The sequence below is a fragment of the Anopheles arabiensis genome, chromosome X (genome assembly GCF_016920715.1).
Source record: "Anopheles arabiensis isolate DONGOLA chromosome X, AaraD3, whole genome shotgun sequence".
Taxonomy (NCBI): Eukaryota; Metazoa; Arthropoda; class Insecta; order Diptera; family Culicidae; genus Anopheles; species Anopheles arabiensis.
The window spans coordinates 8217124-8336182 of record NC_053519.1 but is presented as its reverse complement, the minus strand read 5'-3'; the positions used below and the strand labels follow the sequence as shown (position 1 = coordinate 8336182).

Sequence of the window (119059 nt, the reverse complement as noted above, 5' to 3'; positions counted from 1 at the left end):
ACACACACACACACACACACACACACACACACACACACACACACACACACATACACACACACACACACACACACACACACACACACACACACACACACACACACACACACACACACACATTTTGCATGGTTGTTGTACACATCCGGTAGGGACAGAGAATTTCGTATATCCCTCCACTGTGAGCAGATGTTTGGCAGTAGTAGCGTGGCTCAAACGAGACTTTGAATTTCATGTTGGTCATTGTTTTGTTTCCGTCGTTACCCCCTGTGTCTCCATCTACTTGTGATAGGTTTTACTCCGGCGTCATCCTTCGGAAAACTTCCCCTGGGGGGAAGAGCATGGTAGGTTTTTGTCTGCTCTTGTTGTCTATAAGTGGTACTGTTTGTTATTAAAAAAAGAAAAAAAAACGAGATATCAAGCTAAGCTGAAAGGGGAAAGATACAGAGAGAAAGAGAGAGAGAGATAGAGAGAAAGATAGTGAAACACTATACCATATTTTAAAGATATAAGGTTTTTGGTTTTTGGCTAGTGGGTGAGATTTGGAAAAGTGTTACTAGAGTTGTCCAGAACAGACTATTTTTATGCTGCTCTCTTGCCTATTCTACTACGCAGGGCCAGTGTTGCAGTGTGGGGAGAAGAAGAGTAAACTATAGCAAATTACAGCTCAAAAAGGTGCAACGCGAACCCTCTTACATTATGCGTGAAGCGCAGCGAAGCTTTTATAAAGAGCTAACCAACGATTTATGTGGTGATATGGATTGTGTAACACATGATACTACCTATGGTGTGTGTGTGTGTGTATGTGTGTGTGTTGTGTATAATTTATAACAAACAAACATACAGAAGAAGAAAAACATACAAGTGCACCAAAAATTGTCACGAAAATATTCCGTCTAAATTATTAACTTCTTAGCATTGTAACGGTCGTACAAGTATTTTGAACAAAACAAAAACATAATACAACAATAAATTGCTAGAAGCAAAGAGATGCGATAAGGAAGAGAGAGAAAAAAAAGAGAGAAATAGAGATGAAGAGAAAGAGAGAAAGAGAAAGAGAAGCATTAAAGCAGCAGAAACAACAAAACAACGTAATAAAACAAAGGAAATAACGAACGTATCAAAAGAGTTATTAAATGTTAAAATGTGTGAGTGTGCGTGCGTGCGCGAGTTTTGCGTGTGTGTGTGCGTCAGTGTGTGTGTTTGTGGGAAACATTTATATATAAAAGTACACAAGACAGTAACAACACATTAGCAGGAAACAAGAATACTACCAAATCTTCTGATTGTTAACGAGAAAAAAAAGCAGGAACAAACAAAAACAAAAACAAAATGAAAACTTCAGAAGAAAAGAAGAAGAACGTATGAACCTCTCTCGCCAGAGAAAACAGCACATTTGACTCATGGAAAAGATATACGAAAAAAAACAACATACAAACAAAAAAACTTAAGTAGAATCAATTTGTCGCCAACAAATTTGCTACATTTGTGTATGTGTGTGGGTGCGTGCGGGTGTGTTTGTACGTCTGTTTAGGTGTATGCACGTCGTGTGTGTGTCTTGTTGTTTGTGACTGTTACATGATTCACTGCCTCTTTTGCGATTAGGGCGGAAATGTGGGTGTGCATTGCTTTGTGAACCCAGACACAGGGAGGAAAAGTACCATTATCACACCAACATTCACATGATGCTATGTATGGGTGTGTGTCGTCTATTTTTTTTTCTTTACTAAATTGCTCAAGCATCAGCATGCACAATACCCAATTTTCTAACAATGTGTGTGTGTGTGTGTGTGTGTGTGTGGGTGTATGTATGTATCTCTCCCTCGCTCTCTTTCTCTCTGTCTCTTTCTCTTTCTCTCTTTCTCTTTCTCGCTCTCTCGGTGTCTGTTGTGTAAGGAAATAACGTGTTTTTGAGCCACAATAGCTCTCTCTCTCTCTCTTTCACACACACACACACACACACACACACACACACACACACACACACACACACACACACACACACACACACACACACACACACACATACATACACACACAGCCCACACACTTTGCGGCCTCGGAAAAAAACTCCAAACGATACACCTTTATCGTAGTCCTTTATAAGGTTTTCCAGGGGTTCTCATAGTCGTGGGACACTTCCTCAACTCTATCTTATGGGAAATGAATTTCATATGATGAAAATTGGAGTCTATGCCACCCTTTTTGGACAGGTTTCTTTGACATTCCTATTGGATTTGTCCAACAAGGTTGCTATAGAGTCCAATTTCCATCATATGAAGTTCACTTCCCATAAGAAAGAATCAATCCAGTGTTCCACAGCTATGGGAACTCCGGGAAAACCCTGTATATTCAAATGCGCATTATCATACGCAAGACATACGTCCACGTGCTGCCTAGGAGACGCGACCGCTACCTCTCAGCTGGCTTATTATTGAAATCCACACAAAATAGCAGGTTCTATTCACCCAGACTTCTCTCTCCTTCTTCACACACATACATACACACACACATACACATTAATATATGTATAGATAGTAAATCAAAACAAAGCAAAACAACATAGTGCGAAGATACTAAGTGAAGTGCAGCCATCAAAACGTGGGAGAAAACGAAAAAAAAAAAACAAAACAAAATATAAACGCTCGCAGTGATATCATTGTTAAAGGTAAACACAAAACGTGTGCATGCGTAAAATGGAAATTCGTAGTGTGTATGTTGGTGTACAGCTATAATATGATGTGCGTGGTACGACCCCTTTCCCTCGCTGGCTAACCAGTTTTCGATGGGAAAATGGGTATGGTGGCAGGGTTTTTCGTCATTGTTCTGTAAATGCTGCCCTTCGTGGCCAACAGTCAAGGACATGTTTACGTTTCCATTGTGACTCCCATTTTCTCTCTCTCTTTCTCTCTCTATCTCTCTCTCTCTTTCTCTCTCTCGCTCTCTCTCTCCTTATCTCTCCCTCTCTCTCCTTGCATCGATAATGTTATTTACAAATCCTTTTTCAATGTGTCTGCGTGTGTTTGTATGCATGTGTGCGTCAAGTGGAAAATAATAGCTGTGAAACAGGGACAAGTTAAGAATATAGAGAAAGCTTTTCCCGTAAGAAAAAAAAATTGGCGGGAAAAAGAACGATAGTACTTACACACGGGCACAAAGGAAAGGGTGGCACCTATATATCTACAAGTATGTGTGTGTGTATGTTTTATTTTTTTAATTGTGAGGAGCCTACTCATACTCCTCCTCTTTTGTGCAATGGAGAGAACATGACAAGTTGTAAGGCAATGTGAGATTTCCCGGTCCCGGACAGCGGTGCCGTTTGCCCGTCGGTACTAATTGCTAGTAAACGTTTTTACAACGAACATAGTACACGCTCCTCATTACCATGTGGGCGCGTGTGTAAATCCCACGTGGGTGGTGATGGCGTTAGGAGTGTACTGGAAAGAGCAAACCTCTTCGTTATTTTAAAAAAGGAAAGAGTAAGCAAATCCGCGAAAAGCTTGGCACACACAGTGGTTGGCAACAGGAACAGATTGAAAATAATATTTAAAAACAAAAATAATATTTTAGTAAACTTGATAATGCTACAAAGCTCAAAGCTGCGAAGGGTGTTTGTGCGATAGGATGGATGATGAGCTTATTTAAGAGAAGGAAAACAAACGTATATATTTGCTCCGCTAGTCGTGGGACTTCTCCGAACCGAAAAAGGAAACTTCTAAATAATAATAATAATAAAAAAAAGATAAACAAAAGGAAGCCCCGAAGGAAAAGAAAAACAACATAAATATTTTATGTGCGTTACACAACAAAAAGCAAGAGAGAAAGTAAGAGAGAGGGACACACACACACACACATACACACACACAAATTGTAAAAGAAAAGAACAAACCAACAAAATGTTACGAAACGTGCAATTATACGATTGCTTAGAGAGTGCAACACTAAGTAACGAAACGATAAAACTTAAACGAACCAAAAACCACTTCCTCTCAGCCATCCACTCTTTAAGTGTTGCAGCACAGCAAAAGGGCATATTTGCGCCCAGGCATCACCGCAACTCTCAGCTTGTATCTGTGCATCTGGACTCTTTCCCCAATACTAGTACACTTGTCAGATGAAGGATGGATTCTAAAATTGTGTTTGTGTGTATGTGTGTATGTGTGTATATATGTGCGTGCGTGTGCGATACACTTTAATGTATGTATCCTCTTGTTACACTGCTTACCAACATACCCTGAACCTCATTATGCGTGCACGTTTGAGTGTGTGTGTATGTTAGGAGAATGTGCGTTCGCTTTAAAAACGAGACAGAGAAAGAGAGGAAAAATTTAACAAACAAGAAACAAACAAAAAAACAAACAGTTTATCAAAACAAACGAACATACTAGAGAGGAAGCGTTATATATACATAAAACATTAGAAAAAATGAAAGAGAAACAAAAAGAGAGAGAAAAAGAAAGAGAGAGAAAGAAAAAGAAAGAAAGAGAGAGAAAGAAAAAGATAAAACGAGAGAGAGAGAGAGAGAGAGAAAGAAAGAGAGAGATAGAAAGAGAGAGAGAGATAGAAAGAGAGAGAGAGACAGAGAGAAAGAGAAAGAAAGAGCCTTTGTGTAACTAAACAAACGAAACGAAAACGAAAACGAAAGAGTGCTGGACACTTGTTTCATTTTTCACGTTTTTTTTTTTTAAATACTAATTATATTTTCAATACCACGAAGATTGTCATAGAATGAATTGTGCAACCAAGGGAGTAGAGGAGTAGAGGAGAGTCGAACAAGAAGCGAGGAGGAGGGGGGTGAGGGTGTACGAATCAACCGGAGCTCCGAAGCGGCGTGTTCTTCGCCCCCATCTCGACACAATCAGAGCTCGTTTGTCGAACGAAACGAACGCGTCGCTCAGTCGTTGGGCTCAGTAGAAAACAGATACGATGATTTTCCAATATTTTGATACATAGACAACTGGTAGGCCATTGTGTGACAGTGAGTATCTCTCACGGTGACAGTGAGAGCTTGTCGGTATCGCTGAATATATTTTAATTGTTTGTTTTTGCTAGAGCCAGAGACATACACTTCTCTCAACCCTCCGAATCCTCGCGCCATCAGAACGAGAAAACCAGTGTGTGTGTGAGAGAGACAGAGAGAGAGAGATACAAAGCGACAGAGAAATAAAAAAAAAGAGAGAGAGAGAATGGGAGGGAGGCAGGAATTTATAGTTAAAAACTATGTAAGTCACTTTTACGCTTTTAAGAGGAACGACAGGGACAATATAGTGAAAAAGCATAGGAAAAAAAAGCTGGGGATAAACAACACAACGCGATTTTTGAAAGACATCGGCAGGACATGCGCCACTGCTATTTCTACGGTCCCGCAAAGCAGTCTGTTTTGTGTTGTGGTGGTTGGTTGGTTGGGGCTGTCTTTGATGATACTGCTTCGTCGACAGCATTGAAGCGGGCTTGCAATTGAGGGAATGTGCCCTTGCACTGACCACAAGGGGTTTGTGAGACACAGCCTCCTGTTAATACGTTCAACGCGATGGGGTGGGTCTGCCTGGGACATTTTGGAAAACTTTAATCGGATTGCGCACACGTGGGGCATAATGCCCCCGCGCATGTTAGGTTATTTGGAGATTGCTTCGATTTGGTGGCGGTGGTAGTGGTTTTTCCCCCCTTCTCTCTATCCTACTCTTCAACCTGTAGTACCTCATCGGCCGCCACATTTGCCCGGGGTAACGATTTGGAGTGAGATTTGGTCCCCAACATCGCCCGCATGTGCGCGAAAGGGAATTGTTTCAAGAGGAAAGGCAACGCGTGTCGGAAAGAAAGTTTCTTGTCAGTCAAGATGTCCCTTCACACCCCCCTCTCCCACCCCTTATTGAAAATGAGGCGGTGCAATTGTGCGGAGCAAACACGTTAAAAACGGGAGATGTAGAGGATGTTATTGCCGCGGGGGAGGGGGGGTGGGGAGCGCAAACAAATGAAGAAGTTTAAATATATGAAGAAACAGAAGAACAGAAGAAATGGAAAGAGAGATATATAGAGAGAAAGAGCGAGAAAGTATAACGAGAATGTCTGTGTGTTTGTCAGTAAGTGTGTGTGTGTGTGTGTTGAAGCACAAAACACAATATATGCATATATACGTCAAACAATGTTGCAAAAAAGTGGAAAACGTAACGCTAATAATTAATCATCTTGAGACATTCCTATTAAACAAAGCAAAACAAACAAACAAACAAACAAACACAAAAAAAAACAATGTTGTTATTCTAAGAGAACAAAAAGTATTTTATGAGAGTAAAAAAAGAGTATAATAAAATATGTTACGCATAAACACTATTTGCCCGATGTGTGGTGGTTGGTTTTGTGCATTTTTTGTGTATTTGCGAAAGAAACGGGAAAGAAAGACGTGAAAGCAATTGTTTCAGCTTTTATGCCGTCAGGTTTATTGAGTGCCAGATTTGGTTTAAATTTGCTTCAAGACACTTTCGATGGATATTTGCGCAGTCTTGACAAACAGCAATTCCATAAGTAATGGCAGGTATTACTATGCTTTTATAGACCGCAGGTTTGTTAGCTTGCGAAAGGTTGGATCTGCTATTAATGTGTGAATATATTTTTTATTTATAAAGATTATACATTTAGTTTTTAGGTTGTTAATGGCATCTCCAAAAAGTAGTTTTTGATCGAATATTATTCCTAGATTATGTAATTTTTTAAGACCACTCGATAGGGGGTGATGCCTGTTTTACAGGGGTTTCCAGGAGTTCTTATAGCTGTGGGACACTTGGTTGCCTCCTTCTTACTTGAAATGAACTTAATGTAATGGGAATTGGGCTCTATAGCACCCTTGTTGGACAAATCCAGTAGGAATCCAGAGGGTGCCATGTAGTCCAATTTCCATCATATCAAGTTCATTTCCCGTAAGAAAGAGTCCAGGAAGTGTCCCACAACTATGAGAACTCATGGAAAACTCTGTAATAGTTAGCCTATTACCTGTCGGTCTAAGAATTGATATTTTGACTCAGTGAGATTATAGCCTGTGCCTTGTCTTCATTCACACCTGTTCTCACTTTCCTTTGAATCTTTATCCGGTTGCTATGGATCGCAATCAACTATGTCTGAATCGTTTTCAGCAATCGTTGGATTTTGCAGTAGCTCGCGCAAATTTCGTTGCGGCACATCGTTTATTTGGTGACCGCTCGGCGTACGTCTCGATTCTCCACATAACAGACGATTTGAAAAGCAACAATTTCGTATTATTCTATGTTTGAACCCAATTGAGAACTTGTGTTGCAACCCCATTTTTAAGCAATGAATAACATTTGACAGATTTGTCAGACATGCGCTACAACAATCCAAAGGTAACTGAGAGCAATCCAAACGTAACTGAAAACGATTCAGACGAAGCTGAAAACGATATAGACGTAGTTGATTACAATCTATTCTCATGGATTGCGTTCCATAGCAACCGGATAAAGATACAGAGGAAAGCGAGAACAGATGTAATGTTAGTTTCCATTTCCGAATGTATTTGATTAAAATAACAACGCATTGCTGGGCTCTGTTTTTGAGTTCATTTACAGTTCTTCTCTTAACTGCTATGGCCGTGTCGTCGGCGAAGAGAAACAGTTCACAACCTTGAGGAAGAGTGGGTATGTCTGACAGGTATATCATGAAGAGTGAGGAGGCCCACAACATACTTCCTTGTGGAACTACAGCCGGAATTGTGGTATTGCTAGAGGACTGTTTAACTACGAAGACTCGAAAAGAGTTCTGGATTACTATCATGATGTAGGTTGGTATTCCCACGTTGATCGGTTTTGGAGAGCAGCCCATCGTGCTACTCGTCGTTAAATGCCAGTATGAAAATTGTTTGTTTACTTAAAATTTGTTTGCTTTACTGTAGTTGTACTTGTTTTTTGATTGTATTGCGTCTTACGAGAGCAAAGATGCATTATTTTTCGCTGAATATAAGCTCTTCTCGCAGATCGAAAGGAAGCCCTGGGCGCTGCTCCATAGTTTCCAATATCCAATCTAGATAAGCATCTGTGTTTATGTAAACAGCGGGATAGTAAATACTTGGTAGGTCCGGTTTAAACACTGCAAACCCGCGCAGAAACTCTCTGTCACTCAGTGCTAGTCTTTGCCGGGAGTGAAGAACGTCGCCATTTTTTATTTCTACTGATTTGTTGTCCTCTAGCGTGCGTTGTTCCAGAACACAATAATTGGAGGTGTCTATGGTGAATCCAACCATTAATCCTTGCCACCGATGTTGGCACTCTACCTGGTCGATGTACCTATCAGCAGCATTGTCAGATTGCTTCTTATTTATTGAGGGATCATAAAAATCCATGAACAAGCTTGATAGATCATAGCTACGAATTGCATCGATGATCGGCAAGCAGATGGGTCGCACGTTAGGCAGAGATGTATCCACAGCGGTAGTAAGTCGAGCTAACGCAATGTCGTTAGCCAAATTGAGTTTATTATACTGTGGATGAACGATCAACTCCTCGATTTGTATTTTTTGCACATTAGAATCATTTACATCTCTTGTTTCAGTTCCCAATGTTGCATGAAGTCTGATATCAGAAAACAAGTTATATTCCCATTACATCTTCAAACTAGATAATTGAATTCTTACCTGTTTGGCACGTAAGAGTAAACATGCGTTGCTCGACTAACAACGTACCGGTCACTTATGAGTATTATTGTAGAAATAATCTTGTTACCGACTATGAGATCTCCTATCCATGGCATCGGATAGCTGTTCGACGATATGCCACAGGTTTAAAAGTTGAAGAAAGCGCTCCCGGAAGCATGCTGTATTGACCTCAAGTTAACTCGTTCAGTGCGAATTTTGTTGGGGAACGAAGTTTGCAGTTCGTTTTCCCGCACGCTGTCCACTATCCAAGCAAGATCTGCCTTTTCAATCTTGTGAAATATGTATGAACCGTGGTGTAGGCGAGAGAGAATGTATGATCCATCGACATGCATGCCGTACAGAAAGTAGCGCGGCCGTTCCGCGTACGGCACTGTGAGCTGAAACGGACTACCCAGCTTGGAATACAGTGACTCTTGTTTGAGTTCGTCTGAAGACTCGACTGCACACAGAGGCTCCGTGACGAAGCTGATGAGCTGTCCTGCGTGCAACAGCCGTGGCTGGCAGTGCTGGTAGGTGGTAATCTTCAGCGTCTTGTTGGCATGGATACTTCCGAAATTATTATGGTAGGACGTCATAATCACTTCCGCGGGTTTGTTACGATGTAGCCCATCCATGAAGGGCAAACAGATTGGTTGGATATGGGGATCCGTTAGATCAGCTGGTTCGAGCAGCTCGAGCAGTGCAAACAATTGCCTGGAGTGATCGGACGGTGGGAGGATAATGTTCTTGATTTCTATTCGTTGGTGCGATTCTTAAAAAAATGTATGTATTTGTCCTAGTAAAATATATCGCCTTTAGAGAGAGAAGGAGATAGAGAAAAAAGGAGATAGAGAGAAAGAGTGAGTGAGAGAGAGAGAGAGAGAGAGTATAAAGGCAATCACACTCACTACAAAGACACTCACCATATAAAATCCTTCTGCACACCATATTTCGGCGCCAAGACATACCACTCGCTGATGAGCACGACTACTCTCTCTTCCAAAAATTCGTTTTTAGTTACCGTCCGCGATTCAAGTATCCCGACCCAAGGCATGCCTGTTGCAAAATATTCACTGATACTATCGGGGTCAATTAAGCCGCACGTATTCATATTAAACAGACGCAATTTATCATTTCCCAGCTGCAACGTTTCCCACTCTGACTCGAGTGTTTCTTGAGTTGTGATTATAGTTCCACCGTCGCTCGCCCCTTCTTGCTCGTTGTACCTCATGTTGTATAGTATCCAGTCGACATATGCTTCGATATTGTTGTAAATGGATGGTGTAACTGTATTGCAGGCCGCCCCAGTCAGGTCAAACCCCCGCAGAAAGTATTGCTCCTTTCCACCGAATATCTTCATTTCATGGATCGGTGCACCCTCTAGCAGAGAATAGCAATATCTTTCCTCCCGCTTGCTTGGTTGTACGGTGTACATTCGTTTGAATTCTAATTTAAGCTCAATTTTCTGTTCCGCGTACTGCCTCGTACACTCAACGGGTTCCACGAACCGGACGGCAATGTTTTGTTGCCTGAGGTCTCTCCTTGCGATCGCCACTACACTTAAATTGGTCTTTGCGTTCGTTCGAAGCTCGGGCGTTACCGGCATGCAGATAGGCTGCACGTTCGGCTGGCTAGTGTCTGCTGGACTCAGCAGCTCGAGTAGCGCGATGTTGTCCGCAGAGTTGTTCGGGCCGAACTTTGGATGTACAATGATTCTTTGAATTTTCCGCGATTGCTCAAAAACCATACAGTCTTCAATGTTAGTACTAAAGGTGCACTGGAGAGGAGTTTCATTTGGGACATTACCAAGTAAAATATGAGGGCTGTCGGTGCAAAATAAAGCAACGGTGAGTTGGTTGTTGCTTGTACCTATAACAGGAGTAAAACAATACTTACATGACACCAACGGTATTGAAGCAATGTGCCGGCCCGACAGCATACCATTCGCTGATTAGTGTAACCATACACCTAGTACGATCGTCGTTCGGTAGTTTCACTGCCCCCAGCCATGGAATAAACTTAGATCTAGCATCCAGCATGTTGCGTATTGAATTCACTTTATTGAATAAAAAATGTAATAATGAGGAGAATAAAAGAGTGGAAGTTCACGAGCCAACGATGCTGATTGATCTAGAGCTCTTTTAGTTGATGCCAGGTCGGGGTGCATCCGGACGGCATCCAGGTTGTGTCACGTCAGGAGCGATGACAATCATCACCGCTCATACATAGGGTGTTCCATATACAACATTTCCTCCCTCTTGTATGAAGATCCTGGTTCACTCTAGGATGGCGAGTAGCGTAGAGGAGGGCGACGTTGTCTTTGGGACCTGCGGGCTACTGGTGGTGAGTCTTCGCTTGACGATGAGGTTAATTGTTGCGGGCTGCTCATAGGTGTTCCAAACACAATATCTGATGAAATGGACTCATCTGAAGACGTTGCTGTTTCGTTGGCTTCATTATTGATTGGTGGTTGCTGCGTCTCAGTGTTCGCATAGAAATCCAGTCGACGAGGTACGTCTTCATCGGTCTCTTCGAAGCTGACGTTGCCTTGGAAGCTTCGAATCTGGTCGACATGTCGCTTAAGCATCTTTCCGTTGGATCTGATTTGATAATGAAGATCACCCAAGCAGGCTTCGATGACTCCTACAATCCATTTGTCCGTTCGTGGGTTTCCAGAAAGACAGTACACTTTCTGTCCAACTGAGAATGTACGGAAAGACGGTTCGAATGTGGATTGTTGCTTCTGATGCATCCGTGTGTTGATATCTTGTGGTCGCACAAGATCAATGCGCGTGCGAATGTTTCGACCTAAGAACAACTTTGCTGGCGGGCTTCCTGTTTCGGTGTGAGGAGCCTTTCGGTATTGTAGCAGAAACGTGTTAAGATTCTTTTGCAAAGTGTCTTTTGTTGTACCCATAGCTGTCAACGCCTTTTTTACGGTTTGAACATACCGTTCTGCTTGGCCGTTTGTAGCCGGATGGTAGGGGGCTGTCAGCTTATGGTACTTAACGCCTGTGTTTTTGAGGTAAGACGTGAAATCGGCTGATGCAAATTGTGGACCGTTGTCGGAAACTACCGTTACTGGTGCTCCATAAGCTGCGAATAGTTCATCCAGTAAACTGATCGTTGCGTTTGTTGTAGTTGATGTGGTTACCTTTATCTCGAACCATTTGCTGTATGCATCCACAACTACTAATAGCATAGCGCCTGCCACGGGACCTGCATAGTCGATATGTATGCGTTCCCAAGGTGCGTTAGGGTATTCCCAATGGTGTTTGTTGAATTTTGGTGGACTTGTGGCTTGTCGTGCACATTCTGTGCAAGATTTAGCTGTTTGCTCGATTTCGGAATCAATTCCTGGCCAATAGACATATGATCGTGCCAACCCTTTCATTTTGACGATTCCAATGTGAGCTGCATGTAAATCGTTCATTATGGCTTTGCGCAGGGAAGCCGGAATTACGACGCGATGCTCGAACATCAGGCAGTTCGCTGTTAGGGTATATTTTGCCTCGGGTGCTTTATAACCCATTCTCGCGAGGTCTCTACCGTGTTCAAGATCTTGGATTATTTTGCCTAGTTGGCTGTCTTTGCGCGTTTCACGTGCAATGTGTTCTGCTCTAATTGGGAGTTGCTGAATCTGTTTGAGAATAAAATGATCGAATTCATCATCCATATTTCCTCCCTCGTGTGAAAATTGTCTATTGCTCTGGTTTTCTGTTGGCGCATTTGGGATTCTGGAGCAGTAATCGGCGTTTGTATTCTGGTTTGTGGGCCTGTAGACAATATCGAAATTGAAATGTGCCAGATAGTCGGCGTAGTTGGCCATTCGACTAATGCACAAAGTAGGCAAAGACTTTTCTGGGTGCAGTATTTGAGTAAGGGGCTTATGATCAGTGATTAGAGTGAATTTTCGCGCATAGAGGTAATGGAAAAACTTTTCACTGCCCACACTATCGCAAGAGCCTCCTTATCAATCATAGGGTATCGTTGTTCAGTTTGCGACATTGTACAACTAGCATACGCGATCGGTCGTTCTGATCCATTGCTCAATCGATGTGAGAGAACAGCGCCGAGACCGGTTTTGCTAGCGTCTGTTGCGAGAATCAGTGGTAACGATGGATCATACTGCATCAGCACTTGAGGTGAAATTAGCGCAAGTTTTATGTCTTGGTAGGCCTTCTCTGCTGCTTGTGTCCACTCAAAAGGATCGGTAAGCAGTACATCTCGAAGAGGACGTGCCCTACAAGAGAGATTGGGTATGAATGAGGAATAATAAGTTGCCTTACCAAGAAATAATTGTAGTTCCTCTGGTGTAGTTGGTGTTGGAGCGTCGCGTATGGCTTTTATGTGTTTGTCTGATTTGTGCAGGCCGTGACTATCGATGCGATGACCCAAGCATTCGAGGGATGATGTCGCAAAGATGCATTTGGAACGATTTAGTCGAAGACCGTTTCGTCGCATTTGTTCCAATGTCTCGTTCAGCGCTGCTAGCATCTCTTCGAAGTCTTTCGCAAATACAATGACGTCATCGAAAAAACTGACAACATTGGTCAAACCTTGAAGGATCGTCTCCATACGTCGCTGCCAAATAGCTGGAATGTTTGCAGCACCATACACCGCTCTCTTGGGACGGATCAGTCCATGTGTCGATGTGTTTAGCGTCAAAATATGCCGGAAGTCTTCGTCGATTGGAAGGTGCGTGTAAGCATCCGTTACGTCGAGGTGGCAAAACAGGGCAGCTCCTTTCATTTTGTTGAAGATGTCTTCGATTTTTGGTATTGGGTGTTCGTCGATAATCATTTTGGGATTTACAGTCGGTTTGTAGTTCCCGGTTATCCGAATACCTCCGTTCTTTTTAATGACGATATGGGTCGGTGAAGCCCATTCTGAAACTTCAACTTTTTCGTAGAATCCGGAAGCAAGTTTCTTGTCGATCTCTGATGCGTAGCGTTCTCGAAGAGCGAGTGGTACATCTCGTGCTCGAGCGAAAACTGGAGTGGTATCGGGTTTTAAGTGTACCTTCGCTGGTGGCCCTACAAGCATACCTGGAACGTCGCTAAAGATATTGTTAAAGTCTTCGAGCAGTTTCGACAGTTGAGCTGCTTGTTCCCGAGTTGGTTCGATGCTTGAGAGTACGTTTACTGGTACAGTTGAAGTAAACAGTTCACGAAAATTGATCTCATTTGTGAACTGTGCTATCCAATCGCGTCCGAAAAGCGAGTCATACTTCCCTTCTACAACATATAAGAAAAGATTGTTAGATGTGGTTCCAAGTGAAACTTGGACGAACAGGCGACCAATGCAGTTGATACGATGTCCTGTGTAACTTGAAAATTGGCGGTCTGACGGTTGCAGCGAATATTTCGGCAGTATTTTACGTAATGTGGTTTCGCTGATTATGCCGCATTTGTTGCTCCGGTGTCCAATTCCATCGTCAGGGGAAAACCGTTGATCTTCACGTTAAGCATTTTCTTGTTCACGGACGGCATATTGTTGATACAATGTAGCGATTGTACCACGTCGATATCGGAGTTCTGCTGCGACTGAACCTGTGCAGTTGGTAAAAGTTTCCGTTCAGATCTACATACCTTTGCAATATGGCCCTTTCGATTGCATTTGTTGCATTTAGCGGTGCGAAAACGGCATTGGCTTCGCAAGTGTTGTCCTCCACACCCATTACAGGAATTTGTACGTTGTGTGCCGCTTTCGTAGAATGTGTTCGGTGGTCGATCGGATGATTCACTGCTCGTCTGCCGGTTACGGTTAGCAGGTGCTATACGGCGTTGTTGTTGTTTTGTGCGCGGTTTTTCAAACCCAAGCCGGTGTGTTGTTTCTGATACGGGTGAAACAGTGCCTACTTGTCGAGCCGTGTTGTGTGTGGCTTCCATAGCGATGGCGATGTCGAAGGCTTCTTTGAAAGTCGTAGGGTTCTTTGCAACAATTGTATCACAAATTGCGCGTTCATCGAAACCATGAAGCATTTGTTCGATTAACATTCGGTCAAGAAAAGTTCCATATTCGCAGGAGGCAGCACCTTGTTTAAGCCGCAATACAAACTGGGCAATTGTCTCTCCTTTCTGTTGTCGAATGTTCCGGAACTTGATACTTTCCACGAACTTGTTTTTCGCTTGGTCGAAGTGCCGCTGTAGAATTTGGCGAAGTTCTTCGTATGGAATTTCTTCTGGATTCTTGGGCGTTATCAAGAACTTAAAGGCGTTGTTAAGCACTGACCCCATGTGTACGCGTGCGTAGTCGGCGTATTTTTCCTTGGGAATGTTGTTGAGTTGGAGCGCCCATTCAAGCCGGTCGAAATAATCAGCGACAGACATCCCCTCAGTTCGTTGGTATGGCTCGTGAGAAAATGGCGGTAGTTTTTGCTGGGACGAAGCTGCGACGTCTTCTCTGGCCTGGCCAACAGCAGTGCCAATTGCGGATTGCAAGGCTCGCGCAATCATGCTTGAAAGTGTTGCCATTGTTTCATTGTCGATGGTAGCCATTTTGTCTCTCTCATTCACGCAATACGCAGTTTTGCAATTCTGTGGATCAGATTCCTAATCGCACTTTTACTGGATCGCCTTTTGTTAGGATCCCACTTCTGACACCAAAAATGTTGCGTATTGAATTCACTTTATTGAATAAAAAATGTAATAATGAGGAGAATAAAAGAGTGGAAGTTCACGAGCCAACGATGCTGATTGATCTAGAGCTCTTTTAGTTGATGCCAGGTCGGGGTGCATCCGGACGGCATCCAGGTTGTGTCACGTCAGGAGCGATGACAATCATCACCGCTCATACATAGGGTGTTCCATATACAACACAGCACACCACAGCTGCCAAAGTTGAACAGGCGTAGCTTCTCCTCGTAGTCCATTTCCAGCACGTCACTCTCGACCGGTAGGACACGCTGATCGATGTACTGCTTAATCCATTCCACGTACTTGGCCACGTCGGTGTAGACGGTGTACTTGAGCGGATCGCACAGTCCGCTGCTTCCACGCGCTGGAGTGAACGACACCAAGCCGCGCACGAACCACCGACCGCTAACCTCGAAGAACATGCCTCCGCCGCTATCTCCATTGCACGCACTCACACCGTTCTGTCCTTTGCCGCAGAACATGTCCAACGTTAGATGCGTTCCGTACACGACCCGATCACTTGCAATGCACGTGTAAGGATCCACCACCCCAATCGTGGCTTGTTTTAGCTGCTCCGACACAACATCCCTTTCGCTCAGCCCAAATCCAACGATCGTTCCGTTTCTGCCGACGATCAACTCCAGCGCACTGTCCATTGTCCACAAACAGACAGGCTGCACGTACCGGTTCATACTGATGTTGGTCCTGAGCTTCATCAAAGCTATGTCGTGGATGATACTGGCTTTACTGAAGCCAGGATTTATGATTATCTCACGCGCATCGAACGTCTGCGTGTTTTCGCTGGTCTGATTCAGGTGGATTTGTCCCACGTGTATTGTCACGAGAGCTGCCGAGATCACGCCGCTTAGAGTGGACACGCAATGGGATGCTGGAAAGAACAAGAAACAATTCAACAATCTTATTTCCGTCTCGCGCAATGGTATGGTTGCTACCCGTAAGAATGGTTGTTTCATCAAGGATGGATCCACCGCATGCGTATTCTTTGTGCTCGTCTTTTTTATGGAAAATTGCCGCATGCCACGGCCAGTGTCCAGCAATGGCATCAGCGCCGTTGTGGATGAGATATGTCGTTTTCACTTTGCGCCTGCCGCACGATAAATGATCCTCTTGTGCGCGTGTTTGCATCGCCCAATGCCAACATCCCAGCAGCAGGAGAAACCGTTTTGGTGAACAATACATAACGACACGGTAAGCCACACCACATCGACACAAGGAGTAACTTGTGTAACTTGCACCCGCAAAGTACCGTAGCAGGGCTGAACATGATTTTTTTGGTTCACGATCGGTAGAGATTGGATTATTTAACATAAGACAAAGTTACGCGACAGGCGGATAACCTCTCCAGAGCGCGTCTGATAAGAAGTTAAGAGCGCTTTTTAGGCGTCATCCATCAATTATGAAACGCTGATAACGGGGTGGAAGGGTGTCGTCAAACGTTACGATTTATTACGATTATTATTTATTATATTTTATAATGTTTGCCTTAAGTAATTGATGAATGACGGCCTATAGCCTGGAAAGAACGCGACTGTTACTCGTTTTCGCGGTGCTGTAGTTTAAGTACCTTCTAAACAGATTCCAAATCGAAACATATTAAGTGCGCGAGCTACCATAACGATTCGGCAACGTACCAATCAGCAAATATATTGCTCTGATCAACAGCGAAGTAATCCACAAATCCGTTTCTTGATTGACCAGTTGCGGATCTAGGGTACCAAAGGCACTAAGCGGTAGAAGGAATGGAGGTCCCATGTAGATGTTGAGCTTTGAACACGGGGCTTCTATTGTCTATGAGTCTGTTCCTGCAGAGGAGGCCCTCAATGGGACTACCCACCCCACTGTTATATATGCTGGGCTTACCATCTACGGGGTCCCAAAATCGCCGATGTTTCCCTTGGCCGTTCAGTCCGCTTACCATTTAATCCGTCACTATTGAACCATTATTTTTCTCAGCAATAGAAACGATAAGCCCTTTGGTTCGGAGAAGCGTTGCATGCCTTACATGGTTCTAAATATATTAGATATCAGAGATTAATAAACATTCATTAGTTCGCACGACTTGACAACATGCGGCCCCGAATGGATAGTGCTCCCATGCGTAGGACAGCAGACTATCCTGATATGGATGAACACCCCAGTACCACAAACCCACTAAACGACCACTGAACGGGGTCTAAGCGGCTCAAGCTCTCAACCTAAAAGTTGTACTTGAAAGAAATCTTAAAAGTCTTCGCTTAGCACACGGTAAATGAGTGATGCATTCTAAAAAGAGTAAAAAAAGCTTATGGCGCCATTAGTTGTCGAGATAGCCACACAGTGGAGATCTTTCCTCGTTTTGAGAGCTTTCTCCTTCCCTCAGTACTGTTGTACGGTTTCGCATTGAAGTTATGCATCGCTAGAACTACCCTAGTGCCACAAATCCACTAAAAGATTACTAAACGGGTTCTAGACTCCGGTTCGTCTTGACTCAAGTTTGAACTCTAAACAGCATATCGATGACCTTGTAGCCAGAGGAAACCAACTACTTGGCGTGGTTATCCGGACAACTAATGAGTTTCGCAACCCTATGTGCATTAAAGCTGTCTACAATAGTATCGTTCGTTCGGTTCTGGAATAATCGTGAGTAGTCTGGAGGCCGACCATTGTTTCTTCAATTGCTCGACTTGAGGCGATTCAACGTAAGCTCACGCGATATGCCCTACGCCTACTTCCCTGGCAAGATCGCAATAATCTTCCTCCGTATGCTGCGCGGTGCCGTCTTCTAGGCTGTTGGCACGATATCTACCTCGTGGTAGATCAGCAGCCGTAATGTTTATAAAACAACGAGCTGTCAAGGACAGCTCGAATAATATACGAATAAAGCACCAGATGGCGCTGTAAAACAGATAAGGACAAAAAGATATCCCAAAGGCGAAACAGCTAGATTATCAAAAATAGGGCCAATTAGGATAAAGTTCGGCAGCGGTCGCGAAATAGGGTCAAATGCGGTCAAGACTGATCGGCTGTTCGTAAAAATAGGCGCCATCGAGAATGTTAGGCCAGTAGCAAAAGTCAATCGACCGAAGAAAGACTAATTTTTAAACTGAGCAAATACATATTATATACAAACAAGCCAGTTCTAAGAAAGTCTATCCAGCTACTCACCAAATTGTTACCAGGCGTAACAACATTTAAAAATTAGTTCGACATTCGAAATCGTGAAATACATTCCGTGAAAAGTTTTGCGATGACCAAGCGCGGGTTAAATTGTGGTGGCTGCGAGCGGCATAATACCGTGAACGATGTGGTGCTGTGCAACAAGTGCAAGAAGTGGTTCCACTACGGATGTGTCGGCGTCACTGCAGGAATAATGTCCCAGGCGTGGTGGTGCGATGTATGTGCGATTCAGGTGGACAAGAGCGAAGCGAAGGAGAAGCGTCATCCTAAGACGCCTATGGAAGCAATCGCGAAGACGAGAAAGCCTGCTGAAAGCTGCGATGGCGAAAACAAGGCCAACAGAGCAGCATCATGCGAGGGCGAGGCCTCGGCGTACAAGCTATCCATAGGAGTGGTGAACACAATACTCCCAGCTGCTAAAATGCCTCCTAGCACGAAAGCATTTACTAAAGCGTCAAGCAGACGGTCTAAGGAAGTTGCGATGGCTCAACTCCTTAAAAAGCAACAACTTGAACGAGAAATGGTCATGAGAGAGTTCGAGCTCAAAATGGCCAACCTCAAGCTCGAATACGATAGAATCCAGCTTGAGTTCACCAACAAAAGAGCATCAATTCGATCTTCCGTGAACAATACACATAACACGGAACAGAGAAAATGCAATCAGCAGCAGCAGCATCAGCAGCAGCAGCATCGTCAGCAGCAGTATCAGCAGCTGCAGCAGCCGCAACAACAGCCGCCACAGCAAAAGCAGCACCCACAAGAGGAGCAGCAGCAGCAACGGCAGCAGAAACAGTGGATGCAGCCGCGTGACGCGGCAATGAGTGATGGTAAAGTTGGTGGAACCGCGTGCATCGAATCGTGGACCTCTCCAACAGAAGCAGTCGTGGATAGAATAGTTCTTTCCGAGCATGATGAGGCGGCGCGGCGACCCCATAACTGTTCTCAAACCAACACACGCCGACGGCTTACGCAACACAGCACGCTCCTGCACGACGCGTCGAGATCGAGAGTACCGGGAGTACCGTTTGGTATGGTGACCGTCGCACTTTCATCTCACGGACTACAAACCACCACCATCCTCGATGAAGGTTCAGCGGCAGCTTTGGTGCAATCACAACTGGCACAATGCACCAGTGTAACCGGAATGCCAGAGCCACTGGCGAGGAACTGCACAGAAGGCGTCGCGAGGAACGATTCAAGGCGGATAACCGTGGCAATCTCGGCGAGCGGCAACAACGGGCAACACGAGTTTTCCAACACTCGTCCCTCCAAACAGCTAAGTTTGCCGCTCCAAGAACCATATTTCACCACATTAATATTTAACTTTGCTCACTTTCAGGGACTGTCGACTTTGCCGTTCCTGAAAGGCGAGTCGAGGTTAACGATCGGGACACAACGCACCGATCTGATGGCACCACAACAAATAAGCAGTATCGGCGATCCTACGGCTGAGGGAAACCGATTAAGTTTAGCGGTCTACGGTGTCGTAAACAGACGGTCGTTTGGTTGTAAACAAACGCACCACATCATCAAAGGCATACAATTGGGTGCTAGAGTGCGCCTAAAAGAGAATAATATGCAGATTAGAGATCGGGTCACACATACACTCACCGACACAACCACAAGTAGGGTAACTGTACCAGTTTTCGGCAGTGTACCTATTTTCGGCAGGGTAGCTAAAAACGTTAAATTCTGCACAAATGCGGTAAAAAAATTCACAAAATACAATTTTGCAGTGAAAGTGTACTTATTTGATATTCACATACGAAGTTTCACACCATTTCATTACGTATTTTTCAAAATATCAAATAAATTGTGCTTTTTTTCGGCAGCTTTGCTGTCAGCCAATCGTTCGGCAGGTTTTGTGATTAAGAGAATCAGAACAGTAAAACAATGAAAAAGTGGTGTATATAAAAGATTTTATGCTTATTTAATTTATTCTCACTTGTTCAGAATTTTAAAATCACGATAAACAAGTTATTTTTCTCTTTAAATGCTGCCGAAAATAGGTACACAGTAAATGTTCGATTTTGACAGCTCAATGTTTTGGGCTTCTTCCGAAACTCGGAACAATAACACACTTTAAATTTGGCTGAATATTCCTTTTAAAATTGATCAGAACACTAAAATGCGTATGTCGACACATAATATGACCTTTCTTGTACCAAATATCACCAATTTTACGACAAACAATGCACTAACTTAAGAGAAAAATAAATATTTGTAAGCCAGTTCGCACCGTACGCTATAACCATCAAACTGTCAATGGCTGCTCTGTTTAAACGTCGCATCAAAATGGCTGTCAAAACGGGCCAAAATAAGCAACATAAAATTAATAATTAAAGTGGTTTTAAACACCAATCTTAAGAAAAGTAAGAGTGTTAAATTGCTTTAAACATTTTTTGTACATATTCACATTGATACAAACATTTTCTGACCCGTATTCGCGCTGCCGAAAATAGGAACACAGCCTGCCGAAAATAGGAACAAACTGCCGAAAATAGGAGCAAAATCAATGTTTGCATTTTCACGAATATTTATGAAAAAGGGCTTTGAACCGGCAAATAAAAAATATTGTAACATACTATGATAGTTTATCAACCATAATAACAACACTTTCAAGAAAAATAATGAAAAATATTGATGTGTGAGCAATTTTTGTGAAACTGCTGCACTAGCCTGCCGAAAACTGGTACAGTTACCCTAGGGTTATGTTTACACCATGCTCTTTACAGAACAGGTGTACAGGACGGTTGAAATTACGTTTCTGCATCCCGCGAGAGAAAGATAAGGAAAAGCAGCGAAACGTAATATCATGCCACGATAGGCGAGGGTTGATCGAGGAATTGATCGTAGGAAAGCGCAGGTGTCACCCCTTCAAGGGTGCCGTTCGGAAAGCACAAGCCAAGAAAACGAGGTACCAAACAATGATGTGCGGTACAACCGGCAAATAATTAGGGAAACTTTGATTCGGAAACCGCGATCGTGCAGTGAATCAATACAACACTTAGGCCGAAAATTAGGAACCAGCTATATCGTGCTGATTGTAAGAAAATCCTTCTTATATTAAGGATTTACGGGGTGGAGTGTTGGCACGATATCTACCTCGTGGTAGATCAGCAGCCGTAATGTTTATAAAACAACGAGCTGTCAAGGACAGCTCGAATAATATACGAATAAAGCACCAGATGGCGCTGTAAAACAGATAAGGACAAAAAGATATCCCAAAGGCGAAACAGCTAGATTATCAAAAATAGGGCCAATTAGGATAAAGTTCGGCAGCGGTCGCGAAATAGGGTCAAATGCGGTCAAGACTGATCGGCTGTTCGTAAAAATAGGCGCCATCGAGAATGTTAGGCCAGTAGCAAAAGTCAATCGACCGAAGAAAGACTAATTTTTAAACTGAGCAAATACATATTATATACAAACAAGCCAGTTCTAAGAAAGTCTATCCAGCTACTCACCAAATTGTTACCAGGCGTAACAACATAGGCTTTAAGCCTCTTTCGGTTAGAAGTCGTAATGCAGAGTGCTCTTTCGTCGTTGGTTTGCTAAATGGCTCTATCGACTCATAGCCTTTGTTGTATCGCGTCAATATCTACGCACCATCCCAACCCCTTAGATTTTGAGAGAGGCCAAGTTCCACAAATCTATTAAATGACCACTTACCACGTTCTAAATGGCTCAATCTCTTAACCGTAAAGCGACCGTAAACCGACTGATGCGTTAAAAAAAACAGCAAAAAAGCTAGTGGCCCCATCCGTTTGTGGGATAGCAGTTTACACGGCGGAGTTTTCTTAGCTTGGAGAGCTTTCTCATTCCCTTTGTACTATTGTATGGTTTTGCATTGGAGTTATGAGTTATGAGTTATCGCTAGAACAAGAGCGGTGATACGATTGTTTAAATACTAAACTCCAATGGAAACCACCAGCACTGAAGCAGGTGAGATTTGAGTAATGGTCGTTGGTGTTGATACCCACGTATCTGACCACATGACCATTCAAATAGATTTTTGCTCAGAAAATTATAAGGCTTATATAGGTCATGATTAGATGAAATTTGTCGAAACACATTGCAAGAAAAGGATAGCAATATAATGATGAGTTGTAATAAGTCATCTATTGAGCAAGCCAATACAGGTATGGAGATTTAGTTTTTTTTTCTATGGATATTTGAATTTCCAGTCGTTTAAGCTTAATCTGTGGCGCTTGAGTCATCCTCGTTTGGTATTTTTCTGTCACACTCAATGGTATTTTTCTGTCAAAGGCTCAAAACACACACAAAAAATCCTGCCATATAGGCCTTATTAGACGGAGAAAAATACTGTCATTCGATTTTGGAATCTATCCTTCAAACAGGATTTGACAGATAGATGCCAATCGGAAAATTGGAATTCGGCATGCTCATTTCCGATATGCTCGTGAGTAGATTATTTCCGTCAACGTGGATAGAGCGAATTGAATTTCCTGATGATGATGTACAAAAACAACAAAAATGGCAAACAACGAATGGTTCTTTCGGATAAAGCCAAGAAAATCAATAAATTAAATAATAAATGTGAAAGCTGACAGAACAATTCTCTTGCCTTATTACACGTACGAGGGGCATTTTTGTGCCAAAGCAAGGTGGAATGTATAATGAGGTGTAGTTATAGCGCTTTTGGCGATCCCCCCGGGCTCCGATTTTGACAGATGGTTTTCCGCTTGTATATGTATTGATGGATTGTTTACGTTTTGCATGGTCAATATTTGGTGGAGATCAATTTGGGTGAATATTTTAGTTTATTAGAACACAGTCCGTGATTTAAAATGGAAATTTTTCTTCGAGAACTTGAAGCGTTCGCCAAAAGCGGAAAACTAACTGTCAGTTTTCTTCGTCGATTCTTCTTCCACCTAGCTGTCAAAACGGGCTTATAACTTGACCTGATATCTTTACGGTTCTTGTGCCAAAGTCTAAGTTTGACAGATAAATGCCAATCGAGAAATGACAGTATTTTCCTCCGTCTAATAAGGCTTTATGGGTAATAAGACATGAGCATTTTTCTGTCAGTTTTTAATTTTTTCATACAATTTATTTACTTCCTGAGCTTTATCACAAGCAATCAATATTTGTTTATCAATCACGTAAATTTTATCAAACACTAACAATAAATTCAAATACTTCTATCGACATTGACAAAAAAATCCTCTCCTCTCGCATATTGGAAAAGAGCATGTCGAATTCCAATTTCTAGACCAGCAGTTATCGGTCAATCGCAATTTGGCAGAAAAATACCAAATCAAGGTGACAGTACTTTCCATCGTCTAACAAGCATATCACTAGTGGTGCTTGGGTAGTTTCAAGTGCGCCGTCAAAATGTTCCTTGGGCAGTCACATCTACACAGAACGCTTCGCAATGAAAACATTTTTGCCATGCTTTTGATTGGGCTGGATCGGAGTCACAGACACAAAATGTTCCTAATGTAGGGCAGCTCGGTCACTATATGCATTGCGAATCTCTCTTCCAATATCGGGCCTTTTCGTAAAAGAGATGGGCACAAAACAGCTCATCGCTTCGCCAAAAGCGGAAAACTAACTGTCAGTTTTCTTCGTCGATTCTTCTTCCACCTAGCTGTCAAAACGGGCTTATAACTTGACCTGATATCTTTACGGTTCTTGTGCCAAAGTCTAAGTTTGACAGATAAATGCCAATCGAGAAATGACAGTATTTTCCTCCGTCTAATAAGGCTTTATGGGTAATAAGACATGAGCATTTTTCTGTCAGTTTTTAATTTTTTCATACAATTTATTTACTTCCTGAGCTTTATCACAAGCAATCAATATTTGTTTATCAATCACGTAAATTTTATCAAACACTAACAATAAATTCAAATACTTCTATCGACATTGACAAAAATCCTCTCCTCTCGCATATTGGAAAAGAGCATGTCGAATTCCAATTTCTAGACCAGCAGTTATCGGTCAATCGCAATTTGGCAGAAAAATACCAAATCAAGGTGACAGTACTTTCCATCGTCTAACAAGCATATCACTAGTGGTGCTTGGGTAGTTTCAAGTGCGCCGTCAAAATGTTCCTTGGGCAGTCACATCTACACAGAACGCTTCGCAATGAAAACATTTTTGCCATGCTTTTGATTGGGCTGGATCGGAGTCACAGACACAAAATGTTCCTAATGTAGGGCAGCTCGGTCACTATATGCATTGCGAATCTCTCTTCCAATATCGGGCCTTTTCGTAAAAGAGATGGGCACAAAAACAGCTCATCGCTTGCCGGCTGGGTAACGCTTCCGCCCCAACCCGATCTGTCAAAATTCAAACGCCGTCAAAATGGCGCACCGCTTGCAAACGCTTCGGCAAGCGTTCTGTTTTGACAGACGGAGGCCCGTGTGATTCATCCGCTGCGTTTTCGGAAATATTTCGGTCTTTTTGGCTGCATTCCAAACGGGTTTTTTTCTTCTGCTGGCAAAAAACTGTGCTTTACTCCCTAATTCGGTGCGTAAAATGTTACCGCGCGCCTCCGTACGCTTGTGAGAGCCGTTCGTGCCGAGTGTTGTGTCGTGCCTTGTTGTTCCCCCTGTTCCCTTTTCCGTGTTGTGTCCGGGTCCAGTGCATCGCGTTTTCGTCCAGCGAGTATCGAGAAAGAAAGAAAAGAAAAGTATCACCCTTCGTTCAACTGTTCGGGTCAGGCACGATCAATTTGCAACCACTTTTGGAACCTGCTCCAATCAAGCCGACCGTACCGAGCGGCAGCCCGCTGCACCCTTGCCGGATGCAGCAGCTCTCCACGTCGTCCGGCCGTATCGTACTGCGCTGCTGCAGTAGCACTGCACCCCTTGCACTTGCATAAACACGCGTCACAGCGGTGCATTCCAGTTGGTCCCCCCCCCACCCCTTTGTGCGTGGGCGCATCCAGTGACCGTAAGTGCAAAAAGCAGCAGCCCCAGCAGCAGAAGCGGATGGATGACAACCCGGCACCACCGGCGAGCGCGGCCGCCACCGGAACAGAACAGCCCGAGCCCGAGCCCGGCACGTCCGTCGCATCGACGCCAGCCGCGGGCAGCCACGAAGACGGGGAAGGTGCAGCAGCAGCAGCAGCAGCAGCACCAACAGAACCAACAGACGGGAGTAGCAAAACGGTGTCGGAACAAATTGCCTCCCTGCTCTGGGGTGGCAAGATAAAGCCGGACGTGTTCCGGCGGTGGCTGCAAGGTAACACACACACACAGAGAGAAAGAGAGAGGCTGGTGCAAAATGGGGTTTCAGCAGGATTCGGTTTGAGTTGAAATAACGCATTTATTATTTTTTTCTTGCTCCGGGCAGGATTTTCCTTCAGCGACTGTGAGCCGTCCGCACTGGTGCAGCGCGACGGTGGGCCCTGTTGTGTAATCGCACCGGTCCAGGCGTACCTGCTGAAGATACTGCTGGCGGAATCGCCTGCCCACAGCTTCAACGAGGTAATATTTTAAACCTATATTTGCTGGGAACTTTTCATTAAAAAAAAAAAACAACCAACCTTACCCACCCCCTTCCGGTAGCTTACGGCGGACAAATGCAAAACGCTGCTCATCCAGGCCGTCTGCCAGATACTGATGAAGTGCAAAACGGACGCGTACCGCATAGTGACGCTGGAGGGCGAAGGACATGAGCAGGCCAGCCCGAGCGGCGACCCGGCGGCCGTGCGGCAGGATGATGGCACCGAGCACGAACCGAGCGAGGCGCCGGTTGGTCCGGGCGTGGATACGCACGATGCCGCCATGGTGCGACCGGCCACGGTTCAGCGGACGGCCGGCAGCAGCACCACCGCCACCTGGACGGCCGAAGCGTTCCACGAGCGGATTCGGTTTCGCGAGCACGCCCACATCGACGAGGTGCACCAGTTTTACGCACAGAACTACCACGTGCTGACGGACGAGTGCGGCGTGCTGCTGCTGCTGTACACCGTGCTGCAGACCAAGGGGCTGGAGCACATCCTGTCCGAGATGTCCGACCCGACCGAGTCGCTCATACACGACACGTACGGTTGCGGCAGCCAGGCGCTGATCAACCTGATGCTGACCGGGCGCGCCGTCCCGCACGTATGGGACAACGAGCAGGACGTCGGTGGCATGAGTAAGTGGCGGGGTAATTTCAATGCGAATGTTTTTACTCGTCGTATTAGGAAGGTTGTAGTTGCAGCAGCTGCAGCATTCTGTTTTATTCTATTTAAGCAAAATATGCTTTTTAATGAGAAGAAAATGGGACTAGAAGAACTCGTATTTTACATAGTTTTAGCAGGAAAAGGTAGCAAAACAGGCTTCAAACCCTTCACAGTTATACCCAAGTTTCACTCAGGGACGCTATATGCTTTTGTACTGCCTTGCCCGAGTGAGATGTTTGTACGGAAAAATGGCCCTAGTCGATGCAAGTTGAACCAAATTTCATACACTTTTGATTCAGCTGCCTCTCGAATTGTTTTATTTATTTTTGGTACAAGCATGTATGTTTGCTTTTTAGCCATTATTTAATGTTGAAAAATTATTTAAAAATAACTTATTGAAAAATGAATAATGATTTTTAGTCAGCTCGTGGTAAAACAATGAGCTAAATTCATATTTGACATTTTCAATCATTTAATCTTAGATTAAATGCCACAAATGTAAAGGGTAACATGTTTACCAATAGTGGTGCAATTGCACTAAATTGCACTCAATACGATATTTTAAAAGTAATTAAGTTATTTATGTAAGAGTGCAATGTGCAATGGTCTTTAACAAAGGCTTTAAAAGCTAAATGATGCATTAAGTAACGGAATGTACATAATGACCTAAAAATCCATTATTTTGTGAAATGTGTCAACTTTTTTTCCCAAAATCCCGAGGATTTCAACTTCAACTGAGGAAACTCAGATTGTATTTAGTGCTGTAAATGAGCACAGAACAACTACATTTTTTCTCATCAAAACGTTTATGAAATGTTATTGATTTACTAAAATGCATTGCCTTTTGATCATATTTTTGCATTTTAAAGTGTTTTTCCACCATAGTGACATTATAGGTACACAAAGCAGGGATGGTCATATTTAAAGAATAAGTAAAAGTAAAATATTTTTATTATTTGTTTAGGCTGTTTTTAGCTGCTCGTATTGTGTTCACCAACATAGGAAACGGAAATGAATTTCCTGCAAGTAATTTACCAAACAAAAGCCAAAATTCGCAAATATAGCTGAGCGAAAAATCGACCGCAAATAAAGCACACTCTTCATGGTGTGGGTTGACAACAGTCGTTATACAGTAATTTAGTCAAAATTTTCATTAACCAATTTTTTTTGCGATGAAATTACGCTAGAATTCAATATTATGGCAGTAATCCTCGCTATTCATATTAAAACAGCTACAACATTAAGTTCCATTTCTATAATACACAGTTTTTGCGGTATTATTTATTACCACCACTAAAGGAACACAATACCTCAACAACCGATGTCGGTCAAGGCCAGCCTGTACCCACTTGTGGGCTTAGGCTTTCAGTGACTAATTGATTCCCCCCCATAGCAGAATAGTCAGTCCTACGTATGGCGGCGCGGTCTATTTGGGGATTGAACCCATGACGGGCATGTTGTTAAGTCGTACGAGTTGACGATTGTACTACGAGACCGGCTCATATTTTTAAACACTTTAGCGCAATATGTTGCCAATCCTTAACTGAAGAATCTTAACAATTATTTAAAACAGCAGTTATTGAATAATGGGAATTTCAACCTTCTTGCAAGACATTCGCAGTAGGGGTCTGGTGGTTCATAATATTAACGATTAGCATGACACGACTTTCCGAGAGCAACAATCATGTTGTGTTACAACAGTCAGCGCTTTTGCGATGAGATGCTTGCAAAAAAGTATATTCAATGACATTTTGACATTTTTTATGTGACGTTAGAACAGCTTAATCACGCATTTGCCGATATTTAACTATTGGACGCACTTGCACTCAGTCAATCAGAAAATTGGGTTCGATGAAAATCCAGTTCATTTGAAGTACGGAAAAATGAAAGTCAAATGAATGCATTAGAAAAATATCATCGTGTTAAATGACTTTTTTTTCGTGTAAATTTAATTCGACAAAGCGTAAATTTCGCAACAGTATCAATATGTAAAATTAAATGTCGACGATTATCACCGTTCGCAACACTGATTCCCCATATATCCGCATTGCATTGCATAGTATCATTTATTAATTATTTTTTTATTTAATTTTATAATGCATTCTTCTTGGCGCGCGCAGAGCTGAAGGGCATCAACCAGCAGTCGGACATCGGTTTCATCACCGTGATGGAGCAGCTGCAGTACTGCACCGTCGGTTTCTTCTACAAAAATCCAAAGAACCCGGTCTGGGTGATGGGGTCCGACACGCACCTGACCGTGCTGTTCAGCCACGAGCGGCGGCTGGTATCGCCGGAAACGCCCGGCGAGCTCGCGCGCCGCGTCTTCCGCCAGTTCGACCCGGACGGCAGCAACTTCATACCGGGCCCGGTCCTGCAGGACGTGCTGTGCGCCCTCGAGCTGGTCAGCGAGCCGGAGTAGTAAGTACTGTACTGGATCGCAGCTAGCTTGGCTTGGTTGCTTTACAGCGTTTTCCAGGGTTTCTAATAGTCGTGGGACACTTCCTTGACTTTTCTTATGGGAAGTGAACTTAATGCAATGAAAATTGGACTCAAAGGCGCCCTTTTCGGACAGGCTCCTTGGACATTCCTATTGGATTTGTGCTAAAAGGGTGTTATAGAGTCCAATTCCAAAGACCAAAGAAAGAGTCAATAAAGTGTCCCACAGCTATTAGAACTCCTGGCAAACCCTGTACAGCTGCTCTCTGTCTCTCTCTTTGTCTCACACACACAAACACCCACTCACTCTCTTTTCTCTTTTTAGCGTGGAGCTGATGCGCAGCCGGCTCGATCCGGAAAATCTCGGCATCATCCTGCTGAACGCGTTCATGAGCGAGTTCTTCCCGGACGAGAAAAAGTCCACCCCGGACACGTTCGATCTGCTGCACTACAACGGCATCCCGAACTCGAACTACGGCAGCGTGGTGCAGTACAGCCGCGGCCAGGCGGTGCTGCTCGAGAGCGACGTGCGCATGTGCAATCCCTCCGACCCGATGCTGACCTGTCTGCAAACCAAATGGCCCACGATCGAGGTGAACTGGGCCGGCAACCGGACGCCGTCGCTGAACTGATGAGGGTGCCTGCGCTCGGTGTCCTCGGTGTTTTTTTTTACCTCCTCTTTTCTTTCCTCCATTTGTCCTTCCATTCCCTTCCTGTTCCCGTCATCCGTGTCCCTCCCCTTCCTTAGTTAATCTGTTTCCCCGTCGTCGTCGTCGTCGTTGTCGTAAATAAAGACGAGAAGCGAGCTTGGTAAAGTCGCATCAAGGACGCGCGCCACACGTATTGAACTTTCTAGCCGGGGGAAGCGCGCCATTCGCTGCGTGCCCCGCACATTGCACATGCTTCATCTCCGCCTGGTAGTGTTTGTGGAGTCTGTGGCGAAGAATTTCGTGCACTGTAACGTATAGTCTGAGCTGGTTAATGTATACAAGAGCGTACTGTGGGCTGGATGAGAGTTACGATTAGTTAATTAGGTTTTTTTCTTCTTCTATCCTCTTATTTAACCGCGGTAACCGTTTTGCTTGTTAGACCAAAAATATAGGAAGAAAAACGAAAACAAAAAGGGAGAAAATGAAAAAAAAAAATGCTACCACAACTGAAGAAGAGCTTATTCAGGATCAGGTCGGGTCAGGTGTAAATTCCCAACAAGGGGAGGGGGGGGGTTAGGTAGGTAGCGGAGGGAACATCCGGTAGCAACCGGTTGCTCCGTGTTCCGTGTCGTCTCAAATCAATATGTGAATATTAATTTATTTCCTTCCACCCACACCGCCCCCGGACGCAGTGTTGGCCGGTTGTCGGTTTAAATTATTCTATTCCATTTTCAGTTTTTATAGCCTCTTCCCCCCCCCCCCCTCCTATAAGCCGAACGAAGGTTAGCCCGGCGGTGTAGTATTTGCTCTAAACCCAACCCAAAGGAGAGAGATAGACCTAGAGAAGACGGTATCGGTTCGGTGGCAGCAAGGTTTTCTCAACCTTATTCGCTAAACGTCAGCGTCAGAAAAAAAGCAGACAAAAGGATTAATAATAACACGCATCTGTGGATATATAAGTATCGGTTCCAAAAAAAAAAAAAAAAGAAACGTAAAAGCAAGAGAATCTAGTAACAAACAAAAAATGTGGGGACAGCCTCTTTTGCCGCCAGCAGCAATGCAACAGGGGCCCTCTGTAACGCGCGCGTTCTAAAATCTGTTGAGAATACATTATGCTATACAAATGCGACACAAAACACACACGGAAACACGCCAACTGCTTGTCTTTCATTTTCCCGCGCGAGAACGTGGTGGTTTTGCACGGAACATTGAATGCTTGAATTGTTGAATCGAAATTTATTTCCAATTTTTTAAGGACTTCAATGCTTTAAGATCAACCTTAACTATACTGTGACTGTTACTAAATCTCCCTATTTTTTTAAAACCTTTGCTCTAAATTCACTTTTAGCCATACAAAATCGGCCGCTTTGCCAGTATTTGGTTCGTTGTGTTTCCATGCACTGCGCTATGTTTAATGCTTATATAGTGGCCAGTTGAGGGTCTACGTAGCCTGAAAAAGTATTTACAGCTACCGACAACGCTTTGACGATGGCGGATTGGCTAAGTAAACCCTGTATGTGTACGTGGAGAGGACGCGCTCACGGCCAGCTCCGGCTTTTTTCGATTTTTGTACGACTTGGTGAGTTTTGGACTGGCAGTTAATGTGTCACCTCCCTCACACTTTTTGCCCCACACTTATACCTGCCTCTTTTGGAAATAGATTGATATTTAACGATTCTTAGTAGGGTAAATGTACCTATAGTGGTGGTAGTACCAATAGTGGTGCTATTGCTCTAAAATGCGGTTCATAGGGCAAATTAAAAGTATTTAAGTTATTTAAGTTAGTGTGAAATGTTCTTTAGCCTTTTACAAAGGGTTTAAAAGTTAAATGGCGCCATTCCGTTACTTAGTGACCGAAAAATCCATTATTTTGTGAAATGTGTCAACATTTTTCCAAAATCCTTAGGATTTCATAACGAAACTCATATTTCTGTTAACGTTCTAAATGATCACATACCCACGCAATTACTAGTTTTTCAACATGACTGTTGTGGAATGTTATTGTTTTACTAAAATTATTTGCATTTTGACCATATTTATGCATTTTTAAGTGTTTTTTACCATAGTGCCATTATAGGTACACAAAACAGGCATGTTCCTATAGTGGTTATAGTTATAAAATCAATAAATACAGGCCATTTTAGATTTTTTCGAGGAAATTTTTGACATGTCGTACTGTTTGCACTAAAATAAGCAACAGAAATGAGTTTTATTTAGGTAATTAACCAAAAACAGGCCAAAATTCGCTTATCTGGCTGAATGAAAAATTGACTTCAAATCAAGCACACTCTTCCGGGTGTTGGTTGATGACAGGTGTGATGCAGTACTTTAGTGAATAGTTTCATCAATCAAATTTATACATTTTTTTACGATCAAATTACGCAAGAAACCAATATTATGGCAGTAATCGTTGCTATTCACACGAGAACATCTTCAAAACTAAGTTATATTGATATTATACACTGTTTTGAGGCATCCTTGTTTACCACCACTATAGGAACACAATACGACGACTATAGGAACCATACCACCATTATAGGTACAACGAAGCAATCACAAAAATATGTATTTTTTCGTAAATTTGATGTGTTTCATGGTAAAAATGGTTGCGATTGCGAAGATAAAACATATTCCAATTGCTATGTGTTAAAATATTCAGAAATTGTCCTTCCTGACACCTTAAATTCATTAAAACACATCGGCACCACTACAAATTGCACCACTATTGGTACATTTACCCTACTGAAACTCTCACAATGATCACGAATTCTTATCGGAATCAAAAATGAAATTGCTCGTTTTAGTGAGATTTTACCGATTCAGAGGGATATTCGCAGAGCCATAAGGCTTTGCTCGTTTTGCGAAAAAATCGTTTTAAGGGATACTCGTTATTAGGGGTTCCACTGTTCTTTAATTCAACGCATTTCTAGGTTGCAAAAAAAAATTGTTTTTTTCCGTGCAGCTGTAAAATGTTCGGACACGACGGACACCTGATATGTGAATGATGGACATCATGCAGGGTAAGATGGACACCAGTAGAAAACGTTGGAAATTGAAGATGTTGACATAATTTCAACAAATCCTATTGCTTTCCACGTCCTGGTACGTACACATATCAATTCTTAAATAACCACGTAGATAAACCAAATGCAACGAAGGTTCTTTTATTATTGTATTATTGAAGTATTGGGCACTAACAGCGGACGTTGCTCAAGCTTAATGAACATCAGTCTAAGACATCCCTTTAGGAAAGTACTAAAATTCGTGACCCTAGCATGTTTGATGGACTTTTTTTTCAAAATTATACTTTTTTTGTTGATCTTTGTGATCTCATAGAATCTTTCATCTATTTCTGAACGTTGTCTTATGCCTTTTTGTTGATCAAAGTTGTCCAAATCATGGCAAGATATTGGGTTTCGTGAATGGCTGCTATTTTGACTCGTGTTCCGTTTCTCGCATATTTAAATGCTTTTTGTAGTTCCTGGATGGTTCCTGGATATCTTCCGAATACCATTACTTACTCGCAAAACACACATAAATGAAATGCCTGATAACAAGGCCAACTCCAGACGACTCTGGACAACTCCAGACGACTTTGGACGACTCCGGACGACTCCGAACGACTTCAGATGACTCCGATCGACTTCAGATAACTCCGGATGACTCTCGACAACTTCGCATGGCTCCTATCCCGGATGACTTCAACTTTAGACGACTTCGACTGCGGCTAACTGTATGCGATTCTTAATAATTCCAGACGACTTGTAACATCTCTGGATGACTACAGATGACTCTGGAGGCCACTGAACGACTCCGGATGACTCTGGATGACTCCGGACAACTCCGGATGGCTTCACATTGCAAATAGTTTTTTTGTTTCGAGAATTTAAGCAATTTTGCATAAATATGTCAAAAATAGTCTCAAATGTGCTGTTTTACTTTCAGTTTCGATCGATTATTACTTTTATCATGTATTTAAGCAGAGTGTCCGTCTTTACCTACCTTCTCCATACTATTCTATTCCGCAAAGCCTGTGCAGGCTTATTTTATGGTAAGGCGTGTATTGCTTGTTATTGGGCAATTTAAAGTGACGTGTTGGTAATATGTGCCTATAATAGTTTTATTGCATCACTTGTAGGTAATATTACGAAATTATGAGTTTCACATGATGCACAGATCTACTCTATTACAGTTTTTTGTTTAAAAAAAAAGTTTCACAAAAAAGTTTCGTTTAAGTGAAAGGTCGCGAAACACACCAGCTGCGCAACAATCACGCTAAAGACGCAAAACGTAGGTAATTATGTAAGATAATCGATACAAGGTTGTTTACCTTACGTCCAAAGTCTGTGACACACTTTTTAGATTTACTTGTGACATGAAATTGAAAAAGACATGAAATTCTGACGTCACAAAACAATTAAAAAAAAAAATCGAAAAAGCGGTACCTTCGACCGTGGGCGCAAGAAACCCCTTTTTGCATGCAATTTTGTAACAATTTCAACAATGAAAATTCCTTTTCTTTTTTTATCTCTCCCTGCATAGAACGCTCACAACATCGCGTTACTCTTCGGTCGTGTCCTGGTCCAGCAGCTTGTTGATGTTCATGATGTTCTTGGTGCTCCACGGTTCGAGCGGGTCCGGCGGCGACCCGGGTCCATCGTCCGGTCGGGCACCACCGGGCGCCACCGTCCGCCCGCCGCCACTGCTACCGGCACTGCCCGCACCGCCGCTGCCCAGTATCGGGGCCGACTTCATGCGCTTGTCCTGCTTGCGGCCGTGGCCACTGGCGCCGCCACCGCCGCCCCCGCCCGTACTTTCGTTCGAGTTGTCGGGCGATATCTTGTTGTGCTTGCCCCGCCCGAGCCCATGGTGATGGTGGGAGCCGCCACCGTCCCGATGGTGGGACGGCTTCCGTGCCTTGGGGCCGGCGTGCTGCTTGCCGCTGCCGCTCTCGCTCGAGTTCGCGTCCCGTTCGCGCACGGACGCCCGCTGGTGGAACTGCTCCATCCGCCGGTGCAGCTCCTCGACCGTGACGGCGTCCTCGGGCTGCTCCGGCTGCCCCAGCTCGCCGGGCGCACCGACCGACGGGGCCGCACCGGTCGCGCCATCGTACAGCGCTGGGCTGTGCCGCTGCTGGTCGCCCTTGTCCTCCCAGGCGATCATAAACAGCGGGTGCTGGTCGGTTTTGCGCTTGCGCGACGTGCTGCGCGAGACGGCCGATTTGGCCCGCCGGATCAGCGAGATCTTGCCGAGGACGGGCTTCTCGCCCGCCTCGCTGTCCGTGTCCTCGAGCGCTTCGAGCGTTTTGAGAAACTCGCGCTCCCGCACCGGATCCACGACGTCCTTCGGGTTCTGGAAGAGGGTCAGCTGGCCGAGATTCTGCTGCTGCTGCTGGGGTTGCTGGGGCTGTTGCTGCTGCTGCTGTTGCTGTTGCTGCTGCTGCTGCTGCTGCTGAGTACCGGCCGGGGTGGGCTGCGCCAGTGGATCGCGCCGCCCGGGCGTTGGCATCGCGCTGATGTCGATCTCGTGCACGTGGTCCAGCGTGGACGCGTCGATCGCGAGCGTTTTCACGTTCTGCGCGTAGTTCTCGTCGACCGAGGCCGACTCGGAGATGATGACGAGCTCGCGCAGCGGATCCTTGTAGTCGGGCAGGGCCGCCTCCACGCTCAGCCCCATCGTGGCCGGTGCGCTTGCCGTCGAGTGGCGCCGCGCCGTCGCTTGCGGCGGTGGTTGCTGCACTGCTGCTGGCGGCGGTGCCACTACTACCGGTTTGGTGCCACCGCCCTTCGGGACCGCCGTGCCCGGGGCAGCCGCTGGCGGTATCGTGATCGGGCAGACCGTGTCCGTGCTGACCATCACGATGTCCTGCGTGAACGACATCACGTCGATCGCGGCCGTTATCGCGAACGGATCGCCGAGCAGATCGTCCACCTCGCCCGGCCGCTTCTTCTTCGCGATCTTCGCCGGCGACGTGATGGACGAGCGGCCCCACATGATGCGCCGCAGCTCCTCCCCGGTCATGCTGCGCTTCTTCAGCTCGTTCAGCGTGACGCGCAGCACGCTCTTCCAGTTGCTCACTGCCCCCTTGCGCTGGCGGGCCCGCGTCTTGCTCTTGCTCTTGATCACCATGACGCCGCGCGTCTCGTACCGCGGATCGTCCGACGGTCCGAGCCCGATCGAGTACTCCTCCAGGTAGCGCTTCGCGTCGTCCTGCGTCACCGCCCGCTCGAGATTGACCACTATCTTTGCCCACTGCTTCATGCCCTCCTTCTCCGCCTGCTCGATCACGTACGCGTACGTGTTGCCCATCATCGCGATCAGCATGTTCAGCAGCAGGATCGGCACGAAGATCATAAAGATGACAAACACCGTCTTCGCCAGGTTCGGGTAGGTGGTGAGGTTCAGATCGGCGTACTGGAAGGGATATGCGCCAAAAGAAAAAAAAAACAATGGAACGTGTCTGCCAGTGTGAGGGGTTTCCTTCAACTTACATCGTAGTCGCCGAGCGTGGTCTGGAACAGCGCCATCCACGTGCCGAAGTAGCTGCCGAACGGGCTGTCCTCCGCGTTCGGGTGGCCCTTGTAGAGGAAGTAGAACGCTTGCGAAAAGCCGAACAGCACGATCATGTAGATGATGCCGAACGTGAACATGTCGCCCGTGATCATGGAGAAGATCATCGTCACGAACGGTCCGGTCAGTCCGATCGCACTGCAGGCAAGGGATGGAACACGTTGGAGATGATGATTTCTCCAAACAAATTTAGGGGGGGGGGGGATAAGAGCACACTCACCCAGCAAAGAACATTAGCAGAAACCAGCTGCCCGGTACGGCAAACAGCAGGATGGCTTCCTCCGTCTCGGTGTCGCCCATCATGCGCAGCGGTATGCAGGCCAGGATCAGGATGTTGGATATCAGAAAGATCGCCTTCGCCGGTGCTTGACTCTGCCGGTGAGTAAACGAATAGGAGAATGAAGGTTTATTTTTAATTACACACATACAGAAGCTGTAAAGCTCCACACAAATGAATCAGGAGGTCCAAAGACTTCGATTCAAAAAAAAAAAATCAAAAAAGAAACTTACGGTAATTACGGCTGTAACAATGTATTTTAATCATTCCAGAGAGTCTTTAGAGCATGTCTTGAGTGAGAACATAAAACAATGACATTTATTGGCAATGACATTTACATAATGTAAGCCAGATTACAAGAAAACAATGTTTTAGGTACCATTAAAAATGACATAAAATTGCTTGCTCATCAGGTACATCAGGTACAAACAATACATTTTAAGGAAACTAGGGACCTCATCTCGATGTCCCGCTTAGGTAGGACCCGGAGATGGATGAATCCACCTCTGTTAATTACTACGAGAAGTTGGGTTTTGAAATATTTCAACTTCAGGAACAATGTATGCATTTTTGGGTCCAGAGGATCCTGAAAAGTTGAGCTTAAAATATTTAAAACGCACCCAAATGTCAAAATCCAAGCATAAGCAATATAGCCAGCATAAGCTGAAATTAAAGTATCGGAGGCATGGCTGGGTCTGAAGTCAAATCACAACATAACATAGTATGAACAATATGGCTAAAATATTGTTAAAATTCCACTTTTTAAATATTTCCAGTGCAGCAAAACTTTTTCCGGTGTCTTTTGGATGAAACAGTTAAAAACTGAAGTATTAGGAAAGATTTGTAGGACTATGGATAAAAGTTCTTAGTACAGGCAACGTCAATAATTTATTTTTCTGTGGTGAAATCTGGCAACACAGTTATTTTGAAGCCATCATCTTTAAGGTTTCTTTTCCACTTTGAGTAATTTCATTGCGGTGGATCCAGTATTGCAATTGTAATTTCTTACTATGGTAACTTGTAGCACAAGAACTTTTCGGGAGGGCAGTTAAGAATTGATTCTGCAGGCAATGCTCGATGAAGATACTGCACAAAACCATCGAGAACATATAGAGACGCTTGTAGTATCTCATCAAGTCATTTCCCATCGTTTAAAAGCATTGGAACTGATGTGAACACTGGCTTATTGAGTCCCCGGTTTAATTATAGCTGGGAGATGACGTTCAGTCAGTGTCACAGTCAGTGAGCAACTGCTGTTACGGTAAAAAAAGGTTCTAAGAAACATTGAAATTGAATGTGTTATCCCACCCACTAGTAGACGAGAAGTATGATCTGGTTCACTAGTAATTCTCCAATTGCAGAGAAAAAATGGATTGATGTATCGATAGCAGCCTAAGAGCTTATGTATAGCCTAATAGCTAGTTTTGGATCAGACAGACTCCTGATACGACTTGAGACATCAAAGTTCACGTTATTTAGCTCAAAAGCATTGGATGCGCTTACATGATCTTCTGCCACTAGCCACTAAGCTACCCATAGTCGCTCCCCCCTTCGCTTACTTACCAGCGACTTGAGGAACGAGAAGAAGCCCTGATTCTTGATCTCGTCGCCCTGCTGCAGTACGACGTAGCTCAGCACGCCCATCACCGTGGCCACCTCGAAGCCGTACCGCACCCAGGTCGTCAGGTCGATGTCGTCGTCGACCGCGTCCACCGCCGTCGGTCCACCATCGTCCGCACCATCGTCACCGGTCGCGTCTCCGCCCTCCTCGCCCTCGTCATCAGCAAACACGCGGACCGGGCGCAGGTAGACCGAGCAGGACAGACAGAACAGGTGTATCGCGAGGATGAGCAGCCGCTTGATGAACTGGTTCCGGGCGAAGGTTTTCCACTTCTCGTCGAGCAGCCGCTCGACGATGCCGCCGTCCAGCATGTTCAGATGCTCCTCCTTCGTGCCGTTCAGGATGATGAACAGGGCCGAATTCCAGTTGGTGCTGCCGTCCGGCATGAGCGTATCCAGCGCGTTTAGCGGGTAGCCCGAACAGGTAATGTTACTGTACCGCCAGAATTCGCGCGCAGAAAGCTCCAACATCTCGCGGAACACCTCGTCGCGGCCGAGCCGACAGGCGAGCGTAAGCGGGGTCAGACCAGCCGCATTCACGATGCCGTTCTTGCACGGCAGCTTCGGATGGCGCAGGGCGTACCCGAACATGTCCAGCTTGTCGCACACGACCACCATGTGCAGGATCATGTTGCCGAAGCTGTCCTGGGCGTTCGGGTCGGCGCCGCACTCGAGCAGCAGGTTGTACACCGACTCGTTCGCGCAGCAGGCCGCCCAGGCCAGTGGGTACTCGCCGAGGTACGCCAACCCCTCGTAGTCGGTCGTCTTGGCCGGCCGCAGGCCCTGCTGGTCGCGGGGCAGAAAGAAGCGCCCGGTCGCCCGCTGGGACACGTCCGCGCCGGCATCGATCAGGTCGCCGACCAGCTCGTTGTTGCTGTACGCGATGGCTAGGTGGAGGGCGGACGCGCCAAGATACTCCTCGCCCTCCATCACGTCGATCGACTGCTCCGGGAAGACGCGCAGCAGGATGCGGGCCAGCTTGGTGTGCACCTTCGTGTCGCAGATGATGAGCACGTGCAGCAGACTTTCGCCCAGCAGGCCCCGGTACTGCATCTGCCAGCAGGCCTTGTGGTCGTCCCACTTGCTGAGCGGGTCGTGCGGCGACAGGGAAGCCTCGATCGGTATGATGACCTAGAATTAGCACACAAACGGGTTGAAGGTTGATTGAGAGTGGCTGGTAGTGTGTGTGTGTGAGAGAGAGTGTGGTGCTCTCGCATCCCTACCTCATGGTTGTCCATGTACTTCCAGCGCAGGTACTCGGCCCGGTTGATGATCTGGCCCCGGCCCTTGTTGTACATGAACACGCCGAACTGCTCGCGTATCAGCTGCTCCACCGCCTTCTGGCCGCCGATCTGGAACGCGTCGATCAGATCGCCACCCCGCTTGTAGTTGGCCATCTTGTACAGGAGACACTGGTTCGAGGCGGACGCGGACTGCGATATCACCTGGTCGAGGATGGCGCCTCCCTGCGGTAGTTTGCGCTTTTTGCGGCACAGCCGCAGCGGATCGAGGTGCACCATGGTTGGTGCGAGCTTCCGCCCTGGAAAGGTTCGTCGTCTACACCACTCGTAATCGTAATATTACACTGATTTTATGTAATTCGTGGTTCTAAATAACAAATGTTTTCGAAAAAATTTGGAACACGAAGATGTACATCCAGCACCGGATAGGTCGCACTGCGCAATGGGGCAAAATTCGTGGCTGGCAAGTTACGCTTGCATAACCAAGGGTGTCTCTGCGGCAGACTGCGCGTCATCATGGCAACGGATGTTCGATCTAACATCGGAACATCGGGTTTGGTAGTTATCCGTGGGTGGCGTTGTAGTCGTTGTGATGGTAACCAAACAGTTCCTCAGAGAGAAAAAAAAAACTGGAAACAAAGAACTGTAGGCACCTTTTTTGTCTCAAAATCCCAAAAGTGTTCCTTTGCGGAGGGCTCTGGTTTCCAATAGAATTCCAAAAAATCCAATAGTTGGAACCCAACAAATAGGTATTGTGAATATAATAGGAAAGGACATGCGCACATGTTAAGGGATATTCTGCTCCCAATTGCTTGATTGAATTCCTTCAAAACAGCTGATGTTCGCATCTATTGACATCCTCTACAAACCACTGAAAGTTTCTTGAGGTAGGGCGGGCAGATAACAACCTATTCAAGTCAGATATTGCGAGAAGCAGCTAAGCTTTCTCACTTCAATGTCTGAAGGGTCATGAAGCCATGGATCACGACTTAACAGAGCTCTGAACTAGAAAAGAAAAAAAAACCTCCAACAACTTTTCAAATTCTTCTCAAAATCGTAATGAAAATAAAACCTCGAAGGTATTATGTTTATTTTTTTTAAAACAGCAACAAATAATGAGAAGTATAGAGACATCTTACCTATTTTTTGTGAATTAAATTACTTCAGCTTCCAATCTTATCTAGCAAATAGTGACTTTCAAAGAAATCGATGAGGAAATAACATCATTTTTATCGATACACTTTGCTGTTTGACATCATCCGTGCAATATAAATAGATGGGTTAGAAATTATGAGCAGGGCACCTAATTATGATTGTCATGCAAGGCCAACGCCTCCCCACGGGCGATAGATAAGCTAACCCAGACAAAACGTACTGCAACCGTAGCTGCAATTTGCAGCAGAGCAGAAAACAAGCGGCTTCCAAATATTATTTAATTGCTTTACAATATTGAGATTATTGTACTATTCGCTAGCTTTAGAATATTTAACTAGAAAAAAAGCAGCATTTAAGTTGCTCCTTAATTTTAGTTTCTTAGTCTCTTTCTCTCTCTCCTTCCCTATCCTTCTCTTTCTGTATGTAGCCCTATAGCTCCCTTAGCATAGAAAATCTCAAATCTCAAAGCACGCTGACTGTGCGGAAGCTTATCGAGCCCAGTTAACTATGATTGATTCTGATAAACACACTCCACAAAAAAGAAGAGGGCTTAACAGCAACGATAAGTGGATCAAACTGGTGGCCTCCTTTAGTTATGAACAACTCATTGGCAGTAGAGGGTGTTCCGTATGACAGTTGGTCGATTGAAAGCTTATAGGCGCTGTGGAAATATTTTTTTTTTTAATCCCAGAACATTACCTGACATACCTAATTTATCATAAAAGAACTCGAATGTTTTTTTGTTGTTGCAAAATTGCTGTTATCAATCTACTAATAAAATCATTTTCTTTTTTGGCGCCTCAATTTCTAGGGTTAAGGGATTCCGAAGTCAATACAGAGTTTTCCAGGGGTTCTAATAGTTGTGGGACACTTTACAGGGTTTCCCACGATTTATCGGTCAGTTATCATGATTTTTTCGTTCGTTCCCATAATTTATTGGTATTTTCCGATTGGATAACAATACAATTGAACCAAAAAATTCTGGGAAACGGCAAAAAAATCGTGGGAACGCACTAAAAAAATATGGGAACGCACCAAAAATTGATGGGAACCAACCAATAAATCGTGGGAAACCCTGTATTGACTCTTTCTAATAGGGAGTGAACTCCATATGATGGAAAGTCCATTAACACGTTGTCTGCCACGTCAGCCACTATGTGGCTGACGGGTTTTTTCCGATCGGGCCACGTCAGCCACTATGTGGCTGACACATTACACATTGTAAAAGACGTGTTACAAGAGATAAATTTGCACGTATTTGATCGGTTCTTTCACAATGCTTTTCTTTCACGGTTATTATTTCTCAAAAAAATGATTCAAATATCAAAATGAGTTTCTATTATGTTTTCATAAATAAATGAGAATGAGAATGAACAATAATTAAAAGATCTTGGAGTTCATTTATTCATCCTTTACTTTTGATGCATAATCTTAAAACACTCATCACAAAGTTCAGGTTGATTGGGACAGCTTGGACAATACGTAAACGATCTTTTCACAGTTTCACGTGCCTTTCATCGGCCCATGCTTTGCCTGTCATTGTTGTAGCATCGTTTGCATGCGCGTACCAAAGCGTTGGAGCCGGAATGTCACCGACTTTTGCGAGATGTAAAGAAAGGGAAGGGAAGGGAGGGGAGGGGGGGGTTCCAAGAATGAAATTCCATGGAATTAGCCCAACAAACGACATTGTGGAGCGACTGAGACAACATAGAGAATTGGTGAATTTGATTTAAAAGAGAAAAAATGCAAAAGCAAATGCATTCGTTTCAAAGAGTGATTCCGTGGCCTGACGGGGCAGTTCAGTGGGCATGTATGGTGGCAGACAACGTGTTAAGGCACCCTTTTTGGACAGGTTCCTTGTAAATTCCTATTGGATTTGTCCAACAAGGGTGCAAAAGAGTCCAATTCCCATCACAATAAGTTCATTTCACAGTTCATTAAACATCGTTATTATTACCTTTTCCATTTTGTTTTATAAATCGTACACTAAATTAACATACAGCAAAAAAGTGAAGTAAAATAAAACAATACTGATTTTTAATCATGCACAATCGAACGCAAAAGCTGCACGGAACACCCTCTGCGAGCTTGCATCCGAGCGCAAAGCGTGCGAGCGAAAGAGTGCGCAAGACACAGGCACAAAGAGTGCGCGAGAGCGAGAGGAGCGCCTCTAGATAAGTGTTATCGTACACCACCACCACCATCACGATCGCAACGACTCAGCCCCCATCCAAAAAAAGGGATTCGGGATTGAAATAAAATTGTGTGTCATCGTTCGCCGGTGTGCTAGTAGTCGTCGTGACTTGTTGCCGGTTGCGTGTGTGCGAGCGCGCGTCCCGTGTCTAGTAAGCAGTAAAAAAAAAGCAGTACAAAATGGTGGTGGCCAAAAAGTGGATCTACGCGAAGCCGTTCGAGGGCCTGCCGAAGGACGAAAACTTCCGGCTGGAGGAGGAAACGCTGCCGGAACCGGGCGAGAATGGTTGGGTGAAATGAGGCGTGCGGGCAAAACCATTCAACTAATGACCTTTCTGTTTTGCTGTGTTGTTGCAGAGTTTGTTGCCGAGGCCGTGTTCCTGAGCGTCGATCCGTACATGCGCCCGTACATGGCCAGCTATCCGGCCGGCACGGTCATGATCGGGGGCCAGGTGGCGAAGGTGACGGCCAGCCGGCACCCGCAGTTCCCGGTCGGTGCGACCGTGTTCGGCAACTTTGGCTGGCGGACGCACACGCTGGTGAACCCGGAGCAGGGCGCCGCCGACAGCCGGCCGTACGTGCTGCCCCCGTTCGGGGCGCACCCGGCGTCGCTCGGGCTCGGCGTGCTCGGCATGCCGGGCAACACCGCCTACTTCGGCTTCCTCGAGCTGTGCCAGCCGAAGCAGGGCGAAACGGTGGTGGTGAGCGGGGCGGCCGGTGCGGTCGGCAGCCTGGTCGGCCAGATCGCCAAGATCAAGGGCTGCCGGGTGGTGGGCATCGCCGGCTCGGACGACAAGTGCGGCTGGCTGCGGGAGCTCGGCTTCGACGCCACCATCAACTACCGGCAGGTGGAGCGGGACGCGTTCGCGGACGCGCTGCGGGCGGCGGCCCCCGGCGGCGTGGACTGCTACTTCGACAACGTGGGCGGCTACATCTCCGAGGCGGTGCTCGGCCAGATGAACCTGTACGGGCGCATCTCGGTGTGCGGCACGATCTCGAACTACAACGCGGAGCGGGCGCAGGTCGCCGACCCGCAGCGCCTGTTCGTGTTCAAGCAGCTGCGCCAGGAGGGCTTCATCGTGACGCGCTGGGCGAAGCGGTGGATGGAGGGCATCCGGCAGAACCTGCAGTGGATCGAGGAGGGCCGGCTGCGCTACCAGGAAACGGTCACGGATGGGTTCGAGCAGATGCCGGCCGCCTTCGTCAGCATGCTGACCGGGGGGAACACGGGCAAGGCGGTGGTCAAGGTTTAGACACGTACACGCACACAACCATCAATCAACACACACACACAAGCGCCATCGCGCGCAAAAGAGAATAAAAAGTGAGTACCGTTTTCGTAGGTGCAAATCAGATCAGTGGTGCAAGCGATTTATTGGCTGGGAGGGAAGAGCACCCTTACAAACACCCCTATTATGAGCCACGGTACGTGGAGTAGCCGAACGGGTTGAGCAGCAGCGGGATGTGGTAGTGTTGCGACGGATCGGCCACGGTAAACACAATCTGGAGAGAAAGAGAAGGTAGGACAAGGCGTTACTCACACAAGAGCGAGCAGCCCAAACAGCAGACCGAGCCCGGACCCACTTACCTCGATGAACGGGTATAGGCTTTCGACGCTGCGGCCCCGGAAGTACGGGCCCACGTCAAAGTGCAGCTTGTACACGCCCGCCGCCAGCCCCGGCTGGCCGTCGGCGAAGAAGCTGCGGAACCGGCCGTCCCCGTCGGTGATGCCGGTGGACACCTTCGTCCAGGATTGGCTCGCGGCGCGCACGTACAGCGTGACCGGCACCTCCGGGGCCGGTTTGCCCCGCGTCGTGTCGAGAATGTGCGTCGAGAGGTTCTGCATCGTGTCGGTCGCGTCACCCTGCTCGGTCGGCGGCACGGATGTGGATGACGATGCGGATGATGATGATGCTGCTGCTGCTACGGCTGCCGCTGCGGCTGTGGTGGCGATAAGCAGAACCGTCAGCGCAACTGACAGTGCCGTCCGCGCGAGATGTTGACGGCTTTGGTGGCGTCGTGCGCAACGCATCGTATCGGCCGCTTTGTTGATCGAAAGAGAGAAGCTGGGGGGGGGGGGAGTAGAGCTTTGATTGCTGGCACTGTGTCTACAGGCTGCCCTGTACCCTGTTTGATTGATAGCTGGACGGACTCTTGCTGTTGCCCTCTGTGTGGAGCTCAAACGGAGCTTGCAAACGCACTTGTTGTATTTATATAGGCTATGGAATGATGGCACTGGCCAAGGGCACGATAGGTCTTTCACACGCACACGCACACATCTCCGTGGTTCGAGATTTTTTGGAAGCTTTTCCTACCGTGAATGGCACGGTTTGGCGCTTGAATGGGAACACGGGGCAAAGTGGACAGCCTACCTTTTTTTTTTTTTTTGGTGGATTTTTATACCGTGGCAAGCTAACAAAAATCACATCACATTTTCATTAGAGTGTTTGATTGTAGACACTGTGTGTGACCTTCATAACACCCGTTTTTATACAACAGTTAAGAAAAAATGTGAGTTAAAATTTAGCGTACAAAAAGCTGTTATTTTCAACAGCCGCGAGTCTCAAAAGTCGGTATAAACCGAACAACCAAACAATCATTCTCTCGGAAATTAAGAATTGGAGTAAAGATATTGTTACAGTTACAGATCATTGTACACGCGTGCTAAGGAAAAGTGCAAAAAAGTTGCTGGAGTGCCGGTAATGGCATTATCATCGAACAGTACTGCTCCACTGGATAAACCTATTTTCGACATGGAATGGACGAGACATGTCGCGGCTTAAAGTAGAAATAACGATAGTAGCTAGGCAAAACTCCATTGTTGAGTACGAAAGGTTCCACGAGAATTTTTGAATGAATCGTCTATTTACAGCTTGTAGTTTAGTTAGAATCGATTTACCTAATTACTTATTTAATGCAAAATATACCTTCGACCTCGATTTCAAATTGTACTCATGCAGTAACTCTGTTACATTTTGAAAAGAGTTGAAAATGTTGTCTAAAATTTAGGCAAAATAGATAGTTTCTTTTGAAGAATACCGCTCGATCTGTTGTATTTATTCATTCGATAAAGCTGGCACATTTAGTCGATTGTAATATGAAATGATATTATTAGAAATGTTTAAGATGTTTTGCACCCTAAACAACTGTTGTTAACCTAAAGATGAAGAAGCAACAACATTACATGGTGCTTGCGTAAAAGGTTTGTCAACTACCCCAGCGTTATTGGTGTGGCCCTTATTTCTGATACATATTTTATTTTTATTTATTAAAACAAAATCAAGGTATTTTTTATTTTTTTTATTTATTTTGATTAATAGACATACATTGAAAGCATAGAAAAATGTAAATACTGTTATGAATAGTAATAAGAAGTACTGCCTAACATGCTTGCCATGCCCATATTGCTCCACATTTTCGTACAGCGCATCCCAACCGTTCGCACGTTATCTTGTTTTGTTTTGGTCGGCCGTAAAGACCCGAACAGCTCGGCACGGTGGCATCATCGCTCTCGCAAGCGCTCTATATCTCACACGCACACACACACACACTCTCTCTCTCGATGGCTATCTACAGTTCTGTTTGGCTGCCATTGTTGGTTTTCGGTTTCGATCTAATCATAATTTAGAGTCGGACAGAATTGGGCAGTAATGCACGTGTGTGCCGTCACTATCGCTACGTACATTCTGGAAGGATCTATCTTATCGGCGCTGTTGTCGACACTCGGATCGAAGTGTGTCGCCCAATGTTGTGAAATGGGATAGGCTTCTCTCAGCCAGTCAATCTACTCCTATACTTTTAAACACGCACCTCGCGTGTTTTGGGAGGCTTGGTGGAGCTGGCCTTCCAGAGCAAGCAGCTCACCAATTTGAAACGATCCCACCGGTGGCAATCTCTGGATATCTGATGCCTTAGATTGTACTCTCTTCAATCGATTTCTGCGGTATGTTGAAGATCGTGATATCAACAGACCCTACAAAAATATCTCCATACAGGACGCATGGGCTGCCTACCTGACAGTACCGAAATGTTGTGAAGATTAGCATAAAGCTCTACGCTATGTATCTACTAAAAAAGTGTTGATGCCTTAAACTCTGAAGGGAAAAACAATTCTGAATTCCGAGTAATATATCAATATTTTTGTTCTTATGATTTAAAGGGCTTTCATAGCCAATACGTTGTTGTAAAATATGTAAAATATGTACATATGTTTATGTATGTTTTATGTTGATGTTTACTTAGGCGTCAAAACACCTCTAATTGGGCACAGGTTCCTTTGCGTTGAACCCTAACCTCTGCAAAGACGTGAAATTGAAACATAACAAAAACCTGTCATAAGTTTACAATCGCGAATTGGCTATGAAAACCCTGTATTAAAATTTTTGTTGACCATTAGGTCTAAACAAAATGTTCTTATACTATATGGCAAATACGTAAAATTAAATGAATAAAAAATAAATCCTGCAAAGCAATATATGCTGTCGACTTCTGATCTACTGACATCTACGCAGAGATGTCGGGGACAGGATACATTTAAAACTGTGTCTGAAACCAACCGTCGCCAGAAGGGCAAGGTGGCTTTTACATGAAGGATGCGCATACGACCAATAGTATCTTGCCTTCGGGATTATCCCTATTGTTGAATATTTAATGCCTTTTTATTCGTTTAGTGTGTTCCAAAGATCCTAAATGTATCATTCTCCCAATCGTGAACTATTGTAGATTTATCGTTCTTGTGTTGCTATACTAAATCCAACATCCAAAGCATATTATTTCGCATAAACGCGAAGGGGTAATAAAAGATTATAAATTCACCAAAGTAAACCCAAAGTAAAAGTTAGTAGCATTACAATAATTAATAGTTCGTATATTCGAACTTCGTATGTATTGGTATAAATATAATAGAATATAGAATATAATATAATATAATATATTTATAATATAATCCCACGCTAAAAACGCACACATTTTGGCTGTTAGCTGGCGTCTCCATGCGGCGTGCCATTTGGCACTCGGCCCAACGTCGGTGAAGCATTTTCAGATGATCATTTTTTTATAGACTTCATGATAACTGAAACAATAGAAAAGCGAAGGGAGCAAGAAAACAGGAAGGAGAAAAACAAGCAATCGCAGTTTAGTTAAAAAACAGGTCGGGCAGTGTTAAGCACTTTGCCTTACCGTATCCGTCGCTTGTCTTGTACGATACAAACTCCCCGTCAGTTGAGGGAAGGAAGGGCACTTCCCTGGGAGCAGGAAGAGGTACCGGATGCACGCTAGCCGTTGTCTGCACCACCGTACCACCCTCTTCTGTGGAGGAGTCTGTTTCGAGAAACGACGTTCGCGGAATTGGCCGTTTCGGTTTCGCCCCCAGCTCGGTTGTTTCCCTGATCGATGATGGTGGGCGCGGTTTCGATGGCCCTGCTACTGCTGGTGGGACGGCCGGTGACGTTGCGTACGGTTTTGTCATGTCCGGCTCGGTGCCACCGTCGGCTAGCCTAGGCATTCTGATCGTGGTGGCGGTGGTGATGGGCAGACGGCCGGATCGGCGTACCGCTGCCACCGGACGGTCACATTCGGCTAGGGGAAGGGCGTTGCGCGACGTTTGGCAGCTGCGCGTGAACGAGCCACCTCTGGTGAGTGTGTGGTCTAGCATTAGGTCGGCGCGGACCCGGGTGACCCGGCCCTCGACGCGCACCTTGTACTGCAACCGCTTGCACCTGTCCAGCACGCACTGGAAGCCGAGGATTATGATTGTCAGCAGCTCCAAGCCGTAGATGAGGAAATGGGCGATGGACATTATGTCGCAGTACACGAACATATACAGAACCCGGCCAAAGGCTAGCATTATTATGCCGAATCCTGCCAGCAGAACGTGCACGAGCGCACACAGCCTGCTGTAGCTGGGTGTGAACCGCGAGAGATTGAATAAGGCTAAGATGAAGATGCTTGCTACGCCGAATAGCATCATAGATATGGCCACTACATCTGTGAAAGCAGGAAAGAAAAGGATGTAGGATGTAATGTTTGCTAATTGTGCTGGACGACAGTGTCAGGGTCAGGTTCTGGTAGAAGGGCGCTCAGTAGTTGCATGTTTGATCTAACTTTAGCGGTTCAAAATGTAGATCTTGTGGTAACATTATTTTGTCATAATATTTTGCCAACCATATGTTCAACAAGTGACTTGACAATAAACCAACGTGTACAACAGATAGTGCAATTACTGTTTTCAAATAGGTCAACGACGCTGCGTAATTGCAGCGTGTGGAGTAGAGGTGTTCCTCAAGAGGTGTTCCTAATGTACAGTGTTGATCATAAAAATAACGTTCTTCCCTGTCGAAATAAAGAATATCCTAGTACGCCAGGTCGTTCATCTCCTTCAATGCAAATATGAATTGCGAACCGTGTAACCAGATCGTTCACAAAAAGAATGTGCTACCCGTCTAAATCAAGATCTTCCTGGAACGGCAAATAATTTGCAAGATGTAATAAGCTAATTACGCTCTTTTTCTATTCAGCAGGAACGTCATTGCCGTGTTGCTTTAATTAGCGTCTTCTTGCGAAATTAAACCATTTACCATATCTAAGAATACACCCTCGATAGCATTTCGAAGGTATCAAGTCGACTTAGTCATTAGCCTACTATTGCGTTTCGTCGGCTCTCACGCATGTGTAGTAATGAATGAACAAAAAAACAGTTCAAATGTCAATCTATTGGGCAATTCTCCATTGACAGGTGTAATTGTGAAACTATTTCTGTTCCAAAGACCAGACAACTTGTAACAGAAATAGTGCGAAGGCTGTCTTAAGCGTGATGACGTTCTAAAAACAACTGATGTGTTTGTGTTGTCAAATGCTGCAGTTGCGTTAAACGTTGCTACGCTTGCGAAATCAAGTAAAAACGCAGTTAAGTACAGTAAACGTAGTAAATGTATACTTCAAAAAAGTAGTTTATCAGATAGAGAATTAACCAATCGATTCAGAATTCAATTTCCTCGTCCACGCTACCTTAATTACTACTCGGGAAAAGGATCTGCTGACTAGTGAGTGATAAAATATAGGGAAAGTCTAAAAGTCTAAGTCTATAATTTATAGGAAAATAATAATTTCTACTTACTTCAACTACGATGTTAGTTTAATGATTCGAATTAAAAAAAAACAACAACATAAAAACAAAACTACTTTCAGGGTAACAACAAAATAGCTTTTTGCCTCAAAGGCTGACCGGGAATTAAACATTAGTGTAGAAAAAAAACCAAAAACTAATCGTGGCGACGTGATGGGCGACTAACAGAAGGAAACGAGAAAGAAAACGAAGAAACAGAGAAAACAAACATAAGTACATTAATACATGGTGCTCGCAGGCGGGATGTGCTACACGGAACAGGTGCGTAACGTGAAAGCTTTCCCTAAACATACACGCATACCTGTAGGCCGATGAGCTAGAGACCACCGTTCGTTCGGTGCTGTCGTTGTTTGTTTGGGTCTGCCGGCTGCGGAGTTGGTGCCCGAGCGGCCCAAACGATATCAGTATGCGCAAAATCGTCTGCATGTCACTGTAGAAGTCTGACGGGATCGGTTTCGGATTCGGCGGGTAGGCCAACAGCACTGCGGCAGGGGATCGGTTGCCCGGTAGGAAGGCGCACGGTGTGGTGCGATAAATCTCTAAATACTCCTTCACGGCCGCCGAGAGCGTTTGCCCAGTGGTGTGGATAAAAGGGATGGCACACGACAGGCCGGTAATAAACTGTTCCGCCGGGCAGTTCGGAATCGGAATGCTCGGCTCGTGTCTGATCGCTTGCTCCCGGCAGAAGGACTGGAAGTAGGTGGTGTTGAACGGGTCCTCGAGATCGGTGAGGAGCAGCTTCGGCAAACCGAATCGGGAGAACATCGACCGTAGCGCGCCCACGATCGCGGTGGGCCGTTTGTTCATTACGATCTCCACCTCCGGCCAGAGGGAGGACGTATCGACTGCCACCAGCAGGAACCGCGACTTCAGCGGAAAGATGCGCACGATAAACTGCATCCAGGGCAGGCTACAGTAGTTCCTGGGGATGCACGGTATCATCTTGTCACAGACGGCGCACGCTCGAATAAACTCCACGATGTCGTAATCCATCGTCGGCCAGTAGAGGAACTGGGCTGCCTGCTTGTGCATCAGCGGGAACCCGGCGTGGCCCCGGTGAAAGTGTTCCAGACACTGGGTCCGAAGGTGGCGTGGCACTATCACCCGATTATCAAGCAGGATGCAACGGCTCGTCAGTTTAATCGAGTTGTGCTGGCGTTGGTAGCAGGCCATCTCCGATGAGAAAAAGTCGACCGTCTTCCAGCTGGATGTAAACGATTGGTACAGCATTCGCAGCTGGTAATCAAACAGAAAGTTCGCATCTACAACGAGCGGAGGGAATCGGAATGGCCAAGACGTTAGGTACATATCTGCCAAACACCGAGTGTGCGAAATCTTAATCCGCTATCCGCTATCCGCTACAACAGTGCAGGTGTTGGATCCTTGGATAGATATAATGGATAGATGGAGCTCTCTCTTTTTATTTAACCACTATGCCGTCTATCTTTTACAGCAAATAGGGGCGATAAGATGGCAACAACTACAGAGGTGATGGGGGGGGGGGGGGTCACTACGAAATACCGTGCTACTATTGAAATCTTTCCTCCAACAGTTTGTGTCTAGACTAAGTTGTAAAGGCCGGGGGACACTGTCCGTACTCGTTATTTTACGTTATTATACGTTATTTTTCATATTTTTTACTTAAATCGGAGGAGAAATGTTTTGTAAAAGGTAGTACAGGTAGGCACATGTTCTGTACGCATATCATCCATTTTCACAAAACCATGAAAAAACTACTAAATTTTGAGATTCGGCATGACCATTTCCTCTAGGACTAAAAAAAGCCTCCACTAGCCACCGCCAGATGCGCTAGTGAAAATCAAAATTACGCGTGCGAGTACGATCAATGTAGCCCGGCCTTTAAACGCGGTTGAAACCCATAATTACGCTTTTCGTTTAGCCTGCCATAAACACGAAATCTTAATTTTCTATCCTTATATGAAAATCGCGGACGCACCCTAATTATGGTTTATAGAAAACTAATCCAATTGCTTTATCTTGCACTGATATTCAATGTGGCGCTAACAAATATGGATTATACAACACGATACAAATCTTGCTGATTGTTTCAGTCAGCTCTGTGTGCACTTTTTTCAGGTTAAAATTCACGTTTTGCAGATAATTTCTCACAAGCCCGTGGCGTAATCGCTAGTGTTACTTCCATTGAAACAGAAGTTTTCAGGCAGCACATGACCGAAACATGTTGCCATAAAATTATGTCTGGCTAAATATAAAACACCTAAGATTCATGAATCATTAAATATTAATCATCCTCTACAAATTCATGAAACTCTAAAGATTCACGAATCTGCAAAGAATCTCATAGATTCATGAATCATGCAAGGGATTCATCAATTTTTTGATATGTATGATTTGCAAAATATTGAATTTGCTTCATCCCATACATTACAGTACAGTGCTTAACTTGCACGACCTAACAACATGTCCGTTGTGGATTTAAGCCTTGCATGGTCAAATCCTGTAACAAAACAAATTATCCGACTGTGTTGTACATGCCAAGAAGTCTCGAGAGCCTGTATTGGCTAGTATGACCATGTAGGTTTTTATGCTAAAAAGAAGAATGATAAGAAGCACAAGCACTATCTGTGGTGACTTATGAACCTTATGAGATTCAGGAATCTTTTCATCTGAGATTCAGATTCATTTAATTCCTTCAAAGATTCATTTAAAATAATGGATCTGAACCTGATTTCATAAATCTCTCGTGATATTTAAATCTTAGGAGAATCATGAATCGTTTGAGATTTATGAATCTTTCGAGATTCGTGAATTTTTCGAGTTTTGTAATCTTTTGAGATTTATGAATCTTCAAACATTTTTGCCAATATGAATGAAGGAATCATGAAACTCAAACCCAAAGGAACAGACCCATGCAACGTACGGACCAGGAACGGCATGCGGCTTTTAGCTTCGAGATGGCGGGTCATAACCGTTCATATGTTTCAAACAACGAACAAATAAATAACAAATTTTGAATGACGGAACGTGGAACTCTACCAATTTTTTTTTAATAGAATTTGGCTCTTTCGGTCGCAAAGTTTCCTAGGTGATTGGAACAATGTTGCGATCGCAAAAAACATCGCACTTACGATGCACCCTATGGGAAAAATTGTATGCAATTTGTAATTGTATGCATCTTTGCCTAAATTGTATGCAAGTGAAAAGTTTCGCATTTCATCGAAAATCATCGCACCATACAAGACGGCACTCGACTACATACATTTAGGCGTAACATGTTTCAGGCATGTAGATTTTGGCGCCATGCTCACGCTTCGCGGCGTGAAGTTGTCGCGGCATGTCTGGTTGCACAGTACCATCTGTTATACTTGAATTGGGGAGTTTTACGATTCAAGTCATCGATTTTTTGTATGAAATTTGACACTTGGCGGCTAAAGCAGCTTAAACAATCAAAACTAAACCCAACTATGGAAAAACTATGTAAACGAAAATAAACGCCTTTTCGTCGCAATCTCGACATTTTTTTTTGCTGAATCAAACATTTTTTTTGCCATAAAAGTTAAAAACTATTTGATTTGATACTTTTAAATGGGTTTGAAAACATAACGATTTTAAAATGCTTTTTTTGCTAGGCCTTGCGAGAAGTAAAAATACAACAACATTATAGCAGAAGGTCACATACTTGCACACACGCAACCTTAGTGGTTTTCAACACGGTTGATCCTACACTAACGCACACGTTTGGGTTCATAAACGGGAAAATTATGAACAAAAATAATTTTTAAGCATCCGACGGAAAGCTACCGTCGTTACGTATCGTGTAAGGAGTCTGAGCTAAAATGTCAAAAATTCAGCGTGAGCGGCAACAAGCAAATGTACATTTAAGTACGGATACGATTCAAACGATTCAAACAATGCAAACCAGTGAGGTATTATGGGTCGGAGAAGGCTCACGACTGTCTAGGACGAAATCGAAAACGGTCGGTTTGAAATAAAAGTGAAATTTCACACATTGCGACACTTACCTTCGAGCCTCTCCGAGCCAAAGATCGTGGCCAACATTCCGATAGGATCGTGCTGGAACGAGAACGAAGAGGAGGGAAAAAAACACAAAACAATTAAACCATTCCAGCACCAGATTGTAAATACAGCTTGTAAATACTGAGGTAGAGCAAGCGCCACTTGGGTTGAGAGATTTTCATCATTTGTGGTGTTTCGGGCATGAAGGGAGAGGGCGAACGAGATACGAATCTTTCCTCTCGCGCCCGACGCGACCCCATAGCCAGCACAATTTCTACCTCTCACTTCTCACCTGATTTACGGGGCCTGCTGTGACTCACTGTGGTACTCGCGGTGAGCTCATCACAGCAAGCCCCGTGGCCGTGCGGACAATTTGAATGTAATGTCGTGAGATGCGTCAAAATGAGAGAGCATCAAGGCAGAAGTTAGGGGAATAAGTTCGAGTTGAAGTAATCCTTTTGCCTCAGCCACAAAAGTGCAAGGCATTTATGTTGGAAAATAAATAAATAAATAAATAAATAAATAACTGGGAAAAAACTAAAATTCAACCTTCGAATTTTCAGCAACGCACTAGCGAACGGGAGTGAATGCGAACCGAATGATGTGCACAGTTGTATATGCTGATCTTACGATGATCAATAACTACAGCAATCGGGGTCGTGTTTTCTTCTATAAATCAAACGAGAACACTGCCTAGATTGGTGCAATCATTAATATCGAGGATGATTTTGGGCTGTGGATGTGACCGGTCTGGCAGGTAGCATTGAGGAGTTGATAGCGAAAACCCTGGCTTCTTCATCGTTGCGATTAAAGTGTCCTATTTAGACGAGGTCGGTTTTCTGTGCAACTAACAAAGTATGTGAGGTTTGTTGAGGTAAATGAAGCAATACTTTTTAACTGTTCCATTTGTCAGAAAAAGAACGAAAACATATTCTTTCATTATTCTTTCGCAATCTCTCGTCGGTCTAGATAGGCTGTAGGCTCAATTTGTGTGATTTCATGAACAAAGCGAATAGTGATTCCAGTAACGGACATAATAAAAAAAAACCACAAACGAAAATCACAAATTGCTCGCACTTATGCTAATCGCACAGTACGCAATTTGAAACAAAAAAAAAAGTAAAAGGCGGAGCGAAACTGGACGCAAGCGGTCCTTCGGATAGCGCGAACAGAGCCGTAAAATGGAAGATCGTAAAACCGGCCCTGCCCCTGCGTGCGCGTGCCTATATTAATACGAGCCTAATTAATCATGCCTTCCGGATCGCCGGCATTACGCACTAAAACAAGGCTACGCACTTTTCCAGCATTAGGGTAGTGTTGTAAGCAATTAGAGCGGGATCGTTAGTTCGGCGGGAAATTCTGGAAATTCGTTTCGCATTTTTTTCCTGAACACTGACCGACGAACGCCGACGTAGGCCTGCTCAATGACAGCTACAGTCTTGTTCGCTCTTCCACAAACGAAATATGTGAGAACAACGAAGAAAACAGTTGACGTCATTGATGGATCGCGTTGATCGCTTTCTACTGTAAACTTTATTCAAGTAAACTTTCAAAAAAACAGTACACTTTATGCAAGAACACATAACTATTGGTTGAGCTATTAACTAAAATCCTTATGGATACGGCAAATTCATCAAATAAATATATTTATCGCACCACACCATATTCAATAAATATAATTGCACCACTCTTGATAAATTTACCACTCACTGCCTGTTGGTTTAATTTTAATCACTTCTGATGCACAAGGAAAAAGACACACATACAGTAGAGCGTCGATTATCCAGGCAGCTCGGGACCGGACGGTTGCCGGTTAATCGATTTGCACGGATAATGGTCCAAGAAATGTCAAACGCATATAAAACATATTAAATTCACTAGTTTTATTATTAATTCACCCATAATCAATCGATTAATCGTTAGTAGAATATTATTTTAATTAATAACTGTTGGTGTTACAACTGTTCATGAACAAAAATGAATTTCGAAAATACCCCTAGACACTACAGAGCTGCACAAGAAACTGGTTACCCAATTGACTATCGCTGCAAATGTTCGCCGTACGTACACAGCTGTTCAGATTTATGCGCACGGTTAAGCCGCCCGCCGGTTAATCCGTCCCCGGATAATCGACGTTCTACTGTATTTCACATTCACATTAAACTGCAAACCAAATAAGGACACACCGAGCAGTGTTGCTAGAATCGTCCTAAAAATGTTTGCCTGCTCGGTTTAAGTAAAAAAAGCACGAAATTCTAATAAAGCAAAAAAAAAACCCACGTAATTCTAATAGAGCAAAAAAAAAAAAATCCCACGAATTTCTAATAGAGCAAAACTGAAGAAATTAACATTGAAAAAAAAAAAGACTGGGAAGAAAAAGGTGGAGCGACACTCGCTAGATCGTAAAAATCGGCCCACCGCTTGGCCGATCCCTATTAATCTTGCCTTCGAAATGGGGCTGCAACCGAAACACCGAACGCACCGAATTCTAACGATGGATTCACTCATTACACGGCAAATCTATATTAAAAAAATCCCAAACACACACACAGTACTTACCTGTTCATTCATGATTATGCTGGACGTTGGCTAGTAGTTTGCTCCAAAAAAAAAAAAAAAATTGTAGTAGACAAAAAACACACACTTATACACGCACAAATGACTTCAAATTAATTGGGAACGGACAGGAACGCACAACGAAACTAGTTTGGAAATTGGATTTTCCACGGCGAAAAGAAAGAAACACTCGATCGAGGCGAACGTGTGGGGCTGACCGAAAGGAAAAGGCTGGTACCGAACGCAGTGAGAGACTAATTACTGTACGGACTCCAATCAAACACTAAGAACGGGACGAGAACGCTGAACAAATGATGCACACTGGACGAGCGGCTGAATACGAGTAATGCAACGCGATCGTGCAGTTTGAAATCTATGCTAAAACGACACTTAAACGCTCGCCCTCTCACACACTCAGAGATGCTCCCCAGAACGGTACGGTTGTGTGTGTGTGTACGCGCGTGAGCTATGCTTCCAATACTGGCGCAATTTTTGTGTGGCGTACACGCGGCACTGTAGACAGCTGTGTATAGCAGTTGGCAGGGCTTGGCCGGGGAGACGTTCATTGGTTCTGGGAAGACATGTTTGGACACGAGTTGGAGGGGGGCATAATGTATGTTTGCGCTTGCGTGTTCACCCCGGCCAACCCTGCAATGCGTCGACCGCTGAGAAGCTTCCTTTGTGTCTTACTCGCGACATTAGCTTGAACCATGGGAATAATGTGGAGGGCGGTTGCAAAGGTGGGAAGACAAACGCCTTTCAGTTATATACATATTTACGGCACAAAACCGCAGCGAGGACAACAACAAAAAAAAACGAAAAAACTGGACTGCGCACCCTTTTTTATGGCTCTGACTTTTCGCAGCTTCGTGTGCGCTCCGGTACGGCGTTAGCTGGAGGGTTTTCAAGCACAGCCGTTTGGTTTTTGAAAAACGAAACGTGAAAAATACTTCCCGGCGACTACGCACTAGTGTTGGGGGATTAAGTATTCAGAAGATTCGAAGATTCAATCCCTAGAAAGATTCGGTCGGATCGGATCCTGTTTGTAGGATTTGAATCCCTAAAAGATTACTTTGCGATTGGGATTTGATTGCGTTTCAATTGGGATTGGGATTCGTTTGCGATTCGATTGAGATTCTGATTGGGGATGGGATTGCGATTCGATTGAGATTCTGATTGCGATTGGAAACCGCTATACCACATTGGGATTGGGATTGGGATTCAAAGATTTGAGATTCATTTTTCCCATAACTACTACGCAACTACAGTAAGGAGTAAAGGGTGTTGGCCTTCTTTTTCTGAAGCAACAATGCAACAATAACGCTCGTTGTGTCTTTCCTTCGGGTAGTCCTCTCCTCGGTTCCATGCTGCTGTTGCGCATCTGGCTCGGTTCAATGACATTCGTCCTTGCCACATTAGGGCCAATAATCTGAGTCCCAACAACACGTTTGGAAATGAACGGAAACGAAATCGTTACGATAGAAGCTCGTGAGCGATTGCTCTAATTTCTTTAAAAAAAAATGACTCGAGACAATGTTGCCAAATTGATGTAACATTTGAGTCTGGTAATGCAAATGTCCTTCGTTCAGTTAGAGATGTTAAACGGGAGACTAATCGTATTAGAAAATCAGCATGTTTTGACGATTTAATACAATTCAAACTAAGTGATGGGCAGCGGTGACGTACCCAACCAGGATGCCCTTCGGTGCGCAGTTACGTGGCATAGGAAAAAAAACCCGTTTCGTGGAAGTATTTTACCTTTTATTGTTCTAACTGGACGGTGCACTTCATCGTACACGTGCCGTTGAGGCAGGAGAAGGTGCGGCAAGATAGAGTTTGAAGCGTTCCCCGTGTTGGTCCACCCTTCTAGCCATGAGCCTTCAACGCCTTACTAGAGCCTTCAACAAAGAGAGAGAGAGAGAGAGAGAGAGAGAGAGAGAGAGAGAGAGAGAAAAAACCTACACAACGACAAATACTTCAACCATAGTATCATCAGCGCAAGTTTAGCGCAAGTCGTAGTGTTACCTGCGCATTACAGCACCCCTCCACGTCCCATTTCCGGTGAACGTCTATTGTAGAAGGAAGCTTGATTGGTCATCGGCCATCGGCCATATAAAGCACGTGCTTGGCCTTGATCTGTTTGACCTGTTACACTCATTATTCAACATCCTGCACTTTACCTGGTGAGGCATGGTGAGACCCCTTCTAACGTTCGCTCCTAATGCGTTCCAGTGACTCACTCGTTATAGGGAAAACTTATTATGCGGGAGACTCTTTCCAATATTTTTTGTATGAAAAGTAGAAAATGCGATTCCAGAACCACATAACACGCATCTGATGAAAATGGAAAATATGTTTGAACTTTGTTTGGAAAACTTAATCGATTGATTAAGTTTATTCTTTAATATTTCTCGAAAAGATCGGGCTTTAAAGGAACTTATATCCTTTAGTGTCTAGGAGAAGCAAGTTGTTTCTCTGTTAGTCATGTGATAATTTGTTGTTGTAAGAATGTTTACGAATAAATAATATAAGCAAGAATAAAGTGTTCAAACATTTTTTTATAAATTCCGTTGCATGAAATCTGCAACACACTTGCACCCCATATATGTAGGCATACTAAACTCCTTGAACTATCTTGTTCATGAGCAAGAAGATCCAGCAAAGCCTACAAGAAAAGACTCGTCAATATACCTCATAATTGCGAAACACACAATTATGAGACACTTTTCTTTCATTCTTATTAAAATATTTCCCTGATTTATATTGAACAATTGTTAGTATTGAAACTCTTAATTGCCGGGGCAATAATGAACATTTAAAGAATTACTCACTAAATCTCCACATGCTAGTTGGCTTTTATAAGCGATTGATTTTTTTATTATTATGAATGCACATATGAACGGAAAACTAAACCTTTCTGAAAGTAGTACCTTCTTACGAGTTAGTGTGTAGAATGTGTTGATAACGTTTATAGTCAACAAAAGTTATTGCGAACTGTAGATATAATAGAAGGTTTAGAAAAACTTGACATACTTTCGCACACTTCCATATTAGCAATAAAACCTCTCATGGCAAGAAATCGGTGATGATCTCGATTGCAAGGACGACAAGTCTACAAATACGCTAGTACAAGATAATCATTGTCGGACACTTGGATTTTGGGCAATTCTCATGTATCTGTGAAACAGGAAATCACTATAAATTTGGGCTGTGGCTTTCATCTCTTGTATACATGATTTAGCATGTATCTTATTCTGCATGCAGCAAAATTTACTTAACAAATACATAAGTACACAAGAATAAAATCCCAGTTTTTTGTTAGGCTTTCCAAATAAGCATTTTAAGTGAACTAGACCAATTAACCAAGGCAACTGCATCAAGGTAAACCAACTGAATCAGTTCTGAATGTCTGGAGTTTTAATGACGACAGTTTATCGTCTCATTATTTGGTTCATTTCCGTATAAATGAATGATATAAGTATATAAATGCGTACTTGTTAGGAAATACTAATGTAGAAAATGATTTTTTTTTCTTACACCAAACACTAACTAGAATTTGATTGTAGTTTTGAAAAATTTTGCACTACCGCTAACACCGATGATGGACCACCTCAAAATACGCAAAATATGTAGACCTGAATACCCGAAAACTATAGACTCCATTAAATGAATACAATAACTGCCGTATAAAAGGACAGAAGAAAATTAATCCTTACCAAATGCAGGACTATGTATTTAGTATTCGTAAAAATATATTCATAAAAAATGCGAATAGTTTTTTTTTATATTGATACATTATGGGGACTTTTGAGGAAACTAAGGGGCCCCTTTGCGTTCCCCCGGCTTAGGGCCCCGAGATGGATAAATCCACCTCTGCTCAGTTTTAATCGATCATGATCTTGATTGCAGAGCAGACTCCCAAAAAATGCATCCAGAACACAAATTACATCGCTGGTTATACGAGATTTTATTCGTTCAAAGCAGTGGCGAAATGGTGTACGAATCATACACTGCAAATTTTCTAAGTTTGCTGCAGTTACATTTTTTTACTGAAATCTATTGAGTAATACATGGTTTTGTCGTTGCACTGAATATCAGTAAAATAAATTACTGAAAATGCAGCTATTTATTAACGTTTTGGTTGAGAAAAATCTTCACACCACTTTGCTGTTCTTGTTGAAATTTCGTGGTAACCGTGAGTGCATACCAAATCAACAAACAGTTTACATCTGTATAAAACTTTATGAAACAGAGATGAACATGAGCAGAATGGACTGCCACCCTGCGCATCTATAAAAACACCAATATCAATTACTTTTTTTCGCCAATTTTAAATTGATATCAATGTCTAAACAATCAGTAATATCAGAAAAGCTTTGTGGTATGTTCAAATTTGTGGGTAACGTGGATACGGTTTCGAAGCGGACTTTCGACACTTGATCGTCTAGACCAGGTATGTCAAACTGGCGGCCCACGGGCCGCATGCGGTTCGCGTCGATTCTGAATGCGGCCCGCGAGAGTATTTTGAGAATTGCTAAAAGCACTCCAAACCATAAATCTGTTATTACTATTTGTCAAAGTGTATTAAATTTTCCAGAGAAGAACAATCCTTCTGTTGGTATATTTTTCGAAGCTAACATGAATGTACCCATAACATCTCATAAACTTATTCTACACAAAGGTACATATCAATCGAGACCCTTAAGAATCATTGAATCGAATGCAAGCTCAGTCGTATTATGTTTCGATTAAATTCTGAATATAAGCATAATTTTGTGCACACTCGATTGCACATTCTGTATGGAAAAAAAAAATTGCGTCAACTGTCTACAAACGAAAAAGGAATGAAAATAACTTGATACACACACTAGGAAATTTTTCAACAACTAGTGATTGATTGTCGGAATCGCATCCACGGCTCAAAACCATTTCCGATCATAGCTATTCCGACTTCGAATCCGGCCAAATCAAACCAACAGTTCCGTTCGGTGCCGTCCGAAGCCTATAGAGCCGTTTAGAGCCATTCGGAACCGTTGGAGTCATCGGTTGTCCCGCCGAATTTGACAATCTCCATGCCCCCGACTGCCGAGTAAAAGATTCATTCGGCTCCGAATTTTTTTCCACCTTAGAATGTTACATCATTGATATTCGATTGGAGCCTCTTCTGTTTTTTGTCATAATCATGCCACCATAAATGTTAATAAAAATGATTGTAGCCAAGTTGGAATTATTTGTACCCAACATTCTGCAAGACGAATTAATGTAATTTCCAACCTCCCCAAAAATCAAAACCAAAATGATATGATTACGCTTAAGCCTAAAGGATTTAGATTAAGGATAAAAATAATCGAAATGCCTAAGCCTTGCAATACAAAGCTTATTAATAGATTAGCTCACACAGTCCTCAATTCCTCAATTCGCGAATCATCTCCCTTTAAGTGTCAAAAATAGAATTGCGTTGATCTGTATGGGATCACACACCGCGACTCTTTGTGAGATAAAATTATCGTAATTTTTAAAAAAGTTATTCGTAAGATACGGGTTCTTGTTATAAGAAATGAATATATCACCAGAACACTTGGAACTTGGAAATTAGCGAAAAATAATGTTTAAACACGTGTTATTACAATTTTTCTCTTGATCTGTCAAAAAATTGCAAGAAAATATATTTGTTATTCATCCAGTGATGGATAGCTCGGATTGTTTGAAAAAGAATCACTGTTGGCTGCTAGACTTCTCCTACTTCAGTGAAAAAGTGTGTTTGACAGATATTTTCTAGCAGAACTGCCGTAAGAGAACGCGAGTAATGAAAAATGTTCTATTTTAATAATAACATTGAAAGTACATTAAAAAATTTTCTCATATAAAAAAGAGCACATATAAAAATAACATCGCGAATTTGTACATAACAAACGATTCTAGATAAGAAGCGAGGAGTACAAAAAGACAATTTGTTTAACAATAAAAATCTAAAAAAGTATTTTACATAAACATTGGGGTATATTTTCCATTCTCAACTTTGCGGCCCGCGAATCACTGAAAATTTGTACTAGCGGCCCTCTGATGAGATGAGTTTGACACTGCTGGTCTAGGCGATCCTTTAGGACGTTGGAGATTAGAGGGCTTACCTTGGGTAGGAGGACATAAGTAAACTCCTTAAATGAGAAATCGATAGATGATGGATGGGCTTAGTCCTATCCTGACAATCCGAACAAATATGACTTGCCATGATCGGAGTTGGTTATATTTATACTCAAAAGAAGTTAAAGGTCGGAAAGTTATCGTTTTCACTAAGCTAGTCACGTTTATCTTTTATTTATTTATTTTACAAGAACGATGGATCTAGACGATATTTTCTTTCCTACATTACAGTTTCCAGCTCGTGTTTCATAATACGGACGATTTGATTTAAAATCGTCATCATGAGCATAACATGAAAACAATATTTTGCTTTTACGTTGGTGTTTACCTTTACAATGAATACTGAAGTACCGTCTTGCTTCGAATTGCGGCCACTTCATTTTCAATCGGTCAGAGCGATAACTTCTTGCACGCGGGAAAAACAATACTTTCATTCGAAAGTAACTGGAAATACCCTGTATTGCAGTATGTTTGTCTCAAGTGATCCGCGGACCACAGGCTGGAGACCACTGCTTTAGATCAGCTGCTTTCTAAATGATCGAGAGTTGAGGGCCAGGAGAATGCATTTTTTTACACATACATAATTATATTATTACAGTTAATACACAAAATAACTGGTTTATGATATTAAACAATGCGATTGGTTATATTGTTGTTTTTCTTAAAGTATTATATCATCCAAGCAAGTTTCAAATTCGTTATATTAACTTACAACTTCTAAAATTGATTGTAAAGATTCTTCAATTAAGAGTCAGCAGCATAGTGTGCAAAAGTCATAAAAAGTTCCAAACAATTAAGCAAAATCGCAATATCGCTTCTCAATGTACCCTTCCTTCCACGTTACAAATTTGTTTCAGGATATATCTGAAGATGGTACAAAAACCTTAACAGCTGAAAAATTTTCGAGACAAACGTACAATCGTTCAGTACTATTATGAGGCCACGGATAAGTAAGGCCAGGTTCCTTAAAAAAACTCCTAGAAAATCGTTGCATCCTTAAAAAGCAATAGTGTATAACCATTGTTCTCGTAAAATCAACAGTCAGGTTTTTATGGAATTATTCGTTTCTATTTTCTAACTTCTCCTCAAATTTGGCCATATTGATTGGTCCGACAATCCATGTTATGGTGATCAAATTTGGAAGAGTTCAACTATATGAACTGTCATATTAAAATATGTTCAGTTAATTTTTAATGAATAGGATCTTCCTATCTTTCAACATCGGTTAAATATTTTCTCGAGCCGGACTTTGCCGACCGCTGCCGACAGCTTAATTAGCTCAAATTTTACGCGATCATTCATGTCGATATTTTCTTTCCGTCGACCCTTCCAATTTTGACACAAACCCTGCAATAGCTTGCCTTTCTACCATCACTTCGTCCAGTCCACAATTTTGACTGGGGCCCCAAAGGTTTGCCGGGGCACGAGTTCTTAGTTTTTGCGAGATAGGTTCCTTGAGTATTTTTATACCCTTGCCCCCTTCCTTCTAACTGAAACCTTTCCCATTTCCCCTTCTCTTCGGTCAACAAACTTGATGTGTTCGATTAGGGCCAAGAATGAAAATTTTAGTTTTTACATTAAAAGACACACACAATCCACTATACCAGGCCAGGAATGTGAATACCATTTTTCGTGTGAAACAGCTGTCTGCTTTCGGCACACAATCGCAAAGCGGTAGCAGGGGCCCCGTATACAAGTACAGGATGGTTCATCCCAGCCAAGAGCGCACACAATGACATCGATTTAAACCATTTCTCGAATGAAACCTCAACCCACTGAAGCACCGTTGACCAAACGACCTTCCTAGGCTTTTTAAAGCGACGCGAGCTTGGTGTCAATTTTTCCTGCTAATTTCTCCGGCTACGAGCCGGTGTATTGAAATTCTGTGTAGGGGCCTTTAAATTTTTGTCTGTGTATGATGTGTGCTTGTGGCTGTTGTAACGGGTTTTCTTTGAGGTTAAACGCAGCGTTCTGTTCTGTGTTCTGTGCGTTTGATTTTAGCAGCAAGTGTCTCCGCGTTTTTTTTTTTTTTGGTGAGCTCGTGCACCGACCATCCACACCAAGCCACCAAATGGACGGGGCCCCTTATTGACGGGGCCTCCTTACCGACGGGGACCCTTACCGACGGGGCCCCTTCATCGAAGAGTCCACATAATCGTTGGGGCCCCGTAAACCACCTTTGAGTTTTGGCTCCAGTATAGCTGTAACGGTTTTTTATCTTGTCTTCACGCAAAAAGTTGTATGTAAATAGTGATAAAACATCATTTTAATATTAACATGGCCCAGTTCCTTTTTGGACATATGAATACCACCCCTTCCCGATTTCCCCTATTTGTCAGTTGACCACAAAAGTTGAGTAGGGCCCCGGGTGAAAATTTAAGGTTTTGCGTTAAAAGCAGGCACGCTCCACGATCTCAGGCTTGAGATGTTAATACCATTTTCTGCTGTTAATACCAGCTGTCTGCTTTCGGCACACATCTGCAAAACAAGTATAGGAGCCCCCAGACAAGCACAGGCACGTTTCATCCAAGCCAAATTGAAAAGCGCACACATCGATATCGATGGAATCGTTTCTCGAATGAAACCTCTACCCACTGGAGCACCGTTGCTTGCTTGGTGTTAGTCAATTTTTCCTGCTAATTTTACCGGCTACGAGCCGGTGTATTGATATTGTGTTTCGGGGCCTTTAAATTTTTGTTTGGGTGTGTTGTATGCTTGTGTTGTGTAACGGGTTTTCGGTGGAAGTTAAGCGCAGCGTTCTGTGCATTTCATTTTTTGCAGCAAGTTGCTCTGCGTGGTTTTGGGTTTAGGTGTCTCGTGCACAAACCACCCACACCAGCAAAAATTGACGGTTTCTCACTCTGCCCAATACTTTGCGCCAACGATGAGGTATTGATTTGAGCTGTGCGCGCGTGTCGCAGCGTTCTTCGCTTGCGACTTTGGTGCAAGTATCGGCAGATTTCTTAGAACATTTAATGTGCTGCTTTGAGTAGTATGGGGCCCCGGTTTTCTGCAGTTCGGGACCCTCGACAAAATCCAGTGAGTGAAGCGATGGGAAAAATAAACCCGGACTGGGCCCACCGTTTAACGCGCCCCTGGTTCAAAGAGGTATTCGTTGAGCATTTAGATTTACTCGTTATAAAGAGGTACTCGTTACGAGGGGTTCCGCTGTAATTTCCAATATGAAAAAAGGGTTTGACTTGATTATTTTGATTTTATTCATTGAAATGAAAATGGGCCATTTTTGTTTGCTATTTGATTTGCCAAAAAAAAAAAAGGTGAGCTATACAGTAAGAGCTATACGAGTGCATGTGGGTGTATGAACTACAATGGTGCAGATGACCAATTCGGCTCCATTTTACGATGGTGGTAGATGTAGGCGATGGCTTCTGCGTGTCCATGGGAAGCGTTTCCCTTGCTTGTGATTAATTTGACGCGGGTACTCACTCGTGAGTACTCGGTCACACACACACACACGCTCCTTTGCACCTAGATGATCTTATCACCAATATACCTGTGCATTGTTCGTGCTCGGCTCGGGATCAGAATGATATCAGAAACGGTTCTGATTGGCTTGAGCCCGTACACAGGTGCATCGCATTGGTGGTGGAGGTCTAGTTAGTACCTATTGTTGGTACACTACCACTATTACCTGACAATTGCTGCGTATTCATCGAACAAAAGGTACGCTTCGTGTCGATCTGACCGGTCGATGGGGCGGATTAGGGAAGGTGTGGTGTGTAACCTCCCAGGGGGAGGAATTAGAATGACCAGCTTCACGGTCATCTCACGGGATAAGGATGGAGCAAGGGGGTGACGGTGGCTGTGCAGGCTGTGTCAAGGTTTTACCTGGTGGTGAGTAATTCAGCATGAAGCGAGCTTGTAATTTTTATGTTCTACTTCGTTGCTGTTCAATTACACTACAAAAATGTATATGTTATTACAAATCGGCCCAATCGTTTCTGTTTCATGTATCCTGTGTGGTGTAATTTAACTGCTAATCGTACAATTTTGGGAAAACATTCAAAGTCACAATACATTCAAATATATCCTTCCGGGGTGTTATTTTAAGCGTTCAACATTGCAATGTCACCTTGAACCTTGCCAGAACCCAGATTCAATTATTTCCCATCATGATGATGTTGATGAGAACATGAGAAAATATATGTGTAGTACTGTCACGGATTGAATAAAAATTCCCATTATAGGCGAAAAAACCCAATTAGAACCAAAGCCCCTTGTGAACAACAGCAACGTAATTCCAACTAGAGTGTTTTTCCTATTTGTCGATAATGCAGATCGCTCCAACTTGATTGTTTTGTACCAAAATTGCATTCTCCCAAGCCGAATGCAAGCTTCACTGCACACTGCGTTTCAAAATTATTGCCTCACCTAGTTTTAATCAGCGGCGGATCTAACGGTAGGCGGACTAGGCGGTCGCCTGGGGCCCCGCCGATTTAGGGGCCCCGTAGATCGCCATTCTATCGTATGGACAGAGTACTAGCGACAAGGGCCCCCGGAAGGATGGCCGATGGGGCCCCGAGGTTGGCGAATCATTTGCACCCCCCCCCCCCCCCGGCTGATGAAAAATTTTAGAGTTTGCGACTGATGATCGAAGGGGGCCCCGCTGAATCATTTGCACCCCCCCCCCCCCACCGTCAGCAAAAATTGAAGAGTTTGCGACTGATCGAAGGGGGCCCCGACGGCATTTCAAGTGTACTGTTCAATCTCCCAACAGCAACTTTAGTGCCGCTACCCCCCCCCCCCCCCTTCCAACAACATTTACCATTTACAGAGGGCCTCCACTCGTCGTTCCGCCTAGGGCCCCCGATACCCTTGATCCGCCACTGGTTTTAATAATATTATCTCTATTAATAATACATATTCAAGATTATACTAGAAATGTAAGTGTTTCAAGATGATAGCCTCGCCTGGTAGTTTTTTTTCCTTGTTTTTGACAGTGCAATTAGAGTAAAGCTTTACGTATTTAAAATTAATCTGCTTACATTCACTTAAATTTGCACTCTATGCTTAACAAAAATAGCGTGTTGCATGAAATTAATTACCTCTCCACTGGTTAAGTTAATGGTATAATTGTGTGTGGAATATTAGTAGAAATCGAGATAGGATGAGATAAGATTTTTTTCTTCAAGATTTTCCGATGTTCAAGGATTGTCTAAAATTGGCCCAAATTAGGCGAGGCTATCATTATGAAACGCATTATACTTACTATACCTACCTGCATAACAATATTTTAGACGATGCAGCGAAATTTGGGGCAATTGGGTTATAGGAATAAGTGAGCCACCTACCATTTGACCATTTAAATAATCAAAAGAGTATGTAGACAGAGTCTGGTGGCTCTGGGTAAAATGTGTGTCCGTGTGTGAATAATATACGAAAGTTAAAACACAACAGACGACCATTTGAACTTTTATCTATTTGACATTTTAACTTTAATCAACTTTTATCTATTTGACTATCCTCTTGTAATAACTATACATCTCTAAATCATCTTGGTTTTCTATGTCCACGAATCGGTTGAATGTATGGAGTACGCTCTTTGGAGCGCACCCACGACTCCGATCCGACTCCGGAAAAATCCAAACCACTAGCTCCACCCGAAGTCGGAGTCGTTCGGAATCGTCCGGAGTCGTCCGAAGTCGTTCGGAGTCGGAGCCATCCGGAGTCTCCCGCCGTCATCCAGTGTCGTCCGGAGTCATCTAGAGTCGTCTGGAGTCGTCCGGAGCCGTGCTGAGTACTCCGGAGTCACCCGGAGTCGTTCGGAATCATCCGGAGTCGTCCGAAGTCGTTCGGAGTCGGGGTCGTTCGGAGTCTCCCGCCGTCGTCCGGAGTCGCTCAAAGTCGTCCGGAGTCGTCCGAAGTCGTTCGGAGTCGGAGCCATCTGGAGTCTCCCGCCGTTGTCCGGTGTCGTTCGGAGTCATCTGGAGTCTCCCACCGCCGTCCAGTGTCGTTCGGAGTCATCTAGAGTCGTCTGGAGTCATCCGGAGTCGTTCGGAATCATCCGGAGTCGTTCAGAGTCGTTCGGAGTCGTCCGGAGTTGTCAGGAGTCGTTTGGGTAGGAGTGGTCGAGAGTTGGAAGGAGTCGACTCGAATCAGCTTTCGACACAAAGGACTCCAGACGACTCCAGACGACTCCAGACGACTCCAGACGACTCCAACTCCAAACCACGCCAACACCGGACGACTCCGGACGACTCCGGATAATGCTGGGTGGACCTACCTGCCGGAGTCGAATCCCAAATTATTGGAGTTGGATCGGAGTTGACACTGGATTTGTTCCAACATTATCCATCACTCGCATGGAGTTCGGAGGTCAAATGAGCACTGTATGCAATGATTTTGAAGCTATCGTTTGATTTCATCCATCATTTCATACTCTTAGCAGTGATGGATGTTTTCCCTTAACAAGCGTCCCTAAACTTAAATCTCTATTCTTGACAACATCTTCGTTAGTATGTAAAACGGAGGCTCATGAACTTGGCACCATTCTTGACAGTACACTAACCTTTCTTGCGCCAGTGAGTATGAAGTCAGTGATTCATGAAAACTGTGATATAATAGGCGAATCGAATGCTTGACTCCGTAATAACCTGAATGCCCCACTCAGCAATTTGGTTGGTTGGACATGAGAGTCGATACAGCGCATGGCATTCTCCAGACTAGTCTTTTATTGCTGTAATTAAGATAATGCATGTTCAACTAGACGTTTACGTTGAGCAGCGATCATATGAGCAGCACATTTCAATGCAACGACATCTGTTAAAATTGTTAAAAATTTCAAGAAATCCCTACATTTTATATTAGTAGCCGTCTTGCCTAAGGTGAGCCACGCACACAAACTTAACTCCCCCAATGTGTTGTTTGCTCTCTTATGTTTGGCGCAGAACAGATCATTGAGCGCCAAAGACACAATGCTGGAGGAGGAGTTGGAAACTGAGCGAAAGTGTTGAAGAAGCAGAAGCTCTTTCTCTTCGTCTTGAGGGATGATCGTACGTCAATCTCACCGTGCGTTCATCATGCTTCATACAGCACAAAGGAGAGTTACTTTACTAATTTGTGTGATATTTTTGCGTACCCTCAAATCCTATCTGTTCTGAGATCAGTTACTAACGTATTTTAATAGCTTTACTTTTAAGCAAAGTTTCGTACACGGTACCTATTTGGCGCGCTTGCAAGACTAGCACACTTAATAATGCAAATTAACACACACACACATAGATGAGCATGATGGAGTAAATCGGCAGTTAATGTTGATTGTGTAGTGAAGCCTGCACAATAAGCAGCGAAGCTCAGTCGCGGCCACCGTTTTGCTCGTTGAGCCGTTCGCGGTCAAATTGTCAGCGGGTGACATCAGCGCACTTTTTTTTCTGTGGTGTGGATGGCTTGTAGAGTTTGCTGCATGGAAAAACGTTGAGTTTGGGTTATGGGGAATGAATGTTTGCCGGTAGGGTTGATTGACTCTTTCCCATCCTGACAACTACATCTTTCCTGTTTTACTCGCGTTTTCAATGCTTCTGCCAGCGTCACAAACTGTTGATGGCGCCAGTAATGTTTCAGTCTTGGCGAGCTCGTCCCCCATTAACCCCCCGCCAACAATATAATTGCGCGCTAGATAGTGCGTGTAGCAGCAGACAAAGGACGGACCAGACGGCGCCAGGGAGAATTCGTTCTGCTTCACAGTGGATGAGTGTTTGAACCCTTTTTGTCCAAGGAAATGGTGTCCCGTTTCCCGTACGTGATCGAGAGCCGAATTTTCACTTGGATGGAGGATGGAGAGGAGATCGCCTTGTGTAAACAATGTCAACATCTTCGCTGCGCCAGAACCTTCCAAGTGGTGTGTGTGATATGAGACGTTTGTTTTAAGTGAGAAAAAAACGAAGAAAAAGAAACAACGCAAAACTCTAAATGTGCCCCCGTGCCCCGCGGGGCACCGGGGCGAAGTTTATTGGGTGTTCCAGTGTTCGTTCACCACCCCCACCCCCACCACCCACGCCGCTCATTTCACCATGCACCGCAGCAGCGGTTGGGTGTCGTTTTGCGGGCGCATTCGCCGCACGGTGGCGATCATGTGGTCGCGCAGCTGCCAGTAGAACCCCCGGATGGCCCGGCGCATCCGGCCGACCAGCCGACCGTCCGGCTGGTGGCGCCACTCGTCCACGATCGGGCCCACTAGCCGCGGAGGATGATAATTATCAAGCCGATCGCTGTAGCGACAACCGTGGCCGTCACCACGACCATCGCGCTCGTGACGAACAGTGCCACCCCGGTGGCTCCGTAGAGTGCGTACGAACAGACGATCCCGGATCCGGCGAGCAGACACACCACGCTCATCCGAATCACGCCCAGGATTGCGGGCACCAGGCGGCGGCGGCTGACACTTCGGGCGTCCTGCGGCTCGGCGCTCGGCTGATGGTACGTACGTTGGGGGGCTGGTGGTGGGACGCTCGGGCGGCCACGACCTATCCTCCGGGATAGCCTGCATAGGCAGGTACCAAGCCAACGGCTGGAGCGGTATCGGGCGCCCCGACTTAGACAGTAGGACCCGGTGGTGGGCCACCGGCCGCGCCGGAAAACGGATGACGCACTCCTGCGCCAAGAGGTCGGCATCGTTGGGCGGTACGGCGTCATGGTCATCCAGGTCTCGCATCAGGGGCCGGGGGCTTGGTCCTCTGTTTGGTTGTTTATTTCGAGTGGCACACACACACACACACAAACGCACTGGCAGCACACACAAGCGAATCAAAACAATAAAATAACGCAAAAACAGTACCGCACTGGTCCAGGGCTCGGTTGGAAGTAAATCCAGCAAGCGTGCAAGCTTCGCCCTAACGTTGCACAACCCGGTCAGTGTGTGTGTTTGTGTGATCGGCGACTTGGTGGCTGGTGTTCTATAGCGACGCTGACGCAAACCTTTGCGCGCAAAACAGATGCGTGTGTCATATGTTGTTGTTTTACCTGCTGGTGTTAGAGGGCAGCAGTTAGAGCGCTGGTTGGAGGCTAATAGCCCATCTTTATTGAAGTTTACCGCGCATAGATTGAGTTGGAGCTTGTAGTTTTGATTGTGATTGTATATTTTAGTATCGTTTTGAACAATTTAACCTTGTGGTAGCTTTTGTTTTTTTTCAAGTTCAGACACCATTTTACTATGAACCGTCTGAACCGTTAGGTCCACTGGTTCACCGTTCTTCTTATTCACGGTTCGTCGTCTGTGTATCGCTACAATAGAGTTTTACAATGCATTTTTTAAAGATATTTTTGTATAATTGAAAGATGTTTACATTTCTCTTTTTTATCAATTAGGGTGTAATGCTCTGATTAAAAATTTTTATTCAATGTTTTGTGTGTGTAATTTTTCATTTTCAATAATTAATGCACTCCAGCTCCAGGTTTTGAGAGGCAGCTTAGGCTGTAGTACACTGCATGAATGTAGCTACAAACATGAATTCCGTAAAAAAAACATCAAAGATCTTTACTTTGCCCTTCATTTCCCAACACACTTTTCCATATTGTTCGATGCTTCTCTAAATTAAATGGAACTAAATGCTCAAGCTTCACAGCCTTGTCAGACAACGTATTTCATATAATACATTTCATATTCTTTATGCTCTCTCTCTCACTCACTTATGAAGCGTTCCTCTGAAGAAATCTGTAGCAAAGCCAGATCAGTTTCGGCAAAGCGGCCATTGCCAGCAAAAAGGCAACGCACGCATAATTTAAGTTTTCTTGTTCCACACTTTTTTATGATCCACAGCCACAGCAGATCTCGCTCCGTCCCCAGCGCACCCATCTCCAAGGCAAGCTTTTGTACAGGGGCAAACCAAAGCAAAGGGGTAAGAGAATGTGACTCATTTGTTCCCTGGGTTTGGCTCGTATTTTTTACAACAGAAACACAATAAAATTCAAAACATACCGAGCGCACACGTAATTTGCTGCAATTCCAAATTCCAGCAAACGATTCTCAAACCCAACGAACATGGTCCTTTTGCCGCAAGCGAACATTCCTTTAAGCCTGTTTGCGATTTTATGGCGCACAAAGTGTTACGAGGTGAAAGAGCTCCCTAGGAAGCAAAGCCTCCCCAAAATTATGCCAACAACAGTGACAACTCCCCAAGGTACCTTATTGTTTTGTAAATTACAGATACTTCACATATTTTTGGCATGTAATGTTTTCCTATCAATTCATTCATTCAAAACATCATTTTCAGGGCCCTAGCAGGAGTTTGAGGCCTCCAAAGACCCTTTACTTCGAATGATAAATGCATATAGCTCTTTAAACAATACTATCGATCTTAACGTTAGTGTAAATAATCTTAAAATGATTCTTAGTGGCATATGTTGACGATCAGAAGCTTTGAGTTCTTTATTTTTCTATTTATTTATTGTTTACACGTTCGCCATAACTTCCTGTTTGTAACTCGTTATCACTATATTTTATATGATATCCATTTCAGTTAGGTTCAATGTTGACCAGTGTATGTAAACATTGAGAATAGTTATGTAGGCCAGCCTAGGCTAGATGGCTTTATTAAAAAATAATAATAAAAAATTCTTGCAGATGAAAAATCAGACACAATCCAAAAACGGTGGATTAAAAAAAAAATTGGAAGAAAAAAGCTAAGCGAAATAATTCCTTAATATGAACATTCTTTGAGTGGTAATTATCTTAGCTTTCTTGCTAAAATAGATCTACGACCTTGTGAGCGTGTAGGCATGTTTTACAGGGTTGCACTAGCCAGCTCAACATCGGAAGAGAACAATTCAATCCCGTAAAATGCATATCAACAATAACAATGGAAACTTGAATGGTTGCTCGGTATACGCTCGACATTCATTTGACAATTTTGAATAGGGATTTTACGGATTGGAACTAAAGCTTACAATGTTAAGCTGGCTAGAGAAACACTGTAAGGTCTACCTTTGATTTTGTTCAATTCTTCCTACGTTTTCGAAACAAAATTGTTGGAGGAGAGCTTTTGCAACATATTTGATCCAGAAAAATCCGATGGAACACAGTCTGTTGGCATGTTGGACCAGTTCGTGGACTAGGATGTCTAATTGTAATTCCACCTAAATTCACGAAAAATGGTCGAATCATTAAGTTTGGGCACCATTGAATGCCGCTGAGATGCCTGGTTCCTGCTTCCTGATATGTTTGTTCATGTTCCTCAGGTAATCCTTCATTGTTTGGCCGGTTGCATCGACCTGCTGGCCAAGCGAATGGAGCGATGTAGCCACATGTTCCTCGATTTCTATTTGCAGCATCCTTTGGAGCTTCTTGTCGCTCTGGGATTAAGAATTGGGCTTTCTTTCGATGCTCTGATTGTTATTTAGTAGTGCCAAGATGTTGTAGATATCGGAATAGGATTATATGATGTCTACAAACTGCCAAATTTTGTCTCAAATTTTGTGCCAATGCGTTGGGATCAGATTAATAAAAAGTATCGAAGGAATTTCCCTGTGGTTTGTTTGAAGCAAAACTTTCAAGAAAGCCTGCGGCGGTTAACTGATGGCCAGAAAATATTAATTTATCGATATATTAGGGCCTACTGGGAGTCAGACACATTTCCAATTCCATGATACATGTCCGGTGTTTGAAGGTGTTCGTAATTTGAAGCATATCGACATTAAGAAACGAACCATTGTTAAACTGACAAAGCGAACCATTGTTAATAAAATTGTGGAATAAATAAATAAGGGGACATATTTTTCCCCTTTGCAGTGTTTCTTAAACCCACACAAAAAAAAATCAATGTACACCAACATGCCGTACCGTGCATGGCATGTTCCCCCGGTTAGTAATGGCAGACGTTTAGGGCAGGTTGCTTGCTAGCGAAGCATATCGGCGCTCTTCTCGCGCACGTACCGCTTGGCTGAATTAAAAACACAACACTCTGCCCCCCGATTGGTCGTGGCGTGCTCGCCGCATGTAATCGTGACCGACGTGCGCAGCATGTAATCAGTGCCCTACTTCTAACGACGCTGCCGTTAGAAAGGGAGGAGCTTGTGCCGCACTGTGCGGTGACTTGCGCAGTTGCGCTTGAGCATAAGGGGGATTGGAAATTAGGGACAAATTGGGTTTCAAGATGTGCGTGGGAAAGCTTCGACCCTGCAGAGGTGCAACGAAAGTGGCAGAAGAATATAGCGATTCAAAAAAAAAAAAAAAGAGAAGAAGATGTACGCAGATTTTGCAAACGTCCGTCGAGACATTGGTTTTGAGAGGGCCAAAAGGGTCAAGTCATAAAGGGGAAAACGTATGGCATTAGTCACGTACGGTCGAGCTGGTCCCCGGTTTTATTGCACTGTTTGTCCCCTTGGACGACCACCATCACCGTGAAAAATCTATTGACGAGATTTTAATGGTATATTATTTCTGGCGGATCGCTGTAATCGGTCAGCCGTGAACACGTTATGATCTTTCGCAATAAACGCAAAACGTCAAGAAATAACATGCTGATGAAATAAACACACGGCTGTTTGACTCATGGGATTAAAGTATGTTAATTCGTTTCTTACCGTACCCTTGACGTCAGAGTCTGCTGGTGCATCAACAGTGAAGGACATTCTAATCTAAATAGCCGATACTTACCATCCAGCAGCAGTTAGACATTGGATGGGCGTAAATTGGGCACAGTAACGTTCCCCGACAAATGGTGATAAAAACGGCTCCTGCTTACTGCTGGCTGCAACTGTACTAATTCATCTTTATTTTGGTGAAATACCCCACACTGGCCTACAGACACATCGGAACAAGCGGGACATTTTCGCAGAACGCTGGCGGTCCACGCTGGTTGTTGCTGTTTGTCGGTCGCCGCCCCATCACCACTCCGCGCACAGCGCACGGACGATGTGCCAGAGGACGGGACCGAGAATCACGGCCGCCAGCATTGTGCCGAACAGGGCGCAGAGCAGCCGGTTGTTGTAGTCGTACTGCTGGTTGTTGGTCATGTAGCCGTGCATCAGGCGGCCGGGCGGGCAGATGCGGGCCCGCACCCGGATGCACCGGTGCTTGTTGCGCCCGAACCGGGGCAGGCGAGGCTTCATCGACAACTGCGGAGCGCAAACAAAAAAAAAAAAAACACACACACACACAGGTTCCGGTGAGGACGGCTTTTGCGGCTGGTTGTAATGGCGCCTATCGGGGGATGAGTTTCCCCAAATTCGTTAGATTTTCACCTCACCTTCCCCACTACCTGCCTGATTGACGGCTTAAAGGTGCGTAAAGTAAGCGAAGACGAGCGAAAACTTCTTTTTTTATACTCTAATTAAAATCTAATTAGGATGATCTAATCGGATTGGAGGAGGAAGTAAACTACAGCATTAACCCTCTGACGCAATTCTGTAAACTGACACACCTGATTTGACAGCTCCAAGGTGAACGTGCCACAACGGTGACACAGAAGGACACTGCTTGTGCACGGATTACAAACCTCCCCCCCCCACCACCCCTCCCCTTACGCCACTTTCCCCGCCCTCCACTAGGCGAAGGGATTTTTTGGGGAAATGTGTTCCGCGGCATAATATTTGCCGTCGAATGGCCGTTTTTGATATTCTTCCGTTCTATTTGGGGATGTTTTGGAAAAGCTCGCTATACTACACTAATCTATCATTCTTCCCCTTCCCTGACTCACCCTATTCGCGCGTAAAAAATCTCACTTGTTTGTGTATGTGTGGTGGTTCACTCTTCGCGGATTAGGTGGAAATTCTGAGAATGACGACAAAGGACACATCGAGCGCGTATCTTTAGTGAGGTCGGAATGGAATCCAATCGTTCTGTCAAACAGCCGATTATGTCACATGCGCCGTTTTGTCTAGCGCTGGAAGAATGTCTGCAGACACACACACACACACACACAAACACACACACACACACACACACACACACACACACACACACACACACACACACACACACACACACACACACACACGTCTCGAAACGAGATGTACGTCTCAGAAATGCCACAGAAAGGCTCAACCTGTGCTTCACCCGTCATCCACCCCAGGAATTAGGAATAGGAATTTCGCAATATTTCTATCAATACTCTTATTCTTACTTACAATAGGACAACTTGCAATACAGCAATAGGATTTTACAGCAATAGGAATTTACTTGCAATACAGCAATGGGAATTTCGCAATATACTCTTATTCCTACTTGGAAAAAGACGAAACTCAAGCTAGAATAGTAGAAAGCAGTGGAAATGTGATATATGTATTGTCCTAGCATTTTCTTATCCATTACGTTCTGATAAACTTGAGGTAACGAAGCAGTGAACAGATTGGACACCCCTGCTCCCATACGGGCATCAAATATCGCATGCCTTCGAAACTCGGAAATCACATCCGCAAACAAACGATTCACCTTTTTCTCCGAAAAACTGATGGGCGAACCTGAACCGCGGTGTTTCGCGAATCTGCCAGCCGAGGAGGAGCGGGGAGGTCGTGTGTTTTCGTTGGAGCGCTTAAAGCGCCGAGGGGTTTAAATGACCGGAGGACAGACGCGTTGAATGAAAAAGTGTGTGTGAGAGAAAAAGAGAGAGAGAGAGAGAAAGAGAGAGAGGGGGAGAGAGAGAGAGAGAGAGACAAGAGAGATAAGTAAAGGGAACAGAGGGAACTTGACATATCATACCATACCAAGGGAGCAGAGGGAGCTGATATGTCATCAATCAAAGGGTATCCTTCAACGGAAATGTCAAAAACCACAACGCAAAAAAAACTCAAAACCTACAGAATGTAAAAAAAAACAATGATTTTTTTCTTCTTTGCCAAACGATTTTTTACTGTCCAAAAAACAAGAAATTTACCAGAAGCAAATTCGCCAATATCTTTTGCTACACGAACCACGAGCTACACTGTTGTTTTAGAATTTCTACAAATTTTCAGTATTCTTCCAAACGTAACGTTTTTCGATTGCTCCACCCGAGCTCGTCGCCACATCGCCCCGTAGCCGCTCACTCTGCCGCACCCTCGTTGCGCACGCCGTCGCTGGCCGTCGCTGGCCGGTGCTTCTTCCGGCCGCCAAACAGGCGGCGCACCATCCGCCCGAACAGCCGGGACGGTTTTACGCGCTGAGACTTCGCCCCGGGGTCACATTCCGGGCGCCGTCCGGCAGCGGCAGCGGCAGCTGGTTTACATATCCCTCTATCATCACCAGCAGCTCCATCTGGTCGAGCAGGCTGACCAGCACGCCCAGCAGCTCGAGCATGTGGCGCATCAGCCACACCAGCTCGCACATCACCGTCACGGTGATGAGCAGCAGCAGCAGCACCAGCACCACCACCAGACAGTTCATCGACGGTATCGTCGCGGGCCGGATCCTCTCGAGCCGGATCATCGCGGATCGGGCGGTACCGCAGCAGCAGCGGCGTGGTCGAGGACGCGAGCGACACCGACACGGACACTAAGCTGTCGCTGGACGCGGTGGGCAGCGACTGGGAGGACGCCGCTTCCGGCACGATACGCGCGTAACGTTCACACTGCAGGTGGCTCTCGCACATGGGGTTTTCGCCTCACTGTCGGATCGCGCTTGGAGGGTTTTGGTTCACGGGTTTTGGCACACGCACAAGCACAGCAAACAGTCACCAGAATCCTTTGACGGTAGGGCAGGTCCTCCACTCCACTGCTCACACCCACAGCAACACGCACCGCAGGAACCAGACAGCCCGACACGCGCAGCAACACACCAGCACCGGAACCATGCAAGAACCGCAGAACGAACGGGTTGAGGCTTTGCCTTTGAACACGACAAACAGTTGTCCGGGAGCAGGCCGAAGGAAGGCAGAACTGTACCGATGGGAGCTTCAAACGGAAATAAGCGGACGGATTCGCGATGACTTGAACGATTGCGCACGAGGAACAATGAGTGCCCTGTTCACACAAATACACACACACACACACCCGTGACAAATCCGGATTGTGGGGCCCGCGGAGACCGAGGAGCATCAGCTTCGACGGCGGCTCACGATGAAGGCGAAAGAGCGAAACAGTGCCAGCGCACGGCAAACAGGGCCATTAAAAGTGGCCATGGCAAGCGGAGCGAAAGAGCGAGAGAGAGAGAGAGAGACAAAACAAGCGCTGACACAATTGCAAATATTTCACGCAAACGCGCGGACACGGGAGGCCATCTTTCTTTTTCTCTCAACGCGAGCGCTCGCGCGTGTGTGTGTGTGTGTGTGTGTGTGTGTGTGTGTGTGCGTGTTCCCCCTCTTCGGGTGTGTGTGTAGGCGCTCGGGAAAGGGCATACGTCACGCGGGCCGTACCGTGACACAGGCCGAACGAAGTGACAATGCAAAAAGGGTAAAAGAAAAAAGAGAGACAACTAACCTCAACTCGAGTTTTGATTATTTATTTTAACATTTTAACATTTTAACCCAAAAAGCGCTCACTGTTTGCCAAAAGACTTTTAATATGATTATATGAATTCAGGAAATTTACATTCAAGGGTATGTGGCGCTATTCCTCACTCGCCTGCGCCGCCGCCCCGGTTCCCGGATGTTGGGGGTTGCTTCAGTACCATCGGTCGAGCGGCTCCTGCCAGGGCTCCGTCAGCGACGGCTCCACCTCCATGTCGATGTCCGGAACGTCGGGGTACAGCTGGCCCCTCTCGTCCAGCCAGTTCAAGTTGTTCACCAGATCGTTCAGGTTGTGCTGCACCCAGTCGTAATCGCACGGGCGCAGGTGCCGACGCCCGTCCAGCTCCTTCTGCTTCAGCTTCTCCAGCTGGTGCAGGAAGTATTCGCGGTGCACGTTGTCGGGCAGCACCTGGCAGACGTGCGTGTGCAGCCGCTGCCAGTCCTGTTCCGCCTGCCGGTGCAGCTGCTTCTGGCACACCACGCCCTGGAAGGATTCGCGCGGGCGCATCGGTACCCGGCGGTAGGTGTATTGCCAATACGCGCTCGTCTGGGCGCGTTGGCGCGTTGCTCGGAACGACATGTACGACATGGTGCTTGTCGGTTTGCTGTTCCTGAGCGGTCCACTGGCCACTGGGGCACTAAACGGGTGGCTGGCGATGCTGGTGCTAAAGTGCTACTTGCTGCGATGAAAGCTCGTGTGAAACAGATTGCCCCGCGGCGAGTATTGCCCGAGCGAAACGGGTTCTCGCTCCGTTGCCATTGGTTACGGCACCCTGGCTAGGCATGATGCGAGCACTGTGTACTTTGATTACGCTTTAAACTTGATGCGGGACCTTGCTGGTAGAGATGGAATGCTCAACGTGATGAGGAAAAATTGGTTTCCGTCGGCTGGAAATGAAGCCCTCCATCGAAAGCAGAGTGTGAAATACGGTGACTAGTAAAAGAGCAGGGGTGAGATAGACATAAAAAGGATAACCAAAAAACCTATTCCTTTCGAGGAGAATCAATGGCATTGTGACATTAGACATTTCTTTTTTTTTTTTATCGTTTCAGAAATACTTCGTTCGAAATTAGGTGACAGACAGTGTTCTGAGCGATCATTGTAATTGGAGACTTTTCCCTTGTTCCTTGTACAGCAAGGACCGGCACGTAGCACATGACATGTTTGGAGATGTGAAAAGATGGCACTCCATCGCCCTAAGATTTGCTCTCTCTATTGCCAGCAGCACCCATGACCCGATGACGAGCAGCAAATCGCAAAAATCGCCATGGTTGTCTCATTACATCAAGCAGATCAAGCAGACGACGAACCCTCATCGATTCGATTGCGGCAACCATCATTGATTCGATGGGTTTTATGAGACGATTGGACATCAAGATCAGCGGGTCGTTTGAAGTAGAGTTGAAGCCCCGTGCAGGCCCATTGTAGCTAAAGGAGATGGCAAGCAATGAGCAGGAACACGAATGTACACCAACCAATTAGGTACGCCTTTGCGCGTTTTAAGCCTTCACCGAAGAGACGATGTTAAGGATAGTGTTCCAAAATCGAGCGAGAATGTCTAAAGAAAAAAGGCACTGAAAACCAACCACTATTACGAATTGTTTTTTTCACACCCTGTCGCCCGATCACCTTTTTGATGATTATTATGATTTTCAATTTCCATCTTCAAATAATTCAACCACGTACTTTTGGAGCAAGAGCTTTGCGGAAACCGGTTAACAGAAACACTTTTCGAATCGGCGTTCGCGTTCGCATTTCGAGCCGTTGGACGACCTCTGCGGCGAGCGAAATGCAGCACACGGGAAGGGAAAAACGAGTGAAGCGCGCCATAAAACCATAACCCTAAACGGCGACCGGGTTAATGGTGAAGCTTGGTGGGCATAAATAACCATAAACATAATAACAAAGGCAAGCGCGAGCAGGAGAGAGAGAGGCCGGAGCAGCAGTAAAGATGTGTTATTTGTTCGGACGATGAAATCAAGCTTCGGTTCTTCGGTTCTTCGTTGTGAAACACAGCTCGAACAGCGTCACTACCTTTCCTTCCCATTTTTTTTTAGCACGCAATGAATACGCAATCGCTAATCGTTGTTGGTGTTCCGATGGGTTTTATTCAACCGTTAGCCGAAACAAAAAACAGAAACACAAAAACTGCTCGGCCTAAAACTTGTCCTTGGCCGCCCGCAGTGCCTGCATCGTCTCGAGCGGCGTGCCCTTGCCGACGTACGCCTGCACCGCCGGCTGGTGCACGCGCATAAACACGTTGATGCGCTTCTCCTGCCCGATGGTGGAGGGGACGAGGGCCCGCCGGCCCTCCAGGTCGGCGGCCTGGGCCCGCTCGAGCAGCGCGCGCGTATCCGCGTTGTCCGGCTCGACCTGGTGGCCGAAGCGCAGGTTCTGCAGCGCGTACTCGTGCCCGCAGTACACGCGCGTATCGTCCGGCAGGGCGGACAGCTTGCCGATCAGCGCGTCGTACATCTGGGCCGGCGTGCCCTCGAAGAAGCGGCCGCAGCCGGCCAGAAACAGCGTGTCGCCGGTGAAGACGGCCCGCTCGCCCCGGTCGCCGCCCTCGACGTAGTAGCAGACGTGCGACGTCGTGTGGCACGGCGTGGCCAGACACCGGACGCGCAGCTGCCCGATCGCGAACGTGTCGTCCTGCCCGACCCGGTTGGTCAGGCCGGGGATGCGCTCGTCGTCGCCCCCGTACACGGTCAGCTGGCCCCAGTCGGCGTGCTGGCGGTACTGCTCGCACAGCGCCTCGTTGCCCCCGGCATGGTCCCAGTGGTGGTGCGTCGTGAGCAGCTGGTTCAGCCTGCAGCCTTGCTCCCGGGCCACCTCCAGCACCCGGGCCGGCTCGACCGGATCGACGACGGCGGCCTGGCGCGTCGCATTGCACACCACCAGGTACATGAAGTTGTCCTTCAGCGCGGGTATCTTCGTCACCGTCATGCTCGCCATCGCGGTCGTCTGCGTTGTGCGGGGCCGGCGCTGAAGGCTAAAGCTGGACACTGTGGAGCCGGAGCATGGAAACGGAGCGGTCACACTACTGGCGGAAAACGGACACGGCTGTGCTTACCGGTAAAGTACAGGGCAGTCAGTCGCTGGGACAGCCGGTGGGGCAGAAAGCTGAGCAGCGCCATGCGCGGCCACGCGGCGGAGGAAAAAGCAGAGCGGGCAGAGCAGTTAGTATATCGCTACGGCAGTGCCTCCCATCGGGTTTGCCGCACACCACAGCAACACGGTTCCGATAGGGATGATAGGGCGATGGGGCGCAAAGGCAAAGCCGGACAGCAAACTTACGGTGGGTTGTTGTTTTAGCTTTTTGCTGTTGCTTTTACGCCGTACCTACGATTACACAGCAGTTTCTGTGGGGTGTGTTGATAAGGCGAATCCGGGCACTGATGGTGATAATTTGCCGGTGTTTGTTTGTTTTGTTGTGCAGTGAATTTGACAGCCGCGGCTAGAGCGCACTATGGGCTGTGAAGGTGGTTAAACAAAATTGTTTCAATACTTTCTCATTTGCGTCATTTTATTTTTCTCCTTCATTTAGAACGGTAAGCAGCAATTCATTTTCTTATTTTAAAGATCAAGAATATTTTTGTTTGATTCAATTTAACGGTAAAAAATTTTTTATTCCCATATGGCACAGAAACACAGCTGTTTCATGCACACACTGGGATGTCATTGTTCCGTGAGTGGCCATAAAGTGTATTTTCAGTTTAATTTTTTTTTCGAAGAACCCGTTTACAATACCAAGTCGAGGGTCGAGAGAAAATACCGCAACATAAATTGGAAAATAAAATACAGTAGAACGTCGATTATCCGGGCAGCTCGGGACCAAGGTGTATGGATATTAGGAGGTGAAGTGCTTCAGAGCAAATTGACATTTCACGACTTGAAATAACAATACTGGGTGCTCCGGTATTAAAATCAGGAAGGACTGGAGGGGGGTATAGAAAATTGTATGCGATTTGACATGACATGATGGCGCCCGGCAAACGCGCTAATAATTCACCTTCTAAATAAATACACCTTCCTCGGGACCGGACGGTTGCCGGTTAATCGATTTGCACGGATAATGGTCCTAGAAATGTCAAATTCATATACAAATTATAAAATTCACTAGTTTTATGATTAATTTACTTTGAATCAATCGGTTAATCGTTAGTAGAATATTATTTTAATCAATAACTATAGCTTTTTCAACTGTTCATGAACAAAAATGAATTTCGTAAATACCACTGGACACTACAGAGCTGCACAAAAAACTGGTTGTCCACTTGACTATCGCTGAAAATTTTCTCCGTACGTTTGAACTGCTGTCACATTTATGCGCACGGTTAAGCCGCCCGCCGGTTAATCCGCCCACGGATAATCGACGTTCTATTGTATATTAACTGCTAAACCGGGTTATTTTGTACGCAAACATGATGAAACATAATTTGTTGGTGTTTGTTAAATGAAAAAAGAGCATAACACACACACACACACACACACACACACACACACACACACACACACACACACACACACACACACACACACACACACACACACACACACACACACACACACACACAAAATTGTTTTAAAACCAAAACATAGAAATCAAATACAAAAACGTTTGTGTACTGCGACTGTGCGTACATTGAGTATCGCATATAAGAGGATAATTGCTGTCCTTACTTACTTACTTATCCGGCGCTACAACCGCCTTGCAGTCTTAGCCTGTCTCAGGAGTGTCCGAAACCGCTCACGGTCTCGAACCTTCGTCTGCCAGTCCCCAGTTATCCTGGCCATTACATACTTACCTATTATTGGATGCTCATGTGCTGCCGGATATTACTCGTTGACGTGCAGAATCAATTACTGGGTTAGTATAGGAACAATATCGGTTACTAGACTGGGAACACCTACACGTTTCGTTCCGGATCCGGAACAGGTCTAGGACAGCTCTAGGAACGGAAACAAATTGGGAGCTGTTTTAGGATTCGTAAAGGTTCAGCAACAGGACCGGTATGCGTTCAGGATTGGTTCCAGGAGCAGTATGGATTCAGTGTCAAATCCAGGGTCGGAATGGGTTTATGATCGATTCCAGTGCCACTATAAATTCCAAAATCAATGTGGGTTTGTAATCGGTTCCAGGATCGGTATGGGTTCAGTATCACTGCCATGATACTGTATGGAATCAGTGTAACCTCCAGAGTAAGAATGCATTTATGATCGATTCAAGTATCGATATGGGTTCAGTATAAGGTCCAACATCAATGTAAGTTTGTAATCGGTTCCAAGACCGTTATGAGTTCATAACCAGTTCCAGGATCAGTATGAGTTCAGTATCGGTTCCATGATACCGCATGGATTCAGTGTCAACTCCAGAATAGGAATAAGTTTTTGATCGATTCCAATACCGTTGTGGGTTCAGTATAAGGTCCAAAATCAATGTGGGTTTGTAATCGGTTTCAGGATCGTCATGGGTTTGGTTTAGATTTAAGGAATGTTAATGTCGTCAGCAGTTCCTGATTTGAATTGGGTTTGCCCCGTATCATTTATCTTTTGGATTATTTGGAGTTCTTATAGTGTGAACCTCAGAATAAAAGGGATCCTTGGAATTTCGTAGCGTAGCCTTGTAACTGGATCACATTAACGAGTAACACCAAAATATCTAAAAAAGCAATTTATCCGTTTGGTGAGTCCGTGAGCTGCACATATCGGATTTCAACGTTTATTTCCGCTATGCACACATTTTGCAATGCTGTTTTCAAGATTTCGATATGTCATATGTCATATATGAAATATGTCAAATAAAAGAAAAGAAAGACAAATGTTACAGAAAATATCTCATCACATGGTGGCTATGTTTCATGAATGTTAGAAATAAATATGATAACTAACATCTCATAACAAGTATTGCCTAGGTACACCATAAAATCAAAGAGAAAAAACTAAGAAAAACTATCAATGGTTGGGAGAAGTGGTGCAAACTATGACATAACCAGAAAAGAAACTCTTATTAGGAGTAAATTTTAAATCTCAAAGTAATATAAACAAAATTGTATCGTTAAAAAATAAATAATTGATAAACGGCATAAAAATAATTAATGAAAGTATATCAGTTGGCTCTCAACTTATTCAATAAATAAATCCTGAAGAACCAAATCGTACATTCCATTTCCAAACAATTTCATAGCATGATCTTAAAAAGATTAATCGAAAAAACCAAAAATAGTAGTTATGGGAAACAATGAACAAAGCCAGCTTCCATGTCATGTGAAGAAATGTTTAAAAGAATGTAGAAATGTTACAAATATATAAAATTAATCATGAATCAAAACGCATTCCAATTCCGATTCCAGAAGGGATGCTGAAAAATTTCGTCCAACTAACATGCTACACATTTTATTCTAATTTAATTTTCCTTTTTGAACTAGATAACTCTGAAAAAGCTTATTTTAGAGTTTTTGTTTGAATCAATATAAAAAATACTATTGAGAGTCTTCATAGATTCGAGAAAGTAGACTATGTACATAGGTCAGCCATAGAAGATGATGGAACATAGTGTGTTGGATTCTTTGGTGAGGTTCTTGTGTCTCATATCATGCACTTGATTAATTTACAGTAATAAATACAATACATTTAAAGATAATTTCGTCCTTCTCGAACCTATGAAGAGAAAACGGTGGGGCCATTATCATCTACAAAATAAAACACTATTATTATTTTGCGATGACCGTTTCTCCTCAAAATTCGTTTAAAATGTCACTAAAATTCACCACTCAGATACAATTTTTTCCGTAAAAAAGAAGCATGGCTTCACTGGGGCAACGGGTCTACATCCACGACCGACGTTCTGTTGTCCCCTTCTTCTATTAGCTCGATTTTATAACTTCGGGGATTCACAATTCGTGTGGACTGGACTTTTGCTTTCCGGTCCAATCAAGTTTGAACAAGCTTACGAGTGGTGAAGGCTTTAGATGTACCAAGATAAAATAAAAAATAAATCAAAATAAGGTGTGTATTGCTCTAACAGTTACAGAGAACTCGATCCACTTACCAAACTCGTTTAATCCGGCTGTAGCCACCTGGCACTCATCCGATCTGTGGTTGACTTTTGCGACTCCATGTCTAGTAGCGAAATTGCTTACCATTTGCTAAATCCGGCTCGAAGGACCAAAGCGAGGGAACGATTTGAGCGGAGAAAAACCACATTTGCTGACACAACGTTAAGGGGAGAACTGCGGGATTTCCCGCACCGATTTGGTGTTTCGAATGTACAGAATAAGTACGCAGACAGGACGGCTTTCTCTATTAGAGCGTATTTTTTTTTTAAATAATAATGTATGCGTTTAATGCTGCGCTTTGTTTATTTAGCAAAACTGTGTCGTGTTCTTGACAAACCTCTCAGCGCGGAATCTGAATTCATAATATTTTGGTGTGTAAGTACATGTGTGAGTGTGTAAAAGAGTGTAGGTGTGTGTGTGTGAGTGTAGATTATGTTTAGTAGACGGTGGCTAACCCTAAACTATCTCTCGCAATATAGCGTGCTACTGCCTCCTGCTAGCCGCTCGCACTCCACCTGTCTAGCTTATACTTTTTTTTTTTTAAGAAGGCACGCTACCCTAGTATACAATATTTAAATAAAACATACAGTTAAACGATTCACATAGCATTGACGCAAAAAACTTGGGATAGGCAATTCCGAGTGATTATTGGTGTGATGGTTTTGTTTTTTTTGTGTGCTGATTTTCAGGGTTTTTTGTTCTTCTTCTAGCTGCTACCATGTAATTACCAATAAAAGACAAAGAAAGAGGGCGACAAAGAAGGAAAGGAAAAGCTGCATCACCAGCCAGCACGTGGAAAAGGTCGAGCGCGGGCCAGCCAGCTCGGGAGTGGGAGCTGGCAAGGGGCAAAACCAAGGCAGCAACCTCTTCACACCGCACACTTTGCCCCCCCCCCCTGCCCAGGCGACCCAATGGCCCTGGCGAGCTGGTGGCACGCGCTCGCAAAAATGTGTATGCGCGCTGCCCTCGCGATGCTGCCCTTGTTCCTGTTCCTCACTGTTTCCACCACGGCCGATCACTACAATTTTCCACGCACCGCGTTCATCCCCCGCCCTCCCTTGCCCCCTCGTCTTTTGGAGACGAGGATCCGGGGAAGGGGATTTGGTGGGCGATGTTCTTGGGTGATGATGGCCCAATGCAAAGTTGTGTAGCTAAGAAATATTCGATCGCTCCCAGCGATCCCTACTAACCGAAGCACCGCGGGCAGGGACACCCCCCCACCATTTTGGCAGGGAAGCGTACGCACGGGCACGGTTTACAAAACAAATGGGACGGGACAAATGATTGGGGGGGGGCGCTTCGTTTCGCCAGCGCATTAGTTTGGTGCGCCCAAACTCCTCCTAGCTCTCCTTACTGTTAGGCGCAACTCTCTAGGGGTTTGCTTATTTGCTTGCTTAATTCTAGGACCGTTTCACAATCAACCGCGTGACAGGTTCGGAAAGGGAGGGGGGGGGAAGTGTGGAGGGGGTAGGGAAGGGGATATGATTCATACTTAAACATGCTAAAATCAATATATGCGTACATCGAGACGAAGTTAAATAAAAATTAATCGGGAAAACCAATCGGGAAAGGGGAAGGGGACAATAAACAAAAGCGGAAAAGGAAGGATAGAATAGCTGGAAGGTGGTGCCAAGCCAAGGAGGAAAGGGATGGGGGGATGGTTTACCTTTAGTGGGTTTGCCTAGCAAAGGCTGGGTAAGGGTTTATCAAGCCTTTCCTTACAATACCGTTGAAGTCGTTTGTTTGGTTGGTTTTTTTTCAGTTCGTGCATATTTTGTTCCCCCACCCCAGGTGCACTTTGCATCACCGCTATTAATCGTATCTGCTGCGCAGCAGCATATAAAGCCTTGCATTATCTTGGCTGGATTTTTTGTTTGGTAAATTAAAAAAAAAAAACACACGCATCAGTTTTGTTTTCATTGTGCGCGAATAGGGATAATTAAAAAAAAAAAAGTATCAAAAATATGTATATTAAGTAGGACATGAAAAAAAAAAACACAATAAAGTTAAAAAGAAAATAGAAAACATCGACAACGGAAAGCATTTGGAAAAAGAAGAAGAAAGGGAAAAAGAGAAAGAAAAAAAGAAGAAGAAGAAGAAGAAGCAGAAGATGAAAAAGAAAGAAAGTTCAAAAACAGAATTAAAATCGGAGCAAAATCAGAAGCGACCGAGCAAAAGATATAAACAATATTGATAATAATAATAATAAAGAACAGAGTAGATGGGGGAATAGAAACGATAACCCAGTAGAACAATTATCACTCTCTCGTTCGTTGGAATAATGTTGCCAAAAGACGGGGGAAAAAGGGAATGGAGTGCCACACCAGTGCCAATATGGAAACATGGAAGCGCCATCGCAAAAGAAAGTAGGTAAGAAAGAGGCAAAGAAACTGGTGCGAAATGTTCGGGAAGTGTGAGGAATGAGATACGGGGTGAAGCGTCCAATTCGGGTCGGTGTTGCGTCCAATCGTTGCGGTGAAGAAACGGGTTAGCAAACAAAACAAAACAAAATAAAGAAGGGAAAAGGCAATAAAATGGGGGAATAAACAAAACAAAGCGAATAATAGAAGGGACAGAGAGAGAGAGAATAGAGAGAGAACAGACAAAAACAAACAAAATAAAGGGGGAAGGTGCCAAGACAGGCCAGGGGATAAATTGGAAAGGGTGTCGCTTTATGTTGGTTGGCTGTTTTGGTGAAAGCTGAAGGAAGGGAGCCTTTCCTCCCGCCCTGCTCCGTGCTCTGTGTGTGCCTCCGCGGTTTCCAGTAGAGCGTTTTGCGTTGACGTGCGTTTTCAGGGATTAGGAAGCAGTCAAAGAATGGGCGCTAAGGGCAAGGGGTTTGGGCTTTTGTCGTTGCAGTTTTTCGTTCCGTTGCCTGTCGTCGGTCGCGTCGTTTTCTTTTTCCGCCGCCCTTCGTTTTGGTGCGTTTGTTCGTTCGTCCCGTTTGTTTTTTTTTTCTCTTTCGATCTGGAGGGTTTTTTTTTTATCTTTTATTTTTGGTCGGTCCATTTAGTTTTGTTTTGTTCGGCGTCACGGCGTTTCGGTAGACAGTCTGGCAAGGGCGAGTTAGATGAGCAAAGCAAAGATATGGAAGGGTCGCGTAGGAGGAGTGGGGAAAGGAGGGAGGGGAGTATTGGAAGGAAGGAGAGAGAAAAATGGCGCTAAACTCTTTCACTTTCAAGGAAATAGGAAAAAAAAACAATAAAAAGAGCAGGGGAAAAATCACCCAGATAAGGGGTCAGCAACCCATATCTAGAGCGCTTGGCAAGGGCTGCAGTCAAGCTTCCTTCGCTTCACCGATCCTCTTCTCTTGTGCTTTCAGTTGCGTACAACAAAACAAGAACAATCAAAACAAAAACAAAACATCCTTTGCAAATTAAAAAAAAAAAATGGAACAAGCTCCATCGCTGTTTGCTTCCTCGAAAGCTCCGAAATGCTCACAGTGCACACAACCGACCGTGCTCGGACCGTGTTATGGGTCGCTACTCTCTTGCTCGCTTCTGCTGCTGCACGCTCAGACTGTTGGTAACGATCGCGACATTGTTTTACGCTTTGCTATTGCTGTTGCTGCCGTTGCTGCTGCTGCTGCTGCTGCTGCTCGTGCTGTTGCTGTTGGCGTGCTGCTGTTACTGCTGCTACTGCTGCTGCCCGCTGCTACTACTGGCGCTTACTACATGCGACCGTTCGGCTTCGCACTGGCAAGGTGCAACCATCTGCCACGCACACGCTCGCTATCTCATTCCAATCGCATCGCCGCGCAATCGCCCTCGTCGCCCCACCCACCATTGTCGCTCTACACACAAGGCACAAAATGGTCCGAGCCACAGGTAGTAATAGAATTAACCAAAAAAAAAAAAAAGTAGGACAAAAAGATGGCTCCACAACGCCCTGCTTGGGCTAAAAAATGTTGTACGTCACTTTGATATCGCCACACTGCGGGCAGAAGTACATTTTCTTTTGCTTTTTCTTCTGCTTCTCGCGCATCTTGCTGCGCACATTGCGTGCGTGCGTGTGTGTGTGTGTGTGCACAGTTTTTTTTTTGACCGGAGGGGGTGGATGGTGGGGAGCGTTTTGGGGCGGTTCCATATTCGAAATCGAAACGCCCCGGCAAATATTGTTGCGGAAGGGCACGCGGTGACGGCACGGGTTGAGCAGGATCGGGGATTTGGTGGGCGGGAGGGAGGGGGGGGGTGGTGGTTTGGGGGTGGATTTTTGTTGTTGTTGTTGTAGTTCGGGGAAGGTGGTGAGAAACAGACGATGAGAAGGAAGGGTAGCAGGGGTAGGTAGTTGGAAGTAGGGAGGAAGGACACGGGGAGTTGACGGGTTGATACGGACAGTTTGTTAACGTTGGTGGTGGTTTTTCGTTTTTTGGTGTTTTTTTTCAAAAGGAACGGATCAAAGGGATGATAGGCATAGAAGGAAAGAGAGAAAGAAGAGAGAGAGAGAGAGAGAAGAAAAATAAAGAGAGAAAAGAAAGAAAAACATATTAACGTTTATGCTCCGAAAAAGAAAAAAAAAAGAGTAAGAGAGAGAGAGAGAGAGACCGAGAGAAAGACGGGGATGCGGTAGAGAGATAGGAGAGCAGTCGCGCATGTGTAGATAGCAACAGGTGATAACGAGCGAAGGTAATAGGATGGTCCGCAAGCACATGAGCACGTGAAACGAAATGCGGACGCACAGCTTACTGCGTGCGATAGTGCGATGTACCGTGGTGTGGCGATATCAGCGAAAGAAAAGAAAAAAAAAGAAGAAGTGGAAAAGAAGAAGAACAAACACACACACACACACACACACAAAACGTCCTTCGCAGGACCGTGGCAAAGGTGAGGCGACGAATGATGGGGCGATGAGGCGGCAAACAGCGAAACTATGGAAGCGTATGTGTGAAGAAACAAAGCACGACAACATAAACGAAACTTCAACCTTTTCACCCTCCCCGACACTTTGCAGGCACTAGGGCACCACCTAATAGTACTAGCAGCTTTAACAGAGGGGGGGGGGAACAAATGCGGAATAGCAGGAGAGGCATATTGGGTTGGAGCAGGACGGGCGCACGGGTGTAATAGGGTGATAACAATACAAATTACATGATAATTAAATACTATAAAAATGTACCGTAGAGCTTAACCGACTAAAACAAAAAAAAAAACAGCGACAAAGTTTTGGGGAAGGATTGTGGTGAATGGGTGAAAGTGTTGGGCGGTAAGTGTAATGCCGTCGCCCGTAAAACACTCGGTGCCACAAGCCCAGCGCACCGGCCGCATGGGCGGCACTTTAGAAGGGGGGGTGGAAAATAGAAGACATTGTGCAAACAAAACGTAGGGCAAACATGGTGAAGGAAGTGCAGAGGGGGGAGAAGGTGTGGGGATGAGAAATGATTGGGATATTCACGTCAGCGTGTTGTTTGGGTTGGTGTAGGTGAAGCCCTCGAACTGGGCCTGATCCATCGAGGCAAGGATGTTCCGGTCGATGGGCGTCAGTCGCGCTCGCTCCCGCGTGAACTGCTTGTCGAAATACTGCGTATCGAGTGGATGTCGCTACAGAGACAGAGAGAGAGAAAGAAAGAGAGAGAGAGGGAAGCGGCAAAGGAATGGTAAGATAAAACATAAGCCTTCTTGTTGGGATGTAATAACTAGTGATGAGAAAAATGATGATTTCGTCGGAATCGATTCCGGCGAGCTCCGAGGTTTTGAGGAATCGATTCCAGATAGTAGGTCCGGAATCAGTTTCCGGAATCAGTTTCCGGAATCGGCTCAGGCATTGGTTCCGGAATTGGCTCCGGAATCGAAATCGGCTCCGGAATCGGCTCTGGAATCGGATGTGGCTCCGGAATCAGAATTAGCTCCGGATTCGGAATCGGTTTCGGAAATTGGCTCCGGAATCAAAATCGGCTCCGACATTCAAAACTAATTCACATTCAATTCAAACATTAATTCTCATTCCGGAGCTAACTCTATTTATGGAGTCAAGCCCGATTCCGCTACCGGAGCAAATATGCGATTCCGAAGACGATTCTGATTCCGAAGCCGATTCCGATCCTGGAATCGATTCCGGAACCAATCCCTGAATCGGCTTCGGATTTAACTCCGGAATCGGCTCCGGAACCAACTCCGGAATCAGCTCCAGATTCAACTCCGGAATCGACTCCGGAATCGGAATCGACTCCAGCATCGGTATTGATTCCGAACACGAAATCGGAATCGAGTTGGTCCGATTCCGAGCTCCCACCACTAGTAACAACATTAAACACGAAAACAAACAAATCCAAATACAGTAAAGAATGAAGCTTGGTGAATTAAAAGCTCTCTGTACAAAACATATAACAAGAGAACAAGAGAAACAATCTAGTACGGACGTCACACAAAGCGTAAATTTTTGCGTAAACTTTGGCGGATTTCAGCCATACAACCCTATAATCTTTTGACAGGAAGTTTACGCTCTCCCATACAAATCAAGCGTAATCTCTTTGAGTTTACGCTTCGTGTGACGTCCCTATAACAAAATAAACGTACTAAATGAGTGCAAACTCGGTCCATTTTCTTTGCTTTTCATTATAACAGAGTGGAACTATAAATTGTAATTGAAGATGTATTAGATTTTAACATAATCTTCGAGTTTAGCATTTAAAGCTAAATGAAGATACGCAAGTTCAAGAGAAACGTGTAAAAATAATTTAAAAACAATAATAACAATAATAAAAACCATTTCGGCTACTTACGACTTGGGGCTTGAATGGCGGTTCGACGGCGCGTCTCTCCAGTTTGTCCCAGATAATACTATTGAAGAATGGGTGATACTTGATGTCGCTCTCCTCGTCCATCGTGTTGAGCACACCGAGCCGTATCGAGGCGTCCTTTTCCAGCAGCTGGCGGAGAACAAACACCGGGTAGGAAAGTTAGACGAGTGTCCACTGCTCACCACCCCGCGGGAGTTTCGATGGAAACTTACCGACTGGAGCAATCGCAACGCCTCCTTGGAGAGATAGTGCGGGAACCACGGTATCTCGTTGCAGATCGACCAGAACAGCTCGTCCTCGTCGCAGCCACTGAACGGCGACTGGCCGACGAGCATCTCGTACACCAGCACACCGAACGACCACCAGTCGACGGCTTGATTGTACTTTTGCCCCTGCGAAAGAAAACCGGAGAAGCGCGGGAAGTGTTGTGAAGGTTCATTGCTATGGGGGGTTTCACTTACTTTGATTATTTCGGGTGCCATGTAGTCCGGTGTGCCGCAGAAACTGTCCGCCAGCTTGTCTAGGTAGATCTCGAGCTTGCACATACCAAAGTCCGCTATCCGCACGTGCCCGTCGTAGTCGAGCAGCACGTTGTCCAGCTTCAGATCGCTGGGGAACGGATTGAGTAAGGGGAGGGGGGGGGGGAGGTGGAACTTTAGCGTTGCAGCGTCACTTTTTTCTTTTTGGGCGAGTTCGGTACACATCAACACTCACCGATAGACGATGCCCTTGCGGTGTAGAAACTTCAGCCCGGACACGATCTCGGCGGCGTAGAAGCGGGCCCGCGCCTCCGGAAACCGGCCGCTCTGCTGGATGTGGAACATCAGGTCGCCACCGTTCAGGTACTCCATCACGAAGAACAGATGACTCTGTGCAAAGGGAAGATCGTCGCAGTTTGTGTGAAATTCGATGTGAATTGTGGTCCGTTTAGATTGCCATTCCAGTACCGGGACTGCTGCCGAGTCCTCGGTGCTACTGCAATTGATCCTCAGCTTAAGCCGAGTGATCGTGAAATCTTACTGGACGTAGAATTAATCTCAAAACCATACTCGCCTTGGTACTTGTCCCGTAAATAATGTACTCCTGACACTGATCGTGAATTCTTAATAAATTCGGACCACATGGCGATCTTGGAACAGAACCTCAACCTATGACAGTCTTAGACCTGATCCTGAATCCGTTCGTATGTATACGCCCAAACCTGTACTAGTCTTGAAATTGATCCCGAAACCGTCTTGAATATACAATATTACCAGGCCAGGCTCTCCTGAAATCTTTCCAGCTCAGGAACATACTTGAAATCATACTGGATATAGAATTGATCCCAAAATCTTACTCGTCTTGGATCTTGTCCTTAACCCATCGCGGTCTTGGAATTGACATATGAACAGATGTCAGCCCTGGAACTGATCCCCAACTCATACCGAAGCGAGAAACTATCGTGAACCAGTAATGATCATCCTGGAACGGGAAACGGTCTAAGGACCCTTAACGGTCTGGTAATTGATCTTGATCTTGATATGTTGGTCTTGGAACAAATCCTGAACCTTCTCTGAATTTACATATGAGCTCAAGCCCACAGAGCCCAAAGTCTTGGAATTGATTCCGAAACTGTCTTAGAGTAGACAATGAACTCCTATCGGTCCGGATACTGCTCATAAAATCTTACTAATTCAGTAACCTAACTTGAATCCAAATTGACATCAAATCTAATCCTGAACTCTTCCGGGTTTGGAATTAAGCCTGCATCCTTGTAGAGGTTGAAACTATTCTTGAACTCCTATTGTGCCTGGAACTGATTCTGCACTCTTATCTAGGACATCTAGGAGCAGAGTCTGAGCCCATGTCGACCCTAGAACTAACCCGGAACTCATAGCGATTCTAGCACTGATCATAAACGAGTAACGATCATGGAACTGGTGCCGAACTCATACTAGTCACAGGAACTGATCAAGAGCCCTTGTTGGCCCTGAAATTTATCCTGAAGCAAAATATTGGTAGTGGAACTGATCAATATTTAAGTTAAGAATATTTCAGCAGATTAAGAACTGTACCTTGACGTTTTTCAGTCAAAGAACAGATCTATATCAATCCAGCAATAGATTCCACTACCACAAAGGGTAGTGTCTAAACACAACAATCGGCTTAGATGTGCCGCGGCCCTACACACAAGTTTACTCAATTTGTACAGCGACGATGCCAAACTAGTTACAGCAAGAGCGCGGACAATGCCCTGTTTGCAAGTGGCGACAGGGTTTCCCACTCGAGCCTTTTTTGTACCTTTTTGCTCGCCCTGCTTGCTGTTGCCTATTTCAATCGTATCGCGAACGCTCCCGACAGCAACAAAAAGACCCATCCCGCCCCAACAGAAAGTCGGTCAATGGGTACAATCCGTAGGCGCATTCTACCCGCGCCAGTCGCTCGCGCGCGCACGAGCCTGTACAGCACGCAAAATAGAACACCGGTGCGGTACGAGAACGTTGGCCGAATTCCTGCACCGCTTTAAAAATAGCGGGTTGCGCAGTGTTCCCGCAGGAGCGCGCCGAAGCCAAAACACTTCCTCGTTTTCGGGACCGCACAAACCGCCGCGGCGCGCAAAGGTTGAGTAAACCCACTGAGTGTGCCCCAGCCCCGCGAACCGTCCCGCCCCGCCGCTACTTACGTCCGTCTGAAAGGTGCAGAAGAGATGGCACAGGAACGGGTGCTTGGTGCCGAGGGCGAGCACCTTCCGCTCGATCAGCGTACAGTCGACGTCGTCGTCCTCCAGCACGACGTCCTTCTTCAGGCACTTGATCGCGTAGTAGTAGTCGGAGTTTTTCAGCTCGGCCAGAAACACCTGCCGGAGAAGATGGGGTGGGTGAACAAGTTTCCCGATTGGCACAGGGACGCGTGAAAGGGAGTGGGGGATGTTTGCGAATAAAAAAAAAGTGCGAAAATCGCTCGAGCTTACCTTGCCGAAGCTGCCCTTGCCCAGCACGGTGAGGAAGTGGAAATCGTCCACGTTGTACTTCCGGAAGCGCGGTATCACGGTAGCGGGTGCGGTCAGCTTGCCCGTCTTCTGGAACTGGGCGTACGTGTACGACGTCTCTGTTGTGGGACGTCACAGACCACGAGGGTGGGTTGGTGGGTGTAGAGAGACAGAGAGAGAGATGTTGGGGAGGAAGGCAGAAGTTTGGGAAAACAGAGTCAATCAGTGGCGGCTTTCGTTCTGTCTGAGCGGTTTTTTTCTCGCTCTCTCGGTAATGAATGGCACATTGAGAACAAGGGTAGGGTGAGGTGCTTTACATGTTTTTTTGTGTGTTCAAATATTGTTTGCATGACACCTGTATCGAACGATCGCATTTGAAACACACATAGAAACACACCAACACACGCGCGCGCGTTCAAAGAGAGTGTAACACGTTTGACGTCACGGATAACTTGGGATAACTTTCTGAAAGTTCACTGTTTGCTGTCTAACACTAACTATCGTCTTACACACACATATACACACATACACACAGACACGCACACACACACACGAGCTCACACATCCACCCATTCACACAAACGGCACTACACCGGTGCGCCAACAAAAAAGTAAAAAAAAAAAAACAAAACTACTGATGTCACATTTTAATGCTGGTCCTGGTCAGCACCTCTGAAGAACAGCAGGCACGGAAAGCAGCTACAGAATAGGTAGCGACTGTACGCGATCCAGTCATTGGGAGCGATCGGCTCGGTCGTTTCCGAGTACACTTCCCAGTACTCTGGCGGCTCCGGGTCCTCTAGCGGTTCTGGGTTCTTTGCCGGCGCCGAGACCGGTAGCGGTACTGGGTCCTTTGCAGGTGCCGAGTCTGGTAGCGGTACTGGGTTATTTGCCGGTGCCAGGTCCGGTATCGGTACTGGGTTCTTTGCCGGTGCCAGGTCCGGTAGCGTTGCTGGGTCCTTTGCCGGTGCCGGATTTTCTAGCGGTACTGGGTCCTTTGGCAGTGCTGGGTCCTCTGCTGGTACTGGGCCCCCTGCCGGTACCGGGTCCTCTAGCGGCACCGGGTCTTCTAGCGAATCCGGGTCTTCTAGCGGTATCGATTCCCACAAGCACAAACGTTTCTTGTCGCACTCCAGTTCAGGTATCGAAGCCACCTCCTCCCAATCGAGCCGGGCGAAATATTCGTACAGCTCGTTGTCGATGGCCTCCAACTTCTTCGCCTCATCGCGGTCGGGCTCGAAGTCTTCGTCGAACGTCGCTAGCGTGGGCGTACCCGGGCCAACTGCGGGCAGCTTCTGGTCCGGACCGGTAACGGTGAGCTTCATCGTACGCAGCGTGGAGGTCTCGCACCGCTCGGTCACCTCTACCCGGCTCGTGACCATCGGCGACGCTGATAGGTCGAGCAAATCGTATTCACTGTGCTGCTGCTGGCGCGATTTGGTGCGGTTCCGGCGCTTCAGTGTCGACAGCTCCACAGACAGATCCATTCTAGGCTCAGCGCGTCCAACAGGGGAAAGGGTGGTGATCAACACAAGAATCAACAGAGGAAACAACAAAAACACAAACACAAAACAACTGGTGGATATTTCGGACACTGGAATCGAGCACTTTGCGCGTGGAATAGTGGCTGGCGACGGTTCGTACGGTACTGGGCGACCGTGCGCAAAAACTTCCACAGCCACCGTCACTCGGCTAGGCTTCTCCAAAGGGGGATCGCGGTCTCCAGGCGATACTCCCCACCACACTTTCAGGTGATTCGCGGTATTCTAGCTGGAACCGTTCACTCCTGCGATGGTGGGCTTTGGTGTGCGTGTGTTGGGGTGCATTTTTTCTGTATGTACATCTAACGTTACGGGGGTCCCGGGGACAGCCCTACCCGTACCTAGCTGCAGGGTTCCCGTAATGCCGCTTCTGGATGGCACTCAGCAGCACTCACCTGTTCGTCGTTTGATGTGCCTCTCTTCTAACACTGGAAGTGTGTGTGGGAGTATTATCTAGTGATTGCAAGAGATCGCAACAGCAACAGTCACCTATACCATCTAGGACACACGCGAGCGTTTTGCACCTGTAGTAGTTGTAGCTCTGCGACGGCCTCTTACTGCTCTCTTTTGTCTGTTGTAGTTGTCGTAGTGCGTTTTTGTTATTGTTGGTGGTGTTGGAATCATCATATTCTATTGCATTGCAAGTGCTGCTGTCCCTGCCTCCGACTCCCCCATTGACTCGTTTGTAAGCAAAAGTGGCAGAATTGTTGGAGTTGTCATTTTCAGCTTTAATCACAGTTTTTTTCTCTTCCTCTCTCGCTCTCTGTCAGTGAGTGCGCTCAGCGTGCGCCTACGCCCTGAGTACACCGCCCTCCTCCCTGCGCTTCCCCGCAGCAGCAGCAGCAGCAGCATCAGCACCGACTATTTCAGGTCACCTGAAGGTCCACGTCCCCTCTGCACCTGCTGCTAAGCCTGTTCCTTCGCACCCTCCACATTGTTGGACGGAAGCGGCACAACAAAGCGCAGCGGGCATGTGGGAAATTGTTCATTTGAGACTCCCGCGAGCGAGAGAGATAGAGAGAGATAGAGACAGAGCTGTGCGGAGTGATGAGTAGAAGATGACAAACTGCACTCACACACATACGAGCGCACGCTTTAAGCGACGAACTGGCGGGATGCGGCATGATGGGCCGCGCTGCAGGGAAATGATGCATGCGACCTAAATAGTTTCCCTCCCTCGGCTTTCCTTACCCCTCAACAGGGCGGTCGGGTGGGTGGGTTTGCGCTCTTTTGCGATATTTTCGACGCATTATTATGTTAAAACCGTTCATGTGTGTGTGTGTGTGTGTGTTTTTTTTTGGTTGAACATTTTCGATGCAGCGCTTTTCCAAAGCAAGTCTTCCAAATGGGGTTTCCTCGCTGATTTTGAGCTGCCCGGTGCTTGCAGGTCGGAGTTTTCGGTTTGGAGCATCACCACCTTTCACCACGTTTGTTTTTTTTGCACGTGTTGGGCGTCCTTTGTGCTTGCTATGGAGTCATCCAGGAAGTGGCAATTACAGATCGCTTCTGACCTATCGCTCGCTGGGTCATCTGGCCACATCCGGCAATTAATTACAGCCTCTGATTACGTTGTGCTTGCTGATTCACCTGCATCTGTACTCTATTGCGCTGCCGGAGACGTCCAATCAGGAGCGTTTGCAGTTCCGATGGCGTCATCTTCCTGGATCGCTAGTTAGTTACCTTGAATAGTTCGTCTCCTTGACTTACCCTCTGCCGGCTTGGAGGTGCGCTGCTGACAATGCTTTGCTGGAGCTTTGCGAGGGAGGGAGCGGGGAGGTTTATTGCCCGTTTTCCGGTGAGTAGTTGATCTTGGTTGAAGTCGCGACTAATCATCGCATCCACACGTGACACGGTGACACACGCGGACGTGTTGAACACGTGCTAGCATGTCCTTGCCGGTGAATTCCAAGAAGCAAAAGGTGTGTTTCAGGTATTAATTTTGCACCGCCTGAAATGACCTTGCTGCAGCAAGCAACTCATTGATTTTGATGCTCGTGCAACAAAGCCAAACACTAGAGCAAGTGATAGAAAAAAAGGGACACGCTCTCCGCATCAACACATGACAATTGGTCCATATGATTTGGCTAGCCGCATACGCCACAACAGTTGGGTTTTTTGAAAATTCCAATTTTTCGCAGAGCGTAACGTGTGGTGATGGGAAAAATGAAGATTTCGTCGGAATCGATTCCGACTAGCTCCGAAGTTTTCTGGAGTCGATTCCGGATAGTAGGTCCGGAATCAGTTTCCGAAATCGATTCTGGAATCGGCTCCGGAATCGGTTCCGGAATTGGCTCCGGAATCAAAATCGGCTCCGACATCGGAATTGACTCGGAGATCAGAATTGGCTTCGAAACAGAGTCGGTTTCGACATTTTCATAGGATAGCGGCAAAGAATCAAAATTTACTTGTAAATCATCTCTTCACATGGAGATTCCCGGACTTATTTCGCTTCCCACACTTCTTATTTAAATTGAAAAACTAATTCTCATTCCGGAGCTAACTCCATTTCTGAGGTCAAGCTTGTTTCCGTTACCGGAGCAATTTGCGATTCCCAGGTCGATTCCAATTCCGGAGACGATTCTGATTCCGGAGCCGATTCCGAATGTGGAATCGATTCCAAAGCCGATCCTGGAATCGATTTCAAAGCCGATCCTGGAATCGATTCCGGAGTCGACTCCGGAATCGGCTCCGTATTCAACTCCGGAATCGGCTCCGGAACTAACTCCGAAATCGGTTACGGATTCAACTCAGGAATCGGCTCCCGAACTATTTCGGGAATCGGCTCTGGAACCAACTCCGGAATCGGTTCCGGAATCGACTTCGGAATCGGAATCGATCCCAGCATCGGAATCGGTTCCGGAATTGATTCCAAACACGGAATCGGAATCGAGTAGGTCCGATTCCAACCTCTCACCACTAGTAACGTGCCCACTTGAAAGGCCAATTGCACTTAAGTCGCGTTGGCAAAGTTTGCATCACTGGCAATGTTGGATAAGACTGGATGCGTTTAGTACGTAAAAATCTTAGTTAAAAATGATTCTTAGACTTAACCTAATTACCGAATGCTTCCAACAGGGTTCTTCCAATTTAAAATGCAATTTAAATTCCAACGCCAAACAATGTACAAGCGCAAAGGTACAGAGTGTAGGCTTTATGTGGCAATAGTGGTTTCTCGCTAATTGAACATTTCGAAATGGAAAATATTTGCTTGCTTAGACAGTCTGAAGACGGTAGAAATAGCTAAGATATTCCAACATTCAAGAACAATCTGCTTTCGCCGTAAAAGAAAAGGTTTAATCAATCCATTGCGGCTGCGAGTCGTTGGAATGCATTATACTTGTCGTGTTATGGCCCAGTTGTCCAATAGGAAAAATTCTGACCCCTACATAGAATTGCTCTAGTATAGGTGGTAGTTTGCAATGTCTTATCGGTTAAGCAAGTATATCTTCGTTAAGCCGAGTACGAAAAACCCCAAACAGTATCTCCATCGGAGGTATTTGACGTAGTTCCTGCAGAAAAAGAAATCACTGCAACCGCTTCAAATCGGCATCGGCATGAGATTTGATTTCTTCACACACAGAGGACACACTCGTACAGACATACACAAGAGTGAACCGAACTTAACGCGACAAAGTGACTATGCGACAGACAGCGAGAGAGGCAGAGAGAGATTGATAGAGAGAGGAAGAGTAAAGCACAACAACCCGCAGGCACCACACTAAAAATATTGACACCGAGAATTTGCCAAAAAAGAAAGTGCAAACGCTGCCACGTGTACCCGTGCACTGTCCGCCGCAACCAACCCACCCGCCCACCTTGCCAAGGGGGTGGGTGGAGCGAGGGTGCAGGTTGGGAAGTGCACGGAAGTGTACGCCAGCGCGCGCGCCCGATATCTATACCTATCTCCTCCTCCTTGGCGGTGGACGACTGGGCCGGACCGCCGCCGCCGCCGCCGCCGCCGCCACTGCTGGTCGAGGCCGTGCCGCCCCCCTCGATGCAGTCGTGCTCGTACCGGGCGGCCGTACCGGACGGTACCGGCGCCTCGATGCGGTAGGCCGGGTTGGCGCTCGGCGGCACCTTCGACGGTGAGTCGCGCGCCTCATGCACACCTGCGAATGCGATTTTTGGAGAGAAAAAAATGGGGACTGTCGTAAGGGCTGGAGCTCCCGGGCGTCTGGAGCCGGAGCCTCCGAGCGGCCTGTTGTGGATCCGTGGGGATGTGAAGAGTCCTCGAGGCCTTTGGGAAGGGGGGGGGGGGGAGGGTACGCTCAGCGGACCTTTTTTTTTTGCTTCCCACCGTGCGAGACTTACGTACGCCACCACGCCGTACGTTTTCTTTAACCGTGTATTTTTCTCTGTGCGTGCGTGTGTGTGTGTGTGTGTCTTGTTTCTTGCGTCGACTTTTCCCGTGATCATCCCCCTCTGGTCACTTCCTCCCCAAAAAACCGCACCCCCGTCGTACAGCATCTCTTGCTTTCGCGCAAGAATTCGTTCGGCTTGGCACACACTCGCACGATGCGGCACACACACACACACCAATTTCATTCCGCATTCCACAACGGGAAAGGGGGGGGGGGGTTGTGTAGGGGTGTAAGGGCGTCAAACTACGCCTTGCCCGCCTGCGGCTGTGTGTTTGTTTGTGTGGCGAGCGAGTTAGTTTTTCGCTTTCGCGAGCGCGGTGGGGCGGTTTTTGTTGGCAAATATTCCACAAATTCGGTACGGCAATGCTGAATCGTTAATCGGGAGTTTACTTTTCGTGACAACGCGTCCCGTCTAGGTTTGCAGACGGCGATTGCACACAAAAAAAAAAAAAACACGAGAAGACGAAAACAAAAAAAAAATCGTTCCCGATCGATTTTGCGATGGTGTGATATTCAGCTTTTCCACATCGTCTGTGTGTGTGTGTGAGTGTTTGTGCTTTTTTTCTTCTCAAGTGTCCGAATTTGCTTGGCATTATTTTTACCTTCCACTAGCACCTCCCCTTTATGTCGGGGGAGAGGCTGGTGTCCGAGCGGTCTTGCGCGCGCGCTCGACTTGCCGCAAGCATAAAGGTCGACGGTGTACCTTTAGTGTCCCTGGGTGTGTGTGTGTGTGTGTGTGTGTGTGTGCTACTGCCGATCCCCGGGACTGATTGGGCCGGTCTACTTCCCCTCCCCATCCCTTGCCACTGCTTTGATTCGTTGTCTGCATCGGCCTATTGCGCGTCCTGTCTCGAGCGCGCGCGCGCGCGCAATGTTTTGGTTTTCTTTTCTTTTTACAATCATTTTTAAAGCCACATGATACCGATACAGACAAGCAGTGGTACAGACGGGGACAGGGAGCATGGTGTAAAGAAACCAAAAAAAAGGATTGAAATGAAAAAAAAAAATCAAAAAACAAATGCTACTTAACGCGACACGCTGCAGCGAAATTAGTGGCCGCGCGATGACGCGATTACGCCCGAACGAAAGCATTGCGCTATGGGTTGGGTGGTGGAAGTGGAGTGTTGTTAGGATGCCGCCACCCTTGGCGGCGGGTGTTCACAGCCGCTGTTCCGGCCGTTGCAAGCCGTTGGTACGCGCCTCGGTTCGAAACTCAATACAAAAAAAGGACGCCATTCGCTGGCACGCTGGCGGGGCGTCCTAGACCATTAACCCCAAACGGGTTGGACCAAACGAAAGCGGTGCTGATATCTGCATTTTTTTTGGTGAATTGTGTTTTTGTTTTTTTTTCCTCTCGTTGCCTGTGAGATCATAAACCTTTTTTTGTGTGTGAGTGTGTGTGTGTGTGTGTCTTTTCCGAGTCTTTCTTCTGCCTGGTTTGACAGGTCGGTTTTGGGAGGGTGATGGGGTGTGATAAATATGTACACCTCATTTGCACCCAATTGCTGGGTCTGGGTCGTGTCAACTGTTCGAACGATTTTGCCGCGAGACACTTTTGTCGCACAACAAAAAAAAATAAAATAAAATAAAATAAAATAAAAGAAAAAAAGACAATTTTTCTTAGAATTTCGCCCTGTAAATCCGATGTCTGCAAAGGGGAAGAAGGGGAGGCACAAAAACCGAGAAAGTGAAATATATGGCGGGCACGAAGCTCGCGGACGTCAAAGGCGGGACACACGGCGCATCCAATATTGCGTCGTACCGTCGTTATTTTCTCCTTCGCCGCACTCCGTGTGGGTGTTTTTCTTCGGCTTCGTGCGCGACTCGCGCGCCTGTGCAGGAAAAACACAGCCCGTGCAGCAGGAGAAAAACTATGGTTCAACACACACAGCGGAACACACACACACGGACAGGGTATGTTTTGGACGCATCCAGACGGTTCAAAGTCCGGCCGACGGTGAGATCGTGCGACCTGCCCCAGAAACCCGTACTCCCAATCCCTCTTGGAGACGCCTGACTCTTCACGATCCCCGGATCCAAACAAGCGGGGGAGGAGGGGTGGAGGCTCTAGCGCCAGAAGGGTAGGCCACAGCCCAGTGTGCTGGGCCGTGCTGGACGAACCTCGGCGGACGGACGAGAGCGCCTCGACGATCAGCTTCTGGTTGACGCCGCACAGGTTCGCGGCCAGCTTTTCGCACTTCTTGTGACAGTTAACGTCGCAGTCTGTCGGTCGGTCGGTACGGGAAACAGGCCGGTGGAGGTAAGCAGAATTAGGAGGGGAAATAAGATATAATTTTGCATTCCAAAAAATAAAAAGAAGAGAAGCAGCGTAAGCGCATAAGCGGTTCGATGAGCCGCCACCGTTCGTTGCCGAATTGCTGTGTTGTCACTGGGGTTTCGTCTCTCCTCTTCTCTCGACTCTCTTTATCTCTCTCTCTCTCTCTCTCTTGCTCTTTCCCTCAATTTGGGGTGGTTTAATTTGTCCGTGTCAATGCGGCAAACCCAAACATGGATCATTAAAATAGCCCTCGGGGAATGGTGCAGAAATTATAAGTGAGGCGTATTCACTAGTCAACAAGTTTATGACATCTCCTTTCCCCGTGCGCTACCGTAAGGCCCCTATGGTACCCCCGCACGATGAGTTGGGACATACAACAGACCGTGTATGTGTGTGTGTGTGTGTGTATCGCCAGCAGTCGCGTTGTAAGTAAGGAAGCTAAGAATAAATATTTCGAATAGAAATAGATCGAGAATTAATTAGCCTAATTGCATACCGACCATGATGGACAGTTGGCGTTCGCTCTGGGTTTGCGGCGGCACCATTCGGAGGAAAGCCTGATCTTTCGCGGTTGATATATCCGCACCTCTAACCATCCACTCGTTACAAAAGAAAAGTGGAGGAAAACATCCTCACCTTCACTGGTGCAACACATTGCAACAGCCCTCGGGTGCGGTATGCTGCTACTACACACACGGAAGAATGGAATGTGGAGGGTTTTTGTTGTTTTCTTGTTTTCGACTGTTCCAAGATCTGGGACAGGCGTGTGATGTCGGGGATGCTTCGAACATTCGGAGCATCTAAAAGGTGTGCAAATGCATCCCACACCTCACAACGAGTGAAATGTCACAAAATATTACAGAACGTTTTAGGAGTCGCGTGCAGCACCACTACTCGTGGAGTGTGTGGGCCGACGGTCGACTTGAAGATCGATGGACTCTGCCTTGCCGGATCTGGGAAAGCGGTGGGACAGATTTTCGTCGAGTCGAGATTTCAAATAGGATACTCCCGGAATAGAACGGAGGGGGCGTTGTACGGTCTCTTGACAATCCAATGCACTAGAAAGGTGCCTTGAAGTCTTGGTTCTTGATCCAGAGAGTGACTTCAAAAGATTTTCAAAAGATCTAAAGAACGGATGCGTAGAGAATGCTTGAACGGGCTCTCGGTGGAGTTCGTGGGATCGCGAAGAATGCCTTAGCAAGCCTTCGACCTAAAACTGAACTCCAACAACTTGCAATATCCCAACAAATTCCAATGACTTTCGACATCAAAGCTGCTAACCACGCTGCTTAGAATCTGTAAGGGTTGTGCCCCAAATACGCTACTGATTTGTACAGAATCTTAAAGTACACATTCCTAGCAGCTGTGCTCATCCATCTGGCACACTGGAATTATTTGCAACTTCATCTCGAATGCGCTACGAAACCAAGCGCGATCTTGAACTCGATCCGACGTCTATCCATCCGCTCAGACTAGCCGCCGGTGGCTGATCCCGGTGCAAGGCGGTACGAAAATACCGCCACTAGACACTAGCCGGTCCAGCGAAACTGGAGCATGGCAAACAAACCGGCACGAGCACGGATAAACAAATTCCACGCCCGGTGCCGCTTCCCAGATGAAGCGCACTGCGTTACGTGAAAAACGGCCGCTCGCCTGCTTTGGTGCAGACTTATTTTTGTTTAACACTTTACACTGTATATCCATACACGTTCGCCACCGTTTCGGTTACGCTGCGAAGCGTATCGCGACCGAAGGTAAACACGGCCGATGGGCAGATCTGATGCTGTTCCGCTACTGCCGCTGAACGCTTATGTCAGTGAGAAACTGAACGCCAATAATGTTGCCAGATGTTGGAATCACACGGGATTTCCGCCAACAACCGGGCAGAACCTGTCTGACGTGGGGCAATAGAGATTTTTGTGAATCCGACACAAACGGAGGTACAATAAATCAATAGAAGATCAATCAACGCGGCGTTTGTTTATAAACCCTGTTGATTAACCCAACGGTCGAGCTTATCAAATCGAGGGAAAAGTTAGATCACGACCGTTCGCTAGGACCGGGGGCCAATAAAATTTGCTATTCAAAATCCCCAAAATCCTCATCAAGACGTGACTCGGGTCGGACTACAGCCAGGGTCATCGTCTACCCCCTGCGCCCTCCGCATCCTTGGTAGCGTGAAAGCGAGAAGCCGCTCGGAGACGATGGTTGCGGGTCATAAAACAGCAAGATACCATCCACAACAAGATCCTCACCATCCGTACGGTCGTCTCGGACCCGATTCGACAGGTTTCGATGCTATTGCTTGAAAACTGGCGCTTGGTCCGAGAGATTGAGTTGTTAACACAAAGCGTGCGCACCGCGTCGGCTAAATGAGCTGCTTTAGTGTGGTCTGGTCGCGTGAATCCACAAGAGTCGCCCGATGCGTATGAAACCCTGACACAGCCTGACCGCTCTTCTTCCCCTACGCCGAATGATCTATTTTAAGCTGTCACCTCATGCCTCGCTGCCTGCGTCCAGCCCCGGAAGCGGTGCTGTAAGGCCCGGATCGCAGGATCGAAGGTCGGTGTGCTCTGGGTGTATTTACGCGAATGTCTGCCGATGCTCCAGGGTCACAACAGTCTGTTGCCACCTGTTGCCACTCGATCAGGAAGTCGCGCACTCCCGATGTTCGCAGTGTTTGCGTGTGTGTTCGGAAAAGGATCACCATCACCGACACACACACACACACACACACACACACACACACACACACACACACAGTATCAGTGCACAACGTCAACGGTGACATTGAACTTGACTTTCATGATGAGCGTAGCAGCCGCCACCATCGTGGCTCGAACGAATTGGGCATGTGTGGGAGTGCAAGTGTGTGTGTGTGCAGATCGATTAATCGATTGATCAAGATGTGCACGTACACGATCTCGCTCATCTGGTTGTCGTCTATTTTTAGCCCGATAGGACGGCAGTGTCGGCTTGTGCACTGTGGTAGGAAGTAGCCGCACCGTGTGTTATACCGAAACTGTTCGAATATCGTCCGAGCGTTAACCGTGCACTTTTCACTTTGCGTCTCACAGCCTCACACACTCTGTGTGCACCGGAAGGCCCAAGATCCAACACAGTTCTGTTGTTTGTTGTGTTTGTACTTTTTTTGTTGTTTTTGACAGAGATGGACACAGATGAATGCTGACAGGATGGGATGGATGAGATGCTTACGGTGTCATACGGACGGTCATTAGGGGACCCCTGCCCTTCCGCTAGGACTTACCGAGCGCTTTCTTCGGGCTGATCGGTGCGGTGCCACCGCCGTAGAATCCGGAATCGTGGCTGCTCGTGCTGGCGCTGCGCACCTCGTGACCGGCCCCGATCGACCGGGCCCGCTCGTCCTCGTCTAGGTCGGCCGGCGTGTTGTTGTTCTCGTCCCGGAGCGGGGCCACGAACGAGCCGCCACTCTTCCGGCTGCTGGTGCGCGGTTCCGCGTGCAGCGGTATCACCATCGGGTTATCGTAGATGTCCCCGAACGGGTCCGGTTTGCCCTTGGCCCCCTTGCCCTTCGCCTGGGCGCCCTTCGCCCCCTTGCCCTGCTTGCCGCCAGTGCTCGAGTTGACGCTGCTGTCGGTGGCAATGTCCGAGGTGGCACCGTCCATTGTCGACACCGCCTCGGACGAGGTGCGGCCGGTCGTGCTGGTCGTCGCCCCGCTGCTCGTCGTCGTCGAGGTGCTGGTGCTTTCGTCCTCGCTGCAGCTGCTGCTGCCGCTGCCGCTGCTGCTGCTGCTGGTCAGGTCCGCCTTCCGGTTGTGCCGGTGGCCGTGCCGCTTCACCTTCCAGAGCGGGCGGGGCCGGGCGACCAGCACGATCGGGGACTTTTCCTCCTTCGAGTAGCACTTGCGCATCTGCTCGAAGTTCAGCTTGACGCGCTTGGTCGGATCGAACGGCTTCTTCTTCTCCGGCTTATCGTTCGCCATCTCGTCGTCCTCGTCGTCCTCCTCCTCTGATGACCAGTCGTCTTCCACGCCGGAGAACGAGGTCTCCGAGGCACTATCGTTCGCGACGCGGGCTCCTACACTGACACCGGCGGCCGGTCTCTGCTTCGCTGGTTCCTCGTTCTCTTCGTCACTGCTCGAGAGGAACACTTTCTGCTGCTGCTGCTGCTGCTCTGTGGGTGTCTGTGGTTTCTGTTTGCTTTGCACTGCTTGTGTGGTGTGTCGATCTCGACCGTCCACTGCTGATAGGTCGCTCAGGTTGGCTAGCGTGCCGAATTTATTCTTCGTCAGCTTCGCCCCGTTTGCGCTCGGCTGCTTCGACGTAGCGCTCGGTGGCGCGGGCGTCATCTTCGGCGTCGTCACGATGGCTGCCGGCACCGGAAGTGCCTCGGACACTATCGCCGATTGGCATTTTTGGCATTCCTTCACCTCCACCTCCATCCCTTTGACGCCCATGTTGAGCGTGATCTGGTTGAGCTTCGTCTTCATGCGCTCGAGATTCTGCTGCTGCTGTTGCTGCTGCTGGGCCAGTCGACGCTGTTCCTGCTCGCGCTCGGCCTGTGCATCCGCTTCCGGTTCTGGTTTTGGCTTCGAACCGGCCGGTACTTTCGTTTTCACCACTTTCACCACCTTCTTGACGATCACTTTCTTCGTCGACGGTTCGTCTGGCTGCTTCCCATCGGTGGTCGGACCAGCAGTCGCCGTGGTAGTCACCGGCACGGTTGTGCCGGTCGGGCTGGTGGTGGGACCGGTCGGCTCGGGCTTTGGCTCTTTGGGTTTGGTTTTCTCCTGGGCCAGCCTCTTTTCGGCTGCGGCCGCAATGTTGGGAGCGATTGCTTTGATCAGCTCCTTCGGGGACAGTTTCTTGGTGTCGAGTGGAGCGATCGGGATTGCATCCTGCCCGCCAGGCACTTTGGCAAGGCTAACCTTGGACAACGGTTTGTCTGGGAGCGTTGATTGCTTTGTTTTTGGCGACGCAGGCTCGGGGTCGGAAGGTTGTGTTGCTTTGGGTGAAGTAGGTTCCGGTACGGCGGGTTGCTTTGACTTGGGTGAAGTCGGTGCCGGAACTGTCGGTACTTTCGCTTTCGGTGAAGTAGGCTCCGGAGCAGTAGGAACCTTCGCTTTCGGCAAGAAAGGCTCCGGAATAGTAGCTTGCTTTGCTTTTGGAGATGTAGGCTCCGAAACGGTGGGTTGTTTGGTGTTCGGTGAAACAGGCTCCGGAACAGTGGGCACTTTTGCTTTTACTGAAGAAGGCTCCGGAGCAGTTGGCTGCTTTGCTTTCGGCGAGGAAGGCTCCGGAACTGCTGGGACTTTTGCTTTTGTGTTAGTTGTCTCTGGCACGATAGATTGTTTCGCTTTTGTTGATGTAGCTTCTGGAACTGTTGGTACGTTTGCTTTCGGTGATGTAGGCTCTGGAGTGGCTGGTACTTTTACTTTGGGTGATGTCGGCTCTGGCACAGCGGATGCTTTTGCGTTTGTTGCAGATGCTTCCGCAACTGTTGGTACTTCCGCTTTCGGAGCTATCGGCTCTGATGTCTCCTTCGACGCAGACACTCCCGAAAGTGTGGAAGGTTTAGCCTTGGTCGGTACTGACTCCAGAACTGTTTTCTCTTCCAGCAGCTTCACTTTCTGCGGTGTCTCGTCCAGGGTGAGGGAAGAGTTAAGCTTCGGCTTGAGCCTGGGCGTCTCGGGTGGTGTCGTAGTGAGCGCCTTCGGAACCAGCGGCTCCGGTATCGGTACCAGCTTAGCCTCGAGAGGTTTCGATCCAGCCGCAGGACCCCCCTTCAACACTGCCGACTCTTCAGCCGCTTTCGGGTCGGGAAGCGTGAATACACTTTTACCCTCCGTCGGGCTTTTGGGACTCCCGACCGGTTGGGCTTCCTGCTGTTTGGCCCTGCCAGCCAGCCCAACCTTCGGTGATCCCGGCATACCTTGGTACGGTTGGCTGGGCGATGCCGGCGGTGATTCTTCTTCCTCGGTCGAGCGAAGCGCTACTAGCTGCTGTTTGCGGCGTGCAAACGACACCGTCTCCCGCGTGCCGATCGTGCTCCAAAAGTCTACCTCGTCGGTGGACCGCTTCAGGTCGGCCGGCTTCTTGCGCACCAGGCCCAGCTTGGCCGGTGCGAGTTTTGCTGGGGGTTCGTCGAGCTTCGGTTTGGTAAGTGGCGACTTGTTTGCCGGCTCCGCAGGCAGTTGCTCTAATTTGGGTTTGGTTGGCTGACTCAGCTTGCTGATTAATTCATTGGTTGGCTGTTGGTCGGTCCGAGCAATGGTGGGAGTTACCACAGCCGATGTCTTGCTGTCTGGTTGCACCAACGTCGACGGTTTCTTCGCCAGGCTTGCAGGAGATTCGGGTTGCTTTGGACTCGGAGGTTCACTCGGTGGTATCTTTTTAACTTCTGGTAATTGAGCTGCCTGTTTCGGTGCCACTTCTTGCTTCGCATTGTTCACGAGCTTCAATGCCTCGGTAGTTGTGCAAGGACCCTTGCCATCTATTTGCAAAGGCATTGTCGGTTTCTTGGCAAGGTTTGCGAGAGATTCAGGCTGCTTTGGAATCGGAGGTTCACTGGATGGCATCTTTTTAACCTCTATTGATTGAGCTGTTTGTTTCGGCGTCACTTCTTGCTTCTCACTGGTCACCAGCTTCATTACCTCAGTAGTTGGGACCTTCCGTTCCGGTAGCTTTGCTTGACTACTATCGACGGTGGTGGCAGAAGATCCTTCAACACGCCGTTTCACCTCCTCGGAGCTCTTGTCATCGCCCAGCTTCGTCAGGATGTCTGGCTGTTTCTTCGCCGCCGGCTTGTCACCCATATCAACGGACCGGTCCATTGCCTGGATCTTCTGAAGGGGTGGCATCTCGATGGATTTCGCCAGCCCGTTCGACGTCGGCTCCACCTTAACTTTCCCTTCCGGCTCTGCCACGAGCTTCAACGTCTCCACCTGCACCAGTTCCGGCAGTGCTTCAACCGTTTTCTTCCGCACGTACGTTTTGATGCCGGTTTTGGCGGTCTTGCGCGGGGTCGTCGCATCAACAGGGCCCGCCCCGTCGACAGTTGCCTCACTGGCGCCGGCCGTCGAAGCCTGCTTCGACGGGCCCTGCGCTCCGTTCGGTTCCGGCCGGTCCCGTATGACGACCTGCACCTCTGGCACGTCCTTCCGCGCCCCGCCGGGACTGGTGGCCGGACCGCCCTCGTCCGGTTGCTTTTTCTTCTTCTTCGGCAGCTTGAACACGGTGCACTCCTCGATCGATTCCAGCTCGGCTACGATTCGCGGCGCTACCGCATTCTCCACGATCACCACCGCTTCCTCCTCCTCCTTCTTCGGTTCTAGCGGGGTCTCCACATCCGCCCCTGCCACCGACGCCACCGGCAGCACCTTCGTTCGGGTGCGCTTGATCTTCTTCAGCTTGCGCTTTTCCGCCACCTCCACGCCCGAGTCCTGGGCGAGCTGTTGCTCGAGTGCCTCCTTCAGCCGCCCCTCGAGCGTATCGGGCGCTAGCGTGGCCGCTCCGCCCGCCGCCTTCTTCAGCTCCTCCTGGAACTGGAGCAGCTCGTCCTCGATTAGCTGGGAGGCGCGGCGTCGCAGCTCGCCCGCATTCAGATCATCGTCCAGCTTGTCCGAGCTGATGTCGGCGCAGATCTCGTGAAAGCTTGGTATCTTCACCGCGCTCTTGCGCCGGATCGTGCCGCGCCGCTTCATCACCGGGGACCGGATGGTCGGTGGGTAGGGCTCGACCGTGCCCGGCTCGCCGTCCCGGATGAGATGCTTCTCGAGCAGCAGCTCGCCGGGCGACTTGCTCGGCTCGGTGCGGGTGCGCGGCCGCAGCGACAGCTCGTCCCGGAAGTTGTCCCGCCAGGAGGAGGTGGTGCCGCCGGGCCGTACCGCCGGCAGCTCCAGCAGCAGCATCTCCTCGTCGAACGTCGGCTCGGTCGTCGGTGCGTCGGCCAGGGCGTGCCGGTCCCGGCCCTCGGTACTGCCCCGGCTGCCCCGCGACTTGCTGCGCGCCCGGATCGTGTTCAGCCGCACGACCGTGCGGTTCCGGTTGATGGTGGAGCGGGCGCGCCGCTGCTCGCTCCGCTCGCTCAGCTCCTGATCGCGCGCGGACAGTGAGGGCCGCTCCATCTCCGGCAGGTTGATCGTGGTGGTGGTGACGCCACCGCTGGTGCCAATCAGTGGGTGGTCGGGTGGACTGCCGGCCCGGCCGGTGTAGCTGGTCGGCGACGAGCTCGCCCGGTGGCTGACGGAGGCGGCGATAGTGGTGGTGGTGTGCAGGGCGGGGCTGCGCGCACTGCCCGCATACTTCGACGCGGACACGTCAATGTCGGCCGTGTTGATGATGCGTCGCGGCTTCTGGTAGGTGGGCGAGCCCGTATGCCCGTGGGTGTGGTGGGAGTGGTGATGGCCCGCCCCCGCCAGGAACTTGGGCGAGCTGACGCGCCCCAGTGCCGCGATCCGGGTGCTGGTCAGCGGCGTCTCCGTGATCGGTGTCAGCTTCGGGACGTACCCGCGGGCAAAGGAGGGGGCGGTGCGGGACCCGGCCACCGACAGGGGGTTCGGGAATGCCCGCGACACACCGACGTACGTCGGCGGGCTGTAGGTGGACGACCCGACCGACACCATCGGCGACGGGATGATCGGCGTGTTGCCGACGAAGTTGTGGTACAGCTCCGAGTACAGTGGCATCGTTACAGCGCACTTGACAAAACGGCCACAGCAGTGAGGGGAAAGGCTCAGCGTCAGTGGCACATTCCCCCGCGGGACCGCACACTTGATTGAAGACTGACAGTCGAGCCGATACTACGAGCCGCGCACACGCACACGGGGAAGCACATTTGACGCGCACACGGGCGGGTAGCTTGGGTTTTGGGTGCCCCTTGTGCAGTCTCAACACACAACGGCACGGCCGTAAGGTAAAGTGCGAGCAAGTATCGTATGTGCGAAACGTCAGGCGCTCCACGCCGTCCACACGCAGCCACACACTTTGTGATGGACGGGCACGGTTGATAGTAGTGGTGGGCAGTAGCACACGCAGTCTTTCTCCCGAGCAGCAGAATTTATTTACGCTTCAGTTCAGCCAGGCGGAGAGGATCAACCGCCTCCATCAATTCGGCATTATCTTCTCACACCCCGCTGGTGCACTCTCTCCTGTCCGCTTATCGTGCTGCCCGAACGCGTCTGCTCATTCTGCTTTTATTTTTATAGACACCTACAACCAAACACACACACACACACACGCGCGGCAACGCAGAAAGACACACAGCAGCACGCGCGCACTAAGCCAGACCAGTCGAACGGGCGGCGAGCGGCTTGGACAAATGGGCAAGGTTACTTGCGGTCAACGGAAAGGACCCGCACGCGCACCTTGCAGGTAGTTCTGCTGGTGCCCAACTGATCAGGCGATAAGCTACCACCACACAGTGTGTGGGAAGTGTTGGACCAGATAGTGTCGTAATAATAATTCAGCGTTTCTTTCACTTCGATTGCTACCGGAGCGGCACAGGACACGGCAAACGGTACGGGACAAACGCACACACGCACTCACACAAACACACACATACACACGCCAGGGACTGGCCCTGGTGTACCGTTGCTGGCGGCGGACACTTTTAAACTGAGCCGCCAAAGACCAGCAGTACCGTATCGGCTGTATTTTCCCAGTGTGTGCGTTTTTTGTGTGCTGTTGCTTCTGGTAGTGTGGCTAGTTCAACCGGGAGAGTATTTGCCGCCCCCGGTTCATCCCGCCCCGCGGACAATCCACCTGTCCCGATGGGTGTCCCGTGTACTGTATCCGTTGAAGCAGCAGCAGCCGCAGCAGCAAAAAAAGGGAAGAAAACCACACGAAAACGGGCCAAAAAATCGCGGCAGACGTGAAGAGACAGCCGCGCGAGAGATGCGCTCACACAACCCCTCGGTGTGTTTCGGTGTGTGCGTGTGTCTCTCGCTCTCTTGGAGTGTGCGCATTTTTCGGCTAAATTCCTCAAAATAGCATTCCCCCGCTTTGACGTGCGCGGCCGTGCGGGGCACGCTCTAGATCCCCGAGGGCTAAATGCGGGAAACCGGAGTGTTTGGCGTGGCGGGTGGCGCGAAGCGGTGAGCGGGCATGACGTCCCGAACCGAACAGCTGACAATGGTGCTCCTACTGTGGTGCGGTGCGTGCCGTGGTTGCGCTCACGCAGCCCGCCGTGCGCGCGTGTGAATCATCCGTCAGGAGTGACAAGGAGTGGACGCGCGCGCAAGACAGGACGGCCCCCTTGTACATAAATACACACAGCTCAGGTGCTCAGGTCGGTCGGTGATGCAATCGAACCCATTTGCAGAATGCCTGAGAGTGTGCGAGCGCGCGAGCGACAGAGAGAGAGAGAGAGAGAGAGAGAGAGAGAGAGAGAGAGAGAGAGAGAGAGAGCGTGTGAGATCGTGTCGGCTGGATCGGTCGAAAACCCCTGCAACTTCAGCCCAAAATCTGGCCAGACTCGCAGGCTCAACTCGTGTCGCCATGTAAATGAACTGTCCGCAAACCCGTCGAGTCTAATGCACCGGACGGCAACGACGCAACGATGTCGACTTCGGTTTCTTCGAGCCACTTGGCATTTTGGCAGATGATTTAAGGCAGTCGGCCGACCCAACAGTGGGCCACCACCACCACCACCGGGGCCGGTGTGCGGTGACATCTTCCATCTATATCTTACTTCGTTTTGAGACCAAAATAGAAATACCGTAACAGCATCATCGACTCGCATTGTCGGCTTGCGGGCAGGGGGAGAGGGTAGCGGTAGAGCGTGGTGGGGCCAACCCCAGTGTTCCAGCCATGACCCGCGTCTGTCTGCCCCGCGGCCTGGCTAGGTAAAGCACCGGCTTGGTATTTCCTAGTGCTACTACAACACATCCGCAACGCTTGGCAAGCGCTCGATAAGGGCCTGCCTGGGAGCAACCTTCATGGCACGCGCGCGCTCGATCACACTGCTGCAGAAGCAGGGCGCAGGGGGGTGTTTTTTTGGCACTGTATTGGGGTTGGTAGATCCGGTCGGAAGCATCCGGCGTGCGTGTGACGACAATCGGCGTGAGTTCACGCGCGTTTTTGTTTATTGCTAGCCGCTTCCATGTCAAGATCATCGGGCGGCGGGGGCGATGGGGAATGAAGGGAGGTCAGTGCGTCAGTTTGTTTGAGGAACTACTTGCACTTGCCAGCGAACTAATGGGGGAGGGAATGCGGGTCTATAGCAGCAGAATCCATTTGGTAGCGGGGCGCTGGCAAAACATTTGCTAGGGAAAGTCACCCGTACCCAGCCATCCGCACCGGGCGTGGCCGAATGTGAGGGGGAGAACATAAATCAAACCTCGCACTTTACAATTGTGCAAAAATTGGTTCACCAACGTCACAGACGGGTTCGCAGACGAGCAGGACCACCTAGTGCGATGGACGCTACGATTGTCACATTCAGGGTTTGTGTGTTTGAAGAGAGGAAGCTGGGGGAAGGAGGAGTGATGGTGGGAGGGGGTTGTGTGGGAAGAATAGAGAGTATGTATGTGTATGTGAGTGTGTATTTAAAAATATGCCCCAAAGTTATTTACGTCCACTCGGGGACGATGACGGTCAGCGCCCCTAGCGGTCAACCGAGGCAATCGTGCGCGGTTAGTGCGCGCAACGGTGATCTAGGAAGTGAACTGAGCCAGAGCGAATTCTTCCCACGACAACAGCAAACAAAAAATAAGAAGAAATTTCGAAGATTTTTACAGAGAGAGAGAGAGAGAGAGAGAGAGAGAGAGAGAGAGAGAGAGAGAGAGAGAGAGAGAGAGAGAGAGTAATAGAGAGCGAGAGAGACTTATTGAGAGAGAATGAGAGAGGACTTATTGAGAGAGGGTCGAGCGCATCTCATTCGCACCACAATGGGAAATGTCGGGTGGGAAAACTCGCAGGTAGCCAGGGGGAAACCCACCCCTTGCCAACATTTGGGGAACGTGTTCTTGGGGCGAACTGGGGCGAAATATTCGCCTGCAATGACAAAACGAATGCGAAATGTGGCCCGCCAGTGCCATCTAGCGGCAATGGTGGCGAAGCTCGGAATAAACCTCTTGACGGTTTTTTTTAACAGTCCCTATCATCAACGGAACGGTGGCGCAATGTGGCACGGTGGCAAAGCAGTGGCAGCGTGCTCATACCTACCTTCGCATTTCAGCCCCTGGCGAAAGAAGCCGTACAGCAGCGAGCCGCAGTGGTCGCAAAAGGTCGGCGACATAAAGGTGTAAACTCTAAAGCGATGCGGTAAGTCTATTTTGAACCGTTCCCTTAAATACTGTAAAGTAGAAAAAAAACAAGCTTGGTGTGAGCATGAGACAACAGCAAACACTACAGCTACTATGGCCATACTCACAATTGTACTTTCGGAATTAAAACTAGATTCGGAGCAGGTTCCAAGCAACTTATCGTGACACTTCTTGTGTACCGCGGTTTGGCACGCTATGGAGGAGAGGAAGAAAGCATCATTAGTAGTACATAGAGCTGGGATGGAAATGAGGCAGCATTTTGGGCGGTTCCGTGGTACTGCGGTCATAAATCTTCTGGCTCAGATTGTGTAGTTTCGACTGATTGCATGTTTTGACAGTACAATGGATGTATTGTGACGTTCGGGTGGGGTTTTATTTGGCAGTGCGTGATTTGTAGTGCTGTATTGTCTGTATCGTTGTTCCATTATTTACAGCCGTTTGCTAGCTGTTGCTCCCAAGACAGCAATGTTTGACAGTGTGTAGTAATATTTGCCAGCTAAGGTATCACATTTTGACAGTGTGGATCAACTTTCTTTTACCTGCAACTCTTCGTTTTTGGATTCTGGGTGCAAATAAGGCATGAGCGGAAAGTGAGCAAGTATGTGTGTAAACCCATCACTAGGAGAATCACTTAAAAGTTTTCATTTGGAGCCTTAAAAATTAATTTAAAAATCTTATAATAACAATTAATGTTGCGTAGATCATTCATAGTGCGACTTAGGTTAACGTAACTCTGTTATTAAATATTAATTGAAATAATTTGAACTAGGAAACTAGTTTACATACAAAAATATTGTTGGGATTGAAGATCGTTAACTACGAGTAAACTAAAATATTGCTAGTAGTATATTAAAATAGTAAACGTGAAATATTGCTATCTGATGACATATCATCCCACAATTTTCGGTGGCAAATATACGTTATTTAATTTAAAAGAAAAAATGAAAATTTCTGGTGATTAATAAAAGCAGCCTCAGGACACAAGTTAACAAAGTAAACGGCAATGACACGGCAAATTTCGCTGGCAAATATATGAAATTTAATTTGAAAGAAAAATGAAAATGTCTAATGACTTACAATTTAAGCCTCAGGGACACAAGTTGACAAAGTTAACGGCAACGAATCTATATAAACGATCCTGAACGAGTCATCGTCTATACATGGTCAAAGCAGATCCCGTCATGATAAATCTGTGTCTGTATGATGTATGTTTGTCAATTTGTTCATTTATATTCCTTCGTCCTGTGAACGCACATTCGGAAGCCACACTTACTCTTACACTGGTAGCCCTGCTTGCCGAAGCCCCACAGGAACTCCTTGCAGAATGCGCAGAAGGTTGGCTGGCGGAAGAACTTGGCCACGAACTTGTGCCCATTGATCTCGTGCGTTCTGCAAGAGAAATATCTTGTTCTAATGACCGGAGAACGACACCAAACAACAACAGAACAGATCAATTGGTAGGGCCTAGGCCACTGCACGGAAGCATGGAACCGGGATCTGGTTCCTGCTTCTGAGCCCCTGGACATCTCCCTTCCCGTTTTGGCAAACACGTACCTTTGATGTTTGATGGCACCACGGCGCTTGGTAATGTCCCGGGCTTTGGTCTTCTGGACGAACTGTTGCTGCTGCTGTTGCTGCTGTTGCTGTTGTTGTTGTATAGCTTGTGATTGCTGTTGTTGCTGCTGCTGATGCTGGGCTGTTTGGCTGCCGGCGCTAGAGCCGAGCGGAAGAAGTGGTGCGATGGTTGCCACTGAGGAGGAGGAGGACGTGCGCACCAGCGGCTGATGCTCGCTGTACGCCGAGTAGTAGCTCGATGCGGACGACGAGGAGGTCGACGAGAGGACAGACTGGAGTGAGAGCTGCTGCTGGTCGCGCGACAGGTACGGCCGCTGGGATTGATTGCGGCCGCGCGATTGCTGTAAAAGGAAAGCAAGAGTTAGCGCCCTCTGTATGGCTGGTTTGCGAGACGGTTGTCTGGTGCTTACCTCCTGCGCGTTGCTGCGGGAGCCGCGCACGTTCCGCTGGCTGTTACTCTGCCCATTGCCTGCACGCCGCCGGCCGTGGGCACCGGTGAAGATCATCCTGGGGCCGAAGGCAGGTGAAGCGCGCGTCGAATCGAAAGCGGGTGCCCTCCCCGTCAAAACACTACTACGGGCCGGGGGACGGATTGGCAAGGGTTCGTCGGTCCGGCCGCACCGCACAACACAATCACACACGGCTGGCGGCTTGTCGCCGCAGCCCAACTCCAAGTCCAAGAGCTCCCGTCACCGGCAGTCGGCGGCAGTTTCATACGGCGGCCCATTTTCCCGCAGGTAGCCGCATGGCGCGGAATTGCTGATAGTTTGAGCGATGTGTGGTGTTTGTGGGCTTTTTGTATGGTTTTCCACTGCACTTGTTTCTGTTGGCACGATCAATCAACTGTTCGGCACACTGTACTGACACTCTTTACACTGCTAAACACAATTATTTGTCTTTGGCATTATACCTGATTTGTTATCTGTTTTTTTTTTTTTTTTTTTTTTGAAGAAGCTAGAAAAGACTGCGAATTGTTAGTGTTACTTCGTCGGTTTAGATTCGGATATGCCACATACGTAGTAGAACTGCGTAAGTCTACACATTCTATAGCACACACAAACATCCAGTTTCGTTGCGTAAATCATTTGAAAAGAGGTGTTTTTTATTGGAACATGAATGTGTCCATGTCTAATAAAAGATAAAGCGATTGTGAAAATTCAGATACTGGTAAATCCAAGATTGATACTATTGTTGCCCCAATATGCTAAGCCACGTGGGTTACACTAAAAACGTTCGTCTTCACGACTTCTGGCTCATGTTCCTGGGCACAACACCACATTAAGGGCGGCATTTCTGTTATTTCAGTTGTTGTTCGAGTTAGCCGAGGTACAGTAAAGATGGAAAATGCAAATACATTAATTAGCATAGT

General features: G+C 46.6%; 13 protein-coding genes across 17 annotated transcripts; 3 read left to right on the top strand and 10 right to left on the bottom strand.

Moving 5' to 3' along the window:
* Positions 1–6309: 6309 nt before the first annotated feature.
* LOC120905876 (phenoloxidase-activating factor 1-like) lies at positions 6310–10702 on the bottom strand. The gene is made up of 4 exons (XM_040317154.1): positions 10532–10702; positions 9559–10458; positions 8636–9448; positions 6310–8573 (listed from the first exon to the last, which is right to left on the bottom strand). The coding sequence occupies exons 1-3, from the start codon at positions 10672–10674 to the stop codon at positions 9409–9411; spliced, it is 1083 nt and encodes a 360-aa protein (XP_040173088.1). The 5' UTR covers positions 10675–10702; the 3' UTR covers positions 6310–8573; positions 8636–9408.
* Positions 10703–12798: 2096 nt separating this feature from the next.
* LOC120905550 (uncharacterized protein K02A2.6-like) lies at positions 12799–14967 on the bottom strand. Its single transcript, XM_040316437.1, has 4 exons — positions 14692–14967; positions 14085–14187; positions 12925–13872; positions 12799–12878 (listed from the first exon to the last, which is right to left on the bottom strand). The coding sequence occupies exons 1-4, from the start codon at positions 14965–14967 to the stop codon at positions 12799–12801; spliced, it is 1407 nt and encodes a 468-aa protein (XP_040172371.1).
* Positions 14968–15248: 281 nt separating this feature from the next.
* LOC120905875 (chymotrypsinogen B-like) lies at positions 15249–18075 on the bottom strand. Its single transcript, XM_040317153.1, has 2 exons — positions 16227–18075; positions 15249–16162 (listed from the first exon to the last, which is right to left on the bottom strand). Exons 1-2 carry the CDS (start codon positions 16600–16602, stop codon positions 15402–15404), a joined length of 1137 nt encoding a protein of 378 aa, XP_040173087.1. The 5' UTR covers positions 16603–18075; the 3' UTR covers positions 15249–15401.
* Positions 18076–18498: 423 nt separating this feature from the next.
* Positions 18499–21901, top strand: LOC120905874. The gene is made up of 2 exons (XM_040317152.1): positions 18499–20080; positions 21159–21901. Exons 1-2 carry the CDS (start codon positions 18521–18523, stop codon positions 21402–21404), a joined length of 1806 nt encoding a protein of 601 aa, XP_040173086.1. The 5' UTR covers positions 18499–18520; the 3' UTR covers positions 21405–21901.
* A 2896-nt stretch (positions 21902–24797) lies between these two features.
* On the top strand, positions 24798–30813 carry LOC120906303 (ubiquitin carboxyl-terminal hydrolase MINDY-3 homolog). The gene is made up of 5 exons (XM_040317862.1): positions 24798–25659; positions 25771–25904; positions 25986–26559; positions 28708–29005; positions 29349–30813. Exons 1-5 carry the CDS (start codon positions 25407–25409, stop codon positions 29653–29655), a joined length of 1566 nt encoding a protein of 521 aa, XP_040173796.1. The 5' UTR covers positions 24798–25406; the 3' UTR covers positions 29656–30813.
* Positions 30814–33601: 2788 nt separating this feature from the next.
* On the bottom strand, positions 33602–40353 carry LOC120906599. The gene is made up of 5 exons (XM_040318387.1): positions 39364–40353; positions 38084–39271; positions 36464–36615; positions 36165–36381; positions 33602–36087 (listed from the first exon to the last, which is right to left on the bottom strand). Exons 1-5 carry the CDS (start codon positions 39658–39660, stop codon positions 34234–34236), a joined length of 3708 nt encoding a protein of 1235 aa, XP_040174321.1. The 5' UTR covers positions 39661–40353; the 3' UTR covers positions 33602–34233.
* A 1878-nt stretch (positions 40354–42231) lies between these two features.
* On the top strand, positions 42232–44084 carry LOC120906266 (prostaglandin reductase 1-like). Its single transcript, XM_040317811.1, has 2 exons — positions 42232–43015; positions 43087–44084. Exons 1-2 carry the CDS (start codon positions 42910–42912, stop codon positions 43980–43982), a joined length of 1002 nt encoding a protein of 333 aa, XP_040173745.1. The 5' UTR covers positions 42232–42909; the 3' UTR covers positions 43983–44084.
* On the bottom strand, positions 44064–45036 carry LOC120906268 (5-hydroxyisourate hydrolase). The gene is made up of 2 exons (XM_040317813.1): positions 44318–45036; positions 44064–44232 (listed from the first exon to the last, which is right to left on the bottom strand). The coding sequence occupies exons 1-2, from the start codon at positions 44759–44761 to the stop codon at positions 44143–44145; spliced, it is 534 nt and encodes a 177-aa protein (XP_040173747.1). The 5' UTR covers positions 44762–45036; the 3' UTR covers positions 44064–44142.
* A 1053-nt stretch (positions 45037–46089) lies between these two features.
* LOC120906267 lies at positions 46090–48588 on the bottom strand. Its single transcript, XM_040317812.1, has 2 exons — positions 47908–48588; positions 46090–47800 (listed from the first exon to the last, which is right to left on the bottom strand). The coding sequence occupies exons 1-2, from the start codon at positions 48572–48574 to the stop codon at positions 47775–47777; spliced, it is 693 nt and encodes a 230-aa protein (XP_040173746.1). The 5' UTR covers positions 48575–48588; the 3' UTR covers positions 46090–47774.
* A 37-nt stretch (positions 48589–48625) lies between these two features.
* LOC120906265 (uncharacterized protein K02A2.6-like) lies at positions 48626–56735 on the bottom strand. 2 transcript variants are annotated; one of them, XM_040317810.1, is made up of 5 exons: positions 56411–56735; positions 53857–53908; positions 50154–51114; positions 49844–50013; positions 48626–48714 (listed from the first exon to the last, which is right to left on the bottom strand). In XM_040317810.1, exons 1-4 carry the CDS (start codon positions 56420–56422, stop codon positions 49989–49991), a joined length of 1050 nt encoding a protein of 349 aa, XP_040173744.1. In that variant the 5' UTR covers positions 56423–56735; the 3' UTR covers positions 48626–48714; positions 49844–49988. The 2 variants fall into 2 exon arrangements, 1 of the variants encoding a protein (XP_040173744.1); XR_005740066.1 differs by lacking the exons at positions 49844–50013; positions 50154–51114 and having other exon boundaries at positions 48628–48714.
* Positions 56736–81004: 24269 nt separating this feature from the next.
* LOC120906494 (hydroxyacylglutathione hydrolase, mitochondrial) lies at positions 81005–82383 on the bottom strand. 2 transcript variants are annotated; one of them, XM_040318222.1, is made up of 3 exons: positions 82223–82383; positions 81999–82048; positions 81005–81930 (listed from the first exon to the last, which is right to left on the bottom strand). In XM_040318222.1, the coding sequence occupies exon 3, from the start codon at positions 81878–81880 to the stop codon at positions 81083–81085; it is 798 nt and encodes a 265-aa protein (XP_040174156.1). In that variant the 5' UTR covers positions 81881–81930; positions 81999–82048; positions 82223–82383; the 3' UTR covers positions 81005–81082. The 2 variants fall into 2 exon arrangements, with proteins under 2 accessions (XP_040174156.1, XP_040174155.1); XM_040318221.1 differs by having other exon boundaries at positions 81999–82383.
* Positions 82384–86350: 3967 nt separating this feature from the next.
* On the bottom strand, positions 86351–113457 carry LOC120905610 (titin-like). 2 transcript variants are annotated; one of them, XM_040316561.1, is made up of 10 exons: positions 107136–113457; positions 95670–95806; positions 95382–95555; positions 93434–93588; positions 93181–93328; positions 92932–93111; positions 92702–92848; positions 91375–91520; positions 89425–89971; positions 86351–87844 (listed from the first exon to the last, which is right to left on the bottom strand). In XM_040316561.1, exons 1-9 carry the CDS (start codon positions 112534–112536, stop codon positions 89881–89883), a joined length of 6579 nt encoding a protein of 2192 aa, XP_040172495.1. In that variant the 5' UTR covers positions 112537–113457; the 3' UTR covers positions 86351–87844; positions 89425–89880. The 2 variants fall into 2 exon arrangements, with proteins under 2 accessions (XP_040172495.1, XP_040172496.1); XM_040316562.1 differs by lacking the exon at positions 89425–89971 and having other exon boundaries at positions 107136–113456.
* A 2570-nt stretch (positions 113458–116027) lies between these two features.
* LOC120905611 lies at positions 116028–118631 on the bottom strand. 2 transcript variants are annotated; one of them, XM_040316563.1, is made up of 5 exons: positions 118101–118631; positions 117670–118031; positions 117389–117525; positions 116223–116308; positions 116028–116144 (listed from the first exon to the last, which is right to left on the bottom strand). In XM_040316563.1, the coding sequence occupies exons 1-5, from the start codon at positions 118154–118156 to the stop codon at positions 116138–116140; spliced, it is 648 nt and encodes a 215-aa protein (XP_040172497.1). In that variant the 5' UTR covers positions 118157–118631; the 3' UTR covers positions 116028–116137. The 2 variants fall into 2 exon arrangements, with proteins under 2 accessions (XP_040172497.1, XP_040172498.1); XM_040316564.1 differs by having other exon boundaries at positions 117389–117504.
* Positions 118632–119059: the final 428 nt, after the last annotated feature.

What these genes read in the sequence shown, in the direction of transcription:
- LOC120906267 (XM_040317812.1), bottom strand. Translation starts at nt 48,574, where the DNA reads ATGCTAGCCTTTGGCCGGGTTCTGTATATGTTCGTGTACTGCGACATA. An exon ending in CAAGACAAGCGACGGATACG is followed by an intron (nt 47,801 to 47,907) that starts GTAAGGCAAAGT and finishes CTATTGTTTCAG; the next exon opens with TTATCATGAAGTCTATAAAA.
- LOC120906266 (XM_040317811.1), top strand. Translation starts at nt 42,910, where the DNA reads ATGGTGGTGGCCAAAAAGTGGATCTACGCGAAGCCGTTCGAGGGCCTG. An exon ending in GCCGGAACCGGGCGAGAATG is followed by an intron (nt 43,016 to 43,086) that starts GTTGGGTGAAAT and finishes GTGTTGTTGCAG; the next exon opens with AGTTTGTTGCCGAGGCCGTG.
- LOC120906303 (XM_040317862.1), top strand. Translation starts at nt 25,407, where the DNA reads ATGGATGACAACCCGGCACCACCGGCGAGCGCGGCCGCCACCGGAACA. An exon ending in CTGCCCACAGCTTCAACGAG is followed by an intron (nt 25,905 to 25,985) that starts GTAATATTTTAA and finishes CCCTTCCGGTAG; the next exon opens with CTTACGGCGGACAAATGCAA. An exon ending in CTGGTCAGCGAGCCGGAGTA is followed by an intron (nt 29,006 to 29,348) that starts GTAAGTACTGTA and finishes TTCTCTTTTTAG; the next exon opens with CGTGGAGCTGATGCGCAGCC.
- LOC120905550 (XM_040316437.1), bottom strand. Translation starts at nt 14,967, where the DNA reads ATGTCTGTCGCTGATTATTTCGACCGGCTTGAATGGGCGCTCCAACTC. An exon ending in GAGAGACAATTGCCCAGTTT is followed by an intron (nt 14,188 to 14,691) that starts GTATTGCGGCTT and finishes CCAACTGCACAG; the next exon opens with GTTCAGTCGCAGCAGAACTC. An exon ending in GCTTAACGTGAAGATCAACG is followed by an intron (nt 13,873 to 14,084) that starts GTTTTCCCCTGA and finishes TATATGTTGTAG; the next exon opens with AAGGGAAGTATGACTCGCTT.
- LOC120905876 (XM_040317154.1), bottom strand. Translation starts at nt 10,674, where the DNA reads ATGCTGGATGCTAGATCTAAGTTTATTCCATGGCTGGGGGCAGTGAAA. An exon ending in TTCAATACCGTTGGTGTCAT is followed by an intron (nt 10,459 to 10,531) that starts GTAAGTATTGTT and finishes TTGCACCGACAG; the next exon opens with CCCTCATATTTTACTTGGTA. An exon ending in GTGCAGAAGGATTTTATATG is followed by an intron (nt 9,449 to 9,558) that starts GTGAGTGTCTTT and finishes CTCTCTCTAAAG; the next exon opens with GCGATATATTTTACTAGGAC.
- LOC120905610 (XM_040316561.1), bottom strand. Translation starts at nt 112,536, where the DNA reads ATGCCACTGTACTCGGAGCTGTACCACAACTTCGTCGGCAACACGCCG. An exon ending in TCTGCACCTTTCAGACGGAC is followed by an intron (nt 93,589 to 95,381) that starts GTAAGTAGCGGC and finishes CCCTTTGCACAG; the next exon opens with AGTCATCTGTTCTTCGTGAT. An exon ending in CGTTGCGATTGCTCCAGTCG is followed by an intron (nt 92,849 to 92,931) that starts GTAAGTTTCCAT and finishes GTTCTCCGCCAG; the next exon opens with CTGCTGGAAAAGGACGCCTC.
- LOC120906599 (XM_040318387.1), bottom strand. Translation starts at nt 39,660, where the DNA reads ATGGTGCACCTCGATCCGCTGCGGCTGTGCCGCAAAAAGCGCAAACTA. An exon ending in TCTCGTTCCTCAAGTCGCTG is followed by an intron (nt 36,616 to 38,083) that starts GTAAGTAAGCGA and finishes ACTCACCGGCAG; the next exon opens with AGTCAAGCACCGGCGAAGGC. An exon ending in CCACGCTCGGCGACTACGAT is followed by an intron (nt 36,088 to 36,164) that starts GTAAGTTGAAGG and finishes TATCCCTTCCAG; the next exon opens with TACGCCGATCTGAACCTCAC.
- LOC120906268 (XM_040317813.1), bottom strand. Translation starts at nt 44,761, where the DNA reads ATGCGTTGCGCACGACGCCACCAAAGCCGTCAACATCTCGCGCGGACG. An exon ending in GCCTATACCCGTTCATCGAG is followed by an intron (nt 44,233 to 44,317) that starts GTAAGTGGGTCC and finishes CTTTCTCTCCAG; the next exon opens with ATTGTGTTTACCGTGGCCGA.
- LOC120905875 (XM_040317153.1), bottom strand. Translation starts at nt 16,602, where the DNA reads ATGTTAAATAATCCAATCTCTACCGATCGTGAACCAAAAAAATCATGT. An exon ending in TGAAACAACCATTCTTACGG is followed by an intron (nt 16,163 to 16,226) that starts GTAGCAACCATA and finishes TGTTCTTTCCAG; the next exon opens with CATCCCATTGCGTGTCCACT.
- LOC120906265 (XM_040317810.1), bottom strand. An exon ending in TGGCTCGGAGAGGCTCGAAG is followed by an intron (nt 51,115 to 53,856) that starts GTAAGTGTCGCA and finishes CGCTCGTTGTAG; the next exon opens with ATGCGAACTTTCTGTTTGAT. An exon ending in TCTAGCTCATCGGCCTACAG is followed by an intron (nt 50,014 to 50,153) that starts GTATGCGTGTAT and finishes TCCTTCTGTTAG; the next exon opens with TCGCCCATCACGTCGCCACG.
- LOC120905611 (XM_040316563.1), bottom strand. Translation starts at nt 118,156, where the DNA reads ATGGGCAGAGTAACAGCCAGCGGAACGTGCGCGGCTCCCGCAGCAACG. An exon ending in GGTGCCATCAAACATCAAAG is followed by an intron (nt 117,526 to 117,669) that starts GTACGTGTTTGC and finishes TCCGGTCATTAG; the next exon opens with AACAAGATATTTCTCTTGCA. An exon ending in GCAGGGCTACCAGTGTAAGA is followed by an intron (nt 116,309 to 117,388) that starts GTAAGTGTGGCT and finishes TCTCCTCCATAG; the next exon opens with CGTGCCAAACCGCGGTACAC.
- LOC120905874 (XM_040317152.1), top strand. Translation starts at nt 18,521, where the DNA reads ATGACCAAGCGCGGGTTAAATTGTGGTGGCTGCGAGCGGCATAATACC. An exon ending in CCGACACAACCACAAGTAGG is followed by an intron (nt 20,081 to 21,158) that starts GTAACTGTACCA and finishes AGTTACCCTAGG; the next exon opens with GTTATGTTTACACCATGCTC.
- LOC120906494 (XM_040318221.1), bottom strand. Translation starts at nt 82,062, where the DNA reads ATGGCGCTGCTCAGCTTTCTGCCCCACCGGCTGTCCCAGCGACTGACT. An exon ending in GACTGCCCTGTACTTTACCG is followed by an intron (nt 81,931 to 81,998) that starts GTAAGCACAGCC and finishes CCGGCTCCACAG; the next exon opens with TGTCCAGCTTTAGCCTTCAG.